The 144179-nt window shown below is 36.7% G+C and overlaps 1 protein-coding gene and 1 pseudogene across 20 annotated transcripts; both read left to right on the top strand.

The window, feature by feature from the left end:
- Positions 1–42878: 42878 nt before the first annotated feature.
- On the top strand, positions 42879–125313 carry C2CD5 (C2 calcium dependent domain containing 5). Of its 20 annotated transcripts, none has more exons than XR_007470039.1 (28): positions 42879–43069; positions 43187–43305; positions 52867–52953; positions 54345–54516; positions 55792–55887; positions 58166–58321; positions 59167–59365; positions 64584–64735; positions 69474–69559; positions 77114–77222; positions 79899–79964; positions 89009–89123; positions 92202–92297; positions 95065–95256; positions 98788–98974; positions 102276–102440; positions 104002–104142; positions 106060–106123; positions 106884–106945; positions 107156–107254; positions 107723–107812; positions 108292–108379; positions 109353–109439; positions 117876–117926; positions 118826–118927; positions 120258–120448; positions 123182–123285; positions 123983–124122. XR_007470039.1 is itself a non-coding variant. In XM_049694169.1 (28 exons), the coding sequence occupies exons 2-28, from the start codon at positions 43216–43218 to the stop codon at positions 124112–124114; spliced, it is 3192 nt and encodes a 1063-aa protein (XP_049550126.1). In that variant the 5' UTR covers positions 42879–43069; positions 43187–43215; the 3' UTR covers positions 124115–125313. The 20 variants fall into 20 exon arrangements, 18 of the variants coding, with proteins under 18 accessions (XP_049550126.1, XP_049550124.1, XP_049550133.1 ...); XR_007470038.1 differs by having other exon boundaries at positions 123095–123285; XM_049694169.1 differs by having other exon boundaries at positions 118856–118927; positions 123139–123285; positions 123983–125313.
- Positions 56258–58153, top strand: LOC117201729 (leucine-rich repeat-containing protein 34-like; annotated as a pseudogene).
- Positions 125314–144179: the final 18866 nt, after the last annotated feature.

Below are 144179 nucleotides of genomic sequence, written 5' to 3'. Positions count from 1 at the left end.
TCTCGCGGCTACGAAGATGCAACACAGCCAAAAATAAATAAATAAATTTAAAAAAATGATTTGGGCAACTTCCCTTCTATTACTATTTCTAAAAGTTTGATTACAACAGAACTCATTTCACATTTTAAAATCACTGGAGTACCTTTTTTTTGTTGATATGTTTTGAATACTTTTTCAATAAATATTGGAAAGTTAGCTTTTCCAGAACATTACCCATTTAACAATATTTTTATATTTATTGATGAGGTGATTCACAATATTTTTCTTATAGTTTTAACAGTCTAAACTGTATCTATAGTTATATTCTCTTTTCATCCAAATATTATTTATTTATGGCTTCTCTTTATTTATTTATTTTATTTATTTATTTTTTTTGCGGTACGCGGGCCTCTCACTGTTGTGGCCTCTCCCGTTGCGGAGCACAGGCTCCAGACGCGCAGGCTCAGCGGCCATGGCTCACGGGCCCAGCCGCTCCGCGGCATGTGGGATCTTCCCGGACCAGGGCAGGAACCCGTGTCCCTTGCATCGGCAGGTGGACTCTCAACCACTGCGCCACCAGGGAAGCCCATTCTCTTTATTTTTGCTAGAGATATACTATTTTATTAATTTCTTCAAAGAATAAGCTTCTCCATTTACCTATTGTCTCTTTTTTCTCATTATTTTCTACTCATTATTATTTCTATTTTCTTTGTCATTGCTTTATTATTCTTTTTGTAAGTATTCCATGTGTGCTTAAAAATACACATTTTTCTGATTATTGTGTGTAGTAGGTCTATTAAAAAATGAATCAAACTCTTTCACTTGTATTATTCAAATGTTCTATATCCTTTAGAATTACATTTGTTTGATTCTTCAGTTTCCAATAGCATTGACATTTTTTTCTTGAAATGTATTGCTAGAAATGCATATACCAATATCTTCATTATTATAACTTTTCATGTGTCAATTCTTTCTCATGATGCAGCATTCATTTGTAACAGTATTAAATTTTTTGCCTTAAGTTTTTGTCTGCTGTTAATATTTCTATATCAATTGTCTTTTGCATAGTATTTTCCTTGCTTAATTTTTCCTTGTTTAACTTTTTCCATCATTTTACTTTCAGCCTTTTCATGTTGTTTCGTTATCAGTATATCTTTTATAAGTAGCATATAACTGTATTTCTATGAATTTTTATTTTGAAATTATTTTGGACTTGCAAAAAGTTGAAAATCTAGTACAAAGAATTTTTATATACCCTTCACAAAACCCTCAACTGTTTACATTTTGAAAAATCACAATACAATTATCAAAATCAGAGAATTAACCCTGACACAATACTACTAACTAAGCAGTAGAGTTTATTTAAATTTTGCCAATTACCCACTGTCATTTTTAAGCCCAGGATTCAATCTAGAACATTAACTTTCTTCAATTCTGAAAATTTTTCAGTTTTCTGGTATTTCGTCACCTTGACAATTTTGAGGAGTACTGTACAGTTGTTTCATAGAATGTCCTCAACTTGGATCTCATTTTTCCTCATGATGACATTCAGGTTATGTATTTTTGACAAGAATACAACATAAGTGATGTTTTGTCCATCTCAGTGCATCCTATCAGGAAGTGCATAATATTGATATCTCACTAGTGATGTTGATTGTAATCACTAGGTTAAGATAATGTCTGCTAGCTTTCTCCACTGTAAAATTTCTATTTTTCCTTTTGTAATTAATATGTATCTTATGGAAAGGTACTCTAAGACTGTACATATCCTGTTTCTCAATATACATTTGCCTACATCCATCGATGACACTTGTCTGAAACAATTATTACCATGGTGTTTGCCACGTTGTTATTTTCTATTTGCACTATGCTTTCTACATTTGTTAATTAAAGTTCTCCGGTAAAGAAGAGCTTTCCCTCTCCACTTGTGGAATAAGAAGGAAGGTATTTGTTCTTTGTCCCCAGTTCCTGGCACAGCGCACCTAAAACCCCTGGAATTTCCTGAGTGATAAGGGTGTTGTGAGCATCTTTTGTTCTAATACACTGAGTTTCCGCAGGCCCATAGATAGTTTCAGGATGACAGCTGGTCCTCAGAAAGACCAAACATTGATTAGAAGCTTGGAATGTTCAGCCCCACCCATCACTAACCTCAGGTGAGAGAAGAGGGGCTAAAGACTGAGCTAGTCACCAGTGGCCAAAATCATGCCTACACAGTGAAACTTCCATTAAGTCTCCCAAATGACAGAGCCCAGGGAGCTCCCAAGTTGGTGAATATATCCACGTGCCAGGAGGGTGGCGCACCCCAGCTCCACAATCTCCTGGGTTCAGGACCCTTCTGGACCTTGTCTTATGTACTTCCTCATCTAGCTACTTATTTGTATCCTTTATAATAAACTGTAATAGTAAGTATAGCAATTTCTTGAGTTCTGCAAGTTGTTCTAGCAAATTATTGAAACTGAGGAAAGGTTTAAAGAAAGTGACTTTGTGGCCAAATTGGACAGAACTGTGGATAACCTGTGTGTAACTTGTGACTGACATCTGCAGTGAGGGCAGTCTTGTGGGACTGAGCCCTTAAATCTGAGGAGTCTAATATTCGTACTAGGTAGTTACTGTCCAAACTGAATTGTTGAATTGTAGCCACCTGGTTGATGTTGTAGAGTTGGACAAGTGATGATGGGAAAGACACCATGTATTTGCCATCATTGTGGATTTGTATTTTATTTTAAAGGTTATAATTAATGGTATGCTGGAGCCAATTTATACTGGCCCAGAAGAGCCATTTGTTAACTTCTATGAAATCTGTCGGCTGGTTGTTAAATACAATTACACACACACATACTACACAAATGGTAGCATTTTTATGTACTATTTTGACCTTGACTTTTCATTAATGATATATCTTGGAGATTGTTCTATGTTAACAGAACTTTTTTTTTAACAGATACACTGAATTCCTTTTTTACTTTTAAGATGATCTAAGTTTGCTTTCATTATGATTGGTCTATGTGTAGATTATTTTATTTTATAATATTTTATTTTGGACTTTGGTATACTCCCTGATTTTCAAGATTTATGGCTTTCTTTAAGTCTGGAGTATCTTATTTATTATCTCTTCAAATACTAGTTCCCACCATGCCATCTCTTTTTTTGAAACTCCTCTTATTGCTTACTGATTATGCCACTTAATTACATAGATATCAAAATTGCAAAAGTATCATTTCAGTTAGTAGCAAAACCTATGCCCTGTGTTTTTCTTAAGGTAAGCTTTTGTTTAAAAAAAAAAAAAGACACCCCAATATACAGTGGCTTTAAAATGTCATTATTTAGTGCTCTCATATGTAAAAACCCTGGGGTGATTGGGCCATGTTTTCTGGACGGTTCTGCTCCACAAGTCATTAAATGAACCTGTTTCCCTCAGCCTGCATCTCCACCATTGCCTAGGGTGATAGTTCTTAATCATTTTTGTGCCGTGAACTCCTTTGGCACTCTACTCAAGCGTATGGACTTTCTCTCAGAATAATGTTTTCTGTTTTTGTTTTTGTTTTTTTTGCAGTACGCGGGCCTCTCACTGTTGTGGCCTCTCTCGTTGCGGGGCATAGGCTCCGGACGCGCAGGCTCAGCGGCCGTGGCTCACGGGCCCAGCCGCTCCGCGGCATGTGGGATCTTCCCGGACCGGGGCACGAACCCGTGTCCCCTGCATCAGCAAGCGGACTCTCAACCACTGCGCCACCAGGGAAGCCCTTCTTTTGTTTTTTATTTCTTGGCCAGGCACAAGGCACGCAGGATCTTAGTTCCTCAACCAGGGATCGAATCTGCACCCCCTGCAGTGGAGGTGTGGAGTCTTAACCACTGGACCTCCAGGGAAGTCCCAGAATAATGTTTATTAGTGTGTAAAATGAAATGCACTTGGATTCAAAGGAAACCTATTATACTGGATTATGGTTAACAAAATAGCATCCTAAATTGTGATACAATAAAACATACTTTTCTTCTTCTTCTTTTTTTTTTTTTTTGGCTATGCGGCTTGCAGGTTCTTAGTTTCCCAACCAGGGATTGAACACAGGTCCTCAGCAGTGAAAGCGCAGAGCCCTAATCCCCCGACCACCAGGGAATTTCCAAAAACATATACTTGTTAATTCATTAACCCAATGTGATCAATGGGTCTAATCACAACCATAACTATGAAGTAGGACTGAGTTATGATATTTAAATACTATTTAGGAAAATCTGAAAAAATGATAATGTGATATGAAAATATTCTTTTGGGTGGCCAGTTCATAGGAATCAATATCACACTGTGGTTTGTGGTCTATACTCATAACTGAAAATATTAATTTTGCTAATGGCTAGTTAAGACAAGGATGTAATATTTTCCCATTCATGTTCATGAACCTAAGATTAAGAACCCCTGCTCTAGGGTATCTCTTTGGCTTGAAGCTGAGTCCTAGGCAGCTCAGTGTTGTCACTTACAGAAAGGGGAAGAGTACAAATAAGTAAGTTCACACTCAGTGTTTTAAAGTTCTACTCTGGATGTGGCATATATTACTTCTGCTCAAAAGGACTTAGTCAGTGGCCACATTTAGCTACAACAGAAGGTAGGAAATGTAGTCTTCAGCTGGGTAGCTGCATGTCCAAATATAACTATGTTACATGAATTTTAGTAAGCAGCTAGCAATCTCCTCCACGCTCTTGTAAGAAAAAAGTTTTTACAAATTTTGACTTATAGAACAGATAAATGAGAAAGTGGGTTTAGCTGATCATTTCTTTGATGCATAAACTTCATAAGTACTTTTGTATAGTTTAGTTAGATGAAATATAGTTTCACATGGCAAACCTATAGCAAATAACCTAAGTTAGGGTAGAACCAGGGGATTAGCTCACCACAAAGTGGTGAATTAGGTAAGATTTATTTCAGTCATGATAACATTCTCATTCTTATCCATTTTTTTCAAATACCCTCTCTACTTCTCTCCCATTTTATGAATCTCATCTTTCAATCTTAATTTCCAATATTTTATTTTGAAAATTTTCAAATGTACAGAAAAGTTGAAAAAATAGTGCAAATGAATACCTGTATACCCTCCATCTAGATTCAATAATTGTTAATTGTTAATATTTGCCTTATCCTTCTTTCTTTATTTAATATTATATGTATATATTATATTATATATATATATTTTTTTTCTAAACAAATTGAATGTTAGTCACAGATGTCTGGGAGGAAGAAATTTTCCTCTGTCCTTCTAAGTTCTTCTGCCTGCTCCAAGAATTAAATTGGCATGGGATGGATTAACAGGAGAAAATCAAACAAAAATTTAATAGCATGCATAAATGGGAGAGCCCCAGGAAAACTGAGTAACTCACAAAAATGGCTGACATCCTCACCAGAGATACCATTTTCAGCTAAAGACGAAAGAGGATGTTGGGGGTAGTGGTTTGGGACTTCAAAGAGGAGGAAGGCAACTGACATGGAGATGGAAAGGCAAATGCTCCAGGTTGCAGGTTGGGTGCAGGTGTACTCTATGTGTTTCTACAGCAGCTAGCCAGGTCAAATCACCAAAGCACAAGAAGACAAGACAAACTGTGAGCACACATAAAGCATGTGCTCACACAATTTCCTATCATATTATATTCTGTTGGCCAAAGCAAATCACATGGCCAAGCCCCAAATCAGTGGAGCAGGAAAATAGAGTCCACTCCAAGTTGGAAGAGGGGTAGAGTGAATATTTGTGAAACATTTATTTTATCTATTACACTAAGATTTCCAGGAATATGGACACAGAAGAGGATAGAAAGGATAGGCTTCAAAGGGCAGGACACAGAGAAGCTTAGCTCTGGCCATGATTGGTGTCGGGAAGGGGGAGATTTACCCCTCTACCTTTCTTGGGTTCTCGTGGCTGGACTAAGAGTAAAACTGACAAAAGTCAGATTAACAGGAGTAAAAGGAACAAATGTTGATTCACAGAGGTCTCATAGAAGTGTGACCTAAGAAGTGGACAGAGGAGGCGGCTTTTATACTTTTTAGACAAAGAAACAGTAAAACTGTGAGGAATTGACAAGACAAAGAAAATTATGTTTGGGGTGCTTAATTGGTGAAGAATCTAAATAGAGTTTAGTCTTGGGGTAATTAATTAAATAAGTAACTAGGTTTTCAATTATATCTCAATAGAACTGGAATAATTTAAAAAAGGACGGGCTTCCCTGGTGGCGCAGTGGTTGAGAGTCTGCCTGCCGATGCAGGGGACACGGGTTCGTGCCCCGGTCCGGGAAGATCCCACATGCCGCGGAGCGGCTGGGCCCGTGAGCCACGGCCGCTGAGCCCGTGAGCCACGGCCGCTGAGCCTGCACGTCCGGAGCCTGTGCTCCGCGACGGGAGAGGCCACAACAGTGAGAGGCCCGCTTACCGCAAAAAAAATAAATAAATAAAAATAAAAAATAAAAATAAAAAAGGAAAAAAAGTAGTAACAAGGTTGGTATATAGAGGCTTTTCAGCCTAAATTTCCTACCTCTGTCAATAAGGGTGTCCTCCTCCAGAGGCTGGGAATGCACCTTGCACATGAGACATTTATTTTTTGCTTGACAGAAAGGAGGGTCAGGGTTTCCCTCTTTCATTGACAGTTTCTTAAGAAACTTTAATTTAAAATAATCAATATGCCATTGAGACATATTTGGGGACAGCCTACCCTGGGTCCCAACATTAGAGATGGAAAAGGAGAAACAGCTCCCCAGACATCAAATATCAAGAATTAATGTGGAGGACCTATGATGTGGCGTATGATGATAATAGTGATGAAATGATGATGATGCTATAGGTATCACAAAAAGTCATAGACACTGATGCTGGGGAGAGAGAGGAAGAAGCCAGAAATAAGAGGGAAAAAAATTTATTTTTGATTGTGTATGATGAATTACAGCTATTTGTGTGAGCTGCTTAGCCTTTATGATTCACAATCCTTATGTACAGTAACGATCACAAACATTGAATACGTCAAATTGTGTTATTTTAGTTATAGTAGAAAATTTATAGAATGAGTATTTATATATTTTTGGCATGCAATCTGATTTTTTGCTCATAATTAGAGGTATGCATGATCTAAACTAGGATAGAAACTAAGAGAATAGAAATTGTAAAATATATTTTAAACTATTTTACATAAATTAGGATAGTCAATAATTGGATTAGGTTTAAAGGAGATGGAAGAATGTAAGATACTTATGTACACAAGCCTATGTGACTTCTTGAATAGTACAGTCAACAAAAGCAAATAAGTTGTGAGGGGTTTGAGAGATAATCTCCAAAAATGACTGCCAGCAATTCCTGTCCATCCTGTACAACACATGCTGCTCCTCTCATTCAAACTGCCTTATGACTTGTTTTGACCAATGAAATATGGCAAAAGGTATATTGTACAGTTTTACCGGGCAGTTATGGGCCTTTTCTTCAAGGAGTGATCTTGAACTTTTCAGCCCTAGCTGAGCTCCCAGCTGGCTGTAGCTATAAGGGAAACCCTAGTCAACACCAGGTTTGCAGAGTTACCATTCAGCTGAACCTAGTGGAGTCACAGAATCATGAGAAATTATAGTTACTGTTTTAAGCCATTAAGTTTTGGGATAGTTTGGTACTCAGTAATAGATAACTCAAAGAGAAATTGGTACTGGGCGTGGAGTCCAGTCACAACAAATACCTGAAGATACACAGCATTGGCTTTGGGATTAGGTGGTGGACAGAGGAGGGAACGATGCAAGGAGACTGTTGGGGGAGGCTGGAGAATCAGGGAAGAAGCTGTCAATAAAGGCTAGAGAAATTGCAAGAATAACACTTCGTGGAGACTGGAAAGGCAATGAGGAAATTACTACTGGGGACTAGGAAAGAGGAAGTCGAAGTACGTGGTGGCAGAACAATTAGCAAACCTGATAGCTGTAGTAACTTGAAAGAGAAGAAGTACTCGGTGAACCTATAAATTTCTTTATGGCGTTTTCCAGGCAGAACATTGAAAGTGCCAATTGGTTTCTACTGACAACAACATATGATAAGGTATTACAAGAGAAAAGTGAGAGTTAAAAAAGGGGATTGTTCCGTTTTCAAGCAGAATTTAGAGGATATATAAAGGGCCCAGGATGGTCTTTCCACCAAGCAAAAAAGTCTCAAGGTTAAGAAATAGCCTCAGAGCAAAGTTAAAATTCAGAGTTCTGCCAGTAAAACACAGTCAAAGCAAGTCAAGGGTGCAGCTGTAAGACCCTTTGTTAAGACCTCAGAATGATTAAGGAAGTGTCTTGTGGATCCTAAGAGTTACACAGAAGGGCTTCTAAGAAACATAAGGGCATCTGACCATGGCAGCCTAATATGCCCCAAATAGAAACACATGCCCCAAAATTCTAATGGTAGAAAGCAGGCTGCGAGAATGACTTATGGAAAAGGAATGATAATGTAGGTGAAGCAAAGATCCCACAGAGGCTAAACCAAGAATCAATTAGACAATGAATTTGGAAAACTCCCAGGGATCAGCATTGGGACCCATCCATGGGGTCTGAGGACTGGGTCACAAGCTGATTTCAGATTGCTATGGACCAGTGATTAACATGTATCTTTCATGTCCTTTTTTAGAACTTGAGTTCCTCTTGCAGTTATCTTATCCTTTTCTCACCAATGTATACTGGTATGTCGGGGAGTAGGGAGTGGGGATGGGTAGACAGGTATTTTTAACTCACAGGTCTCCAGGTAAAGATGAAATGAACCTGAGGAATCTCATCCACAACTGGACCTAATACAGATGACAAGATCGTGGACTTTTTGCTAGCAGCGTAATGGGATGAGATTTGGGCGAGAGGGAGAGATGAATGTATTTTGCATATGGATGGAAGGTAAATTGTGTTGCTGGAGGCTAGACTGTGGTAGATTGTTTCTCAAGATAGCTATCTTAAGAAACAACTGAGCCAACAATTCCTCCCATCTCTGAATGTGCATGTTACTTCACCAATCCAAAGGTAGATTCTAATTTCCCTCCCCCAGAATATGGGTTGGATTGCAATTTACATGGACATATAGAATGTATTAGAAGTGATGTTCTAAGTTATTAGAGAAATGCAGATCAAAACCACGTTGAGGTGTCACCTCACACCTGTCAGAATGGCCATCATAAGAAAGTCTACAAATAATAAATGCTGGAGAGGATGTGGAGAAAAGGAAACCCTCCTGCACTGTTGGTGGGAATGTAAATTGGTGCAGCCACTGTGGAAAACAGTATGGAGTTTCCTTTAAAAACTAAAAATAGGACTACCATATGATCTAGCAATTCCACTCCTGGGTACATATCCAGAAAAAACAAAAACACTAATTCAAAAAGATACATGCACAGCAGCGCTATTTAAAATAGCCAAGTGCCCATCAACAGACGATTGGTTTAAGAAGATGTGGAATATATATACAATGAAATATTACACATTCATAAAAAAGAATGAAATAATGCCATTTCAGCAACATGGATGGACCTAAAGAACATACTAAGTGAAGTAAGTCAGCAAAAGACAAATATATGATATCACATATGTGGAATCTAAAATATAATACAAATGAATCTATATACAAAACAGAAACAGACTCACAGACATAGAAAACAAACTTGTGGTTACCAAAGGGAAAAGAGGGGGAGAGGAAGGATAAATTGGGAGTATAGGATTAACATATACAAACTACTATACATAAAATAGATAAGCAATACTCATTTACTTTGTAGCACAGGGAAATATACTCAAATCTCGTAATAAACTATAAAGGAAAATAATCTGAAAAAATACATATATATAATTGAATCACTTTACTGTATACCTGAAACTAACACAATATTGTAATTCAAATATACTTCAAAAAAAAAAAGAACTGAGATTCTAGAACATCCAAGCACAGGTGGCCTTAAGAGGTTTTTACTTTTAAATTATAGTACAGATATGGATTTTAGGCCTCAAATCTCTGCTCTTGGTCCTTTGTATATTTTTTATTGTCATTATTATTGTGACAAGCCAAAGTTGAGCACTTGTTCTTGTGTTCAGTATTGTTTGTGGGCATTTGAGACTACCTGCATGAATACATTGGTGTAGACTTAATCACTCGATGTCCCTTTTTAAAGTAATAGTTTAACTACCACACACATAGCTATTTCAGTAAACCCCTTTATCTGAGAAATATGGTTAAGTGGTTATGGTCGTAAGGTAAGAGTAATGAATATCTGCTACTGTTTTCTTCCCAGAATCTACCCTATTCAACTGGCAACAGTATCTGAAATTTTCTTAGGGGAAATGAATCCTTTATAAATCGGCAGTGTGGTTACTGTGGGACGTGACCCTGCCCAGGTTTGATGCATCACACTTTCCCTGCCCAGAGAGACTGATTCCGAGGTTGGTGCATGAACCGGGTCAGGGCAATTAGTCAATGTACTGGAACCCTTTAAAAAGAGAAGCTAAAAAAAAAAAAAAAAAAAGAGAAGCTATTTGTCTCAGAGTTACTGCTGGTAGATTTAAGCTTAGAGCTGCTGAATGCCACTTTTATTACCACATATGTGGAGAGTCTGCATGAAAGTGAATCCTAGAGGGAATAGAGCCAAATCGAGGGATGGAGGGAAGCAGAATCCTGATAGCATCATCTGAGTCTTGGAATCTAGCCATACTTGGGCTTTTCAGTTATGTGTGTCAGTCAGTAACAGTCCTTTTTCTTGATACATTATTAGTTCTTGATTATTATTTTCATTGTTATATATTATATCATTATTAAGTCTTAATAAATAAAAATTGTTCTTCAGCCTATTTTTTAGGGTTTTTTTGAGTTTTTTAATTGAAGTATAGTTGATTTACAATGTTGTGTTAGTTTCAGGTACACAGCAAAGTGATATATGTATATATATAGGTTATTACAAAATGTTGAGTATAGTTCCCTGTGCTGCACTGTAGGTCCTTGTTAGTTATCTAGTTTATGTATAGTAGTGTGTATATGTTCCAGCCTATTTGAATTGAGTTGTAATTAATGACTGAAGAAGTCTGACTAGAGCTTGTTTGCAGAGCAGAGGTAGAGTCACAGATGTGGAGGGCAAACTTGTGGTTGCTAGTGGGGGGGGCAGGCGGGGAAGGGGCAGTGGGGGGATATTGGGATTGACATATACATACCACTGTATGGAAGGGTAGATAACTAATAGGAACCTGCTGTGTAGCTCGGGGAGCTCTTCTCAATACTCTATAATGACCTGTATGGGAGGGGAATGTAAAGAAGAGTAGATATATGTGTATGTGTGACCAATTCACTTTGCTGTACAGTAGAAACTAACACAACATTGTGGATGAACTATACTCCAATAAAAATTAAAAAAGAAAAAGAAAGGAAAAGAAGCCTGACTAATACAATGGCATATAAAATCATCAATTCTAGAACTTGGAATTTCAGATTATTCTGATCTTACCCCAGTGTCTTTCCAAACCGAATATTGGCTAAGACTGGGCCATACTAATGAATAACACTTTCTCCTTATCTAGAAGTGAGTTGTAAGAACCAGTGCAATTGTGCTGCTCCATCCACATGCATGCTTATCCCACAGTTCCTGCACAATATTTTTTTTTCCCAAAGGCATGGAGAATGTTGTAGTATAATAGAGGAAATAAACAGAGCATTCTTAAGTGACCGGTTTATTCATTTTAGGAGAGAGTATGTATAACGAAATGCAGTTTTGCTCAGAAATGAAAAGGGTCCTTCTGCTATTGTCAAACTTGTTTTTATAAACTCCTATCTTATATTTTATTTTGGTTTCTCAATCTTGAGTACTTTATCGTCAGGTCTTCATTGGTAAACCCCTTCCCTATGACAGTACAATGTGTACTCAATTTTGGAGCATGGAAAATACATGTACTTGTTTTGGACCTGTAGTTTGGATATATAATTGACAGCTTTGTGCTTTGGTGTTTCAAAAATTTTAAGGCTATAATGAGGAGTCACATTTACAATATATTTACATCAATATATTCTCTACAATGAATATGCTCCCTTAATTAAATCATGATACTGGAAAAACACACACACAAACACACGCATACACACAAAGAGGTTTCTACTTTTTGGGGATCCAGCAGCAATATAAGTAAGCTTGGGCTAGACCACTGAATAGTGAGAGACCATGCACTTCAAAAGAAAAGCCCTGGCTGCCAGTGCTCCCTGCTAAGGCCCCAGACTTATAAGGGAAGTCGTCCTGGGTATTTCCATCCAGCTTAGCTCTTAGATGCATGAACGACTTCAGCTGGCACTATATGAAACAGAGATAAGCCATTGCCACTGAGCCCTGCTCAAACTGCAGAATCATGAACAAATAAATGATCGTTTTTAAAAGCCACTAAATTATTGGACTGATTTGTTATGCAACAATAAATAACTAAAACACGGTGCCTAAGAACATTTTTGGGGATGGTGGAACACATTTAGGGAAACAATGGTTTAATAATTAGGGATTCAAATATGTTGAATTTGAGATCAGAGTGGGATATATAAACAGAAATGTTCTGCTGTCAAATTTATAACACCTTAAAGGAGAATAAAACAGGATTATATATTTATAAAATAATTTAAGTACTGATTGATTTAATAACGATTTACTGGTATCTATTATGTTCCAGGCATTCTGCTAGGGGTTGAAAGACAATGTAAATGTTTCAAGATGTCTTAAGTTAACTTAGCCAGTTAGCAATTTTGAGAATATTTTTGTATGTATTTGTAGCTCTCTCTCCATTCCCAACAGCCTTGATATCAGTAGTATCTTACAAGAAAGATAAGCCATAGGCCAAATTCTGACAGATGTACTAAGATTTATTAGAATATCATTTTAATTTATATAAAAATTATGGCCCTTCCATGATGAGAAAGCAGAATTCTATTTAAGAAACGCATATTAAAGTGATGAAGGAAAACAAAATTACAGTATTAATATTTTCATGGTAGGTTTGAGAATAAGTTGTTTGTCATTGGTATATTTTAATGTTTTGTGTTTTGCTGCTTTGAGGAGTATGGCGTATTTAATATTTTACAGATTATCTTTATGATTCCAATATAAGAATTTCATTGATTTATGTTTGCAGTTTCAAGTTGAAAGGCATAAGACAAAGTTATTAGGCTTTATAAATAGCATTATAACTTTTAAAATAACTTAAGATTCAATATAAATATATACACATATTTAATTTTCTAGATTTAGGAGTTATTTACGTACTTGGGGAGTTTTGCCGATCAGACAATTGAACTATTTAACTAAAACTATAAATGTGACCAAATATTAATCAAAAGCCTCTTAAAAGTAATTGTTAAATTTTTTCAGATTTATAAATTACTAACTTGGTAAGTGAAATTAAAAGCTTAAGAACAAATAAACTGACGGGCTTCCCTGGTGGCGCAGTGGTTGGGAGTCCTCCTGCCGATGCAAGAGACAGGGGTTCGTGCTCCGCTGTGGAGCGGCTAGGCCCGTGAGCCATGGCCGCTGAGCCTGCGCGTCCGGAGCCTGTGCTCCGCAACAGGACAGGCCACAACAGTGAGAGGCCCGCGTACCGCAAAAACAAACAAACAAACAAGAACAAATAAGCTTTTTAACTTATAACTTTAATAAATCAAACATTAATTTTAATTTTAATAACCTCAACTAATCTTTTGGAGTCATTGTCAAGGACACCAAAATATTCTCATTGGCATAATGCAGATCGAGAGTTCATCAATGTTAGGTGCAGTCTTTGTTGAAAAGGAATAAATGCTACCATGTATGTGTGTTCTTTCGCTTTGTTTTTCTATTTGTTTAACGGCTAAAATTTACATTTCTAAAATTTAGTTTGAATATTTAAGTATTTCAAGTAATAAACTGCTAAGAAAGAGATTTTTCTTTTCTTTTCTTGAGTACTACAACGTGAGGAGCAGAATTGTTTAAAAATGTCCCAGAGAACTCACTGCAGTTTTCCCAGACAAAAAGCAGCTATCTCCCAGGGGGCAGGGCTGCCGTTGACCTCAGATATCCATCAGCTGGTGGCTTCTTCTACCTAGCAGGAGGGTTACAATTTTCCATGGGTCGAAAGATCTCCAGAAAGGGCTGGATCTAGGATTTGTGGGGCCTGAAGTTTACAGTCTCCTTTTGATAACTTTCATTTTTACTTCCCCAATAAATCTTACTCTTTAACCATATCATGTGACACTGTGGAGTTCACTTTGACCCTCTTCTTAAGTTCTGCTGTTTGTGTGCTGACTCAGTGCTATTACTTTACATCTCTTTCACATGCAGCAATGGAAGAAATTAATTTGAAATTTTATCCTGCTCAAATACAAAGGAAGTGTAAGATGCAGCACTGCAGTCACAATTACGTGCAAGTGGAATGTAAGAAAGCTTAGAAAGACACTTGAAATAATTAAATTAGAAAGTGTCATTCCTATGAGCAAATTACAACAGATGTGAAAAATGTTTTAGGAATAAAAGAGGATATTGCTGTAAATTATGTGTTTTTGCACTATACAACCCTTTTTCATCTATGCGGTTAACGTACCTTTTTTAGTAAATACAAGATCTTCAAGAGAAAACCTATCTTGAAAGAAAAAAACCTATCTTCAAGAAAAAAACATCTAAGAATATGAGCTTTGGTTTCTGCACATGCTCCCGAGTGATAAGTAGTTTTACACAGAAGACTCTAGAGGTTGGGGTTTTAGTCCTGGCTCTGCTCTGCCTTTTTCCTGCCATGTGACTTCACTTGAGATCCCAGGTAAAGCAGAGATCATACAGCTTACTCTGCCAACCTGACAAAGTTATTTTGTCGTTTAGCCAAGTGGACGTGAAAGGATCTTTAAAGTTCAGAAGAGAGGTGCTATTGTACCCATCGCTTAGTCATTGCTCCATAATCATGAGCACACAGCCTGCCCCGTGCCTGGAATACACTGCGTATTGGAAGGGCACTTCCCCTTTAAGTCCATGTTCAAGAGCTATCACTTCCTAGAGCTTTCATGTGGGTGTTCAACTTCATGTGAAGTCTTCTTTAGTCTGAAAGCATTTACTGATCATCGGATTATTTAGCTCATACTTTTTGTTATTTCCTTGAATTATTGTATATATATTTTTTAATTTGGCCACGCTGTGTGGCTTGTGGAATCTTAGTTCCCCCACTAGGGATTGAACCCACACCCTCGGCAGTGAAAGTGCGGAGTCCTAACCACTGGATCTCCAGGGAATTCCTAATTGTATTTTTCTAATGGAGTGTAATGTCACGTATTGAAGGTAGGAAGCGTATACTATTCAACTTCACAGGCTGAGCGGATGTCTACTTATTTTTTGCTAGGCAATGTGGCGATTCTAAGGTGAACATTCTTCCTCTTTTTAGGAGTATCATAATGTAGTAGTAGAGATGAGACATTTTGCTTATTAAATATTCATATTTATTACCACTGAACACTATAAAATCATTAACATCTAGATGGTATCTGAAGCCCTAGGAGTAAAGGAGCTTGATCTGAAAAGATTTTAGAGATAAGAGAGCCTAGGGGAGAGAGCCTCAGAGATTCAATATCTAAGACATCAGGAGAGGATACTGAGAGTCCAGGGAAGGCTGTGTGTCTAAAACTGCTCTTTCAAAAAGTCTATTTTTAAAAAACGAACACCGAAAAAAAAAATTACTGTCATAAGTCATGAGGGAAATACAAATTAAAACCACAGTAAGACACCGCTCCCCATCCACTAGAGTGGTTTATTTATTTATTTATTTTTGGCTGCGTTGGGTCTTCGTTGCTGCCCACGGGCTTTCTCTAGTTGCAGTGAGTGGGGGCTACTCTTCGTTGTGGTGCCTGGGCTTCTCACTGCAGTGGCTCCTCTTGTTGCAGAGCACAGGTTCTAGTCTCGCAGGCTTCAGTAGTTGTGGCTTGCAGGCTCTAGAGAGCAGGCTCAGTAGTGGTGGAGCACGGGTTTAGCTGCTCCGTGGCATGTGGGATCTTCCAGGACCAGGGATCAAGCCTGTGTCCCTTGCATTGGCAGGCGGATTCTTAACCACTGCGCCACCAGGGAAGTCCCTTTCATGTGGTTTTAATTTGTATTTCCCTAGTGATTAATGATATTGAACTTCTTTTCACGGACTTATTTGACACCTTCAGGTCTTGTGAAGTATGCATTTGCACACAATTATGAATATTAGTATACAAAACGAATTTTTCCTCCACAGATTTCTCAGTTTGTTAGGATTATTGTTTTTACCGTGATGCTGTGATTCATCAGTAGTTTGTATTTGAATAAACTTTGCAAAAATTAAGTTTCAATGCTGATATCTTTAAATGGAATTTACTGTAACCTTCACAATCATGTTAGACGTTTAGATGTTTTACCTTTGACAGAATGACTCTCAAAAACTTAATTTTGATTGCATGAATTGTATTAAAAATTATTGAAATGAACTGATTTTTTAATTTGAAGCATCTGATAACACTGACACAAAAACAGGCACCATTTAACTATTTGCAAAGCTCTTATTCTGCTAATGGAGCCAACACATTAACAACTCTTGCTCCACTTTTCATAAGAGCACAAGAAAACGTTCAATAAAAAATGAGTGAAATTAATGGAAGCAGTCGTTTGACTTAATGCATCACAAAGTGATATGTTAATGGGTTTTCTACACCTGCACATGTGAAATTTTTGGTCTTTGGGCATAGTCTTCTTAAAATAAGTACTTACTTTTCAAGTATGCACCAATGCTTCTTCCAATGATTTGTGTCTTCTGGATTTTTAGCAGTCATTTAGTAGTTATTACTGTTGTCCCCATGGTAGATATAAATAGTGGCAAATATATTGTGCAAGTAACACTTCTATCATCAATGTTCTTAAGAAATGGAAACACAGTACTTAATTTTTCATTAAACATGCATGTTATGGGTTGAATTGTATTGTTTTCCTGAAAATTCATATATGTTGACATCCTAATTCCCCACATGACTGTGTTGGAGATAGGGCCTTTATGGAGCTATAAGATCATGAGATCAATGAGATCATAAGGGTGGGGCTCTGATTCAATAGGATTAGTGTCCTCATAAGAAGAAATGCCAGAGAGCATGCTTACTTTCTCTTCAACATGTGAGGACACAATGAGAAGGTAGCTGTCACCAAAGAGCTCTCACCAGAACCCAGTTATGTTGGCACCCTGATCTTGGACTTCTAGTCTCCAGAATTGTGAAAAAAATAAATTTCTGTTAAGTTACCCCGTCTATAGTATTTTGTTAAGATTTCCCAAGCTAATACAGATAGGAGGACACTAGAAGGTTTTGAGACAAGGAGTGACGTAATCTGACCTTTTATAGAGACTATTCTGGCTGCTATGTTGAGAAAACCTAGACAACCACAGGTAGCTAAGGGAAGAAACAGGAAGACCAGTTAGAAATGTGGTGGAATAATATACATGAGATATGATGGTGGCTTGAACCACTTGGATAGTAGCTAGCAGATGGTGAGAAATGGTAAGAATCTGGTTTCTGAAGCTACAAGGTGTGCTGACAAATTAAATGTGATGTACAAAAGAAAGAGGGAATCAAGGATGGCTCAAAAACTTTTTGCCTGAGCAAGTGGACATATGATGAGAACAACTAATGAGACAGGGAAGAATGTAAGCAGTAATTTAGGCGAAGACTTACTAGTAAGATCAGGAATTCTATCTGAGAATGTTAAGTTTGAAATACCTATACACATCCAATCTGCAAGAGAATGATTCAGGCTGTAGATATAAATTTAGGAGTTGTGAGCATTTAAATAATTTTTAAAGTCATGATGTAACATAGAAGAACAAATCTGACTCCATATTGAATCTATTGCTTGAGTTCTAACCCTTGTGCTCTGTTACCTGTGCTTATCATGCTGGCTCTGCATCTTTTGTAAAAGAATGTTGCCTATAGCCTGAAATATGCAGGAGAGCCTATCCTTAAGGCTCTGACCTTGAAAAGTATAACAATTTTCCATATAGATATAGAAAGTTGCAGAACAGAGAATAACATTTGTCTTGTTGGAGTTTTGTAAGAACGTTGTGACCAGACCTATGTGGACAACTGCAAAAACAAAGGATTCTGGCACCAAGAAGTTTGCAACAACCAGCCACACTTCTTCCTGTTTTAGTATAAAAGAAGCCTGAATTCTAACTCGAGTAAGATGGTTCTTTGGGACATTAATCTTCTTGGTCTGCTGGCTTTCTGAAAAAAATCGCTATTCCTTGTCCCAACAACTAGTCTCTCAATTTATTGGCCTGTTGTGCGGCAAGCAGTATGAGCTTAGACTTGGTAACCCTTCAACCAAAACAACATAATTCCAAAGGATTGAGTAAGAAGCAGAAATCAGCATCCAGCTGGCTCCTATTAAGCAAGACAAACTAGACCAGGAATGGGCAAACTTTTTCTATAAAAGTCCAGATAGTTAATATTTTAGGATTTGCAGGTCATATGGTCTCTGTCACAAAAATGCAACTCTTCCATTGTAGCGGGAAAGCTGCCATAAACAGTATGAAAGTGAATGAGCATGGCTATGTTCCAATAAATTTGTATTTACAGAAATAGGCAGTGGGCTGAATTTGGCTTGTAGGACATAGTTTGTGGACTTCTGGACCTCTAAAATGGACAGTAAAGAGATTTTCAAAAGTGTAAAACAATGTCAGTTTTTTCACTAATTTCTTTTGAAGAATACAGTTTTGTTTCGTTTTTCTTTCATTAAAAACATGCCCTTGTACACTGCTGATGGGAATGTAAATTGGTGCAGTCACTATGGAAAACAGTATGATGTGATCCAGCAATACCACTTCTGGGTATTTATCTGAAGAAACTGAAAACATTAACTTGAAGGCCATATGTACCACCATGTTCATTGCCACATTATCTATAATAGCCTAGACAAGGAAACAACCTAAGTGTCCATTGACGGATAAATGAATAATGAAGATGTGATACACACACACACACACACACACACACACAGTGGAATATTATTCAGCCATAAAAAAGAGAAAATCTTGCCAATATGAATGGCCCTTGAGGGCATTATGTTAAGTGAAATAAGTCAGGTAAAGAAAGACAAATGCTATATAATCTCACATATATGTGGAATCTTAAAAAAAAAATGAGCTCATAGATACAGAGAATAGATTGATGGTTGCCAGAGACAGGGGGTGGAGGTTGGTGAAATGAGTGAAGGGGGGAAAGGTACAAACCTCTAGTCATAAAATACATGTCATGGGGATGTAACGTATAGCATGGCAACTGTAGTTAATAATACAGTATTGCATATTTCAAAGTTGCTAAGGCAGTAGATTCTTAAAAGTTCTTATCAGGCTTCCCTGGTGGCGCAGTGGTTGAGAGTCCGCCTGCCGATGCAGGGGATGCAGGTTCGTGCCCTGGTCCGGGAAGATCCCATATGCTGTGGAGTGGCTGGGCCCGTGAGCCATGGCCGCTGAGCCTGCATGTCTGGAGCCCGTGCTCCGCGACGGGAGAGACCACAACAGTGAGAGGCCCGCGTACTGCAAAAAAAAAAAAAAAAAGTTCTTATCACGAGAAAAATTTTTTGCAACTATGTGAGGTTACATACCTAGTAACTAGACTTATTGTGGTGATCGTTTTGCAATATATACAAATATTAAAAGATTATGTTGTACACCTGAAACTAATATATGTCAATTATATCTCAATAAAAAGAAAATTTTTTAAGGGAATTCCTTTATTTTTATTTATTTATTTTTGGCTGTGTTGGGTCTTCGTTTCTGTGCAAGGGCTTTCTCTAGTTGCGACAAGCGGGGGCCACCCTTCATCGTGATGTGCGGGCCTCTCACTATTGCGGCCTCTCTTGTTGCGGAGCACAGGCTCCAGACGCGCAGGCTCAGTAGTTGTGGCTCACGGGCCTAGTTGCTCCGCGACATGTGGGATCTTCCCAGACCAGGGCTCGAACCTGTGTCCCCTGCATTGGCAGGCAGATTCTCAACCACTGCAGCACCAGGGAAGCCCAATAAAAATTTTAATAAAAATAATTTTTAAGTATTTATGTTAACATGTAATGGGTTTTTAATTATCCTTGTAAATGAATTAATAGATTTTCTAAGTTTCAACTTTAATTTTTAAGGGAGTAAATATTAATAGATATAAGCCACATAACCAAAATCTCTTTGAGGTTCTCAATAATTTTGAAGAGTATAAAGGGAGTCCACAATGTTTGACGAAAGTACTGCTTTAGAAGTTGGGGACTTGAGTAGGAACCAGAAAATGGGACCAAAGAGGACCAGCTCATGAGGAAAGAGGAAAACCAGAAATGTGATGTCCTGGAAGCCAAGTGAAGAAATTGTTTCAAGGAGGGGGTGAGGGTAATTGTGCCAAATGATTGTCAAAATTCTAATGATAAGGACACAATAGACAAGAAATTGTGGAGCTTCAAGGGAAAGGAGGGCCAATTATTTGTGGTAGAACACTGAAGAAGGAGAAGGTGATGGCATCCAGAGCACTGGTTGAAGAATTTGCCTTAAATGAGTGAAAAGTCCCCACTTCTACAGAAACAAGAGGGAGTAAATGAAGGATGAGGGCAACTACTGGCAAATTTGTAGATGCAGGAGCAGGAAACTGAAGGAGTGCCAATCGAAGGGCTTCTATTTTCACCGAGAGGTTAGAAGTGAGACATCTGTTAGGATGAGGGTGTGATGTGTTTGGAGGCTTAGAGAGTGGAAAAAGTGAAAGGTGAGAAGATAGCTGACTAGAGAAATGAGAAGGCTAAGCAGGTAATGTTGAATTTCCACGTGGGGTTAGAGATATGAATGTATCATCTAATTCACCAATTGATGTAATTGATGGATTTTCTCTAGCAAATATTTAACAGCTCAGGTGTTGGGACAGAGAAGACAGACAACAGAATGGCTGGACCAGTGATAGGTAAACTTTTTCTGTAAACAGCCTGATAGTACATATTTTAGGAGTTTGGGTCATATGGTCTCCATCACAGCTATTCAACTCTGTCTTTGTATTGTGAAATCTGTCATAGACAATATATAAATGAATGAGCATTTTTGTGTTCCAATAAAACTATTTACGGACACTAAAATTTGAATTTAATATATATTTTTTGTATTTATTTATTTAAATCAGTTTTTTTTAATTAATTAATTTTTTTTTTAATCACACCATGTGGCATGTGGGATCTTAGTTCTCTGACCAGGGATTGAACCTGCACCCCCTGCAGTGGAAGCACGGGGTCTTAACCACTGGACCACCAGTGAAGTCCCTAAATTAGTTTTTATATATTGCAAACTATTATTCTTCTTTTGATTTTTTTCAACTGCTTTAAACTGTACAAGTAAATATTAGCTTGTGGGCCATACAAAAACAGGCAATGAGTAGATTTGGTCTGTAGGGGCCAGAGTTTGTGAGCCCCTACACTAGACAATGTGACAGATTAGGAAAAGTTGCACCCTTGGAGAAGAACTGTCCCAGAACTTTGAGTAGTGCTAGGGTTGGCTTCCATTTGTAGGGTGCACTTGTACAGTACACAAATGCACCTATGTATGTGACTGTGCTCACGGAGTTAGAGTCTATCCAATGACATGACAACAGGAAACAAAGCATAGGAATTAAGGATATCAGCACAACAATGGCTGAAGTGATGTGTCACTGCAGTGTAAGCTGAATAGGAGTGGAAGTGAAGGTGGAAAGGGGCTGATAGACACCCAGGCAAGTGAGTCAAGGGCCCTTAAGTCTTGATAAGCCCAAGGAACTGATGCAGTAGGAATGGTGAAAGGAAGAGTTGGAAGGAAGATGAAAGTCCTAGAGTGGTGTGTTTGAGTTCAAGATTTTAGAGTGAAAGGTTTTCAGATAATAACAGGATGTATGTGGCTCATCCAGGGGTCAAAGTCTGTGATGAGAAAGAAGGAATGAACAAGTCGTCAATAAGTGAATGTACAAACAAAGGTTAAGTTTGCTACAGCTGATAACATGAACCATAAAGGAATAGTGAGGGTGAAAGTGTAATGATCTGAAATGATTCAGAGCCAGAGAGAAATCCATCAGTTGCTCTATCGTAGGCCTGATAGTCCCTGACCATCTCCCTTCCAAAAATTAGCTCCCAAATTCTTGTTCCAGCATCCCAAGCAATTAAGTCCTTCAAGATCCATTTCTTTCCTCCCCAAGAATTTGTCTGGCAGAAAAACAGCAGTGAAGAAACTTAGAGGCTAAAAGGTGAGGGAGTGGGAAAGCTGGGTAACATGTTTTGCTTCATTATATTCATATATTTCAATTACTAGCGGTGCTCCAGCTGAAAGTATCAGAGGCTTCTTAAACTAAGTATATGCCCAAACAGAATTTAATTTTCTCCTTGACACAGTCTCCCAGCTCCCCCTACCTAAAATTTGCCTCCCTTGAGTATACTCTATTAGTGAAAGACATCACTAACCCTCCCCTGCCACAGCTCCTTTCTTGGTTCTCCTTAATCCCCAACTGTGTTGAGATCCATTGCTACTCTTCTGCTTTAGGCTCTCATCATCTCTTACCTGGATGATGACAACATCCTTTCAACGATCTCCCTAATAACTCTGTCTTTATTTAAAATTTTCATATATTGTTCATCATGGATTTTTTGCATTGTTTTTGATTTTTGAAAATATTGCATTAAAATATTGATCTTGTTGACTGAGTTTTGGGGGGCCTCCTTAAATGGTGCACACAAAGGAAGGGCTTCACTCACTTCACCCTTGTCCCAGCCCTACTTAATATGTCTGTTCTTGTCTCCCACAATCTGTTTTCCATTTAGCGAGGGCAGCCAACTTAAATACACATGTAATCATGTCACATTTCTACTTAAAGTTCTTCAAGAGATTCCTCTCAGGCTAATTCGACAAGACCTCAATAAGCTCAGTCTTTTTCCAATTCCCACTTACTATTTTAGCCTCTTTTCTAGATTTCCTCCTCCTTTTCTCATCATCACGATGGCTAACATTATGTCTCAGTACAGAATGAACAAGTTGTTCTTAAAGCTTTCCATGTATTATCTCACTCTGTATAATGAGGTAGGGTAAATACTTTTACATTATATTATTTATTTATATATTATATTGTACCCAAAGACACTGAGCTATAAACTTCCACACCTCCCTTCCTCTAGGTTTTTTTAAGCCTTTTCCACATGTTTCCACTGCCTGGAAGGCTCTCCAATCTCCTTTTATGGTTACTTCCTGTGGTAGACTAAATAACGGCCTCCCAAAGACATCCACAGCCCAACCCCCAGAATCTGTTACTTGACATGGCAAAAGACACTCTGAGGGGCTTCCCTGGTGGTGCAGTGGTTAAGAATCTGCCTGACAATACAGGGGACACGGGTCCAAGCCCTGATCCGGGAAGATCCCACATGCCGTGGAGCAACTAAGCCCATGTGCCACAACTACTGAGCCTGCGCTCTAGAGTCCACAAGCCACAACTACTGAGCCCACGTGCCACAACTACTGAAGCCCACGCACCCAGAGCCCGTGCTCTGTGACAAGACAAGCCACTGCAATGAGAAGCCCACGCACCACAACAAAGAGTAGGCCCCGCTCGCCACAACTAGAGAACGCCTGCACACAGCAAGAGAGCCAATGCAGCCAAAAATAAATAAATAAATAAAAGAAAGAAGAAAAGAAAAGACACTCTGAGGATGTGACTATATTAAGAATTTTGAGGTGGGGAAATTATCCTGGATTATCTGGGTGGCTCCAATGGAATCACAAAGGCCCTTACAAGAAGGAGGCAGGAGGATCAGAGTGGGAGAGAATGTGACATAGAAGTAGAGGTTAAAGTGATGCCATTGCTAGAAGGGGGACATGAGCCAAACAATGCAGGTGGGCTACAGATATAGGAAAAGACAAGGAACCAATTCTCTCCTAGAGCATCCAGAAGGAATACAGCCCTGCTGACACCTTGACTTTGGACCTCCAATGTCCAGAACTGCAAGATAATAAAATCATGGGTTTTTAAAACTGAGATGTAATTGACATAGAACATTGTATTAGTTTCAGGTGTACAATAAAGAAGATTGGTATATTTATACAATGGACTATTATTCAGCCATTAAAAAGAATGAAATAATGCCATTTGTAAAAACGTGGATGCATCTAGAGATTATCATATTAAGTGAAGCAAGTCAGAAAGAGAAAGACAAATATCATATGATACTACTTGTATGTGGAATCTAAAAAAAGTGATACAAATGAAATTATATACAAAACACAAATAGACCCACAGACATAGAAAACAAACTTATGGTTACCAAAGGGGAAAGTAGGGGAGGGATAAATTAGGAATTTGGGATTAACATAAACACACTACTATATGTAAAATAGATAACCAACAAGGACCTAGTGTAGAGCACAGGGAATTCCACTCAATATTTTGTAATAACCTTTAAAGGAAAAAGATCCGAAAAAGAATAGACATATATGTATAACTGAACCACTTTGCTGTACACCAAAAACTAACACAACATTGTAAATCAACTATACTCCAGTAAAAAAAAAAAAAAATATATATATATATATAATGATTCAATATTTGTATATAATGCAAAATGATCACCACAGTAAGTCTAGTTAACATCCATCACCACATGTTACAATCTTTTTTCCTGTGATGAGAACTTTTAAGATTTACTTTCTTAACAATTTCCAAATATGCAATACAGTATCATTAACTATTGTTGCCATGCTGTACAAATGTGTGTTGTTTTAAGGTACTAAGCTTGTGGCAACTTGTTACAGCAGCAACAGGAAACACTTCCACAGGGAAGCCTTTTTTGATGCCCCCAAACTGAGTTAGATGTTCCTCCTCAATGTTCTCTCCCCTGCCTGGCCTTGCCTTTCTTGTAGTACTTGCCTTGCTGCATTGCATTTCTGGCCTAGGAGTATACAGGAGCAAGCCTTGCTATCCACAAATGTCTCTTTGGCATGAAAACAATCAAGGCCCACAAGACTCAGGAAGAAACTTTGACCTTCCCACAACTGCCTAAAAGAATTAGATAGAGAACCTGTTTCAGGAAGGAAGCCAACGTCATAGATAACTATAGTATGAGCTATTTGTGTAGACAGAGAGGAACGTAGCAAAGTCTGTTAAAATTTCTCTCTGGGTCTCATTGTCTCTGCATGACCCAGCAAACATTTATTTACCAAACATTTGCTTTTCCATCTCTGTGTAAATTGCCTTCCTCCACTTTGAGGTCCCAAACCACTCCCCACAACATCCTCTTTTGTCTTTAGCTGAAGATGACATTTCAGGTGAGGGTTTCAGCTATTTGGGTGGGTTACTCTGTTTTCCTGGGTTTCACCCTCATATACATGTTATTAAACTTTTGTTTGATTTTTCTCCTATTAATCTGTCTCATGTGAATTTAATTCTTGGACCAGCCAGAAGAAACTAGAAGAGTAGAGGAAAATTTTCTTCCTGCCCCACAGGGGACCATCTCTAACTCTAGACTGTAAATTCCTTCAAAAGAGATCATGCCACTCCTTTGTATCCCCAGAGCCTAACTTACATATACACAACTGCAGCTCAAGAGATTTGTTGAGTGAATGAATGAATGTGACTTCTCAACCAAAGAGGGCTGAGATTACGTGTCAACTGAAATAAAAACACACACCACTGGATAAACAACAAGGTTCTACTGTATAGCACAGGGAACTATGTTCAATATCCTGTGATAAAACATAATGGAAAAGGATATGGAATATATGTATGTATATATGTATGTATATGTATATATGTATAACTGAATCACTTTGCTGTACAGCAGAAATTAACACATTGTAAATCAACTATACTTCAAGAAAATAAAATAAAATAAAATATAAAAATTGTGAGTTAAGGGCTCCCCTGGTGGCGCAGTGGTTGAGAGTCCGCCTGCCGATGCAGGGGACACGGGTTCGTGCCCCGGTCCGGGAAGATCCCACATGCCGCGGAGCGGCTGGGCCCGTGAGCCATGGCCGCTGAGCCTGCGCGTCCGGAGCCTGTGCTCCGCAACGGGAGAGGCCACAACAGTGAGAGGCCCGCGTACCGCAAAAAAAAATAAATAAATAAAATATAAAATTGTGAGTTAAGCTTTATTTGGGGAACTTACTGAAGACAATAGCCTGGGAGACAGCCTCTCAGATAGCTAAAGTGAAGCAAAGTGTTCTTTACCCAAAGTGAAGAACCTGATAAGAGCTCAATGAGAGATGAGCAAAAGCTCTATCTATATAGGCTCTTCCTCAGCTCAAGTCAGCTGAGTTTCTAGATTTCACAGAGTGGGTAAATTATCTATTCATGCTTTGGAATTTGTGCATTGTTTAGAAGATTAGAAATCCAAAGATTTCCCAAAGTTTCCTTTATATTATGCAGAGAACCAGAATTTTTAAGCAAAACCGTTGTGACTTTTGTGACCACACAATAGAGAACAATATAAAAAAAAAGTGTAAAGCACCCAAAGAGCAAGGTACCTATTTTCTCCTAGATACTGTTTCTGTGGTTTCAGTTATCATCACCATGTGATGAGCCCAAAAATGTATTCTTCTCTGTGGATAGGCTACACTCTAGGCGAGAAGAGAAGAGAGCTGAAATGAGCCTTTGATTCAGTTAATTATGATTGCTACTGTAAAAAGTATTTAAAAGAACTATTAAGTTTTAGCTTGTTACTTAATGAAACATCTAAACAAAAGCATCATATTCTGACATGACATCTCTAACTTACTTATTTAATTTGACCCCAAGCAAAAATTTTCCAGGCAAGTTCCAGATGCTGTTCACCAGCTATTTTCTCCTCACATCTTCCTTATTAAATCCTCATGCCTCATTACTCCAAGCCTGTAATAATTGAGGTCATTGATGAAGATGTCCTCACTCTGTTAATCCCCACTTATTTTTTCCCAAATTACTAATCTTCAGGGAATATCTCAAACCATCATTTCTATTTCTGAGTCAGAAAAACAAAAAGTGGAGAAAGATATGGATGACAAAGACTCTTGGAACATTAGACTTTAACATGGGCCATGTGACAATCTCTCCTTTACCTGGAAAGAGATAGATTTGATACACTGTCATTGGAAATTCAAGGTGCCCCAAAGCTAGGATTATTTTATTCTCAATACATAACTTTTAAAAACTAAAACAAGATCTAGGGAAAGAGTATGAAGGATGTTTTTGTCTTTGTATCTTTCTCTTTGTTATGAGAATTTTTGTGTGTACATGTGTTGAGGAGGGGGAAATTTCCCCCTCTAGCCTTTTTGCATTCTTGTGGCGGGACTAATAATAAAATTGACACAAGACTGATTAATAGGAGAAAAGGAAACAAAATTTAATTCATGCATACGGTGGACCCATAGAAATGGGACCTAAGAAGTGACCAAAGGAGGCAGCTTTTATATATTTTAGACAAAGAAACAATAAATTTGTGAGGAATTGACTGGACAAAGAAACTTAGGTTTGGGGTGCCCAATTAGGAATCTAACCAGAATTTGGGCTGGGGGTAGTAAATTAAAGACGTTGCCAGGTTTGCTTATACAGGCTTCTCAGCCCCAAGTCCCTGGTGATAAGGGTGTCCTTCTGCCTCCAGATGAAAAGAGGGCACCTTTCACATGAGCCATTTATTACCTGCTTTCAGGGAGACAGAGTGGAGGGTCAGAGTGGCCCTATTGCATTGGCTGTTTCATAAGTAGCTTTAATTCAAAATAATCAATGTGCCATTGAGGTACATTTTGGGGCGGCCTACTCTGAACCCCAACACATGTAATGCTTCAGTTAAAAGAAGCCGACCTTTCAAGGCCCTAAATATAAAAAAATAAAATGTTTTAATTTGGTGTCACTTTAGGCATCAAGGTCACTTTACAAGGAAAGAGGCAACTAGGTCATGACAATGGGTCCTGACCATAGATGGACTTTTCAAACTTTGCAGACAATTAAGGCAAGAAATGTCAGCAGCAGGTAGCTTTTGGCCTACTGGAATTCTGCCTGAGACTACCATGTTAGAGCTAATCTAACCCGCCATAGGATGGCAGGCCATCTCAGGAGACTGAGACCTGTCGCTCACAGCCAGTGCAAAACTGTCCGTCTTGTAAGGCCGCATTCCCCCCTGGCCAACCTATATGCAGCTACATGAGTGGGCCCAGCAAAACTGACAGAGGAGCCATCCAACCAACCCCCAGAACTGGCATGAGGAATCCTTGCTTTTAAGTCACCAAGTTTTGGGGTGGTCAAAACAGATTGGAACAGTTGAGGAAGACATCATGAAACTCAGCTAAAAAGGAACAACAGGCCCCAAATGGAGTCATTTATGCGAAGTCCACATCACCAGACCAAGACTTAATACCTAACCTAATTGCTATCTCAACCCCCTCAGAACGTGACCTTTAACGAGTCAACCTGGAATGGCCTGTCAGCACTAATCTAGGTAATTTGCCCAATAGGTACTTTCTTTCCCCTTAGGAAGGTGACCCTGCCTGAAACTGCATTCTTTGTGAATACTGTCCCCCTTTTTGCCTTTAATAACCTTTCCTTTTCTGTAACTCAAGGGAGCTCCTATCTATTTGCTAGGTGGATGCTGCTTGATTACGAACTGTTTAATAAAGCCAATTTGCGCCTTAAATTGACTCCATAGAATTTTTGTTGTTTAACAACACGTACAAAACTGAACTCAATTTTCTTGACTTTCAGAGTCCACTTTTTCTAGTAATAGTGCCTTCATTTCTATTCCATTGTGTCTTGAAACAGAGGCGTACTTTTTCCTTCGTTTTCTTTATTTCCATCTCTAATGTAGAGTGTGTAAGTCTCATTAATTCTTCCTTAATAATTTCCTTCTCTGATTTCCCTTCTTTTAACACTGTTGCCATGTTAATGTTAATTTAATAACTAAAGCATAACAATGATTCTTTGTTTTTGATCTTTAGCAGTTCAGTTTATCCTGAATCCTCATGGAGCTCTCACTGTAATAAAATATTGCTCTAATTATGCTTCTTTCCTCCAAAAAATCCTTAACTGGCTTCCTTTGCTGACACAACACTGTTCTTACTCCTTCGCTTTATTGATTGAACCACCTCCCTCCCAATTCTTGTTGCCATGTGTAGTCCTGAGCATAACCTATCTTTCTTCCAAGCTATCACTTTTCTCCAAAACCCCCAATTTCGGCCCAATAACAGTAGTTATTATTTCTACACTATTCCATAAGCATTCTTTCTTCAATACTTTTGATCTTCCCTGACCATTCTCAGATTCTTTTTTAACTCCTTTAATATTTTGTCCAAACCATGCAATTAACACCCACTATATAGGCATTTATTATAGTTACAGTTTTCATATGTAATATATGTTCTAACCACACACCTAAACTGCAAACTTCTGGAGATCAAGGTGCATACCTCAGACCTTGTATAAGGATAAAGTGTTGTCAGAGTAAAGAGTGATCAGTAAAGAGTAACTGATACTGAAGGAAGCAGTCAGATTTGGGTAGGTGGGCAGAGAAAGGGCATTTGAGAGGAACAAGAGGAACAAGAGAAAATGCACCGCTTGTTCCAGAGACTGGAAATATGATATCAAATAAAGGGTCAATTTAATTCCTTAACAACAACAACAAAAGCAGGGCTCAGCTGTTCTTCTTCCCCTTGCTTACTTTTCTCCAAGGCACAAGGGTGGTCATTTTTGCCTCAGGGCTTTTACACTTGTTGTGGAAAATATAATCACCAAAATAGAATTTTAAAATTACTTTGTTGTTTGCAAGAGCCGTGTTACAGGAAGGAAAGAGGGGGAGGGTTCACGAACTGTAGGCAAATTACCACCGTACCCCAGTTCCTTAACATACAAAATTACAGGATCTATTTTATCCAACTCCCCCGCCCCCGCCATCCTCCAGGGTTGCCTTGTGGTTAGCAGCGGGGAAATGCCTCCTACACCCAGCAGGGTGGCGGAAGGGAGGGTCCTGTAGTCAAAAGTTCCTGAGAGCTCTTTAAAACGGGCGCTGTTTGCATACATTTGAGGGTATTTTTAGTTTTTAATTTTTAAAAATTTTTAAATTTTTTGGCCATGCTGCGCAGCATGAGGGATCCTAATTCCCCAACCGGGGATCGAACCCATGCCCCCTGCAGTGGAAGGGCAGAGTCCTAACCGCTGGACCTCCAGGGAAGTCCCTATCTGCATGTATTCGAGAGGGTCACACAGCTGGTCCAGTAAAACACTCAGGAACCACCATTTACACAAGCCTTTAACTTCTCTAACAACTGATACGAAGTGCTGTAACCATTCAACAAACTCATTTATTCGACAAATATTCTCTGAGTACTAGAGAATATTTGAGATAAAACACTGTTCTAGAGGAAACATGCCTCACAATTAACAATATACAAAAATCATATACACAGAAGTTTTATGAAAGAGTAGGGAAATATATATACCATGAAAATACTGATCAAAAGAAAACTGGTCTAGCAATATTAATATAAATGAAATACACTTTCATACAAGAAAATATTACTAGCAGTTCACTTGTAATGTTGAAATGATCATGAGGAAGACATCACAATTTTGTTTCTGTATCCTCTGAATAACAGCCTCAATACATATAAAGCAAAAAAGTTGACCGAACTGTAATGGAAAATAAATAAATCCACATTTTTAATAGATTATTGTGGAGAAGCTAATTTCTTTACCATCCCTTCTCTCCCTAAATCTTTGCATTGCGTATTCCTCTCCTTTTTTCCTGATATTATCTTCTTAGAGAGCTAGTTTCAAGTTATTCTATTTAAAATAATGCCTCCCTATTATTCTTTTTTTCATTAAATTATTCTATAATTTAGACAGTAAATATGGTCTATTTTTGCTTCTTTCCAATAGAATACATTTGATCACATTTTTTTTTATACGACAGGTTCTTAATAGTCATGAATTTTATCCACATCAGTATATACATGTCAATCTCAATCGCCCAATTCATCACACCACCACCACCAGCCCCCGCTGCTTTCCCCCCTTGGGGTCCATACGTTTGTTCTCTGCATCTCTGCCTCAGTTTCTGCCCTGCAAAACAGTTCATCTGTACCATTTTTCTAGGTTCCACATATATGCATTAATATTTGTTTGGTAATCAGATATTTGCCCCACCATGAAGGTAAATCTTTCAGATAGAAAAGTTACCTCTGGTAATAGCTCTCTCTCTGGGCCAAGCCCCCTATCTAAATTCTTTTAGACAGTTAAGAGAGAGAGAAAAGTTTTTCTTGAATCTGCTGGGTCTTGATTGCCTTCAGCTCAAAATAATCCACATATGCAGAGGGACATATTTTGGGGTGGTGTGTTCTGCTTCCCTTCACTCCAAAATACAAAGAGTTAAAATAGCTATGACACTGTTATTATGCCTAAGAAACATGATAATATTATCAAATTTCCGGTCAAAGTTAAAATTTTCCTGATTGTTTCAGAAATGTTCTTGCAGTTGATTTGTTAACATAAGGATCCAATTAAGATTCATACACTACATTTGGTAGAATTGCTTCTTAAATCGTTTAAAGTATGTAACATTTTGTCACCTTTTTTTTTTTTAAACAGTATGTTTGTTGGAGAAATTGTTCTATAGACTTGCCCTTAATTTCGAATTTTCCTGATTGCAGCCCCATGATGTTATTTAACATGTTCCTTTGTCCCCTGCATTTTCTGTAAAACCGGTAATTAGGTATAGAGATTTGATCAGATTCAGGTTCAATTTCTTTTGGCAGTAATACTTCATAGGTGTTGTACACATCCTATGGTATCAAATCAGGAGACATATAAGCCTAATTTTCTCTCCTTTTGTGATGTCAGGAGCCATTGATCACCATTGCATAAATCCAGGATTTCATTAGGGTTTGCAGTCTGGTAATATTTTTGTTGTTGTTTTTTAACTTTTTAAAATTGAAGTATGGTTGATGTAAAATACTGTATGTTACATGTGTACAATATAGTGATTCACAATTTTTAAAGTTATACTCCATTTATAATTATTATAAAATATTGGCTATATCCCCCATGTTGTGGAATATATCCTTGTAGATTACCTTATACCTAGTAGTGTGTACCTCTTAATCCCCTACCCTTATATCGTTCTTCCTCTCTAACCTCTCCCCACTGGTAACCACCAGTTTGTTCTCTACATCTGTGAGTCTGCTTCTTTTTGGTTATATTCACTAGTTTGTTGTATTTTTTAGATCCCACATATAAGAGATATCGTACCGCGTTTGTCTTTCTCCGTCTGACTTATTTCACGTAGCACAATGCCCTCCAAGTCCATCCATGTCGCTGCAAATGGCAAAATTTCATTCTTTTTATGGCTGCGTAGTTTTCCATTGTGTATGTGTATACACACACACACACACACACACACACATCTTCTTTATCCATGCATCTTTTGGACACTTAGATTGCTTCCATATCTTGGCAATTGTAAATATTGTTATGAACATTGGGGTGCATGTATCTTTTCAAATTAGAGTTTTTGTTTTTTTCTGGTATATACCCAAGAGTGGAATTGCTGGGTCATATTGACAGTTCAATTTTTAGTTTTTTGAGAAACCTCCATACTGTTTTCCACAGTGGCTATACCAGTTTATTGATACATTCCCACCAACAGTGTACAAGGCTTCCCTTTCTCCACTACCTCATCTACATTTGTTATTTGTGTTCTATTTGTTGATACACATTCTGACAGGTGTGAGGTTATATCTCATTGTGGTTTTTTTTAAATTGAAATATAGTTGATTTACAATGTTGTATTAGTTTCTGGTGTTCAGCAAAGTGATTCATATATAGTTTATATATATATATAAACTACAATGGAAAAGAATATATACATATAAAGAATATATATATATTTTTTTCCATTATAGTTTATTACAAGACATTGAATATAGTTCCCTGTGCTATACAGTGCAGACTGGTAATATTTTAATATTACTATTCCATCTTCAATTATGAACTGGAATACATCTATATAGAGAAACTTTCCCTTATAAACTATTCCCTCAGGTTATCCTGAGGTGCAATTCTTCTAGGAAAGGCAAGATAAATGCTTCATTCATTCTTTGTTTAGTTTCTGTCTTCAGAATAATGTGTTGGTTTCCTAGCATTCTCCAAAGGGAACAACGAGGCTTTTTATTCTATTGTTGTAAATATCACTATGACTTTTACAAATTTTAAATGTTCCAATAAAAGTATACATACATTGATGTGGTCCAAGAATAAATGTATGTATATTACACACATGTATACAACACCAATATTACTACTAACAATTTGATCACAGAAAACAGATTAAGATTTCTTTGCAGTTATTTTTGTCCTTAGGATACTTCCCAGTGGGGATACATAGGTAAATTCCTATGTTGTAAAGACATTTGGAATAATTTTTTTCTATGTGATTAATCTGTCATTTTTCTGCATAATTAGGTTTACTTATTTTATTTCAATTATTTTTTAAATTTTACTTTGCTTTAAACTTACATATTTCCAAAGTCGATGCTACAAAACAAGGTACCTTTTTGAAAAGATTAGCTTCTTTCCTATCTCACACACCCTGTCTTCTCTATCCCCTCATGGCTAACCATTTTTATTAGTTTTCATTTATTCTTCGTTTAAAAATAATATATGTGAATACATTTCTCTATATTATTATTCCTCCCCTTCCTTAGATAAAAGATACCTGGTGTTTTTTTTTTTCCTAAACATGTTTGTTTTCTAAACATGCTTGTTTTTCACGCTTAGCCAGTATATCCTGGTAATTACTCCACAGTAGTATACAGATACTGTCTTTATTCATTTTACAGTTGTGTACTATTTAAATATGCAAAATAACATAGTAGTTTATTCAGCCTGTCTTTTCATGATGGGCATATATGTTGTTCTTAGTCTTTTGCTGTTACAAAGAGTGCTATCATTTATAGCCTTGTGCATTCAACTTTCTGTGTTTTTGTTAGTGTTTCTTTGGGATAGGTTTCTGGAAGTGAGAGTTTTGGGTCAACACAAATGCATTTGTACTTGTCCTGAATATCACCACGTTCTCCTCCATGTCGGTTACGTAATTTTGCATTCCCACCAGCAATGTATGGTAATATCTGTTTCCCCACAGCCTTGCCAACAGAGTATGTTGTCAAGCTTGTGGGTTTTTCTCCATCTGATATGCAAGAAATGGCAACTCATAATAGTATTAATTTGCATCTTTTTTTAAAATTATGAGCAGCTTTCTATATGGTCAAGGATCATGTGATTTTTTTGTGAATCATCTGTTTATATTTCTTAACCATTTTTCAAAAGCTCTTTTAGATGTTCTTTATACATCAGGGGTAGTGCTCCTTTGTGATACAAGTTCCAACTATTATTATGTGAGGAACATGTACGATTTTTCCTTTTCCATACAGCTATTCAGTTATCCCAACATCAGTCATTAAGAAATGGAACATGGCATTGTTTTGCAGCTGAAAGGGGACCAATGTAGTTGGAATAGGTCAGTGGGAGAGTCATGAAAATAAAGCTAATAAAGTCGGTACGGGGTAGATTATATAAAATTTTACAGTACAGATTAGAAATTTTCAATTTTATCTTGGTAGCAGTAGATAGACACTGCTGTGGGGGTGTTTGAGCAAGCTACCCTTGGCTGGGGGTGGTGGCAGTGGATCAATTTCTTTACCCAAGTTGAAGGCAAGACAAGCCACAGAGGTTAAGTAGTAGCAAAGGTCCCGAGGTATGTAGCTGAATTTATACTTGGAATATTTATTCAAATCCCAACATATTTAGTATTAAAAGACATGTAGTTGACTTTTCTTGTTCCAATATGGTTCCCATAGGTATTGCTAAAATTTCAACTGGCCGCATCTGAATTGCAGTAGCTGTCTGCATGGATGGTGCCTGTAATGTGTGAAGCTACTCCCTCCTGTGGGAAGCAACTCAACCTACAGCAGGTCTAGAAATCCCTTATGCAACTGTCTGGAACAGAGTGCATAGGCATCATATCACAGTGGGCTGTACAGGGATACTAGCCATAGATTCGGCTCACTTCTGTTCTTCCCACCAATTGCAGGAATTACTAACTGCCCCACCTGTTAGCACCCCTCCTCTAAATAGTCCACAGTGAGTTCAGCTTGGAAGCTGAATCTTGCTCAAGACACATTTAGTAAATATATATCTATAGCTTTACTTTTTTTTTTTTTTTGCGGTACGCGGGCCTCTCACTGTTGTGGCCTCTCCCGTTACGGAGCACAGGCTCCGGACGCGCAGGCTCAGCGCCCATGGCTCACGGGCCCAGCCGCTCCGCGGCATGTGGGATCTTCCCGGACCGGGGAACGAACCGGCGTCCCCTGCATCGGCAGGCGGACTCTCAACCACTGCACCACCAGGGAAGCCCTAGCTTTACTTTTTAAGGTACATTGTATACATTATTGGACAGCCCCTCTAACAAAATGAAAATATTGGAAGTTAACAAAGGGGGTGGGAAATTATGTATCAGTGTAATCCAGTCATTGTTACATAGCAGCGGTCCCCAACAATTTGGCACCAGGGACCGGTTTCGTGGAAGACAGCTTTTCCACGGACAGGGGGTGGTGGGGTGAGATGGTTCAGGCTGTAATGTGAGCGATGGGGAGCGATGGGCAGTGGCAGATGAAGCTTCTCTCGCTGGCCTGCCGCTCACCTCCCGCTGTGTGGCCGGGTTCCTAACAGACCTCGGACTGGTACCGGTCTGCAGCCCGGGGGTTGCGGACGCCTGGCCTATAGGATCCTAAAAACTCTCTTAGTGCCACCTAACTGGCAAAGGAAAAAATAACGTAAATACAGTGTTGAGTTAAAACTTTTAAGGGTCAGGTTTATAACTTGTAATGAACTGAGGTGAATTGGGATCTATTTCAGTTCGTATATGCTGAAATGAAACAATTCATTCGAAAAACAATCCCCTTGAAATGGAACAGTCTAGCACTAGGTGATAGGGTTAACACAGGTGGAGCATCATGGTTTGACTTGAAACAAACCCAGCAAGGCAAAAATTAAATAAAAAACCCACTTCTGACTGAGGCCCTTCTCTTTAAGTTCTGAACATTCTTACTTTCTTATGAAGAAAAGGGTCTGACAAGAATAAAGGGGCGTCACCTGGTCTTTGGCAAAAAATTCCCCTAAAATAGAGTGATGCAAATATATTCACTATTTAAAAACATCACTTTGGCTGCTTCACGGTGAATGGATTAGAGGAAAGCAAGAGTGGAAGTGGGGATACCAGTCATCCAGGCGATAAACAATGGAGGAAAGTAGATGGATTTGAGAGATGTTTAGGAGTCATAAACCATGGGACTTGGTTTGTCAATGGTAAGGAAGAGGAAGAGTCAAAGGGAATTGTCAACTGTGGCTAGACTTTTCCAGATAGACCTTAAGTACACATAAATGGAAAATCTCTCAGCTTTGCAGTACAGACACTAATAAAGGGAGCTTGTGCTGGTGCTGGCACGATAAGAAAGTCAAGGCCTTTAGCCTGCTTTTTACACTTGCGTGACATGGCTCACTGAGTGCATTGTTGGTTACTGACACAAAGCAATGGGTTCCGCTTTAATAATCTAACGATCTGGAGCACATCCTACTCAATGTGGTGAGGATGCCCACCATCCACTGGGCTTGGCTTTATGAGAGTCAAGGAAACCGATGGGAAGATGAGCCTACCTAGCCGCCTATTTGGCTCATTTTTATCCTTTATGCAGCTGATTTGCTGCTTTAGAAGTGAATCAATGCAAAAGTAACTGAACCGAGTTCAAGTTGTCATTTGTATCTACCCTCAATCTTAAACCAGTGAGTCTCTGGCTTGAGCACTTGACTAGGCATCTGGTTGCGCTACTGTTTGAGATGGGGGCCACAGTGGAGGAGAACTGGGCCTTTTATTTTGCTGCTGTTGTTGTAACTGCTGTTGCTGCAGCTGTGTGAGAGGTAAAGAAAATAAATTCCGTTTTGGATATGTTGACTTTAAGGTTGCTTTGATATTCCAAATGGAAATAGGAACTAGGCAGTTGTATATATGGGTCCAGATCCCAGAAGAAAGTTGTGGGCTAAAGATAAAAATGTGAGAACCCTGGGCTTCCCTGGTGGCGCAGTGGTTGAGAGTCCGCCTGCCGATGCAGGGGACACGGGTTCGTGCCCCGGTCGGTCTGGGAGGATCCCACGTGCCGCGGAGCGGCTGGGCCCGTGAGCCATGGCTGCTGAGCCTGCGCGTCCGGAGCCTGTGCTCCGCAACGGGAGAAGCCACAACAGGGAGAGGCCCGCGGACCGCAAAAAAAAAAAAAAAAAAAAAAAAAGTGAGAATCCTTAGCCAAACAGATAGAAATGGAAATTATGAACATGAATGAGATCGCCTAGGGAGAGAGTATAGTTAGAAGAGGAGCAAGAACGGGACTCAGAGAAACACGTCATTTGTCAAGGACAGAGAGCGGGCTGAGAAGACAGATGTATATAGCAGAATAGGGAAGAGAAGCTTGGGAGACTGTTTCAAGGGGAACGTGATCAACTGTCCAATGCTATTGAGAGTCCTGTAAAATGCAAACTGTCCACTGGATTTAGCGAGCAAAGTTTATTGATGGGCTTAAGCGAAAGCTGTTTTGGTATAGCGGTGGTAGCTAAAGCCAGATAGAAATAGTTTCAGGAGTGCCTGGGACGTGAGGAGAGGACACCAAATATAGACAACCCTTGAGAAACTTAACTTTGAGGGGATGGGGAGAGATGAACAGATTTTAGGAAGCCAGGAAAGAAGAGAGAGCAAAGTAGTAATAGTATATGTGCTAAATGTTACGTAAATTTAATTCCACAAACATTTGTTGATCACATGAGGGGCACAGGGCGGGGCACTGAGAATTGCAAGATGAGAGAGTAGAAAGCAGTCCTTCCCCTCAAGGTGCTCAAAGTTGAATAGGGGAGAGACAGCTAAATAATTATGTATAAGGACAGTGCAGTAACACATGTGCTAGACACAGTGGTAGCATAGTATGTTTATTACGAAGGAGAACAGGGAAGACATTTGAAGTCACGTTTAAACTGAGTTATGAATTCTTAATTGTTTTCTCGGATGACTATGAGAAAGGTATCCCAGGCAGAGAGAAAAGCATCATTTACCGGAAAACTGCATACAGCCTTTAAAGAATATGGGTTCTTGGAATGGCATTGTCTAGATATAAACCCTGTCTCCAAAATTACCAGCTCTGTGACTTTGGGTAATGACCATACCTTTGCCAAGCCTCAACATCCTCATCTGTAAAATGAAAGCTGATAATTCCTATGTCAGATTTTTCGGGAGGCATAAAAGCTGAGATGCACTGAATTCAGCAGCTGGTACACAGTAGATATTCAATATACATTAGCTCTTGTTATTACTGTAGGATTTAAAATGCAAAAAGTGTGGCAAGGTATGAAGCTAAAGAAGGTAATCAGGAACCAGATCATGATGGATTTGTCAGGAAATTCAGCATTGTTCCCAGCACTAATGAAAAGAAACTGGTGCAATTATTAGAAGACAAACTGAAGTCAGGCTTAATTCTACCAAAAAAAAAAAAAAAATCTTCAGGAAGCATCTTAATTATAATCTCCTGTTGATGAAGCCTAAGGCAACAGCTATGTACAAGTACCTCTCAGGCTACTAATTAGGAGGCTGAACTGCTAACCTCTAACTGTGCAATTTGCAATTTTTTTTTTACATTACAACATCTTGTAACACAATGTATTATTTTTCATTAAGATTGTTGCTAAACTTCAGTTTTCTAATTCTTCTCTTTATATTTTTTGGTATCTAAAATGAAAAACTGGTAGTATGGCAACGCTTTGATTTCAGTAAAAAAGCTCTTTCACCTCTACCACCAAAACAAAACAAAAGACACTAGGATTAGCTGATCGTGTACTATAGGTGACCTTGAGAGTATGATAAGGGCATTTTTTTTTTTTTTTTTCCTGTGGTACGCGGGCCTCTCACTGTTGTGGCCTCTCCCATGGCGGAGCACAGGCTCCGCGGCCATGGCTCACAGGCCCAGCCGCTCCGCGGCATGTGGGATCTTCCCGGACCGGGGCACGAACACGCGTCCCCTGCATCGGCAGGCGGACTCTCAACCACTGCGCCACCAGGGAAGCCCTGGTAAGGGCATTTTTAAGTGTAGGGTTAGACGCCATAAAAAAACTGCAGGTAGATCTAAGGAAATTTGCATTGGAACTGTGGTCTCTATCCTTTTGTCATAGTTTGGATGGATAAAGGTTTCCCTAGTCCAAAAAGTCAGTGGTTTCTCTTTTAGATATTTATTTTGAGGTAGTTCAACTTCTCACTTACGTAAGCAATATTCCTTCTGTAAAAGAATTTTTTGCTTTGAAAAGATAATTCTGGGTCACCACTGCCTAGAGTACTTAATTTAACCCACTGAGTAATTTTTTTAAATTTTTATTTATTTTTTTATTATTTTTATTTTTCCTTTCTGCAGTACGCGGGCTTCTCACTGTTGCGGCCTCTCCCGTTGCGGAGGACAGGCTCCAGATGCGCAGGCTCAGCGGCCATGGCTCACCGGCCCAGCCGCTCCGCGGCATGTGGGATCTTCCCGGACCGGGGCACGAACACGCGTCCCCTGCATCGGCAGGCGGACTCTCAACCACTGTGCCACCAGGGAAGCCCTATTATTATTACTTTTTTAAACAAATCCATTTATTTATTTTTGGCTATGTTGGGTCTTTGTTACTGTGCACGGGCTTTCTCCAGTTGCAGTGAGTGGGGGCTATTCCTCGCTGCGGTGTGTGGGCTTCTCATTGCGGTGGCTTCTCTTGTTATGGGGCACGGGATCTAGGCACATGGGCTCAGTAGTTGTGGCTCGTGGGCTCTAGAGAGCAGGCTCAGTAGTTGTGGTGCATGGGCTTAGTTGCTCCGCAGCATGTGGGATCCTCCCGGACCAGGGCTTGAACCCGTGTCCCCTGCATTGGCAGGCGGATTCTTAACCACTGTGCCACCAGGGAAGCCCTTTTTTTTTTTTTTAATTGAGGTAAGATTGGTATGTAACATTACATTAATTTCAGGTGTACGACATAATGATTTGATATATGTATACACCACAAAGTGATCAACACAGTAATTCTAGTTACCATCCATACAATTGACCACTTTCACCCATTTTGCCCACCCCCAACTGTCTTCTCCTCTGGTAACCACCAATCTTTTCTCTGTATCTATTAGTTTAGTTTCGTTTTGTCTGTTCATTTGTTTTCTTCTTTAGATTCCACATGTAAGTGAAATCATATGGTATTTGTCTTTCTCTGACTTATATCACTTATCATGATACCCTCAAGTTCCATCCATGTTGTCACAAATGCCAAGATTTCCTTGTTTTTTTATGGCTAAGTAGTATTCCACTGTATATACATACACATCTTCTTTATCCGTTCACCTATCAAGGGACACTAAGGTTGCTTCCATATCTTGGCTATTTTGTAAAATGTTGCAATTCAAATGCATACATCTTTTCAAATTAGTGTTTTTGTGTTCAGCAAATACCAACAAATGGAAGAGCTGGACCATATAGTAGTTCTATTTTTAATTTTTTGAGGAACCTCCATAATGTTTTCCATAGTGGCTGCACCAATTTACATTCCCACCAACGATGTACAAGTGTTCTCTTTTCTCCACATCCTTTCCAACACTTGTTAAATTTTGTCTTTTTGATAGTAGTCATCCTGATGGGTGTGAGTTGCTATCTCATTGCAGTTTCGATTTGCATTTCCATGATAATTAGTGGTGCTGAACACCTTTTCATATGCCTGTTGGCCATCTGTACGTCTTCCCTAGAAAAATGTCTATTTAGATCCTCAGCTCATTTTAAAATCAGATTGTTTGATTTTTTTGCTATTTAGTTGTTTGAATTCTTTATACATTTTGGGTATTAGCCCCTTATCAGATATATGATTTGCATTCCCATTCAGTAAGTTGTCTTTTAATTTTGTTGATGGTTTCCTTTGCTATGCAGAAGCTTTTAAGTTTGATGTAGTCCCACTTATTTTTGCTTTGGTTACCTTTGCTTTCGGAGTCAATCCAAAATTTCAATGCCAAGACCTATGTCAAGGATCTTACTGCCTATGTTTTCTTCTAGGAGTTTTATGGTTTCAGGTCTTACATTCAAGTCTTTAATCCATTTTGAGTTAATTTTTGCCTATGGTATAATTCTTTTGATGTAGCTATCCAGTTTCCCACTGTATATTCTTGGCTCTCTTGTTGTTAGTTAATTGACCATATATTTGTGGGTCTATTTCTGGGCTCCCTATTCTGTTCCACTTATCTGTGTGCCTATTTTTATGACAATATCATACTGTTTTGATACTATAGCTTTGCAGTATAGTTTGAAATCATGGACTGTGATACCTCCAGTTTTGTTCTTCTTTCTCAGGATTGCTTTGGCCATTTGTGGTCGTTTGTGGTTTCATACAAATTTTAGTATTGTTTGTTCTAGTCGTCAAAAAATGGCATTGTAATTTTTGATAGGGATTTCATTGAATCGGTAGAATGCTTTGGGTAATATGGACATTTCAACAATATTAATTCTTCCAATCCAGGAGCATGGAATATTTTTCAGTATTTTGTGTCTTATTTCTTTCACCAATGTCTTATAGTTTTCAGTATACAAGTCTTTCATCTTGTATTAATTTATTCCTAGGTATTTTATTCTTTTGGATACAATTATAAATGGGATTATTTTCTTAATTTCTCCTTCTGATAGTTGGTTATGAGTTTAAAGAAAGCAACAGGTTTCTATACATTGATTTTGTATCCTGCAACTATAGTGAATTCATTTATTAATTCTAACTATTTTTCCATGGAGTCTTTCTTTATACAGTATTATGTCAGTTACAGTTTTACTTCTTTCCTTCCAATTTGGATGCCTTTATTTTTAAAGTTAAAAATATCATCCTGATATCTTCATTTGGGAATTTTCCACTCCTGATGAATCCAGTGGTATAATCTTTTTACTGGAATGGTTAGTGCTGATTTTAGTATTTGATATGGCACGTATTGTTATTTCTACTTTTGATGCGTGGTATGGAGTGATTTGTGTTACCTCTTGCGTATGTGTGTTTCAACTTCCCTAATTTTTTTCTGATGGTCTGAGCTTATAAATTAGGCCTCATTTTAGCATGTTTATGTATATATACAATTGGGTCGATTCTTCAAGATGTTTAATCAAGCTTATCTGGTCCAATTAGTCGAACACAATTTCCTATGATAGGAGGTCCTGAACTACTGCCAACATTGTACGTCTTACTTTAGGTTTGCAGATGTTTAATAACCACACTGAGATGATCTAAGAGTGCAGGGCAATTTCTTTCAAGCAGTGGCTTTGGATTTCGAAATTTTTTGGGTTTTTTTCCCCCAAAGATCTACGTTAACATCTGTCACCCAGTACACGTGTGTATGACTGAATAAACAGTGTTACTGCAGAATACTTACTCGACTATCCAAGATGTTCCTGAAATTTTTCACTTTGTTTCAGATACAAGAAAAACTGTACCCTTTCCAGGTGGAAACCAGTTAAGCTGATTTCATGAACTACTAGTGGGTTGTAAAAGGCAGACTGAAATCGCTCCTCTAGTAGTCTCCGCTGCTTAACTTCTGTCCCAGCCTTTTGGAAATGCATTGCAGAAGTTACCGAGCCGCAGCTGCGGTTCATTCCCAGAGGGTGGGCAGGTTTTCTTCCTGGGAAGCAGCAAGGCGCCAAACTACAGCCCCAGAGTCGGTGGATGATGCGGGGCTCGACCCGTTTCCCTGCCTACCTGCTTCCTCGAAGTCCGTCCCGCCTCCTTTATCTGCTCTCCGCGAATTTAGTGCCTCCCAGGAGAAGTGGGCCGAGCGCCGAGCGATCGATGCCTCCTCCCCGCCCTGGGAGCCGCCATTTTGGGGGGAGGAGAAACACTCGTATGGGCGGCTGCGGGTCAATGGGATGTTGACTGGCTTCTGCTTCTCTTGCCAGCGCTGTGGAGCCGGGGCAGAAGCCTCCACCGGGGTCGCTCCTCCGGCTGCCTCTCCGGAATGAGGCCTCAGTTCCCGCGCAGGACGGCTCCCTTTTTCTTCCGAGAGTAAGTGGCGGCGGGGCGCGACCCCGCGCGCCCTCCGCTGTCAGTTACCCCGCGCGCCCCCGTCCCTCCCCCGCCCCGCTGGGCGCTCGCCTCAGACTCGCTTGTTTATTTCTGCAGGAGCCCAAGGAGAGGCCGAAGCCGAGACGATGCCTGGGAAGCTGAAGGTGAAAATCGTGGCCGGGCGCCATTTGCCGGTGATGGACCGAGCTAGTGACCTGACTGATGCCTTCGTGGAGGTTGGTGCGAGGTCCTGCCCCTCCAAACACAGGGAGCGCCGAGCCCTGTGAAGGATCTTAGTCACCTCGCCCGCAGCCTCTCAGCCTATTCCCCTGTCGACCGCCCTGCTGGGTGCAGTGCTTGTACAGCCCTCCCTGGAGGGCTGACTGCCGAGACTGCAGCCCATGTGATAGGAGCACTGCTCGCAGGCGTCCGCGGCGCGCTGTGCTGCGCGGGGAGGCTGTTACTGCTCTGCCTGCAGGGTGACCCTGATGTCAGGACTCCTAACAGGCCACCTGCCAGTCGGGACATCCCAAGGTGTGACCACGCGGCCACTGAAACACACACACACACACACACACACACACACACGGTGTGACCACGCGGCCACTGAAACACACACACACACACACACACACACACGGTGTGACCACGCGGCCACTGAAACACACACACACACACACACACACACACACACACACCCTTCGTTGGCGGGGGGAGGGTAGCTAGCTTTTAATGCTAGAGTGATGGAGATGATGTTTAAAAAAAAAATTGTCATGATGAGTCAGAGCATTAGAACGATAATCATTTGGGCTATTAATGTTTGGAGTTGATAGATGCGTGATAATATACAGCCTGATTCAATATCAATATAAAATATTGTTGATGTTCCCTAAAGATAGCTAATACGTATTGAATCTCATTATTGCCAGGTCTGTGCTAAGGTTTTTTCAATTCTTAGTCCTTATAACAGTCCTGCTCTTGTATTATTTTCCCATATTGTAATTGAAGTACCTGAAAGACACAAGTTTTTTGTTTGTTTGTTTTAATATCACATGGACTTTTGTTTCCAAGCAATATATACATGTAATCAATTAAAACATATCTGAAAGGAACCATGAAACCTGAGAACTGCTATGGGGACTTGCTGGTACATAGGAGCCTAGCAAATTCAGGAAACAAGGGAAAATGTTCTGAGATAACATTTGCGTCGTCAATCTCTATGGACTGTTTTCACAATTAAAAATATTTTATAACTTAAAAAAAACCCTAGGAACAGTAAATAATTTGCCCAAGGTGCCTTAACCTTGTAAATCTCCAAAGCCTAGTGGTTTGTTAATACACGGTGCAAATACTGCCTCTCCAGACAAGATGATGAGTGTTTCTGTAGACTGTGGAAACTTAATTCTGTCTCTGAAGGTTTAGGGAGGCTTCCTAAAAAAAGTGACATTTGAACTGGGCCTTGTAGGGTACCCAGGATTTTACCAGGCAGAGGGAACATCAGAGGCACAGAGTGGCATACATGGTGTGTTAGGAAACCATCTTAGTTTGGGATGTGTCTGAAGTCAAAGCGGATGTGTGCGTAGTGGAGGTTGTGAGGGATAAGGCTGGGAATGTAGATTGGCACCAGCGCCCTTTTCTGTGTTTTTTGTAAATAGAGGGTAAACGGGGGAAGTTCTTCAAGCAGAAATGAAGTAAGATCATGTTTGGATTAGGTTGTTTCTTTGTAGGATGACTTGAATGGTGATGTTATCGATGGACTGGATAGATGAGAGATGAGGCAAGATCAGTTAAGAAGGTGGTAAAATTACCCAGACAATATGTGCACGTTTAGAATGGCAATGGGAATGGATTAAAGGGGAAAGATTTGAGGGACGTTTCTTAGGTAAAATTCTCAGGGCTTGGTAACAAATGGCTTTTGCTGGTGAGGGAGGGGTTGGATTAAAGGGTGACTCATTAATTCCTTCTTTCAACAAATAGTTACTGAGTGTCTGCTCTTTGCCAAGCCCCATGCTAGTCACCGATCTAGCTGATGCATATGTGATGGTGAAGAAAATAGACTTGGTTCCTGTTTTTATGGAGTGTATATTTTGGTGGGAGAGCCAGACATTAAAAAGTAAAGAAAGAGTACATTTATTTATTTATTTATTTATTGGCTGTGTTGGGTATTCGTTGTTGCGCGCGGACTTTTTCTAGTTGCGGCGAGCCGGGGCTACTCTTCATCGTGGTGCATGGTCTTCTCATTGCAGTGGCTTCTCTTGTTGCGGAGCACGGGCTCCAGGGAGCGCAGGCTTCACTATCAGTAGTTATGGCTTGTGGGCTCTATAGAGCGCAGGCTCAGCAGTTGTGGCGCACGGGCTTAGTTGCTCCACAACACCTGGGATCTTCCTGGACCAGGGATCGAACCTGTTTCCCCTGCATTGGCAGGCAGATTCTTAATCACTGCGCCACCAGGGAAGTCCCAAGAGTACATTTATAATTACAAGTTGTGATGAGTGCCATGAAAGAAAACGATAGAGAATCTCAGGAACTTTAGGTTGAATTATCAGGGGAGGCCTCCGAGGAAGTGCCAGTTAGGCAGAGACCTGTGGATGAGAAGGAGCTAGCTGCTCAGGGTGTGCTTGTGTGTGTGTGTGTGTGTGTGTGTGTCTGTCTGTCTGTCTGTCTGTCTGTGTAGGGGAGGGGCCGGGCAAAAGAGGCTGGAGGATAGGAGAGTCTCAGCAGAGGGAAGATCCTGAGGGTTTGCTTTGTTTTAAGAAGTGAAGGAAGATGTGTGTGCTGGCGTGTAGTAAGTGAAGGGGAGAGGTAACGTTGGAGAGTTAATCAGGGAGCCAGTTGTGTAGGATCCTAGAGGCCATGACTGAAGGTTGGATTTTATTTTCAGTTCAGAGGGAAGCACTTGTTGAGATGAGCACTGTTGTTGCTGCTTGCAGAATGAACTGCAGAGGGGAAAGAGCTGAAGCAGGCAACTAGTTAGGAGATTCCATTATAGTTCAAAAAAGAGGCAGTGAGGGTCAAGGTGATGGTTTTGCTAGTAGAATGGATGAATTCCAGATATGCTTTGAAGATAGACAGTAGGGGATTTGTTGGTAGACTGGAGTAGGGATCCGGGAAAGGGAGACTGAAAGGTGATTCCTAGCTTTCTGGAGTCACTGGGGCAATTTTCTCACTCTCCATAGAGTTGAGAGAGATTGAGTGGGTTGAGAATCAACTTCCATTTGGGCATGTTAAATTTGAGATGTCTTTGGTTCCTTTAATTGGAGTTGTCAAGGAGAAAGTTGGATTTGTGAGTGTGGTGTTTCGAAGAGAGGTATGAGTTAAAAATAAGCGCACACAGGCCAGTGCTTCTCAACTTTGTGAGACCCGGTCCTGCCTTTATATGGCAGGTATTTTGAAATCTTCCCTTTACTATCTTGGCATGATATCTATAGCTAATATAACCTATCTATGCCCACAGTTTAAAAATATCAATATAATGCTCTAACTGTAATATGATAGAGAAGTAAAAGTATTTTTTAATGTGTTTCAATATGGAAGTGCTTGTTAATGACCACGAAAGACATGAAGTAATCAGGTTGCACCCATGATATTTACTGAGCCTTTGTATATATCAGATACTATACTGGCTGTTGTGCAGCATGCTGGGGATAGAGCAGTGAGCAAAATGAAAGTTTCTGTAGTCACGGAACTTAGGTTCTAGTGGAGGAAGGAGTTAATCAAAAAAATAGTTAAGTAAGAGATAAAGTATGCTCGATGGTGAGAAGCTCCCCATGTGGAGAAAATAAAGCAGAATTCAGGATAGGAAGTACCTCCCCTCCCTGTAAAATCACGTGAACATGACTGCTCCTCTCTCAGAGTGAGACAGTTGTGTAGTTTTGGCATCTCGGATGGGCCTTCACTGCCATTGGTTATCTGATTTCCCAAAATACACTATAGTCAGCTCATGGGAAAAAAAGAGAGTTGTCCATTAATTTTCACAGTGGTTGCATTTCTTGACAGTTAATGTGTATTAAAACCCATCATAATATTCTATCTATAAACCTGAGTTAGGGTCTAGGTAGGTTTTTCACCCATGTGGCTATCTGGTGTGGATATTTGAAAGTCATGACATGAGACAAGTCTTCATTGTTGGGGACTGTCTCTTGAATTGCAGGACACCTAGCATCTCTGGTCTTCCTTACTAAATACTATTATTATTCGTCCCAAAAACGAAATTTTTGAAATTTAGAAATTATTCGTCCCTAAATTTGTAAAGTTTCTTTAGAAGTTGGTTCTGTCCCTTTTGCGAACCATTGACTTAGGGGAGAGAAGAGGGAGCGAGAAGACGGATGGATCCTTGAATGAACATGACATTAAGAATTTATTAGAGGTAGAGGACTAGGGGAAGGAAACTGAGATTGTTAGCCAGTGGGTGGGAGAAAAATCCAGAAAGTAATGTCTCAGAAGGCAAGAGAGGAAGTTTCTAGAAAGAGGAAATCCTCAACTGTCAAATGGCACTGAGAGGTCAAGTAAGGGGACAGAGAAATCACTGGATTGGACAACATAAGGATGTTAAGGGTCCTGGCTTGAGGAGTGTCAAGGACGGAAGCCCATACTGTAGTGATTTAGAGGGTTAAAGTACATGGGAGTAAGGAAGTAGGAGAGGCGTGAATAGGCAATTGTTTCAGGAAATATGGCTGTGAAGGGAGAGAAGAAATAGTGTGTTATTTGGGGGGGAGTATGCAGTTTTTACTACTTAAAAAAAAATAAGGTGGAAGATATTAGAACATATTTGTGTGCTAATAGGAATAATCCAGCAGAAAGGGAAAGATTAATGCATGAAAAAGGGGATAATGAAGGATTACAATATAATAAAGGGATAAATTTTGTGATATGGGATAACGGGATAAATATGTGATAAATAAAGGGATAAAATAAAAAATAAAGGGATAAAAAATAAAGGGATAAATTATGTGATATGAAAGATTTCTGTCTTTGTGCTGGGCTTGAAAGATGGTGCCATTTCCATAGGCAGAGAGGAAAAGGGGGCATTTTTTGGATGAAGAGGATAAATGATAAAAGCAAAAGGAGGGAATATAGCACATGTAATTGAAGGGAGGGTTCTTGTTAAATAGAAGTGGGAAGTAAAATTTGGCTGGGTAGAGAGGATGCGGATTACTAAGTGGTCTGAAAACGATGGGGAGAAGTCTGTACAGCAGATGCTCTCTTAACCAGTTTCTATTAACTGCCTCATTACAGTGCCCAGTGCTCTGCATTTCTGCCATAAACACATTCTTGAATACCCCATACCGTTAGATCATACTCCAGTGTGCCTGCTTCTCCCATCAGTTGGCTGATATGCTTTCCCAAGAGGCAGTTGCGTTTATTCCCTAACCTATTTATGCCAACACTATTTGTTATTGTTATTTATTTAAATGTTATACAAATCAGTGAAATAAGTGGGATAATGAAGTTGATAATGCTGTGTAAAGCATTATGGATACAGTTGCTAAAAATTGCTCTTGAATTAGATGAAGATTGTAAAAAATCTAGGATTCTCTATCCATAGTTATTTTACCAGTGATTTTAAGTTTTACCACATTTTAAAGAAACCCAGACTGGCAAACACAGATGATATGTTATGAGAGACTGGCAAACACAGATGATATGTTTTGGTTTATGCAAAAAAGATGACACAGAACTGTCAACGGTGGACCCTTACTCAAAGAAGAGGCTTCAGTCTTACGATAAAAGATAGAGGAATGAATATTTATTTATATGTTTTATTTGAAAATGTTTACTGTTTGTATCATTTTTAATGATTATCTGATCTAACCAGATTATTTGATTGACTAATCAGATATTGGTCCTGATTGCGTTGGGGTTGAGGGAATTTATACTATATATGATGTGAGGAGTTTAGGAAGCCAGTGAAGACCAAGTAGTACTTAAGGATGATTATTGTGGGAATCTCCAGGATGAACAGGATGGGATTCTGTACCAGGGGAGTATTAATCAAAATATATCCCAATATTAATGTGCATGTTACAAACTGTTCCGCTAAACTACATTATAATTTTGTGTTTATCCAGGAGCCTTTGAGGGAACAGGGAGAGGAAAGGAAATTAATATTTAATGAGCATTTTCTACCAGACATTTTGCTAAGTCTCTACATACATTATCCTGTTTAATGCTCACAGCAACTCCCCTTTTCAGAGGAGGAAGCAGCTTTAAATAACAGGTTAAATAACTTTCTCAAGGTAATTTAGCTAATGAGTGGGGAAAGAGAAAGCGTTTACCTTACTAGGGAATCTTGTTAAAATCCCTGATGTTCTTTAACTAAATTGTAAGACATTCATTTAATTGCTGAGTAATAAAATCTCCTTCGAATTAAATAAGGCCAAATGAACTCTGATTCTTCTTTAGTAGAAGGGGAATCACCACAATGTTGGCAAAACATACACTCTAGCCTTTTTCTTCTTCTAAAATCTTGTCTTTTGCTTGTTTGTTTAGTATAGTGTGGGGACTATCAGATTTTTACTATATCTAGAATGGACAGTTTACCAAAAAAAAAAAAATCACAATATAGCACTACATTATAATGGGACAAAACTGAAGAGGGCTCTGAAATCATAGCTTAAGAAATGATATGCTGTTTTTGGCAGTTGAGCCAAACTCCTTAAGTACATTTGGCTTTTGAATGGTTTTGAATGCTTTTATGAATCCTAACGACATTTTACTTCAAATAAAGCAGTTTTTAGGTAAATTAAACAATAAGTATTTCTTTGATATTTTGAATATTGAAATGTAATGAAAGCTAGATAAGTAAGATTTCTTAAGTATGAGGAGATTTCTTCCCAGGTTTCTTTTTCCTTGTTTCATTTCTTTAACATTTGTGATTTAAAAGTAAAAAAAAAAAAAAATTGTGCAAGTAATACATTTGGCCCTTCGTATCCCTGGGTTCCACTTCCTCGGATTCAACCAACTGCAGGTAGGAAATAGTTGGAAAAAAATTCCAGAAAGTTCCAAAAAGCAAAACTGGAATTTGTTGTGTGTGATTGCTGTTTACATAGTATTCACATGGTATTTACAACTATTTACATAGCATTTACATTGTGTTAGGTACTAAAGAGATGATTTAAAGTGTATGGGAGGTTGTGCATAGGTTATGTGCAGGTACTGTGCCATTTTATATGAGGGACTTGAGCATCCACAGATTTGGGTATCTGTGGGATGGGGGGATGGGTGGGAGGAGTCCTGGAACCAAAACCCGTGGGTACTGAGGGATGACCGTACATGAATAGCTCCTGTTAGAAAAGATTCAAATACTCAAGTAAAACTTGAAAGCCCCTTCTTACTTACAACACTATACTGTGTTGTCTACACCCTTATCAGTCCCTTCAGAGATAATTGCTGTCACTTCTTTGGCATGTATTCATCTACTCCTTCTCCTTGGCTTTAAAAACAAAAACAAAAACTTTTACATATCATATTTTTAAAAACAAATGTAATCATACTTTTTATATTCTACTACTTGGTTTTTTCAGTTATTATGCCATTGACATCATCCCCTGACAGTACATGTAATCAACTCCATTCTTTAGTAGGGAGCATGTGATTTATTTAGTCATTTTCTTGTTGTCACTAGGTTTTTGTATATCTTTTGGGAAGGGGCCATATGTGAAAGTACTTCAGGAGAAATTCCCTGCAGTGAATCCAGAATTTTATAACTGAATCAAAACAGTTTTTGCCATTTGAATTTTATTTTAATTTTTGATGTTTTTGAATTTTAAATAATCCATTTAAAAAATAGGTAATATATGTGCATGGCTCAAAATCCAAAATGTACAGAATGAGTCAGCCTCTCATGGCCTTTCCTTTAACCGATCTGTCTTGTTTCGTTTAGTGGCCACTGTTAACATTTGTTGTATATCCTTCCAGAAACAATCTGTGCATATATAGGCACATATCATATGCCTTATAACATTTTACCATTTTTTTTCCTCCACAAAGAATGCCGTACACACTGCTCTGCAGTAGAGGGATGTATCTTGGACATTGTTCCATACTAGTGCACGGAGAACTGCTTCTGTCTTCTGTATAGCACTGCATTGTGTGGCTTTCCCATACTTAATTTAGCCAGTTCCTGATTGATGGACTTCTAGGTTATTTCCAATCTTTTGCTACTATAATGCTGCTTATGTATGTCATTGTGCACCTATGTATGAATTTAAAGGGTATAGGCATTTAAAATTTTGATAAGTGTTGTCAGACTGCACTTTGTGAAGATTGTTCTAATTTGCATTCACAGCAACAGAGTATGAGAGTGCCTCATTCACACTGTGTTTTCAAACTTTTTGATCTTTGCCAACCTGAGTAGTAAAAATGTCGGTTTAGTTTAATTTCTCTTAGTATGAATGAGGTTTTCAGCTCTTGATATACTTAAAAGACATCTATATTTCCATTTCTTTGAATTTCCTTTTTTTGGTTGGTTTGTTGATCTTTTTCTTATTGCTTTGTAGGAACTTGTTAGAAATTGAAGAAATTAGCTGTTTGTGACATATTTGGCAAATCCTTTTTCTCACTTTCTTATTTATCTTTGACTTTATCATATTCCTTACCATGCAAGAACTCATTATTTTTATGTAATTTCTTAAACCTTTTCAACCCTCTGACCAAACTGCCTAGGTACCAAATGGTTGGTATCATTCCTTGATAATTCAAATTGCATGATAAAATAACTAGAAAAATGTACAGAAGATAATAACTATAGGTTTGGGTATTTTGCTTTTAGAACATTTTCTGGACTGATTAAACATTAATATCTACAAGTATTATAATACCAATAGTAGGGTTGTAGGTCAAGAAGGAAAGGAGATTTCATAGATTATCTGATTAAACCAGCATTTCCTAAGTATCTACAACATGCAAAACTCTTTACTGGGTATCGGGATAAACCTTTAATGCATTTTGAGGTTAGAAAAGATACTTAATGGTGATAACTGATAGAATTAGGGAAGAGCTTAGAGAGATCAAGTTCAGGAAAGGTGAAACAATCTAGGAAGTAGTTTCTTAACTGTTTTGCTCTTAAGCTTCCTGACCGCTTCTCAAGTCCAGCCTGAGGTTTCACAATCTCCATTCTTTCTTAGAAGCAAGTCCCAGGGATTTAGCCTCCTTTCTGCCTTCTTCCTTTTCTTCTTATTTACTTTTGCATTTTGATTTAGTATCTGCCAAGACTGGCTATGAAACAGGGTAGTCTCCCCATTCCAACGCCTTTTATTGTCCCTGAAGATAGAAACATAAAACCCTTAATGACCATAGTTTATTGCTGATCACTGTGTATGCACAGGTAAGGATTTAAAAAGTAACAAATACTGAGGAAGTGAGAAAATATGAGGATATGTTACTAAGTTCTTATAATAATGGGCTGTAGTTCTGGATTCCCTTGATGAGATGGTAAGAGTCAGTTGTCCTTTCTACCTTCTGATTGTATTTTGCTGGTCCTCCACCCTTAAGACTTTCCCCTTTTGTCTGAGCTCCTGTTTAGTGAAGACCATGTGATTACTTTCTCCACACTGACATAATGGTCTGATTTTAATTTCCCTGTAGAGCTAGTCAGGCAGAACAGTGGGTGATCCCTTGTTCCAGGTGTAGTCTATAAACTTGCCTGGACCCATCCATACTTTCTTGCCTTTTGTCTCAGGGGATAGTTGTCTTTTATCCCCTTCATGGTTAATCCTCCTATTGTTTAGCTGATGTTAAATTTTAATTTTATTCACATTTTTAATATTTTTATTTGAACTGTTCTTACTTGTTTTTAGGTAAAATTTGGTAATACCACCTTTAAAACAGATGTGTATCTCAAGTCCCTCAACCCTCAGTGGAACTCAGAATGGTTTAAATTTGAGGTAAGTTTTTAAATGTCAGCATTTTTGCGGTGACCCTTTTTTCGCAGGAATGATTGGACTACGTTTTATTTCAGGTATAGTAGTTTTCCTACACCATAAAAATATTTCCTAAGAATATTGAGTTTTCAAAAAATTATGTTACAGTTCAGAAAATATCATATATGAATAGGAGAACCCAGATTAAAAAGGTATTATATTATTATATAGTAATTTTCTCTGGATTTTAGCATATACCAAAAATCACTTAAGAATAATGTACAGATTAAACATCTTTTTGAATTGAGATAAAAATACGTATCATAAATATTGCCATTTTAGCCATTTTTAAGTGTACAGTACAGTAGCATTAATTGCATTCACATACATACAATGTTGTGCAACCATCACCACTATTTCCAAAATTTTTTCATCACTCCAAAGAGAAAATACTCATTCAGCAATGACTCCCCATGCCCTCCTCTCTCCAGCCCCTCGTAACCTCTAATCTACTTTCTGACTCTGAATTTGCCTATATAAGTATTTCATATAAGTAGAATCATAAGTATTTGTTCTCTTGTGTATGGCGTGTTTCACTTAGCATAATGTTTTCAAGGTTCATCCATGTTGTGTAGCATGTATCAGAATTTCATTCCTTTTTATGGCTGAATAATAGTCCATTGTATGAATATGCCATATTTTGTTTATCCTCTATCTGTTGATGCACACTTGGGTTTGTTTCTGCCTTTTGGCTATGGTGAATAATGCTGCAGTGAACTTTGGTGTACCAGTATCTGTTTGACTCCCTGTCTTCAGTTCTTTTGGGTCTATACCTAGAAGTGGAATGGCTGAGTCACGCGGTAATTTCTGTGTTAAGCTTTTTAAGGAACTGCCAAACTTTTCCACAGTGGTTGCATCATCTTACATTCCTACCAGCATGTGTGAGAGTTTTGGTTTTTCCATATCCTTGTCAATACTTGTTATTTTATTTTATTTTATTTTTAAAATGTAAGCCATCCTAGTAGGTCTGAAGTGGTATTCACAGTATAATTTTAATGTGTATTTTTATTATGAATGAGGTGAGTTTGATTTCCTATGGCTAAGGACCATCTGCATTCTTTTACTTTGAACTGTCTCATATTTAAACGACCTGAAGAAGGTATTTAGGCTTCGGAGGTTGACTTCACCAGACTTGATGACCAGTTTAATACAAAGAATGTAGATGTGAGGTGTTATCTAATTGGTTTTGATTTGCATTTCCCTAATGACTAATCTCTCTACCTTTGCTTAGAGATAAATCTATAAGATTTCTTTTCCTGGAAATAAGTAATCTTTTACATTTGGTATATGTATACATTTATGGTAATGAAGATTTTTAAATTATAAGATTTAATTTTTAAGATATACTTTTTTAGGTGGATGATGAAGATTTACAAGATGAACCTCTCCAGATCACAGTTCTTGACCATGATACATATAGTGCAAATGATGCCATTGGTAAAGTGTACATTGACATTGATCCTTTACTCTACAGTGAGGCTGCAACAGTCATCTCAGGATGGTTTCCAATTTATGATACCATTCATGGTAAGCAATACATTTTAAGAAAATAAGTCACAGTCTTTTAATTTATCCTTAAAGACTTTTGTGTTGTGCCTGGTATTTTTAAAATACATATCTTCAAAAGATGTCTTCTCTTTTAATAGACATGTGGTAGTCTGTATTGTTGGTAGAATTGTAACTTTTCTGACCATAATTTGAAATAATGCCTGCTAAATTTGTACAATATAGTAAGCAAATGTATCATGTGAAAATCATCTAATACTGCTACTCTGTTTCTAAAACACATTTTAAAATGAATAATCTTGAAACTTTTCTACTTAAAAATTCTTGAAAGGAAAAAAATTCTTCAAAGGCTTTTTGTTGCCTAAAGCAAAGTTCTCAAAGTATGGTCTTGGGACATCTGTGGGTCCATGAGATACTTTCACAGGCTCTGTGAAGTGAGATGAGAACTGTTTTCAGGATAATACTTATATGACATTTGCCATTTTTAGTCTCACTTTCTTACAAGTTGTACAATGGAGTTTTCAGAGGTTTTATGATGTATGATGTTACCACACATTGAATGTAGAGCAGAAATTAGAATCTAACTATTTCATTAAGCTACACACTATAGAGATTGGCAAAAATGTAATGTAATGCCACTCTTATCACTAAAATTTCTTTTGTTTTTCAAAATAGTTATTTTTATAAAAGTGTTTATTTTGACATAAATCGATTTACTGCTACTTTAAATGAAGTAATAAGTAAATATTTGTCTAAATTCTCAATTTAAATTTATAATATGGTAAATATTGAAGGTTTTGACCCGCATAGACAAAGATTCTTTGAGATCTTCAGTAATTTTTGAGATTGTAGAAGGGTCCTGCAATCAAAAAGTCTGAGAACCACTAGCCTAAAAATATGTCATCTCTTTAAAATGGCAGAGGGACCATTATGGGCATAAGGAACTGGCAGATGCTTCTGCCTACAGTCTTGCATTTTTCTGTCTATTTTACATTTTTGACCTGGCAATTACATTGATAGTAGTTTATTATAAGAAGATAAGATGTTTGATGAGATTTATGTGTATTGTAACATTCATATTCTATATTATTCATTGATGTTTAAAATGGTAAAATAAATTGGAGAACAGGATTTACTTAAATAAATTAGAGCATCTATAGAATGAAAATAATTAGGAAACAAAGTTAGCATTGCTGTTATGATTGATACATTATTTTTAAATCATTATTTGCCTGATTATTTAATTATACTTTATTTTCTTAAGGTAGAAACTTGTTTTTCCTTTTGAAATTATAGGTATCCGTGGGGAAATCAATGTAGTTGTCAAAGTAGACCTCTTCAATGATTTAAATCGATTTAGGCAGTCGTCATGTGGAATCAAATTCTTTTGCAGTAAGTAAATATATTTTATTACTCATTTGACAGGAAATTTAATAATTGTTAAATATGAGAAATCAAATTAATGTTTCAGAAGTCTAATGGAAAACGTATTATACCTTGGTCTTAATGCCAGAGAGAAAATTGTGAATTTTTCAGAAGTAATTACTGTAGCTCTGGGAATTGTTTATCTGATTTTAAAGTAAATGATATGTAATTTTTCACAAGTTCATAGTAAGTTTTTTTAGAAAAATCCAGTGGGGCATGTGTGTGCATGCGGTCATCATGACAGTGACACTGTGGCCCACAGGGAGGCTGCCTCTGGCTGTTCCCCACATCCTCCCTTCTCTAGTCTCTGTGCCAGCCTCTGCCCACGAGAGTGTGATTAGAAGGAATCACATTAATCATTGCTGGTTACAGTCAGTTAACTCCAGTAGAAAGGGTAACAGGTGAAGATTTTTGGATCTTTTTCAGAATTTTTAAAGAAGAATCCATATATTAATGAGACAATATTTACATAAACCTTATGATTAGTGATATTGAGTCTGAGGTGGAGAATTAATTGTTAAAGCACTACATAAGATTACAGCTCTGAAATACTTAAGAATGACTGGAAACAAGATTGAAAATAAAGGTGGAATGTTTTTTCCTGCAATGCAACAATTTAATTCATCCTTAGAGAAATTAGATATGGGAATGCAAAGTGTGCATTTGTAGGTGAACTGTGCATTTGCTACAGTCCTAACTCAAAACCCAACAATTAAGGGAATAAACCCAAACGGACCTATACAGAAAGAGTCCACAATTCATTTAGGCCACATGTTGAAAGAAAATCACTGCATTGTTAAACTAGGTATGTGTCTGCATAATATAAAACATTGTGATATGAAACAGATGATACACTGTATCTGAACAGTAGCCTATGCTACTTTGATGTCAGCGGGTTGTCAGAGGTTAGCGACAACATAGGGGGAGAGGACTTGTCACACTTTCTCAGCCAATGAAAACAAATCCCATTAATGTCTACATTTGGGAAACAAATTTGATGAGGCTACACGTGTGGCATATTCAGACTTAATTCAAATGGGCTCTTCAAAACCAGGCCATACAGACGTGGAGCCATTTGTGGTGGATGGATGTGTATATCTTGCAGAAGTCTCAAATGGCTTTAAAAAGCAGAATTATTTAAAAAGCATAATTACTGGACACTAATTTATAGAGAAGATTGCAAGCTAATCATCTAACGTAGATTTTACTCTTGTACCAGTAGGTCAACACAGGTTAAAATAATTTTCACGTATTTGTCTTACTTTATAAAGGTTAATATTTTATTGCCCATTACAGTTCTTTCAAAAGTTAGAACAAATTACTTTTGTCAAATGTGTAAAAGATCTGACTATAATTAAGCTTTGAATAACTGTCAAAAAAAGAAAAAGCCAGTGGCATTTTATGCTGGTATAGGATGCTGAAAGATAGGAGTGGAGCACTAGAGGCGGCACTGTGGTACTATCCATAGTGACATAAGCATCTACAGGTATGGAGCCTTGCGGATGCCATGAAATATGGGTCACAATTAAACAGATCTGGGCAATTCATAGCCAGCCTGGACTAATAGGGTTGAAAACTCCTATGTAGTGGAGTTAGTTTCAAGGCATGCATATAGTTCGGTATAGATGTTCTCACATTCTTCCCTTTTTAATAAATCCAGTGACGTTTGTTCTATGTATTGAATGAGTCTATTAAGTAGTATAGTGACTACTGAACCAATTGGCCTTATAACCATGGATTATTAGAAACTACAGGCCTGTATGACTTCTCAGATTATGTCAGAAAGGTAATGGCTTGGTTTTTAAGGCTGCAGTATGTGGTGTGCAGAACTTTTTCAAAGGGCTTCCAATGATTAGAGTGTTTTGGTATTCATTATCTGCTTTCTGATTTTTTATATAATATCAGCTAGCTCACTTTAATTTTGACTTTTTTACACTTCGTATTGAACGCTATTTAAGATGGTCTGTAGCTGTTTTCTAAATTATAAAAATACAGTTTATATCTTACTGTGCTTACTTGAGAAAGGCAAGAGGCCTCATGAAGGAAAATGATTATTTCTAAGAATAAAATGGAACTTAGAAGACTGTTTGATTGAAAGTATTATTATGATTGCATTGAGGTTATCACAGTAAAAGATGTTCTTGTACTATGTATCCAAAAGGTAAGAACTTAGTTGTACATTTTTAAAAAGTTAAATTTAGCCTTGTGATAAAGAGAAGCATAATAGATAATTTTTTTTTAACAGCGACATCTATTCCAAAGTGCTATAGAGCTGTAATAATTCATGGATTTGTAGAAGAACTTGTGGTCAACGAAGACCCAGAATATCAATGGATTGATCGAATTCGCACACCAAGGGCATCAAACGAGGCCAGACAGAGACTCATTTCTTTAATGTCAGGTATTTTTAAAAAAAAAAAAAAAAGCTTCATGGCTGATTGACTTAATCCTCCAAAATTCTTCACTTCCTTTTGACATGCTACTAAAACTTTACAATGAAGACTATGAATTGTTAACTGACTGATTCCCTATCCCTGGCCCCGTCCTCCTGAACACATGTGCATTGCCATCTTATAACAAGACAAAATCTGAATCAGAAGCTTATAGTTACTTCTTAACTAGGTAGTAAAAGGAAATTGGGCTTATGAAGTGGCATGGTAGAAAATGCCCTGAACAAGGAGTAGGAAACTGAGTTCTAGTTTTCCTCCTTGGAGTGTTTATTTGTTGTCAGAGCTTAGGTAATCTCTCTAAGGTGTTTTGTTTAAATGTTGCCTTTTCATAGTCCTTCTCTGACAACTTGTACCTCCTTTTACCCCTACTCCCCCGCCACTCTTACCCCATTACTTTTCTTTATTTTCCTTTGAAGAACTTATTTCCATCTAAAGTTTGTATTTATTATGTACATATGTGTGAGTGTATATATACACTCACGCATACATACATACACACACACACACTCACACAGATATATCAGATAATAAATACGTTATATTTAATAAGTACAAATGTTTATAATAAATTTATGTATTTAAATAGAAAATAGAAATATATTTATACTTATATTAACATGTTAATTATATTTAATATTTATAAATACATACAAATGTTATATTTAACATAATGTTACACTTAATATATTAAATAATCTATGATTTTCTGGACTCTTTCCTATTACCACCATGTCCAGCTTTGTATTATGCAACATGCAGATAAGAGGCCGACTGTGTTTTCTTCCTTTTTTTGTAGGTGAACTGCAGAGGAAGATTGGCTTGAAAGTACTTGAAATGAGAGGAAATGCAGTTGTTGGGTACTTACAGTGCTTTGATCTGGAAGGCGAATCTGGGTTAGTGGTACGAGCCATAGGAACAGCGTGTACACTGGATAAATTAAGTAGCCCAGCAGCATTCCTTCCTGCATGTAATTCCCCGTCCAAAGAAATGAAGGAGTAAGTATGAATCGATGAATTGTTCTTATGGAGCTTTTTATCTTTTGTCTACATATTTTCATTTGATTTGAAAAATTTTTTTTTTTTTTTTTTGCCGTACGCGGGCCTCTCACTGTTGTGGCCTCTCCCGCTGTGGAGCACAGGCTCCGGACGTGCAGGCTCAGCGGCCATGGCTTATGGGCCCAGCCGCTCTGCGGCATGTGGGATCTTCCCAGACCAGGGCACGAACCCGTGTCCCCTGCATCGGCAGGCGGACTCTCAACCACTGTGCCACCAGGGAAACCCTGATTTGAAACATTTTAGTAGAGTTGTTCAACATACATTTTTTCCTGCAGCAGTTTTCTTATCAGAGATGACTATCAAAATTTGAAGCTTAAAACTATTTAGATATTCCTAATATTTTATTTATACTGTCATGAAATTCAAATTAAGTAATATAAAATTAAACTTGTTCCACATCTTTAGACACTGTATATCTAAAGCTTATGCACTCTGAAGAATTTTACTTGTTGTCTGGGGAATGCTTAATACCCTATATCTGATAATCCAATTATGCCTATCATTAGCAACATAGTATAGAAAGCAGGAAAGATTGACCTGTGCAGGGATCTCAAACTCCAGTGTCTACAGAGCCCAAGTAGTTTATATAAATAAAATAATTGGGTATAATGGAGAATACTGGGGACTGCATAAAGCAGATGTTGGCAGACTTTTTCTGTAAAAGGCCAGATAGTTAATATTTCAAGCACTGGCCATATAGTTTTTATGTTTGTTCACCAAAAAAAAAAAAAAAGGAGTTTGCCAATCTTGATCTAAAGGAATTTAAACTCTTACACTTTTTTAAAAAAGTATTTGTGATCCAACAGAACATTTCTGTTGGCTCCATTTGGCTAATGTGTCATCGTTTGTGCCTAAGGCAGAGATTCTCAACATGGTGTTGGTGGTGCTATCAACAAAGAATGCTTGAAATGAAAATTTTCTGTCGTAATGCTTGGGGTGAGCAGGATGATTCTATTGGGGACCAGAAATGCTGACTGTCCCACACAGCTAGGGACAACTCTGTACAACAAAGACGTGTTCCATACTAAATGCCAATGGTACTTCCATTGAGAACCATTGCTCTAGAGATTCTTCTAGATCAAGGGTCAACAAACTTCTTTGGTAAATTACCGGAATGGAAATAGCAAGGACTCAACTCTGCAGATGTTGCATGAAAGCAGCCGTCAATAGTATGCAAATAAATGAGTGTGTCTTTGTTCCAATAAAACTTAATTATTTTCGAATCAGATGGCAGGATGGATTTTGGCCTGTACTGTATATAGTGTGCCGACCTCTGTCTTTTATCATCAGGAGGTCAGAGTTCTGTAGTCAGAAAACCCAAAATGTTTCCCAGTTCAGCAGTAGTCAAGAGAGGTTGCCTAGAAAGCAATCACAATTTTTTTTTTCAAACAGTCTATGTAAAAGTGAGATTCTTTATCAACTTTTTCTTTTTGTTTAATTGTTCCTTTCTGCTGGCCTTTAGTTATTTGGGTTAAATTTTAGTCACAAGAAGGAGCACAGTATTACATATATTTTCTAATTTTATTTGGAAATATATTGATAAGTGAAATGTTTTAAATGATTTATTGAGTGAATTTGCTTTATCTTCCATTTAAAATCTGTCTTAAAAAAGATATGAACTGCCTTCTGCTACAGGTAAAGTCAGATTGCAGGTATAACTTTTTGAGGGATTTAGGGTTTTTTTCTCTTTCCGTAGCAAATTTAAGTAAAGAGCTGGGTCCCTCTTCCTTCTGCCACCGTCCAGCTTTATCTGTACTGCCTAAAGGGGCCTGGCCTTTGCAATTGTGATGTCTGAAGTTTTCCTCTTTTCACTGAATTACTTAGTGGAAAGAAAGCTGCAGTACCTGTTGGTGCCTTAAAGTGACATATGGATGGTAGGGGAATACATTTCGCCTTCATTCAGGAAGGCGAACATTAACGTAAATCTGAGCTTGTCTAAGTTTTCTTTTTCTAATTTTGTTGTAGCCATTTGCCTTAAATTGTGAGCTATTCACACCATGAAGAATTTAAGTGGCTTCATTAAGATTTCCTAATGGCATATTACTGCATAAGTCATGTTATTTAAAAAAACAAAAACAAAACCTCAGGCTGCTTTATTTCAACCAGCTTCTTTGTATTTTTGTTAATGAAGCAGTTTGGGCACTAGTTTAAAATTGTTTTATGAGTCACCTGATTATAATTATTTTGGTTTTTAATTTTAACATTGTTGATTCTAGACAGGGATTTAATAAGGTAGTTTGGATTATGTTCCTGCCTGAATAGATTTAATGTTAGAAATACCACTAGGGTATTCTTGTAAGGCAACCTTTCATGCAAGGAGATTGATAAGAATTAGGACTCAAAGAATACATTATGGTGATGCTCTCTCCATTGTACTTGGATTTTAATTTGATGTCATAATTTGAACACTTAATGATGTTCATTTTATTTTACTTTTATTAATGGTGTGTTCTGCTCCATCAGTTTGTGTTTTCCTTTTAGATATTAATGTATTATGGAGTATAAAGCTCTTTGGTGTTTCCTAGCTGAACTATCTTGATGGTAGAAAGTGCATTTAAATATGGTTTATTGATTCTCTAATTTAAAAAAAAGTACTTTCTAGGAGACATTAGTCATAGTTTCTCCTCTGTACGGCACCGATTCTTAGACTTTTTAACTCCATTAGCCACTTACTTCAACAGAGAAAGAAAAAACAAAAATAAAACCTCACCCAGTTGCTTGTGTAGAAATTAGTCACCAGTGAGATATTTGATTTTTACCAGTTAAACACTTTAAAAAATTAAATTAGCAACAAAAGCAGAAACATTTGTCCTATAGTAAAAGCAGTGATATTTTCAGAAAGTAGATGGTCTTTAAAAGACCATTATCGCCAGTTAACGAAAACTCATGTTTGGATCTTGATAAATTGTGATTATTGGGAATGTTCACTGGGCAGCGGAAAAGGAAAAAAGGCCAGGAAAAGTTGGGCTCTCGATTACTTTTACTTTGAATTCTAAAAAATGGGAGTACGGTAGTTTTTCAGTGTAGTGACTTAATTCATTTCCCCTCATTGTGCATAAGGGAAGGCATTGCACAATGAAATAGTTGCTAATATGAAGTCTAGGATTCTTAATTATATAATATACCTTTTATTCCCCATCCACTATAACTATGCTCTTTCAGCTAAATTTCTTTGTGAAAATTTAAGTGCCATAGATGTATGTTTCTGGTCTAAGTGTATCTGGTCTAAGTATCCTTTACATGTGCATAGATGTGATCTATTGCAGGATGTTAGTTGATATCTTACACAATTTCAATTTAGAATGTAGTTTAACTAAATTCTGTTTAAGTTTAATAATCTATTCTGTTTGAAAGCAACACAAAAGTCATTATATTGCTTAATTAATGTTTTTTTTTTTAAAGCGGTGTCCCTTTGCTTTGTTTTGTTCCCAGTGTAACCTGGTTTTAAGCTATATACTTGGGGTGCTGAAATATGGAATAATTGGATCTACTTATATTAATTCAATTCACTCATTTCTCTTTATTTTGTCATTTTCATATTCTTATATAACTCTGTCTTGATATGCTAGACAGAAACAGTTCTGTTAGTTAAACTTCCTTTGTAGAAAAATATATCAGCAGTTATTCATATCTCAGTTTCAAAGTAGTGTAAGAACATCATATTTGGCTTTTCATTTTTATGTGTGTTTTCTTCCTGAAATATTGTTTAGTAAGCTCTGTGGTGATCAGAATAATAGCAAACATTTTAAAGTAACTGAAAATCCAAATTTTAATCTTTTTCTTATTTAATTCCACTGGCAGTTCTGCTTGCTATTTTTCTTATTCACATTCCTAATTTATTAATCTGATTCTTTGTAACTATTTCTTAACAAATTAATATTTAGCTCTTCTTTTTTATCTCAACTTGTTTTGTGCATGCTAGGGATTAAAAAATAATTCCTGTCCCCTAACTACAAGCTCCTTTGAAATTATTTTAACATAACTTTGCTATCTCTTGTATGTATTGTTTTCTTTTCTTCCACTTTGACCACAAATTCCCTCAGGTCTCCGCTGGTTCATCCTCCAAGCCATGGATGCCGCTCGACTCACAACAGCCCAATTCATACTGCTACTGGCTCACGACTTACTCAGAACTTCTCTGTGTCTGTTCCCACTCTCATCTATACTGGTACGAGACTGCTCAGACTCCAGAGCTGGGGAAGCAGGCCACGGGCAGAGTGGCTGCAGAGGGCAGGCAGGCAGGTAGCGTAGGCAGGTACAACAAGTCTTTGCTTCCTTCTTTTCTCACTCGTAGTCCAGTGGCACTGAAGAAATCCTGTATTTAGCCGCCGCAGAGGCTCTAACTACATGGAAGTGAAAGTGTTCTTCCAGCTTCCAAAGTCTCTTCCATAGATCCTCTAAGAACCCTATCTTGTATATGTATACTGTGAGTTTTTAGGAGAATCCTCCAGTATGTATTTTTGCCATTATTTCTGCATTTGGTTAGAAATAAAATTGATGATTGGACTCTAAGTGACATAGCTGCCAAAGCTTCTGATTTGCTTATTTTCTTTATATACAAAACTTGTAACAGTAGGGTCTGTTTCATTCTGTGGAAGAGAGCTGTTGGAAAACAGGTAAGCGACTCTTCTGCATAAAATGCAATGTTTCTGTGTAGCCTATATTCATTTTCCACTCTGCTGTGTTTTTAGCTGTGGCACTCTTGATGCTATAGGATAAGGAAACATGTTTTTCTTTTCAAGATATCTGTGTGTGCAAATATAAAAAATATTGTGAATATTTACACACACCATTTGCAGTCATCATTTTTTCTTTCGTAACTTAAACAAGCATTGTTTGTTTGAAAATATTTTTATTCATGTATTTATTCTTTTTGTTTATTTCTTCTTTTAATGTTTTTTTACCCCCTTAGTCTGCCATTTCATGCTGTTTTGCTTTTTTACTTGGCTTATTAACTGTTTCAAGGCAGATAATTACTTATCTGGAGAATGATGAATGGTTAAACAGCAATTGGATGTCTTTGGCCTCATACCCAGCTCCACACTTAAGAAATGACTGCTGGCCCTGCCCCAATACTTTCCTGGTGTTTAGATCATGCTGCCTTTGTCAAGTCCTTTGGCACATGATTACTTAATATTTCTCCACCTTCTTCTGGCAGGATTCCCTTCAATGAAGATCCCAATCCCAATACTCACTCATCAGGACCCTCAACCCCTCTGAAAAACCAAACTTATTCCTTTTCACCTTCCAAGTCCTACAGTCGACAGTCCTCTTCTTCTGATACAGATTTGAGTTTGACACCCAAAACTGGTAAGGCACTTCCACTCACTTTTTCTCTTTTTTTTCCAAATTTGTTTATGTTCCTTATTAGCTTTCCATCCAAGCCTTTCTTCCTGTTTTTGGCATTTAAGTTAAAAGATAATGTGAATACTGATCATTTTCAGTTACTACAATTAAAATGTGAAAATTTTGTGTAGTTCAGAAGTTATCTTGTTCAGAGAGCGACATTTTGTTGATTTAATCATAGCGTAGATAAGAAGGCCAGAATTTATTTTTGCATGTAGTCATTTTCCATTTCATGCTCAAATTAAGAGGAATAACATCGTAAAGCATTTGGATAGAAAGTAACACTAGTAGCTTGCAATCCAATTCCTCATGCAGTATAAGCATTTTTGAATTCATTATTTCTATTTTGGAATTTAATTCTAAGATTTTATTAAGAAAAAAATCTTACAACTGATTTGGTTATTTTGGAGTACATATATCTATTTACTAGCTTATTATTTAAAATATTTGGTTTTGCTAGTCTTACTCTCTAGGTTAGAAAATAGCATTTTTGCTTTACTTATTCTTGCATATTTGCCAGGGTATGAAATTATAATTTTTCCCTCTCCTATTTGTATTTTGTTAATTTCTGAGTTTTTGTGAATATGTTTTATGATAAAAACTGATTAAAAAAATCAAATTAGTTTCTTACTCCTTAAAATAGAATTAGCTTATTTAAGTCATTGAATTATTATTCTTAAGAAAAATAAAAAATAAATAAAACATTTAAAAGTTAATAGTTTGCAATTTTTGCAAATAGCATTTTTGTCTGGGAGTTTCCTTGCCAGATTGATGAAAACATTTTGCCTAGTTTATTTGCATTATTTTTAATTTATCATCTTTAATAACTTTATTTTTGTGTTAGACAAGAGATTTAGAAAATGACCCCAGATTTTACGAAAACAATGAAAAGAACCAGCACTACTTCCAAAGTAAAGAAAGGGCATTTTTAAAAATCCTATAGACATAATATCTATTTTTATAAATGTAGTCACAAAATGTAAAGAAGATAATTATTAACACCTAATTCTTTGAAAATAATTGCTTTATTTTTACAAGTATAATCATAAATAACAACTTAAAATAATGTGATATTTGATAGTAATGGATGCTTTGGAATATGGCATCTTCACCATATTTGTGTCATAAAAACTGAACCATTGAAATTGTAGTGAAGTGGGTTTTTTGTTTTGTTTTGTTTTTAAATAAAGGCTGAGGTTCTGGCCTTGAAATTCATAACAATGAAAACAATAAAGACCTAGGATAGCATTTGAAGAGTAAGTTTTCTTAAACATATTTTTGAGGCTTTGTCCACTGGTTGTTTATTTGTGTATTCCAGGTCACTTTTCAGTATTTCTTACCTTCCTTTTTTTTGCCATACTACAGACACATTTTTGAAAGTATTTCCTTGGTCTTTCTGTTTCTTTTTTTTCATTCACCAGAAAAGCCAAGTCTAAAGAAGATTGTGAAGTAATAAATTAACTGAAAGAGACTTCTCTTCCCTTAGCTTTCTAGTAGGCAATCAATTGTACTATCAATGAAAACTTTTTTGCATTTTATTTTCTAGCTCCAAATTTTTAGTTTTTAAAAATTAACTTACAAAAGAGCTATTATTCTCATGTATTTCTACATTTATAAGCTGTCGCTAAATTAATCATTTTGTTTTACTATAACTATTCAATACCTCAATCGCATATTTATAGGATATTAACAATTTTTAGTTGTTTGGCCTTATCATGGGTCCCAAAAATATCTTCGAATACTCCTGAGGAGCATTGCTATTTCTCATGGAGATTTAAAGTGGCAAAATTATGAATGTTCTAAAGTTCCTAGAGCTGTAGTTCAGCATGTATTTCATGATAGATTAGTTGTTTATGATTGATTTATTATAGGTAAATTGGAGAGCCAAAAAAATAGAATAAAGTTAATAAAACTTAGACTGAGAAAGTTGTTTTTCTGTTTGTAGTTAAAGCTATCACCCACCTTCAGATGGGTCTTCAGATGGGTTTTTAAAAAATTTCATATTGATTTAAATATTTTTATAGAGTCTAATTTTTGACATTTTACAAGGTTTTATTTTCTTTTTTTTTCAAGTATTCAACTAGTAGGAGTGGAATTTTAGAATTCTAGTGTTAGGATATTGATGTGACACCTGACTCAAGCCAGTTTTTACTTTTTTTGGTCAGGCTTTTTGCCATGTATGTTTTTTGTGATCCAGAGGGTATTTCTTTGGCTCTTAGGTACTCAAATCTTTGTAAATATAAACAGTACTGTGATAGGATTTGCGTATTTAAAATTTTAGAGGAAAAAGAAAATCATTAATGTACATCTCAAAGATGGACAGAAAGAAGTTAATATATTATTTATTTAAACTTAATGGCGACTATCTGCCTAATGTGGTAGCAAGTGTTGATTTTTTTTGAATGGGTATTCAATTAAAATACTCATAAGTGGTATGTTTTAGTTAATAACATTTGAAGAACTATACTTTTACCACTTTGAATAAGTTTTTATATTTGAGACAACAAATTTCTGGCTTTAAAAAATGTGGTACATTTTAGCTTTACACAGCCTTAAGCAAAAAATGGCAGGAAAGTCAGCTAAAAGTAATTAGAATGGCATAAAATCCTATGTTAGTGATTTAAAAATTTTTAATGAGTGCAGAGTTTGTAAAGGTTTTGTTGAATTTTAGACTCTGCCTTTTATTTATATTATGTTGAAGAGATGATCTTGCTGATGACTTCATATGCTTACTTGATTTGTGTATGCATTTTACAGTTCATTTCTACTGTTATGTTTTGCTTCATCATTGCTTTCCTTATCCTGCATTTTCTGGTCATCTTCTGAATCTGCAACTTTTCTCTGCTACTTTCCTCCACAGCACCTTACCCACAGGGGGCTAGGATTTACCTGTGTCCCAGCTCCCCCTCTCTCTCTTGTGGTTCCCTTCATCTTAAAAAGTCCTGTCTTCTCCTCTCGGAATCTAGCCTTCCCCCTCATCCTTCTAGCCTTGTCAGCCCAGTTCTGAGGAAAAGTGTTTCTTTCAGTGATGAGCTGTTCCTGGCTGCTTCTGGTAGGATCATATTATGTCAGCTTTTTAATCCCTTTATTTTAAGTCATCTTTGAAAAAATTAATTATTTCATACCATATAGAAGTATTGGGTATTTTACACAGGATGTACTCTTATTTTTCTTATTGGCAGACAGAGTTTAATGGTTAGAATTATTATGAGGACATGATTGAGGATTACTTGATGGATAATTATGAATATTCTGCTAAAAGAATTTTATGTATTAAAAATTATATGTCTAAGGACACGTAGATCTGCATATTTCCAATAATTTTTAGATTCTCATTACCAGAGTTTCTGTTTTAGATGCTTTATTTTCTTTCCCTTCACACCAACTCCATTCATGTTGGACCTATACCATCATGTTGCTAAACCATATGGTTACATTAGTAAATTATTCTGTTTGAATCAGTTTAAGTCTCATTTTGGTGATATTCTTTCATTATCCATTTTTTTTCTGTCCGTTACATTAATTTTCAAGTTATTCTGCTCTATTTTCTGATATTTCATTTATCTCTACAAAATTACGTTTTATTTTATGGCTTTCAATATGCTTCATATAAAAATCTTAGTTTCATTTCTGTGTTTAGTATTGTATAGTCTCTAAAAATTACATTTAGGTTACTACAAGAAAAATACATTTCTTTTTTATTTTTAAAGAACAGAATGGGACTATACACATGCTAACTTTTGTTTCCTTATCCAAGAACAGCTAAAAATGTAAAAGTAAATTAGTTCCTTTTTTAAGTCATTGTACATAGTAAATCTGCCTGCATGTATCTTCAGTTTTAAAAGGTGGGACTAAACTATAAACTCTAGTTTGTAGAGTACTGGCTTCTCACCTGTCCCCTGCTTTCTATAATTCTTTGACCATAATTGGTCTATTAGTATTATCAAAAGAATAAACTAAGATAGGGAAAGAAATTTAAAATTAAGCCTTTAAAAAAATACATCTAAGAGCTTGGGAAATGTAATTCTTTCATCCATGACTGTGTACATTTGTGAGGTGTCTATTATATGCCTCTGGTTTTTTAAAAAAACTCTTTATGTTAATTTTTGCAAACGAGTGTTGAAAACTATGATATGACTATTAATACTGTTTTGTCATGAATGTTATGTTTAGGAATGGGAAATTATCAGAAAATAGATGTGACTATATTTCAGAATTGCCTGAAATTATTCATGCTCTTTAGAGAATTTTAGAATATTTTAGATAAGCCCAATTAGTGCTTTTTCTCTCTATATATTTACTTTTAAACAAACATTTAATTTTCTCTTATTTCTTTTAGTACTCTTAAATTGTTAGCATGGTATAAATAATTGGTATTATATTGATTATTTTTATTAGAAGATTCAACTTTTAAAATTGAATATTATATAAAAATTTATCACCTTAATATGATTTTATAAATGATTTTTAGAACAAATTAAGTCCAAAGCTTGCTGTGATCAGTAGGACTTTGGCATCTTGCTTCTAAAGAAAACTTTGTGAATAAAAAAAGTAAAATATGTGCTTAGTTGCCATCACAAATACTTTAAATGTTTGGATTCTTTTTAACAGATTTTGACTCATGATATTTATGAAGATGAATGCAATTAAACTGTTTCTCTAGTTGTTTTTTGGTTGTTATTTATGTACTGATGTTCTGTAGGAATGGGAAGTGGTAGTGCTGGAAAAGAAGGGGGGCCCTTTAAAGCTCTGTTAAGACAACAGACTCAGTCAGCATTGGAACAGAGGGTAAGAGTCACTCAACATTCTTTATTCTTACACTGTTAATATGATTTTATTATCATGCTTCCATGTACTTATAACTTATTTTTATAATTTTATAATAAGTTTATTTTATAAACTTGTTTTTATAAACTAGTTTTGGTCATGTATCTATAATACTGTAATTTCAATCCAAAATATATTTAAGGTATCAGAGTAATTCATTTATGAATAATTACTTTTAATTTAGAATAATTCTATAAATATTTTTGTTTTGTCTTCCAATATTATATTAGAAATAATTTATTTGGAAATATCCATTGAATGATGAAATCATTTCTGATTTTACATTAAAGTTATAGTATGTAAAAGAAAATAGATAATTTTCTAGAAAAAATTTTATTGATGTTATATTAAAAATAATTCTTTAGTATATTAATATATTTATTTTCTGAGATGATTTTTATCATTGGCCAATGTCCTGGGGTTAAGAAATGCAGATTCCATATTTCTACAGATTAACATAGATAATGTGGTTGTTCAGTATGTGAATACATCACTTTTAATTACTATAAATTTGTTTTATTAAATATGTTGTATGGAACAATGAATAGTTAAAGTTTTGGGATGATTTTCTCTTTTTATTTTTTTCTATAAACTTCATTGCTAAGGGAGGATCACCTCATAGGTTCTGTAGGAGGCGGGTATGTTTCTGAACCTGTGTAAGAACCTATTTCATGTATCGGTAGCTTTTGTAGTTTGAATCTTGATCATTTAAATTTTATTTAAGCTGTTAACAAATGTTGCCAGCTTTTTTTCTTTTCATAATGCAAAGTTTTCTTTTTTTAATTTAATAGCACTATGAGGCTCATTTTTTTTTCTACTTAACTAATACAGTGCATGATTTTATATGTCATGTCAGTTATTTTAAGGCACAGTTCCATAGCTTTCATTATGTCTGATTTGGAAGTTATAAGCGTTTACAGAATTTTCTTTTACATGTTCCATTTTATACTAGCATTAAATTAAAATAAAAGAAACATAGTGAATGGCTGTAAAAGGGTGTATTTATAAACCAAAGGTATTTCTTTTCTAGAGGTTGACTTTTGAGAAGAGTGTTTTTCAGATCCTATTATTATAAACAGTACAATAAGTAATTTTTTTAGACTTTCTTTCCTAGTGCTGAAAGTATCTGTGTACGCACTGTTTGCCTTTTAGACGAGGCTCCAGAGAACAGAGCTGAACAAACAGAGCGATGGGACTTTAGCAATACCTAGTTCTTTGCCTTATGCTCTGTCAGGCAGCAGTTGCCTTTCAGCTACTCTCACATCTGGCAGGCATACCAACCAGGCCATCAAGTAGCCCACCTAAACATTCAGACTGTGCATTGAAACCAAACATAGACTAACAACATGGGGAAGAAGGTCAAATAAAGGTGTGTGTCACTTACAGTTTTTAGGCCAGAGAGCTCTTACCGCCTCCCTACTCCCAGTTTTACACTCTCTCGAGTCCTGTACACTAGGAATATTTCCTGTAATCTAATTACCATCCTAGAATTCACAGGAACAGAAAAACTTGAGTTGCCTTGACGTTTGCTATAATGAGATTTTGCTTGTATGTTAAGCCCATGACTTAACTCTCTGTACTAAGAAGTTTGAAGAGCACCTAGCTTTAAAACAAAAAAAAATACTAATCAATGAAAATTGTTTTGGATTTAGTTTGGATAATATTTATGTTTCCAAATATGCTTTCAAAAATTCTTAAAATTTTGGACACATTAACATATTGGGCATACATTACTAGATAATCCTCGTGGCATTAACAGCAAAGGTGTGGAGAGCTACAGTTTTCATTTACAACTTTATAAAGCCTCAATTGGCAATATATTTACATTACCGAACCTTGCAGTGGCAGTTACTTGAATATGTGAGCCTCCCTCTCTACCCTGTGTACGTAATAATAGAAAAAGCATTATCTTGTTTGGCTTTCCCATTTACCTGTGGTTGCCATTAGTATGGGAAAAATATGTACAGAAGTATGAAGAATTCTCCCTGTATGTGTACAGATATGCCTTAACTCTGCCAAGTTGAACACTCGATCAAATTGAACACATGATCTACTTATCATTTTATATATTCATTTTAAAATACTCATTTCTACCCCTTGCTACCTTTAATAAATTATATGGCTTTTTTTTCTTATGGAAAAGAGAAGCTTTATTTGTCCATCATTTTTTTATTTTATGAGTTATTCAAGTAGCAGTTCTCAAAAATAAAAGTGTTATTATTTTTTTTCTCTCACAAAAGCATTAAAAAATAAGTTGACAAGATCTTGGTAACAGGTATCAGATTACTGGAAGATGAGAAATAGAGATAAAACTTTTATTTAGATTTAGGTTCTGCCTATGAACTGTTTGCTGTAAAGCAAATAGATTTATTTTTTCAATATGATTTTTTTTTCACTTGTAAGAAAAATGAAGTTACTTTTTAGATTCCGGGATGTATATTTTTCTTCAATAAAGAAACCTAATTGACTTAGTTTAACCTAGTATTTCCCAAATATATTTTACCATGGAGTCTTCCATTTAAAGAAAGAAACTTTCTTTAACTTTGGGAAACTTAGATGTAAAGCAAAGTCTTTTGACAAATTATCATTTTAGAAGTGGGGATAAAATTATATAATAAATCATAGTAGGAACCTGGCATGGAGTTTTATATCTAGAAAGTTTACTCTGGTGTCTTGAGATAATAAAAAGAATCTCTGATTTCAAAAAAAATTGCTTAAATATCTTCTAAGAAAAATCCTATTTAAATCTTAAAAAAAAAATCCATTTTGTTCTCAGAATTTTCAACTAGCCTGTCTTTGAGCACATGCTGTTAAATGATTTATGCTGCATGTACTTGGCTTATGTCAAAGTATCAACATATGAAGTCTTATCTAGGCTCCACAGGGCAAGATTTTTTAAATGTATGTATGTATGTGTGTATGTATGTATGTATGTATGTATGTATTTATTTATTTATTTATGGCTGTGTTGGGTCTTCGTTGCTGCACATGGGCTTTCTCTAGTTGCAGTGAGCAGGGGCTACTCTTTTTTTTAAAAAAAATTTATTGTTGTATAATTGATTTACAACATTGTATTAGTTTCTGCTGTACAGCAAAGTGAATCAGTTATCCATATACCTATATCCACTCTTAGATTCTTTTCCCATATAAGCCATTACAGAGTATTGAGTAGAGTTCCCTGTGCTATACAGTAGGTCCTTATTAGTTATCTAATTTATATACAGTAGTGTGTATCTGTCAATCCCAATCTCCCAATTTAAACCTCCCCCCTCCCTTACCGCCCGGTAAACCATAAGTTTATTTTATACATTTGTAACTCTATTTCGGTTTTGTAGATAAGTTCATTTGTAGCCTTTTTTTAGATTCCATGTATAAGCAATATCATATGATATTTGCCTTTCTCTGTCTGACTTACTTCACCCAGTATAACAATCTCTAGGTCCATCCATGTTGCTGCAAATGGCATTATTTTGTTCTTTTCTATGGTGGAGTAATATTTCATTGTACATATATACCACATCTTCTTTATCCATTCCTCTATCAATGGACATTTAGGTCGCTTCCATGTCTTGGCTATTGTAAATATCACTGCAATTACCACTGGGTTGCATGTAGCTTTTCGAATTATGGTTTTCTCTGGGTATATGCCCAGGAGTGGGATTGCTGGATCATATGGTACTTCTATATTTAGTTTTTTAAGGAACCTCCATACTATTCTCCATAGTAGCTGTATCAGTTTGCATTCCCACCAACAGTGCAAGAGGGTTCCCTTTTCCCCACACCTTCTCCAGCATTTATTGTTTGTAGATTTTTTGATGATGGTCATTCTTACCTGTGTGAGGTGACACCTCATTATAGTTTTGATTTGCATTTCTCTCATAACTAGTGATGTTGAGCATCTTTTCATGTGCTTTTTAACCATCTGTATGTCTTCTTTGGAGAAATGTCTATTTAGATCTTCCACCTATTTTTTCATTGGGTTTTTTGTTTTTGTTTTTTTAATATTGAGCTGCATGAGCTGTTTGTATATTTTGGAGGTTAATCCCTTGTCGGTTGCTTCATTTGCAAATATTTTCTCCCATTCTGAGGGCTGTCTTTTCGTTTTGTTTATGGTTTCCTTTGCTCTGCAAAAGTTTTTAAGTTTCATTAGGTCCCATTTGTTTATTTTTGTTTTTATTTCCATTTCTCAAGGAGGTGGATCGAAAAAGATCTTGCTGTGATTTATGTCATAGCGTATTATGCCTACGTTTTCCTCTAAGAGTTGTATCGTATCCAGCCTTACATTTAGGACTTTAATCCATTTTGAGTTTATTTTTGTGTATGGTGTTAGAGAATGTTCTAATTTCCTTCTTTTGCATGAAGGTATCCGGTTTTCCCAGCATCACTTATTGAAGAGACTGAGGGGCTACTCTTGGTTGCGGTGTGTGGGCTTCTTATTGTGGTGGCTTCTCTTGTTGTGGAGCACGGGCTCTAGGCGCGCGGGCTTCAGTAGTTGTGGCACGCAGGCTTAGTAGTTGTGGCTCGCGGGCTCTAGAGCACAGGCTCAGTAGTTGTGGCACAGGGGCTTAGTTGCTCTGTGGCATGTGGGATCTTCCCGGACCAGGGCTCGAACCCGTGTCCCTTGCATTGGCAGGCGGATTCTTAACCACCAGGATATTTTTAATATAAGGGCTTTCCAGAGAAAATGTCTTCTGTAGTCCCTGGCATTCCCATCTGGACATTGAAAGCAGGGTGTGCTTGGGCTGATCTTAAGGAGGCTGTCCTTTTCAGTGAAAGAGAACCTATAGATTCATCAGGTATAGTAACGGACTAGAGATTAAGATCAATTCTTTAACTCAGTGTTTTAACCAGAAATGGCAAGAAGCCAGGTGATAAAGTCTGTGGTTCAGAGAGAACCTAAGCCCTCTTCATCTCAGTTTTTGACCTGAAACACGGAGATGATAGTACCTTTGTCTCAGGGTGTGGGAAAGATTGTGAAGCATAGTTTTAAGCTACTGTGCGTAGGACTGGCACGCTGTAAGTGCTCCATAGTAGTCATTGGTGATGGTAGTGGGAGGATAGGTATTTAACAGTCAGCTGAGATACTGGCAGTAGCTCTTCTGAGAGAATTGTCTGAAGATGCAAGTTTGGGTTGATTAATGATGTCATTTTAATTGTAGGTTAAATTTTGTGTGTTAAACTGAGGGAGTGTGCTGGATGAACTGGGGACAGTTAGGACAGAGTTTAAGTTGGTAACGTGGGTCTCCGCCTCTTTGGGCAGCCATTCCCCTACATTTTCTGCTGTGACCGGCTCTAGAGTGATGCTTTCCCTCCTGTCCCTTTATCCCATCTTCTGAAATCTGGGGAGAAGAGTCAAAGAATCCTGAATAGAGAAGTCATTTAGGTTCATTTTTTTCATACTTATCTGAAATCTTATATGCAGATGGTTTCCAGCATGGAATTTACCTAATTTATTTCTCAATTTTTGGTGGAAGTACTGTTTTCCATTTAGCTTACAAAATTTTCATTTTCAGTGTCTCTTACCCAGAATATTTAAAATGTTAACTATCAAGATTAAGTGTAAAGTGTTTTTTTATACTTGGCCACAGTAGTTTGAGGAAATTTAAAAACTTCCGTATTCTTAAAATTGAAAAACCTTAGAGATCTAACTTATTAGGTAAAATACTAAAGTTTCCAGTAACATAAGCTTACCTGTACATTCCTCATTTAAAACTTATATTTTAAAAAATTTAGATGGAAATAAGGAGCTATCTTGACTAACCATTTTATAATACTTTTAAGTAAAATTCTCCTCCCGTCGTCTCCCTTCTCTTCCTTTTCCTCTTCCTATCAGCTGGGCCAAACCTGTCCACTTCCATTGACTGTTTTTTTACTCCTTTTTGTATAGCCTAGGTTTTTCTTGCCCTTGTTAAAGATTACTTTTAAATTCGAATGAATTTATTTCTAAATATGTATGTGTGTGTATGTACACACACACATGCACACACATATTTTTTAATACTGTATCTCATGAGTTATTGAGGTGTGCAGGACTGTTTGCCTCTGTGGTAAGTGGCTCCAAGTTGCTATGCTGTGTGAATTGTGCTTTGGTCAGTTCGTATTCTCCATGCTTTAAGCAGACAATCAGTAATCTTGCTGTTTTTAATGTGCCTGCTTCTAGTAATATTCTTTATCTCCCAGCTTTTATTTGCTGCATTTAATCTGCTGTGGGTCCAGAAAAAAAGATACCAATAGATTTTAGAATATGTTCCTAACATTATACATTTATAATTACCATATATCATCATATGAATATGGTCTGTGGGGATCTCTTATGAATGAAGTACCTGAAGTTTAGTACTTGGAACTAACAGTTCTTTTGACTGTTGAGGGCCCTGTTTTGCTTATTTTCCAGTTCTCAGTTATGTTCTGAATAGCTGAGGCTACTGGTAAGTGACTTCTGGTTAAGTGAGCTACATTAATCTTGCAGCTAGACAGGTTGGATATTAAGTTTCCCTTACTTGCATCCAATTTGTACAACGCGAGAGGCTTCTGTATTTGGGCAACCACAGGAACTCCCCTTTCTTTCTGGGTGTTGTTTCAATGAATTTCCTTTCTCTGCTTTGCCATTTCTATCTTGCATGCTTCTCTTTGTCTCTAAATTGACAAGTTTGATATCCTTGAGAGAGAAGGGGAGAATAAAGCCTAAAAGAACTTGTAGAATTTTATTGCCCGCCTTACTGTCATCTGCATACCTCTCCCCTTTCTTAATACGCATTTATGTTTTTACATTTTTTTCCTGCTGCCCCCATGTTAATAGAGAAAATAATCTCACACAATGATTCTCTGCCCACCTGAACTTGACATTGGCTCTTCTCTTCACCTTTCTATGTAGCTCTTAACCTGATCTGCTCATCTCTGTCTCCTCCTCCCTGAGTCCCACATTCTTTTCCATCTCCTGCCCCAGACCTTCAGAGTCTTTACTGGTAGCCCGGGATAGGGTATGTGTGTTGAGGGATAGTCTACGCCCACTGAGAAGTAGATGTGGGGTAGCGGGGCAGGCAGATTCCCCCCCGCCCTCCTGTCTCATTGCCACCTTGCATCAGAATAGGAGATTGCGAGGAAGGAAGAGTGTGTTCAAATACCTTTTTTTGGGGGCCATGCCGTGTGGCTTGTGGGATCTTAGTTCCCCGACGAGGGATTGAACCTGGGCTCTCAGCAGTGAGAGCGAGGAGTCCCACCCACTGGGCCGCCACGGAAGCCCCCTGTTCAAATATCTTAATTTGGAACTCTGAGAACGTTTTTTTTCTCATTTAGAATTGATAAAAAGAGTGTTCGGACTTTGTATAACATGTGGGAAAATGGATTTAGAGCTCTAACATCCAAGAAAACTTTTAATTACAAAGCATCTGTAATGCATAATTGGTAGCCTTTTGTAAGGGGTAAATTCATTTCCTTATGGCAAGCTTTTTAATAAGCACATTTTTTGTACTTCACACATGGTCAGTTGTTTTCTTCCCCCGTTCTTTCTACTAGGAATTTCCATTTTTTACCTTGACGGCGTTTCCTCCTGGATTCCTCGTGCATGTCGGGGGAGTTGTTAGTGCACGCTCTGTGAAGCTTTTGGATCGTATCCACAATCCTGGTATGTTCTTTAGAAGTTTGTTTTCGATGTTTCATTTACTTACATTGTGATTATTAACATTGATTTTTATAATTTTTTAAGCCAAATCTATCCAGAAAGAAGAATGACAAAGAAAGTATGAACTGACGCACGTTGCTCTAAAATATTTGCAGTAATCTTAATTAAAAATAATTAAACTAAGTATATATTTTAGTTACGTTTGTATACAGAACAAATCTTGATTCATCTTTGGCCAAGGTGTATCACTTTGAGGGAATCCTTAAGTCACTTTTGAGTCAGCTATTATTTTCTTTGACCCATGCAGATAACAAATTTTACAATTTGATCATTGTGGCCATTAGCTTAAGATGTTAATTCTTTTCACTAGCAATAATTCTTTATGGATTTTGAGTAATTTCCTTATTCATAAAAGAAGTATTCTTTTAAAATGTAATTGTAAACATTGTGTAGAGTACCTTAAGAGTTTAAAAAAGGCAACTATTCTCTTTGGGTCCTTGGTTTCTTTTATGTAGCTATTTGTTCCATATAAGTGAACAAGAAAAAATAACAGCTCACTTCTTTAAAACACGGGGTCTTGATTATAAAAGAGAAGAGGCATGGAAGTCCTAGTAATTTCAAGCCCTTGGACTAAAAATGCTTTGATGATTTTTCTAAACCTAAAATAAGCATGATAAGTATGGTAGGAACTTTCCTATGGACTCTGTTCTCACATCTCTCATTGACTAGATGCCCAATAACTTGCTCAAATCACTTATTATTTTGATGACATACCTTAAACCTGAAGTTATATTAATATTCTTACTTGGCACATATCAGATATGTTTTTGAAAATTTTAAATTGTCACTTGCAGTAACCTCTTCCTGGGACTTGTACTGACAGCTATATAAAAGAGAAAAATGCTTTGAAATTATTGTATGCAAAACACAAATAGTGATTTTGAGGATACAGAGCATTACCATTCTTTTAGATTTTTAAGAAATTTAATCTGTGTCCTATGGTTTGATGTCATTTGAGTTAAGCAGAATGGAATTTTTCTAGACCCTGAACAGGATTTCAGAAAAGCAAGACTAGCTAGGATTATTTAACTCTAAAGCTGAGCAAATACATCTTTTAAGCACCAGTCTTCTCTTTTTCTTCTCTGGTTTATTTTTTTTTCCCTGTTCCTTACTTTTTGAGTCAATCTAAGATCTTATCTTCATGTAGTATTTGCGTATTCTGCAGTAATTAAAAGGCATGTTTAGACTGAGGCCAGTTTACTGGATTGAGACCTTGAGGACTATGCCAAGTTTCATATCTATCTGTTTAGGAACTTGAATTATTTGGAAAGTGCAAGGAAATACTGAGTTAATACTTGACATTAACTGGGTGACCCAAGGCCAAGTTACCTGTGTTTCTGTGGACCCTTGACTCAAATATTTTGATAGATGGCACCTACCCATGGATCTAATAGCTCCAAAAATTCAGGAATATATTCAGTTGTTGGTGATGTCTTCTGTTTATTGAAAACATTTTGATGTCATCATTGCTTCCACATACTCTGAGTAAGCTGTAGAGTCTGGGAGAACAGATGAAGGTTACTTAACTAAGTTTAAGTAGAGAGCCATATTTTACATGGCATTACTTAAAAACAACAACAACTGCTTTTGGGGGTTTTCCATACTTGCCAGTTTATTCTAGCTGTGTAAGAAATGTAAGAATCCAGACCCAGGGAAGAAAACACAAATCCTTCCTTATTACAGAATATATTTTGTGTATTGTAACTACAGCTCATCCATTCTCTTCCTTTCCTTCTCTATTAGAATATTTTTTCAATTCACATGGAGAAATTCTCAGTTACTAATGTTTTATTTCCCAGAAGATTGTGGGCATATACATATAAATACTTTAATGTTATGTAAGTTGTATTTCAGTTTTGTTTTATTTTCAGTTAAACACAAATCAATTACATAGTCTAATGGTAGAGTTATTATATTATTTTGATATAGTTATCACATTCTTTGCATTGTGTTTTTTGTATGTGTATGATGCATTAAAAAGGAACATTTGCTTAACATTTTCTTAATCTCCAGGCCCCTTAAATAATTATTTATGAAAAAAATTTTAATTTTGAAAAGAGCTGAATGTTAAAACTCAGTTAGCATCTACCATAATGATGATGTATTAATTTTATGACACTGAGTTACTCTGCCGAGAGAAAATTATGATGGATGAGGTGCATGTGCTAATGTTAAAAGTGCTGTATTGGACTCTCAGATGAATCTTGCAGCTATTTTTTGACTAGTGAATATGGGAAATTTTCTTTTCACACTGAGTGTAAAAGGAAAAGTCTTATTTTAAAATCACAACCACCTACTATATGGGTTGTTATTTTGGAGTTATTTCCTTTAGAACTTCCTCTTTTTAAATATTAAGCAAACAGGGTCATACAATAAGGGAAAGAGTGGGGTGGTTTTGAAAAGGTAATTATCTTTAATTAGACTTTAGTTAATGTTAGATTATGATAGCATGTTCCTTCTTCTCTATCTATTTCTACTTCTTATTAACTCTGCTGTCTGTGTCTTTCTAGTTCCTGTCAAGTGGTGTTGTCAATTGTGTTCTTATTTGTAGTGTTTTTTGTTTTTTTCTTACTATTCTGCACCTAAAACTGATCTACTAATTTGCTGTTTTGAACTCAGCCTTTGTCGGAATTATGGGTAACACAAGATCTTACAAACTGCTAGACTGGAATAGTTTCAATTCAGGTATTTTAATGGTCATTCAGTACTACATATGCTGACAAAAATTATGGCAGCTCAGTGAAGTTTTTAGAAATGTTCTAGATTAAATAGGCTTAATGTCAATTCAGTTATACAGATACATTTTGCAATACATATGTGATAACTTTTGTAATCTCCATGGAAATGGCAAACAAAAATGTGTTAACTAAAATGAATTAATCAAAACCATAGACATACCATAAATTATGAATGACTTCTGTTAGGTGATTAACTTTCAGAATGATAACTTTAAATTATATTTATTACATTTTGGACAGTTTTTTCATATCAGGTAAATGACACTGGCATTAGCTTTGTGATTAAGGAAATATTAATTGTTAAATGTATAAGTATTAAATGACTAGTTTAATAATCGTAAAGTATATTTAAACTTCAATTGAGATTTGATTATAATATATTTAGTGTTCTATAAATATTATAAAAGTATAGCTTAGCATTTTTATTTATAATTCTAGAGTGTTCCAAAATTTGGTAAGTAAGAGCAGATTTTGGGGGCATTAACAGCTTTCATAAGCTTTCCTCCTTCCCCTTCGACATGAGAATATATTTTTTCTTTTTAAGTACTTTTACATATGAATATAGTTTGTAGCTTTTAAAGAAACTAAGATAGCTTTACAGCTGATGATGTGGTTTAGAGTCAAAGGCAATTTTTCTTTTTGTTAAAAGCATGTTCTGTTAATATAAATATCTACATTTTTATGTTATTTCTATTTTAGATTTAAATTAAATACTAGAGCCATTTTGATTTAGTATCAGAAACTGATATTTTCCTATAGAACTTTTTCAGTTAATTGCATCAGAAAGTACATCTATTTACAGAGAAACAAAAACAGAAACACCAGGAGGCTTAGCATTTGAGATAATATCCCATAATCTTTTCAGTATTGTAAACTTTTTTTGTTCTTAGGAGTCCAGGATGTAAGTTCTGATGTAAGTAGTGCATGTTTGACTATGAAGTAACTCATGTTCATCATGTAGATTTACCTAAAGTCAGTCTAGTACACAATCTGATCAAGTCCAACCTTTGCAGATTTAGACCGACATCAATTGGTAAATCTTTGGGGAAATTACCTCTATTTCCTATCCAAGTTTTTGCCAGCATGTTATCACATTGATTAGAATTAATCATTTGTAATGTCATGCTTTATACTTAATTTTTAGTGAGAAATTAAAAATACCCTGCTGGATTCATTTAATAAAAATAAGAATATATATTTAAAACATAGGCAGATTAGGGTAGTGGGCAGAGAAAAAGGCTAATTACATAAGTACAGGACATTGAGGGCGTAAATCATTAATAATTTAAGGAGACTGAAACCTTGTGAGGGCAAATATGTTTAGAATGAGAGATGTATTAAATGATAGAACAGTTTTGGAAAAGTGGAAAAGGCAAAAGTTAAATCTTGTAGACATAATAAAGACTTTGTCCCATGTAAGCAGAATTACAGAATCTGGCGGGGAAAAACATGGTTGAGGAAGCAGTATATCTTGCCATCATTTAAAATAAAGTCCAGTAGTTAAGTATAAGAAAGAAAAGGTGGATATGTTACAGCGTATTAAAAGATGACGCTTTTAGTTTAATGCACTCATAGTTGTATGCTTTTGATTGAGGTGTTAGAATCGTTTGATTCCAATAGTTGGCACATATTCAGAAACCAGGTTTTTTTGGATACTAGTTTCAGAAAAATAACTTGATAATTCTGAAAAAAAGTGATTTATTTGGTAAATATATTCAAATCATTTATATATTTTTCTCCATCATTAGGGAATATTTAGCCACTCCTGTCCTGTATTACCATAGAAAATCAAGAATTGACCACATCAGTAAGAAAAGTAGTTGTTGATACAGTTTCTATTAATGCTAGAAACTGTTCATCAATATTGTATTTTCTGGACCCTCTGAATACCAGGTGTTAGATGCCTTCCAAGAGAAAAGAGAAGGGAACACATGGTAGTCAAACATACTTACTAATTATTACACATTCCTATTTCAGAAACATTAAAATGTGGAAAAATATAGGAGAACATTTTATATCACACAATAGTATTTCATGAAATACGATATATCATGCACACATTTATTAGAATTTATTTTTTGCCACACAGTTCACTAGATAATAGGTGTGCAAAGGTGCCAGTCCTCCTATTTTCAGAAAGCTCATATTCTGGGAGGATAGAAGAATATGTAAATGGATTACTGTGTGTTATGGAGTGATACAAGATACAGAGTTAAAGAGGAAGGCAGGATTAACGCTGTGTGGCAGGGAAGCTTATAGAGGTGGTAATTCTTGAGCTCAGTGTTGGATGGTATATGGGAGATTCACGCAGATTTATATTTCAGACAGTGTATTCACATTCTGTGAATGTAGTTCTGAAACTTCAAGCATGTGCAAAACAATATCCTAGCCATTACTCATTCGATGATGTTTATTACATAGCTACTTCATCCTTATTTTAAGTTTTTTGCCATTAATTTAGAATGTCTTTGTTAGTTTACCTTTTTTTTCCTGCCCCCTTTTCTCCTGCTTTGTTGTCTTAGTTTGTGCTAACTACAAGTGATAGAAAATATTTTTATAGAGCAGAAAGAAGGGAACTCAGTATCTGAGAATTTATTTAAAAATTATTACCTTTTCTTACCTTGTTTCTTATTTTTTTGGCCTGGTAACAGACTTTGAGAAAGACAAGATGAATCTTGCTGCTAGGAAGGAGGATGTAACATTTGTGGATCTGTATGTGACATGCCAGGAGCAGGAGGTGCATAGGAATAAGACAGGGTAGCCCATGACCACATTTGCATTAAATCATTGACTAGAGGTTGGAGAATGGATTTAAAAGCAGCAAGACTAGAGACAGGGAGCCCAGTTAGTAGACTGCAGTGGTACTGGCCAGATAAGTGACCTAGGATTTGGTGGTAATAGGAGAGCTAAAGGTTTATAGTGCACTTACTATGTACTACATACTCTTCTAAGTGCTTTATGGTAGTAGATCATTTAATCCTCAAAACACAACCCTGACATAGGCATTATTCCTATTTTGTAAATGAGCAATATGAAATGTAGCAGTTTCCCCAAAGTAAAATAGAAAGTGACTGAGCCAGAGTTTCAACCTTACTACTTTGGCTTCAGGACTTAAACTCGTAACCATAAATTTACGAACTATTTATAATGTAAAATCCACAGGACTTGGTGATTAGTAGGATGTGGTGAGTGAAACAGGCTCTTGGCAACTTTCAGCTGAGAGAGAAAGATAGATTATGGTTATTCCACATGTCTACAAGTCTGACATCCCAGGGGGCATGTGGAAACTCAAGTCTATTTGAAAGTTCAGTTGTAAACTTTTAAGAGTAAATTTTCATAGCCCGAGCTTATTGTTTCTCAGATGGCTATGATCTTTTTTTTTCTTCTGAGTTTACCACTAAAATTATTTCTGAATAGCTCACACATACATGTTTCTTAATTAGTAATAGTCTCAGTGAGTTGAGTAAAATTTGTTATTTTTTCTTGTGTAGGATGCCTGTCAGCTTAGATAATTTTTTCAGGAAGTGACAAGAGGAAATATAAAGTAGTTATATAATGTGGTTTGAAAAGTACTAGTTTGAAATAGCTTATAAACTTAGACAATATTTTAAAGAGTGTTTTTAAGTCCTGAGTTAGTAAAACAAGGTGTTTGAAACTAAGTAACTTTTCTTTTGTTTCTGAGAATATTCTAAAAAGTTTTTTTTTTTTTTAAGTTTTAGACAGATTGTAGATTTTAAGACATTAGGCTGAAGATTTTCTCAATCTTATAGTAAATGAACTTTGGCTAGTGATAATGCAAGCTCTAGATTAGTGGTCTGAATTTAGAAAATATTACTCTTTTTTGTTAGTTTTTAGAACTGTAGTTGTTTAGAAATTTCACTTTATTTTGGGGGCAAAAATTAATAGTTAAAACCTAAGAAATGTATAGTTACTGCTTTAAAAATATTTAATTTTAACAAAATATGAGTCAGCTGATATATAAGGAAATATTTATAGAATATACATAGCAGTCTGATCATGCAAATATTTCTTCAGTGGTTGTTTGTGGAGTGCCCACCATGTCTTGAGCACAGTGCTGGGGATTGGGAACACCAGTGTTCATCCAGTGTAAATCCTCATCCTTTTTACATACCTGGTCGAGGCTTTTTGTTATACTATTTTGCCCTGTGAGTGTGTGTGTGTGTGTGTGTGTATGTGTTAGTTAAATGGAGATAGGCTTTCTTGGATCTTGAATTCTGCTGATAATCTCAGCAATTATTATTTTTCTATGTCTGAGAGACACTCATGAGCAGCTGTGCAAACTAAGCCTAAAGTAGTTAAGCAGCTTTTGGTTTTCAGTATTTTAATAAGGTTTTCAGGAAATAGATATATAGAGTTCAAGAAGGCATAAATACAGCATGCGTGACATGTGAGCTTTTCTTTATAATGTGACATATAACTAATACATAATTTTCCCTCTATACATAATGTAACGATACTCATTACTTTTCATTCTTTACTGTTAAAAAAAAAGTCAGATGGGTAATCTCCTTAAGTGTGAAATTTCACTCTTTTCATATATATGTATATGTAAAGTGTAACTGGATATTCTGTTACATTATTTTAATGTAACATGTAAATGTAATATATCATTCTCTCTCTGTATAAAATAATGTAACTGGCTGCCAGTTACATTATGTATAAAGAGTGAAATTTCACAATCAAGGAGTAGATTACATATTTGACTTTTTTTTTTTTTTTTACAAATAATAAAGACTCCAGTTTGATCCAACATGGATTGTATCCCAGCCACCATCCTAACATTCTAAATTACTATGTCTTGAAGTTTTCTCTGACTTGCACATCACTTCTTCTATAATGAGACTCTTCTTTTTAGTCTTTACTGAATCACCATCCAGTTTAAGGTTGTATACTCCCTTGAACCTGAACTCTCTAATTTCTATTTCATTAGGGGAAATATGTCTTCTTCAAAAGATTGTTTTGGGTTGGAATATTAATTTCAGGTATTTGAGAATGTAGCTTTTTGTGCTGTCCGTTAACAAGATACACTATCATTGTACTGAAAATCCTACCTAACACTTCATCTTTCTTGCTTATTTAAAAATTAGATTGAATAACTATCCATTTCCTATTTTTCTTTCAACTAGATTAAAAGATTCCCAAGGACAGAGTTATTCTCTTCTAGAGCTATATAAAAATAGAACTAAATTGAACACTTTAGGTAGTCAGCGTTTCTTAGTTGCAAGTGTGTAATTGCCTAAAATCTCAAAGGGATTCAGTTTTATAAAAGCATGTTATGTTGAGTTGTTCATTTCTTTACTTTTTGAGGTGTAAACTATTACTGTCATTTTAGGAATCTTTACCAGTGTCACCTGTACTTCAAAAACAAGATAAAATGCTAAAACGATGGCAAGATATCAAGCTATGGCCATGCTCTAGACAAGTAACAGTAGTAAAGTGAATTGACTGTGGTGTCAACCCAGGCATGAAGACATTACCCCTAAAAAGGCATCAGTGAGGTCTAGAGCTCAGTTCATGCCTACGATTAAAAGGATATAGTAAAAGATTTGTGTATTAGCAATGAAGAGTTTTGACCCTTAGAAGAAAAACATAAAATAGTATGAAATATAGTTTGTATAAATATATAACTTTTAATATCTCCTAAAATGATAATCTTTTTATAATTATAAGTAATTCTATAGATTATTGGGAGGAGCATGGTATTTAAAGTGAAAATATTTTTTTCTTGACATCTCTGAAATGTTTATTTGTAACCCTCGCATCTCAGCTGTATATCCTTCAAGTGACCAGATTGTATACAGTTTCATATATGCCATGTATAGTTGCCAGCAAATTTTTAAGCCGGACTCTTTGTTTTGCCTTTTATATTAGTATGGTAAATCCTTAGTTTTTACTTTTGTAGGGTGAGTAAAACACTTCAAATTCACTAGTGTGTTTCCTGTAAGAAATGTAATTAGCTGTTTCTAAGCTTTAAAAATTCCATTAATAGGGATTAAATACTATGCTATTTCTGAATTTTCAGTGGTAATAAGCTAGGCAACTATGATATTTCTGAATTTTCAGTGGTAATAAGTTAGGCTGAGTTATGATTACTACTTGAATTTTCTCTGGCTCATCTCTGGCATTAAGTATAAAATAGGCTTTGAAGATAAATTTAATTTTTCTGTAATATTAAATAAATTGATTTATCCTAATTTTATCTTAATTAACCCCTAAATTTAATAGCCAAAAAGTTCCTTTGACTTCTTGCTTACAGTTGTAGGTAATTATTGTTAATCCAATTACTAGTTTGTGATTAAGTGCTCCCTACTGTATGCTTGCCTTGCTTTCACCTAGAATCTAGGGCCATTACTTTCTGTAACCATTTCAGTGAGCTGCCATAGTTTTCAGTCTGTACTGTCACCTGATCCAAGCATGCGCCAAAACATCCACTGTTTCTGGCTCTTGTCTGCTGAATCTGCTTTGCAAAACCCTTCGTTCTTTGAGCTTTTGCTTTAGCCAAAAACCAAATTTAAGAAATTCTTTGGAGTGTGGACATATGCCATTTGCTTCCTTAGCCCCCCTGTTATGTAACTCTTTAGCTTTTATTAAGCTTGTAAATACTTTATTAAGTACAACAGTGGCATCCCCGTGTGTAATTGTGTGGCTCATGTGTCAAAAATAAAGGCTGCTTGTGAACTTGTCAGAAGAGAATGAATGCTCTACTTGCGCTGCATTCAGCATTTTTTCTTTTTTTTTTTTATCAGCCACTTATTCTTTCATAGTGTTTGGTTTAATTATCTGATTATTTTATGTATTATACCAAGGTAAGTGTGATGTAAAAAAACTTTGTATTCTCTGTGGTTACATGTATCTCATAGTAATTATTATTACATATTTTTCCATTTAGGCATGCTGGCCTTTCTAAATAAATAGATCTTGAACTTAAAATAAGTAACTTCCTCCATTTTTCATTAATTTAAACAACAATATTGTGGATTACTTCCTGTAAAATTCATTTTTAAAACAAAAGCTACCATGTATTACTTGCAGCAAGATGTAGGCAAACCTAATGTGAGAAATCTAAAAATGTAGTGTACGATTATTTGGTTTAGCAAGTAGTATTGTAAACTACTGGGATGATGTAAAAAGTAAATAGCATGTTCTACTATTAAATTTTAGAAAAGTTAGACTTTTTGTTTTACATAGTTTTTCAGGAAAATAATTATTTTCTAAACTGAGATATATTTCTCTTATTTGTGATATCTATTTTCAAAGAATCATAAGTACTTTGATAGATTGAGCAACTACTTGAATAATAGTTCATCTTAATGATGTAAAATTTCCCTATTAGGAAAGGATGATGTTAAATAGATATCCAAATTGGTCTGAAAACATGTATGTCCTAAAAAGAATGGATTTGAAAGTGTATTTGTGCTGTTGACGTCTACATGTCAGTTAGGAATATGAAGAAGTTCTTTAACATAGTAGTGTATGTGCAAAATAGGGCCGCCTAATTGTCTCACACATTTCTTAATTCATAATATTGATTGCTAACACCATATTGTAGTAGTTTCTGTTTCTTTTCCTTCTTTATTTTATCTCATACTCTGATCTTTTCCTAAGTTTCCTGGAGTTTGCCTTTCTTTCTTTTCTTCTGAAAGAAAGTTTTAAGGTAGCTCTGTATTGGATCCAAAACTTTAAATCAAGAACTGGCTGGCATCATTTGTAGTTCTGGCTTTTATCTCCTCATTTCTCCCCTTTGCTGATCTCCTCCCTGCGGGGGAGATCATAGGAATGTGAGCTATACCAAGCCTTTTAACCTTTCTTTACTTTGCTGTCTTCAGTATTTCACTAGTGAGTATGATTCTACTTATTCTGCTTATTTTGAAAAACGTATTTGAAAACTGCATAAGTACTGAAATTCAAAAAGAAGGCTTTTGGATTGTTTGATTTCCAGTCTTAATAGTGCCTTTCATGTGGAAAATTTACAGTAAGAACTTAGCATATTATTTAGAGTTGTTTTTTCTATTCCAAATTGTTCCCAAACGGAAGTGCCACAGAGAGAAACAAATTAGGATATGCTGATTATAGACCGTTTCTTTTTTAAACATCTTTGCACTTAAAAAGTTACTATATATGCAGCTGCTGTTCATCAGTAGTTTGCAGCTAAATGCAAGTGATTAGGAAGTATGTGTGACAGATGCTCCATCTATAATGCTCCATTACAAGCAATATTGGACTCCTTATGGTAATAAAATGCAATTCTGTGATTCTAAAGCATTTTCTTAATGACAGAGCCACTTATGGAGTTACAGTGTTCTATCTGAAATTTGTCCTTATGAACATTTGTCCTTATGAACATTAACCAGATTCTTTGTATTAATCTTTTAAATGTATTTGCTTTCCTTATTTTGCATTGGCCAGTCCCTTTATTTCTTGCCACTTTGCTTCAGGACCCACATCTCTTTAGAAGAATGGCTACAGATGGCTTTCTGCTTTTTCACATTGACAAATCTTTGCCTTGGAAAGAACCCAGAATATAGCGCATTATAAAAAATAGGTACCAGGAAATGAAATCAGAATTTAAGTTAAATTTATGGATATAACTCATAAGGTATCCACTCAGGGAGGTGAGACATAGGATGTCCTTTTAGGTTAAGATTGGAATCTGGAAACTCTGGGTCTACCTTTCAAGTTGTATCTAATAAAATACATCCCTGTAGATGTCCCTTAAAGTAATAAAGCAAATAGAACTAGGTGGTTTATCTTCTAGCAATCGAGTTTAAAATGTTAAACTTTTTGAGAAGTAGCATTAAATTAAAATGTTAATAAGCTTTTTGAGAAGTAGCATTTTAAAGATGTGAAGTTTTAAAAACTGTTGTAGAATAGTACTTCTTTGCCTTCCAGAGTATGCTTATTTTAACCATTTCTTGTTCAAATAGACAATGTGCTATTGAGTAGTGAACTGATTTAAAATTTATTTTTCAGATGAACCAGAAACTCGAGATGCGTGGTGGGCAGAAATCAGACAAGAAATAAAATCACATGCCAAAGCATTAGGCTGTCATGCTGTAGTGGGCTACAGTGAATCAACTAGCATCTGGTAAATGAAAACAACTTGATTTTCTAGATGCTGTAAGTTACAGATTGTCATCTGAAAGGGGGAAAGCTTTATGCAGATACAGGGAAAAGAAGAATAGTGGAGTGGTCCAGGAGCATGGGCTTTTTTAGAGTATATCACACCGAGGATCATACGCCAGATTTGCTACTTAATTAATGTGAAACTTTGGGAAAGTTACTCTACTCCTGTGAGCCTCAGTTTGTACACTGAAGTGGAGATAATAACTGCCTATCAGTTAAGGTTATTGAGGGATTAAATGAGAATATAATACTGGCACATAGCAAGTATTAACTCTAGGCCTACTTTACTCCAGTTTGTGACTCCACTAACTCCTTCCTCTGGGATTTTGGAACCCTTGATCTATTGTAAATGAACTTGCCATGTGTCTTTAAAGTTCATTGTAAACTCTTTCTGCCTTTTTTTTTTACTAACTGTAACTTAACTTTCTCCTGCCAACAAATCATCCTTTCTAACTCTACCCAGTTAGGAGGGGACTTCCATACTCCTAGTTCTCAATCCACTTTTCTCCTACCTTTCATTTGGATAGCCTCTCCTCCTTAACATCCATGACATTCCACAGTTTAGAATTTTCTACCTCCAAAACTTTCTTCTGCCTTGTTCATTACTGCTTGGCCAATCTCCTCCAGTTAAACAAGGTTATCTCCCTTCTAACAGCCTGGCATTGTACTTTCTCATTCTCAAATCCTCTATCCCCACGTGACTTTCAGCCTTATTTTGGACCTTATTGTCACTTGAAACTGCTTCTCTTTAAAAATTTGAAACCATAGGGCTTCCCTGGTGGTGCAGTGGTTGAGAATCTGCCTGCCAATGCAGGGGACACGGGTTCGAGCCCTGGTCTGGGAAGACCCCACGTGCCGCGGAGCAACTGGGCCCGTGAGCCACAACTACTGAGCCTGCGCGACTGGAGCCTGTGCTCCACAACAAGAAAGGCCGCGACAGTGAGAGGCCCGCGCACCGCGATGAAGAGTGGCCCCCCCTTGCCACAACTGGAGAAAGCCCTCGCACAGAAATGAAGACCCAACACAGCAAAAATAAATAAATTAATTAATAAACTCCTACCCCCAGCATCTTCAAAAAACAAACAAACAAACAAACAAAAAACAAAAAAAAAATTGAAACCATAAAATTGCCCTCTTGGATCACAACTTAATATTTTTCCACCCATCCCATTTGCTCATTTACACCTAGTTTGTTTTGACCCTTATCTTAACCAAGAGTTTTCCCAGTTCCTTACATAGGTTCTGACTTTACTTGCTATCTGCCATCCTTGAACCCTACTTTCCACTCGTTCAGAAGTTTGTATTGGATATCATCTAGAAACTGTGTGACCTTCTGCTGTCTTATTTTTCCACCTTGTGTTGGATAATTCTCACTGCCAGCTATTACATGGATAACTCTCTTGTGGTGGTGGCGATCATTTTTGTTGGAGAAAAAATGATTAGACTGTAGTAAATGAGGATGTTACAGAGCCATGCTATTTCATCTTCTGAGGACCCTTTCTTTTCCTTTGCAGACCACGTATTATACCCTTGAACTGCTGTATTCCTATAGTAGCTGTTCTACTTTTGTTAAACGACTAACTTTGTTATGCTTATCCTGCCTTACTCCCCAGGTAGTCTTGCTTATTCATGGATTTCGTGTCATGCACTCTCCGGTCTTAGGGATATGGTTTTAAAAGACATAGTTCTTGCCATCAGATTCACATTCTCCTGGAGAATTATGACAAGTATAATATATTTTATGATAGAGACATCCTAGGATGCTTTAGGATCTCAGAAGGCTGGAGGTTAGAAGTAGGATTGGAAGAAAGTGTTAAGGAAGTAACTGAAGCTTGAACTGAATCTTGGGAGATGAGCATGAGTTATATCAGTGAAGAGAAAAGGCATAGGGAGGGTTTTCAAGGCGAAAAGACTAGCATGTGGAGAAGGCCAGAGGTGTAGATCAGTGGCTGGAGATAAATCACAGTTGCAGGAGTCTATAGAAATGAGTTCAATTAATTTACTTAGAAGTTTGCATTCACCTGATACAAATTTCTCTTTTCCCTCTAGACCTCAAAATGTCTTTGTCTTTAAATCCTGTCTTTACTAGTTTTTTCTGTTCTAACCCATCCTACTTACTATTATTGGATTCAGTTCCCTGAGATGCATACCTTGAAATGCACACCTGCTCTTGTAGCTCCTTGATTTGGCGCCTTCTGTGGCTCCCCGTTACTTTTTCTGACGTTCTCAGTGCCCACTTAAACATTGTAAGCCTGGCCTCTTACAGACCATTTCTTTTATATCCTTTCTTCTGGTCCATTTACTCTTTGTTTCCAGCATTTCGTCCCTAGGCTGCTACTTTTCTCACTAGCTTTGGGTGATCTCATTCAATAATTATGTTGATTGTTTAATTTTTTTGGCTTTCAAGCTGGGTGGTATGTAATCAAGAGTTTCAAAGAATTCTTTTGAAAATCAGTTTTTATCATACATATAATGATGTACCAAAAGCTCTGTTTAGTTTATTTTGTATTTTATTTGTTTCAGATATCTTTTTATTATTAAGTTTGAATTAAGCTATAACAATATAGATATTTACATAGTTGTGCCTTTAGAATAATTTTAATAAAATTCAGTATACATTTAAAGAGTATTTTAATACAGTTTGATGGGTTATTGCTGGATATTTTGAAACATTCCAGTCTTTATCAGCTTTACCATGTTTTAAAGGAGTTACACTGCTATATTAGAAATAAAGTGCCTTTCCATGGAAAAATAAAAAAATAAAAAACAAACAAAAAACAAAATAAAGGAATCAGTTGTCATTAATATTATGCTTTATCTTTTACAATTTTTAAATAAGAAAGAATTCTTATCCTTTCCATTTTAACAACATTATTTCTGTTTTCTATTCTAGGTTTAGGAGGTAATCCTGTGATACTAATATTTAGTAGAGTCTAACTTTAAATTTAAATTGTCACCCTTGTATCACTTTGATAGTTAACATTTTCCAAAGTTAGATTCCCTGAAAATGTTAACTTGTTTATGTTTTTTTCTTTTGTAGTGAAGAGGTCTGTATTTTATCTGCATCCGGCACAGCAGCTGTACTGAACCCTAGATTTCTGCAGGATGGCACCGTGGAGGGCTGTTTGGAACAGAGGTTGTCATGACAGCCTGGCTTATTTTCCTTAAGGGCAGAGAAGGGGGAGGTTGACTTTCTTCCTCTCAGAGCTGGGCTAGTCCTTCTCTATGAGGGTGGGTTATAGGTGTGCAATTTTGAAATCAGGACCAGGCACTTTACTGATTTTTACTTAATCCATAGCAACAAAGAAGTGTTGGGTTCTGCACTGTATGACACATCATTATTTCTATTATCTTGATAAATTACACATATGATTACCAATCGAAGGATTTCAAGTATACATTTTTTTGTTTGCTACAGTGTAGAAATAATTTATTTTATTTGAGTTTTCTCTTCCTTTCCTTTTCCTTTCTCTTACCTCCAAAACAGGAAAAGGTCATGAAACAATTTTCATAAAATTCTTAATTTACAAAACAATCAAAATACTATGTTATCCGAAAATTATGTATAAAAGCTTCAATTATGTTATAAAAGCTTCATGAAATATAACTTTAATATATGTGAAAGAGAAAGCAAAAATGAAAGCATTAGGTAAAATGAGATTACTTTTTGGTTTATTTGATTATTGGTCCCTTTAATCTGTTAGCTTCCATAAATGTCATAAGTATTTTCCATAAAACGATGAAGTTATCAAATATATGTACAAAAAACTATTAGTTTGGTACCAGAGTTTGCCCAAATAATATAAATTTTAAATACCCCTTGCTCTACACTATGCATATTTATTTTCCCCCGGTATTAATGTATTAGTGTATATTAAGGAAAAAAGCAAAAAAAATTCTGTATGTGATCAAATTTAGAATAAATTTGCAAGTCTCTGTATAGCAAAGAAAGATATGCTAGCTCTGGTAGGCACACAGAAGACCTTGGTCAGTTTCTTCTTTTGTCAGTATTAAAAATGGGTTTTGACCATAATATATTTCTGAGCATTAAAAGTCATGGTAAATAGGAAAGTGGAGGTGGGACATTTTGAAGTATATTGAACAATTGGAATATTCCTTTGAGAAAACTGACTTTGCCAGTGAGTTGTCCCAGTCCTGTCATATAGTTCTCACCTGTGTCAATAGATTCCATTCTTCACTAGATAGAAGCCTAATTAAACAAACAACCTTTCCCATCCAGCTTGGTTGTTTCGGTATTGTGGCTTGGATGGACACAGTGAGCTCTCTTGAATGGCAGACTGATGCAACAGATACCATCCCTACTTGTAAAAGAGGAAAATGTCTTTTTCTTTCTGCTATGAAATTACTAGTGCTTACTAGAGAAAATTTGAAAAATGTAGGAGAGTAGAAGGAAGAAAAAAATTCCCTAGGGTATGAGTATTCAAAGATAATGCCTTTTGTACATTTCATATTTCAAATGCTTTCATAAATTTTAGCACTTTTATTTTTTATGCCTTATGATGTTGCACCACTTATGTTCAAATTTCTGTGAGGTGTTTAGTTAAAAATTGCCCCAGTTTTCATCTTTCTGTGTCCCCTTGTAACACATGGGCTTTGGATTCAAATAAACTGGCATAAGAATCTGAGGTCTGCTACTTAGTACTTAGTGTGACTGAGCAAGTTACTTAATATCTCAGCTTCATTTCAGGCCAAATGGAACTAGTTTTTGTTGCCCTCTGTTGGGTGTGAGTATTTAGCTATAGTTTTCTTACTTAATCTTCAAAAAAACCCAAAAAAGACCCTTTCTAGGTAGATATTGTTGTTACACTTTTATAGAGGAGGCTCTGAGAGGTTAAATGACTTGCTCAGAGTCACACGGCTCTGCCCAGATCTGTCTGATTCCCCTGTTACTTCAAATAGGCGAGAATGCCATCTCAACAATAAAAGAATAATATCTGGGAGAAACTTAATTTGATTTAGAGGGTTATTGTGAAAATTCAGTAAAATAATGTATACAAAGAATACAGAAAGTCTGACTCTTGGTAGGTGTTGTATGAGTTTTCTTTTCCCTTTTTAATGTGTCTACTTGCCAAATTTCAACTTTTAAAGGGTTGCTTTAGATGAAAGGGATTTGAGAACCCACATCTTACCAGAGCCATAGAAGATGTGGCTGTGTGAAAGCTGGGATTTCTCCATGGAGCTTCCCTCTGTTTCCCTTCCTGTTCTCCTCATTTCCTCATATTTAATGACTGAATAAATACTTAATCATTCTAAAATGATTTCATAAACAGCACAATACAACAGACATTTTACAGTGAATGGGGAGGTTGTGGGTTGTTCATTTGTGCTTTATGTATGATGGATATTCATTTCTGAAACACAGGTGTTTTGGTTTCGCAGAAATGCTAAAACAGACATCATAAATTAGAAACTTTAGAGTATGCCTAGCTTTAACTTACATTTTTTCCTCTTAAATAGATTTGTTTTTAACCATAGAATTTTTTCAAATTTTTAGGTTGGTTAAAAAGTTTTTTTTCTTAGGAATTATTTTGTGATTTTATTTGTGTTATCTTTGTCACACAGTAGAAAAATGTCACGCTTATTTGTTTTTATGTTGTATCCCAAAGGAAAAACCATTGGAATAATAGTGGTTTTTGTCAGGTGATAAGTCATCAAACATAAGAATTGATGCAAAATGACTCTACTTGTATAAGCCTCTTCTTTCATAGCACAGTGCATGGTTCTGATTTCCTGGTCATTTCTTATCAGTCATAGTGGTACTTAACTATGGTCGAAGTTGTGGTGTAGTTTGTATACAAGTACTGGATATGTAATGTATGTTTTTGAAAAAATGCATAGAATTTTCAAGAATAACTTTTTTTTTCTTAATGTATTCTTAATAGGCTAGAAGAAAATTTGCCTGCAGGCTGTGGATTTTGCCATATACCGTATGATGAACTGAATATGCCATTTCCAGCTCATCTCACATATTGCTATAACTGCAGGAAACAAAAAGTTCCCGATGTTCTCTTTACAACTATAGACCTCCCAATGGATGCAGCAGTTATTGGAAAAGGTTGTCTTATTCAAGCAAGGTATGTTTGTGAAGACGGTATTTGGGGTCCTTGAAGGAGTATAGGGTATGGAGTCAAATAGACGTATTTTCAAATATCTGCTCCTTCCTACCTGTGTGATCCTGTGCAGGCTTGGCAATTCTATCTGAACCTCTTATTTTACTGTATGGAAAATATGGAGGAAAAATATCCTCTTTATGAAACTCAGATAAGTTTATATGCAAAAGCAGTTTTAAACATTTAAATTCTGTACAAATGTGTATTATTATGAGGATTATTAATTAACCTGTTGCAGGCTGGGGGTGTGACTCAGTATGCTTTAATGACATTAAATATCTAATACATTGTGGAAATTGACTTTTTCATCTTTTTAAGAACAGCGCTATGTGGTGTTTCCTTTACAACTTCAGTTAGCTGTTAAGAATTCCATTTAAAGTGTACTGGAATAGGAAATGCTAAATTGTGGTTGGCACACAGGAAACAGCTGCAGCTATCTAGGTCACCAACAACTGCCAGGCTACCAAATCCATTGAGCATTTCTGCCCTCATTTTACTTAACATCTCAGCAATAATCACACACTTGATCATTTTCTCCTTCTTGAAACTTTTGACTTCACAATGCCACACCTCCTCCTTTTTCCTACCTTTATGTATAGTCTTCAGTCTCCTTGTTGATTCCTCCTCATTTCTTGTTCCTTGAGAGCCGTGAGTTTGGACCCCCTTTCAAAGCTTTCTCCCTAGTTGAACTCGTCAACCCCTATAAGTCTGTATGCTGTCTGTAAGTCTAGGACTCCCAAATTTATAGCTCTAGTCCAGAACTTTCTTCTGAGTTTCAGACCCATATACTTTCCTGTCTGCTTTACACATCATTTTCTTAGGCATCTCATACTTGTTCCAAATTGAACTGCTGATTTTCTCCATTTCTTTCTTTGGTCTTTTCTGTTTTCATAAGTGATACTTGCTGTATCCAGTTCTTCCAGATATGGTATTCTACCTCCCCATATCAAAGTTATTACAAAGGCATGTTACATCTTCTTCTAAAGTATGTTTCTAATCCATTTACTTTTGCTTTCATTCCCTGTTGCATCTTAGACCTTCCATTTAGGATTGTTTTTCTTTTGCTTGAGTTATCTCCTTGAGTATTTTTTTTTGGTGGATCTGCTGGTGGTGAACTATTTTTACATGTCTGAAAATGAGTCTCTTTTATCTTTAAAAGATATTTTGGGCTGGCAGTTATTTTCTTTAAGCACACTGAAGATACCCTTCCACTGCCTTCTGGCTTTCATTGCGACTGTTGAGAAATAACCTATTAGACTAAATGTTGTTCCTTTGAACTATGTCTATTTTTTCCCTTCAGGCTGTGTGTGAGCCATTTTATTTGTCTTTGGTTTCTGCAGTTTCCCTATGAAGTGTTAGGTATGGAGTTCTCTTTATCCTAATTGTTATACCTTGGGCTTCTTGAATCTGTAGATTGTTGTCTTTCATGAATTAAAAAAAAATTTTAGATTAGTTCTGTGTTTCATCTGTTCTCTCTTCTTGATACTCCAATTAAAAGTATTTTAGACTTTCTCACTGCCTCCTCTATGTCTGTTATTTTCTTGTCTTATGTTTTTAAATCTTTTTGTTTCTTTATGTTATATTTTGGATGTTTTCTTATTTATCTTTCAATTCTTTAATTTTCTCTTCAGCTGTCTTTAATATGCTATTACACTTAATAATTGTGTTTTTAAATTTTTGATAATCTATTTTTATTCCCAGAAGTTTTATTTTGTTCTTTTTCAAATATATACTATAGTCTTTGATTGCTTCTGTAACTGATGATTTTAATATCTAAAATCTTTTTTTTCTGTTGTTTCTGCTGGTTATTGTTCATTGTGTTTTACTTGCTTTGACTCACAGAAAGTTGCAAAAATTGTACAGAGTCCTGTGTACCCTTCAATGAGCTTCCCCCATTGGTGACATCTCATGCAACTGTAGTATAGTATCAACTAGGAAATTGACATTGTTATAATACTGTTAACTATGCTACAGACCTTATTCAGTTTTACACTTCTTTAAACTTGCATTCATTTATGTATTTGTATATATATGTATAGGTCAATGCAGTTTTATCCCACAAATAGATTTGTGTAAACCACCACCGCAGTCAAGATACAGAACTGTCCCACCACCGCAAAAGAATTTCCTTATGCTACCTCCTTAAGTTTGTACCCAGCATTGCTCCTTGCCCTGGTCCTGTGATGCTTTTAGGAAGATTTTTAAAGATATAGTTTATTCAGTTTTTTTTTTTTTTTTTTTTCTGTTTTAGGTAAGAGGGGATTAGTCTTCATCAGCAGTTCTCAGAGTGTGGTACCTAGACCAATAGCATCACCATCTTTGGGGGACCGTATAGAAATGCAAATTCTCAGGTCACGTGCCAGACCTGTTGAATCGGAAACTCTGGGGATGGTAATTGTTTTTTAACAAGCCCTCGAGGTGGTTCTGATGCAAGGCAGAGTTTGAGAACTATTGGCCTAAATAGCCTGGCTTGCCAGTTTGGGGATCTTTCCTTCATCTTCACAGCTACCTGTTTTAGTCCAAGCTCTCATTGTCTCTTACCTAAATTTAAGCCTTTTGTCTGCCATCCCCACATCAGTTCTCTTATCTTTACTCCATTCTCTGTGTAGCAGTATAAACGATGTCCTAAAATATACTTTGGATTGTGTTACTATGTAAAACCTATGTGGGGGTTCCCATTGCTGGCAGAATAAAATCAAACACCTCACCATGACCCGAAGCCCCTAACATGCTCATGCCCATGCTTAACTGCACCCTCATCTGTGCTGCCCTCACCCTTGCTCACTTCACTTGACCTACAGTGGTCTCCTTTTGTTTCTTCTAATATGCCAGCTCCATTCCGTCATTGTCTTTTTCCAGCACTCTCAACTCCATTGTGCTTTTAAGATCCCAGTTCAGGTGTCATCTCTGCTGTGAGGCCTTATGTCGAGTTACTCTCACTTTTCTTCACCTGGTTTATTTTCTGCACAGACTGGATTCTTAAGCATTATCTGTGGTTGCCTTGTTTCTTTGTTTATTCCTACTCCCCTCCCCTCTGCCCCCACTGGAATATAAGCACGAACAGGGATTTTGTGTTTTATTCATTGATCAGTGCTCACCACCTAGAACAGTGCCTGGCACATGGTGTACACTCAAGTAGGCTTTGTATTCTTTTAATGAGTAAATTAAGTTCTTTCTTTGCTATCCACCCATTATATGATCACAGGGAGTTATGAAACCTAAGATGCAAAATTATATTCTCTAGTGATTTTGATCAGTGTTTATTTCATTTCTAGAGATTTTGAGATTTTTTTCCTTTTTATTCAAATAGGACTTTTAGCAAAAGTATGTACAGTGAAAAAAGTGACAGAAAAGATTATTGATAAAACTTAAGAAGTCCGTTTGAAACAAGTAAATGTTTTATCAAGCACACTTTTAGAAACTTTAAAAAAATTGGACATTTCTTAAGATTGTACCAAGAACACTCTCCACTGACTAAATTATTTTCCTTAACAGGTTGTGTCGCTTAAAAAAGAAGGCACAAGCAGAAGCAAATGCCACAGCTATCAGTAATCTGTTGCCATTTATGGAATATGAAGTGCATACTCAGCTAATGAATAAACTAAAACTCAAAGGAATGAACGCTTTATTTGGACTGAGAATTCAGATCTCAGTGGGTGAAAATATGTTGATGGGCTTAGCGGTGAGTTTCGATGTTTTGTTTTTGTTTTGTGATTCCTATAGTTGTAGATTCTGTTTTATGTGATTCAAAGAGTCTCCTAAAAAGACTTATCTAAAGATCTGGCATTAAGACTTTTAAGGCTTTAGGGACATTATAAGAAGTAAAAAAAAGCCTAGTGATAGGCTTTCAAATGTTTTTATATTTATAAGATTATTATTTGAAATTAAATTAATAAACTATTATATAAATTTATTTATATTTTATACTATTATTATATTTTTGTATACTGATCATAATTCCTATGGTCAGATTTCTAAGAATTGCCAGGTATAGCTTGTTTTGTAAGTTAGCCACTACTGTTCTGAACTTTATTATTGTTAGTACATTGCTAAAACAGGGTTTCTCCTTCTTGGCACTATTGACATTTGGGGCTGGATAACTCCGTTATATGGAGCTGTCTTGTTCATTGTAGGATGTTTAGCAGCATCCCTGGCCTCTGTCCACTAGATTCCAACAGCTTCCCCACAGTGTGACAACCAAAACTGTCCCCAGACGTTACCAGATGTCCTTTGGGGGACAAAATCACTCCTGAGCGGGGAGGACCACTGTGCCAAAATAATCTTTCGTTTTAATGGAGAAAATCAATACATGAGAGACATGTGCACCAGTGCTCAGCAGTGGATTGTGCAATAAAATACGTGTGTTTCTGAAGTGCTAATAAATTGTGAGGCAGTGAAAAGCTCTTTATCTCACCTTCATGTTCACCTTGGCTTATTAGAAAATAAGTTCTGACTAGAAAGTTATCAGTGGGGAAAGTGAGAACTGCCTTTTTAAGTAGCCAGAGAACTAGATACCTGCAAAATATTTATGGAAATTCTCTCATATTCTCCACACTTTGCCAGCCAGAATTTTTGTCTATGTCACCAGTACTTTTCAAATTGGAATTCTCTGTCATCTTTCTGAGACATGCATAGAAATTTAATTTTAAGAAATTTATGGGGGACTTCCGTGGTGCTTCAGTGGGTAAGACTCCGCACTCCCAATGCACAGGGCCCAGGTTAGATCCCTGGTTGGGGAACTAGATGCCACATGCCACAACTAAGAAGTCAGCATGCCGCAAGGAAGACCCAGTGCAACCGAAATAAATAAATAAATTTATGGAATTTGGTTTCTTTTTCTCAGTATGCATTTGTAGATAAAATGCTAAATTGTTTCCTGCTTCATCTGTTCTTTCTATAAAGGCAAATATGCAAATTTATGTATGTAGGGGATAATTGTGTGTTGATGATTAATTAGGAAATCTCACTTTTTTAACAAGATGAATTTGCAGTGATTAATAAAGGTAATCTGATTCATATTAAAATACTTGATATTTAGATTAACTTGGGGAAAAGAGTGTTAGTTATAATTCACCCATCTGAAAACTAACAAGCTTAGCGAGGGCATAACATAAATGTGTAGTCAGGCTGAATACAGAACTGTAGCTATTGGTGGGTGTGTTGGGAACTAAGAGATTGGTTTAGATTCAGAAGTTTAAAGAACATTGTGCCAATTGTAGCAAACACTTTTGATGGTAGAGCCCCAGGAAACTAGTTTGTGACCCTGGTATAATTCTTCAATGCCTGCCTCAAATACTGCCTTTTCTGATTCTTACTAACCTTTTCTTCTTGATCACTAGTGGCACTCGTTATAACTGTTTGAGCTTTTGATCTTTGTGCTGTTTTAGCCTGTGCAGTTAAATCTCAAGGTCCTCCTGAGCTACTAAATCTCAAGTAGCCTCCATGATAGCTAATCTCCGACGAGTGCCTCCTGGGTGTCTGGCACTGGGCTGCTCCAGAAAGAACGTAATATTATCTTCACTTTATAAGACGAGGAAACGGATGCTGTGATAGGTTGAGACTTGTCCAAAGTGATATGGTTACATGTACCGGAACTCAGTTTCAAACCCAGGCCTGTCTAGTTCCGGAGTTTGTGTTCTCAGCCATTCTGGGCTGTTGCCTCATTAGTGAATGCAGTTAAGCAAGTGTTAGAGATGGGGCACTATGGCGCAGAAGGCGTTCTGAGCTTGAGCATCAGAGACTGGGTGGTGAGTGCAGTCATGGACACATGAACAACCCAGGAGAAAGAGCTTCTGGGAATCAGTTTCATCTGGTGCACAGACTTCATCATAGAGTACTATAACCTTTCTAGGAAAGACTTTTACAAAATTGGCAATTGTGTAATAACAATAACAACAACAACAACTCTAACAATTCAAAATACGCAAATATCCAGAGTTAAAAGAATTGTCTTCTCTTTTCTCCATTCTACTCCTTTGATGTTAACAATTTGATGTTTGTACTTTTATACATTTTTTTTTTGCTTTGCTTTCCTTACAGAAGCATATTTAAACATAAATGTACATAGGGGTGTGTGTGTGTGTGTGTGTGTTTTATCTTGTTTTGTATTTCCCCTAATAGTTTTTCAGTACTAATGGCATGTAGTACTGTTACAAAGTCACAATTTAGTAGTTATTTAATTAAATATTTAAAATAAGTCTGTATCAGGTTTTCTTTCTTGGTGATTATGGAGGCAGGATGGTATAGTGAAAAGTTCTTGGTATTTGGAGTCGGAAACAGATTCAAGTCTCTTCCCCACATTTATTGACAGTGTGATCTTGATTAAGTTTCCTGTCCTTTCTGAACTCAGTTTCTTTACTTGCTTTGCATGTTTCCCTTTTACTTTTGCCACTTTAAATGTAAGCTACTCATTCATGAAAAATTTACTTTTCAACAACTTTCAATCATTTTTTTTTTTTTTTTTTTTTTTTTTTGCGGTACGCGGGCCTCTCACTGTTGTGGCCTCTCCCGTTGCGGAGCACAGGCTCCAGACGCGCAGGCTCAGCGGCCATGGCTCACGGGCCCAGCCGCTCCGCGGCATGTGGGATCTTCCCGGACTGGGGCACGAACCCGTATCCCCTGCATTGGCAGGCGGACTCTCAACCACTGCGCCACCAGGGAAGCCCTTCATATTTTTATAACCTGTTTTTTTCAGTGCAGATTTTTACAATCATAACAAAAAACTTTAAAGTCCAGTTGGGTATGTAGTGAAAAGTAAATCATCCTTTCACTGCTGTCCCCAACCTACCCGGAGTTCTTGCTGAAGTAACCAACCTCTGTTACCAGTTCTGATTTTCTGTGCCCTTCCACATATGTCCTATGCAAGCACTGATGCTAATTATCTTTTTCCTTCAGGGCAAGGACCACATTCCTGAATATGAAAACTTAAGGACTATTATTCTTTAGATATTTTTTTCTGATTATTTCCCCATTATTTTTACCAGTCAGCCACAGGTGTGTATTTAGCAGCTTTACCAACGCCTGGCGGTATTCAGATTGCTGGGAAGACTCCTAATGATGGCTCATACGAGCAGCATATATCTCATATGCAGAAGAAGATAAATGACACGATTGCTAAGAATAAAGAATTATATGAAATCAATCCTCCGGTAAGTGAAATAAATCTCCACTGTGAATATGTAAGTTGCTATTTAGATTTTAGTACATTTTTAGGTTCTTTTAAAGATTTTTCTGCCACTGTCTAGATTTGCTCTCCTCATTGCTCATTCTTTCACCTCCCTTTACATCCATGCTCAAATGTCTTATTTTTTAGGGAGGCTGACTTTGACCACCCTATTTAAAAAATTAACTCTCCTGTCAATTTTTGGTACTTCCTATCCTCCTTCTGTTTTATTGTTTTCTGTTACTCTTACCTCTATGTGTCTTTGTGTGTGAAATATGTTTTTGATTTTTGTCTACTGCTTGCTACTCCCAATAGAATGGAGCTCCATCAGGACTGTATTCCTAATGGCTAGACCAGTTCTTCCTGGTAGTAGCCGCCTGATAAATACTTGTTGATGCCTAAAGAAATGGCCTAAAATGTTCTTTTTTAGTAAAAAGAAAGATTGCTTATCTGTGGTAAAAATGTTCAAGAATACAGAGTCTTTTCTTTCTCATTTTGTAGTCACTGTAATAGGTACCCTGTCAGATTTATCTAGGGCAGGTTAATGTGAAGTGTAAGTAAGATAAATGGATGCGAAGGTGCTGCAGAGGTAGCTGTGTTATGAAACTGTGTGGTTGCAGTCTTATGCAAGGTATGCCCTAGCAATGAACATTGAAAACATTTTTGAAAAACCTTTTTTAAAATAATCCTTTTTTTTTTTTAAAGATAGTTCTGTTAACACCAACAACAGGCTGTGTCTTTTACATTTGTGCTTACATACCCACATTCTCTTGATATTCCTGTGGCCAGCAGATATTTAGAACCTCTGATTAGCTGTGATCTTTGGCTAAAAAATGGGTGAAGGCTTACTAACCCATATAAGATTGTAGCCTACACTGACCTCAAAAAGATCATTATTGTAACCATCAAAGTTTATTTAGCTAAATAAGTTGCATAGCAAATACATGTATAATATGTGTATTATATAAATATACACATACATAGATACATATATCATATTCCACATTTTACTATGTGAGGCTTTGAAAAATTACCACTGCATAAGATATGAAAGATTAGAATCTTATTTGGGTACATAAATCTTTAATTCTTTATAGGTTATTAGGACTTTTAAATGCTGAGTAGAAAATACCTTCTGAGCTGGAAGGACCGCCAATTCCCTACTAATTGTAGTGTCCTCTTTTTACACTAGATGTCAGTGTTGCCTTGCTGTGTCTGTGACAGTTTCCGGATTAGTGTATGAAGGTTGCTATTATCAATTAAAGGAAATAGCTCTATAAAAGGTTAATTAGTCATAAAGATTATAATTAAATATGGACTATGAATACATTCTACGTACTCCCCTCCCCCCGGTAGTTTTCTGTTAATATAAAAATGTAAAACCAGACTGAAGCATACAAATATCAAATCATTATGTTGAACACCTGAAACTAATATGTTACATGTCAGTTGTACCTCAATAGAAAAAAAAAAGACTGCAGTTTACAAAAAAAACCCAAAACAGAAAAAGACAGTCATATGATGTAAAGCAATTATATTTCTTTTAGGAGATATGTGAAGAGATTATAGGATCACCCATTCCAGAACCTAGACAACGCTCAAGACTTTTGAGATCTCAATCAGAAAGCTCTGATGAAGTTACAGAATTGGACCTTTCACATGGGAAAAAAGATGCATTTGTTTTGGAGGTATTATTGCATTGGACTAATTTCTTAAAGTTTTTGGAAGATAAGATATATATTTTTACAGTCAGGTCCTAAATTGGTGTGATATTTTTGTATCATTACAACTGTGAAAAATATCAAAAGAATATTTTATTATAGAAATTACAACAAACTTGGTAACATATCTTTTGTTTAACAAAAGTTAAAAAAAGTTTTGGAAAACTTTGTTTTGGAAAATTAGTTTTGGAAAAATTAGTGTTTGGGTTGAAATATAATTAAAATATTAAACTTTTGGAGCTTTTTTTGTAAACTTGGATTAATTTCAATAAGAAGGTTCTCTTCTTTCACTTACTATAATTATTACCTGCTTTATATGTCATAACATGTTACTATAATTATAACATTTTTACATGTAACACAATAATATAAGCACTGTGAATTCTGAGTGTAGTGTTTTTTTTACTGAATTCAGAGGGTGTAATTGAACTTTCATTGTAAAAATGCATCCAGAATGAACTAACTTTCTTGGAGAATAAATGACATGAAAGGTTTATGGAGCCTGTGCCCTCACAGATCTTCTTCCCATGCACTCCCCTGTAGAATGGTTAGCTTTGAAAGGATAGACGATCTTCCTTTGATATTGAAGGAAAGGAAAATAAATGAGGATACTTAGAAATGTTTTCTGGTAAGGTGCCAGTTGAGAGAAAAAATCATATGCCTGGATCTCAGTAAAGCAGGAAGGTGACAGTAGAATTGTATTGGGATGGGATTGGAGGTTTGAAGAGTCTAGAATAGTGCCCTTGAATGTGATCAGGATGTCAGCTGTGGGAGATGCTCAAGGCTTAACTGAGGTGAGACTGTTACCTTGTAGGAAACTCAAACCATATGAATTTGTGCCTCTTTCTCATAATCTCTACAGTCTGAGAATGGAGAAAAAAAATGGAGGTTGGTAAAAGGTTAAGGAGTAAAAAGTTCCAGGGTAAAGTTTAGAGCAGTTAGTTGTACTCAAAGTGCCCTGTGATGGTGGCATCAGCAACAGCTGGGAGCTTGTAAGAAATGCAAACTCTGGGGCCCCTACTTCAGACCTAGTAAATGAAAATTTCAAAGTGGGGCCCAGGAATCTGCTTAACAAACCCTCCAGATGAGGGTTACTTTCACTTTGATCCAGAGCATTTTTCATATTTTCTGATCCAGGGATCCTGGCTAAGTAGAGAACAGAAGTGCTTGGAGTATGGGCAGAAGAGGGCAAGGTGTAGAGAGATGGGGGTTATAGTTGATGCTGGAGATCTGAGTGTAGAATGTTTTGGGGAATACCACAGTCGAGTTATGGCCTTGACTGTGAATGGCTAAAGCAAAGTGGAAGTGAAAGTGGTTCTTGACATCTCGGGTGTAAGTCAGGACTTAGATCCCCAATGTACAGATGAATGTCAATATATGTCCAGTTGGATATGTTCATTACTTATAATTCACAACAGAATATTGTGATGTAGGAAAAATGGAATTTGTACTTATTCTTTTAAGACATGCCTTTAAATTTACCCCTATGTAATTTTATTTTAAAGCAGTTCTGTATTTAGTCAAAAGATTTTTTAAATTGCACTTTATTAATTTAAACAAATAGAGATAATGATTGCTTGTTATCTTTGTAAATCTTTTGGAACATGCCCTCATAAAGACTTGAGAAAAGGCTCGATTTTTTAAAAACTCAATGTACTTTATAATGTAAAATATTTCATTTAGAAGTATTTATAATTATTGTGGAAAAATTTATAGATACTACAAAAATTTTTTCAAGTTTTATATTTTAACTTAGGGAAAAATGGCCCTACTTTTCCTTGACTCTTATGTTTTCTATTTAATAAATAATAAAAGCGATTTTTAAAATTTTGAAACAATTATATATTTACCACTTATGTGATAGGTTCAATCTTTCATTTTCAGATCGATGACACAGATGCTATGGAAGACGTACATTCTCTACTCACTGATGTTCCGCCTCCTTCAGGTGAACAGAGAAAAATTACCTGGAGATGAGACTAGTTTTGCATATCAGTATTTCAGTTCATAATTATTATAACACTAACTTTATTTTAACAGCTTTATCAGTGTTACTTTTTGTCACGTTCTTTGCTGCTCCAAGATTGAAAACATCGTTTAAAAATATTTACATTAGAACTTAGGTGAACTGATTTTTAATCTTTTTGTTTATGCATTACCAAAAAAACATGGTAATTTATTAACATGGTCTAAAGTTTCCCAGAGGTATAGAGTTTTAGAAAAAAAGAATGAATGGATCTTAGTTAGAACTTCATGTAATAATTGAAAAATGTTATTCTTTTTTTTAAAATTAATTTATTTATTATTCATATTTGGCTGCATTGGGTCTTCGTTGCTGCACGCAGCTTTCTCTAGTTGCAGCGAGTGGGGGCTACTCGTCGTTGCAGTGCGTGGGGTTCTCATTGCAGTGGCTTCTCTTGTTGCGGAGCTCGGGCTCTAGGCACGTGGGCTACAGTAATTGTGGCACATGGGCTCAGTAGTTGTGGCTCACGGGCTCTAGAGTGCAGGCTCAGTAGTTGTGGTGCACGGGCTTAGTTGCTCCACAGCATGTAGGATCTTCCCAGACCAGGGCTTGAACCCGTGTCCCCTGCATTGGCAGGCAGACTCTTAACCACTGTGTCATCAGGGAAGCCCCGAAAAATGTTGTTCTTTAATACAAAAATAAATGAAATGTTATCATATGTTTTCCCTATAATTTATTTTGACAGGCTTTTATAGCTGTAATACAGAAATTATGCCTGGTATAAATAATTGGACATCTGAAATACAGGTAAACCTTTTATTCTTTATTTTAAGCAAATATAGCATATATGATTTTAGCAAGTTTTTTCTTAATATATGTTTTCTTTTCGGCCTCTTTACTGCAGTTAAAATCTTATCTTTTAAAAAAATACCACAGTAGTTATGATTATTTATTTTCTGTTACAGTATTTAGTTCAAAATAATGAAATGACATGCCATTATATCTCCCCATATTTAGATGTTCACATCAGTAAGAGTAATCCGATTAAGCAGCCTTAATCTAACTAATCAAGCCCTCAATAAGAATTTTAATGATCTCTGTGAAAACTTGCTCAAGGTAGGAACCTTTTGACTAACTATACTTTAGCTAAAACTCCTCAGGATCATGAAATTAAAGAAGAAAAGTATTTATATTGTCTGGAATACCTTACACAGTTGCAGGCCAAATTATTTTTATTTACTTATCAGTCTTAACCTGCCATCAAGTAAAATGCTAAAGATGTCCTCTCCATCTTAATATGCCACACTATAAAAGGAATATATTTTAAGTTATTTCATAGCGTAAACTTCATAAAAATCTATATTTGTAAATTTAAAAAACGCCTTATTTTTTATGACTTAGAAATATGATTAAAACTTATTGTCTGCTTAGATATTAAAAATGTATTCTTAATGAAAGAATAGACGAAACAGAAGTGTTTTACTCTACTCAACTTTATTTGCCATAGTATAATGTACATTAAAAGATCAGTTTTTATAAATTTTTAAATTAAAAGAAATATGACTAATATTTTCTTTTGTGTAGAGCCTGTATTTTAAACTACGGTCTATGATCCCCTGCTGCCTTTGCCATGTAAATTTTACAGTATCTCTCCCTGAAGATGAATTAATTCAGGTAACTAAGGTTCAGTCTGTTATTAAAGAAGATTTCTAACTTTAGTCTGTTTTAATATTACACATTTGCCATAATTAAAGAAGTATAAGCTGCTTTACTTCAAAATATTTTTAAACGTGCTAGTATGAGGCAGACCTTGTCTGTCTGTTTCACTTTTGTGAACTCTAGTTATCTGAAGGTGTACTCATATGTATGTTCCAGCGTATGTACACTAGGTGTGCTTCTGTGCGACTTCTCTAGACCCCATCTTTTAGAGAAGGTTTTTGAGCTCTTTCTGGAATACCTATGTTTAGGTATACATGTTGGGCTTAGTTGTAGTGTGAATGTCTGAGTTTATGTGCAGTTCTGGTTGAGAATCTTAACCAGGAAAGGCAAATTAGCCAGTTTGTATAAGTTGTTCCATGGTACTGAAAAAGAATTATAAGAAGCTTTTTGGGGGAATGATTGTTTTGCTAATCATATTGTTTCTGTGATTCTAGGTTACAGTCACAGCAGTTGCAATAACTTTTGACAAAAATCAGGCTTTACAGACCACAAAAACACATGCTGAGAAGTCATTGCAAAGAGGTAAACCTATGGTAGATGGGAGCATAGTTCATGTTTGTCTGTGTTATAATTCAGTGATAAAATATAGAGGATAGGTAGAATAAATAAATGACGTGTTTCTTGACAAGATACTGTCACTTTTTCTGTTTTCTTTATCAAGATAACTGTGTGGATAAGCATATGGCTGATGATATTTTTCACACATGAATAGGTGGTTGGCTGCTATTTACATAGAAAATGCTGCTGTTTTTTAGAGTTAGCTTATAACATTAGTTCTGCAGTAATTTAGAGGCTCCTATCCTAGGAGCTCTGGGGAGGTCCTCAAGGCATCTGAGAACCAACTGATGTAGCAAGCACCATGGATTTTTCTCAGGAAAGGTCCCATAGTGTTCAGCAGATTCTCAGAGTTGTTCTTTATCCAGTAAAATTTAGGAAGTACCATGCTTAATATATTCCAAAGAAATGCAAAATCTTAGAAACCATTTGTGTGTTCTGAAAAAAGAGAAGAGGGAAATAGTATACTTTCTAAAGTTTAATGACTTACTGGCTAAATAAATATTCATGATTAATCTAAAAATTTTTAAGTTGAATATATCCTACATCTATAGCATTGAATTAATGTCAGATGTATTAAATGATTATGCGTTCAGATATTTATCAAAAAATATAGATAATAACTGGTTTAAGTGTCATAGAACTAGTATAGTACAAAAAGTAGGATAATAATAATCATTAGTGAGTGCTTATTCTTTGCCAGGCACTGTGCTAAGAGATTTATATACATTACCCTTTCTAAATCTCACAACAGCCCCACCAGAGAAGATAGCAACCACTCTCAGTGTCCGCAGGTGAAGGACCCCCATGGAAGAAAGCAAGGACAAACCAACCAGAATTAACTGAGTTGGGGGGGAAATTATATGTTATCCCAGAGTAATTTTTAAAAAATTAATAAGAGATCATTACTAATTAACTTGTGTTTTTCCTGCCTCTCAAGCCTCTACAGATAATGAAGAACTTCTGCAGTTTCCCCTCGAGCTCTGTTCAGATTCACTTCCTTCTCATCCTTTTCCACCGGCTAAAGGTTGGTTAAGTAAGGGAAATGCAAGCACAAATACCAGTTTCTAGATCCTTTCTCTTGCTTCTTCACTGTAGGTAATCTTAACTTAATTTTGAGATGGAGATTTATTCTTCATTCCCTCATTGTATGTTTCTTCATGTTCATAAAGGGGAGAGAGTAATGTTCCTTTTATTTTAATTTCTCAAGTAATCTCATCATGACTTATTAAGGTAATTTTTTGTGTGATATTCCATTCTTGTAACTCAAATGTATTAAAGTTTTATTTTCAGAGATTTGGATTTCCCAAAGTAACTATTCACATATGGTATATTTTGATATTTATATTATATCTGGTAAATTTTTTTCTAGCAACACTAACCTTCTGCAAAAATTTTTAGATTTTCATAGACAAACAGAATACTTATTTTCTTCAGAAGCTATGTGGAGAGGTTTTGGGTGGAGGTTAGTACAAGTGAGAAAGGGATGAGCTTTCTGTCTTTTGGGTGTCTTGGTTATATTTGAGGAACATTTTTTCAAATGCAAAATGATTGTCCCTTAATTCACTAGCAGTAGATCTACTTAGATCTGTACAATCTTTGGAGAAAAGTGGGAGGTGGTTTTTTCCATTTCTCTTCTGATTTCAGTGTAATTTTTATTATAAAAATTTCAGAATTACTGTACCTTATCTTGTAGCATTACATACACAATAAATGTAGTTTGTGTTTTTTCCTAAGTTTTTTATTCTTAGAAATGATGCTTTTGTTATTTAAAACCAAATTGGCATTTCTAATTTTTCTGTTTTATAATACAAGTGACATTATTTTATGGTTTCTACTTATCAGTTACTTTATCTGATACCGTATTAGTTATAATACAACATAGTTTTATATTCACATTGCCTATATGTCAATAGAGTCTTTACTAAATCAGTGCAAGGCCTGTGTAGATAAATAGATCTTGTCTCATATTTTGAAGCTGAAAAGAAGCTACTTTCAGATTCTGAACTTTCTAACATGGTAACTGTGGTTCTTTTTCCTTTTTGTCTAAATTAAAATTCTAATTTAGAACTCCATAGAGAATTTCTTGAAAGAATAGAGAGGAAAAATCAAATCCAAAGACAATCTGAGTTCAGATTTATAACCTAAACATAGCTTTCAGAACAAAAAGCAGAACAATCTAGAATCTTCCTTGAACTGACTAGATAGGATTTTTTTTTTAAACACATATTTTCTACAGAAACTTATATTTAACACAGGGTTAGTTCCAAACCACTTTTAGGTATCACTTCATTTATCCTTACCCAGCAGTGGTGGCGAGGGGGAAACCAAAACCAAAAACCCAGTCAGCAACGACGAAATGGTTTGATCAATTGCTAACCTATACAAATATTTATTTGTGGATTTGGGGTCCCTGTTAGCCCAACTTTACCATGTTGTTAATAGCTACTGAATTCTGCAGAAGATTAGATTTAAACTCTGTATATTGGCCATATCTATATTGATAACTTACAGTTTCTGCAATAGCTTTCAAAATATTTTCAAAGCTAATGAGAACTAGTGCTTTTTGAAGTCATTAGTATATTTTGTACAAATGATACTCTGAACTTAAAAACAAGGAAAGAAGAATTTGAGTAGAATAAGTCATATCTGAACAGTCCCTAAAATACTTGCAATTTATTTTAAGGAGCATGGAGAGGGACCATAGGTGGAGTAGTAAACCAAGAGACCTGGCTTTTCTTCTCAGTTCTGCTACTGATAAAGTGTGAGAACTTGGGCCAGGTAACCTCTAATTAAGCCACTTTTAGTTCCTCATTTGTAAAATGTGAAAGGATTAAGATTCTCTCTAGCCTTTAAATTTCTCTGATTTCTTGAGTTTCTATAGTTTATGGTTCTTCAATTATTAACATGTCCCTATTATTAAAAACGTAAAAGCTAAATTATGCCTGAGGTCACACTGAGCTTCTGTTAATTAATTTTCCAAATAACTTCAAATGAGTTAAACCAATGATTTTTAAACTCTGTTCCTCCAGACCATAGAGTTTCTTCAGAGGTGCCTCATGGCCTTCCAGGAGGCAAGGTGCCGGCGGGGTGAGAAGATAGGTCTCTAGACCCCCTACTTCTGAACTAGAGCAGCTTCAATGCACTACGCTTTATGTATCAGCTTTCTATATATGATTTTCTTGGAAGAAAGCGTTTCAAAAAGTTTGAAAATCACTGAATCAGATCATACCACCCTTATCGTCATCATCATCGCCACCATTGTCAGCTTCATAATGATCAATATCATCACATCTAATGCTAATATATATAAAACTTTAATACTAAGTGCTTAACTATAAAACCTTTGTGCCTTTCCTTGAATGTTACATTTTAAAATCATCAATGAACACTAAAAAGTTTATCTGTTTACTTTTTTTAAAGTCATGTAAATTGTGGTTTACGTTGCATCCTTATGTATTGTCTTTGCGTCCTCATGTCTTGCCAGGAGAACATGGGCTATGATGTATATATTAGAAAAAGTTATCTCGAAGTGTTTTGGAAAATTTGAGGATAGGATGGGTTTTGAAAAGGTCTGAAAAGTGTAATAATAGAGTGTTATATCATGAAAGTAGTAATTGAACATTGTAACATGAAGGAAGGCTTTGAATAGAGAATAGAAATATCTGGGAAAAGTTAAGCTTAGCAGTTTAGAGGAAATAGGTGGGAGAGAGAAAGGTGAGGGTGAGGAATAAATGCTCAGAGAACTTCTCTACTTTCTTATCTGCAACCACAAGAGGTTTAAAAGTTAACTACTAATACTGATAAGTAAATAAATATATAGTTTTTATAGTTTTGTTAGGTTAGTTAGCTAAGCTGATCGAGATTTATCTTTTTTAATTCTGAAAACTTTGAATACTAATTTATTTTTCATGTTCTTATCACAAATGGGATAATTTATTAAAATTTTTTATTTCCTTTTATGTTGACAGAGTAGTCTCAAGAGGTATGCACAGTCTGTTTATTAACACTTCCATCTTTTCACTTGTAGATAAACCTTTCCTTATCTTTTTGTGTTATTGAAAATGAGTGAGTATTATGTGAAGAAAAGATGCTTCAATAACATGTTTCCTAATTGACAGTGTAGAGTAAGCTTGGGCCTGAATTGTCCATCCATGCTTAATTTTTTTTCCTTCCATCTTTTGTTATATTTGTTACATATTTTGTTTCTCAAGGTAACAGAATAGTTTGATGTATGTCTCAAATTTGTGGTTGATTTGGTGTTACCTTGATAGTTACCATGATTTTTCCGATTTGAAATATTAAAACATGCTGAGCCTAAGTAATTTCTTAAAGGACATTATCATATGAAGGTCATCAAAATTCTTTGATGAATACTATGAGGAACAGAGATGATGTGGCATCACTATAAATTCCTTTTTTTAATGAAACTGTGTTAAGAAAAAAGATGACTATAGCAAATTTTTTATACCACTTTCATAATGTTTTTTCCTCCTCATTAATATCTACATGTCAGCTTTCTGAATATCTGTCACTTCACTCTGGAATGGTTTTTTAAGAGGCTTTAAAAATGATATATATTTTTATGAAATGAAAATGAAAAAAGATGGAGCAAATATAGTAAAAATAGGGAATCTGAGTGAATGTAATCTGGGTGAAAATTTTTTAAAAATCAAGATATTTCTCATGAACTGTAATTAATCTTAAAAATTTTATGCATGTAATTTTTATAAAAGGTTGGCATGTTACTTTAGATACATGTCTAAAGACCTGAATCTTGAGATATTTGAAACCATATTGAGGGACTTAAGAACTTATATTAGACAAAAGTGTTTGAATTATATACCACTATAAATAGATCTCAAATACTTTATAAACCTAATCTATAATAGGATAATTGCTTTCATTAAAATTCTGAGAGTTTAAGGCTATAAAAGGGTTTAATTAAGTCAGTTTTAGTGTTTATATACTATTGGATAAAACTGTATAGAGGAAAAGTTTTTTATATCACCCTTGTTTCTGTGTCCATTTTGCTTTATGCTGGGGTGGTATCCTCATGTTCAGTGGCATTAGCTATAGCCTGGGAGAAGTTCTTTTTTCACTGAGCAGTTGCTGATGAATAAGACAAATATAGGTCAAATTCTGGATTTCAGTAAAAAAGAAAACAAGTTTGCTTACACCCTCAATATATTATACTCCATAATTAGGTATCCACATTTGAAGCTTTTTTCTTTATTTTTATGGTCGGCTATCAGAATTACTTTTTGTTAAACCAAATTTGATTTTAAAAGATAGTTTAATTTTTTTAAACTTAAATGACTTGCCTCACATTATTTTAACTTGTAATTAGAAATATAAATCTATAAGACCTACAAAAGTTAGCTTTTCCTTCTTCCTGCCAACTAATGGTTCTGAATTCTTACAAGTATATATAATTCTTTATGCTAACTAAAAATGTTTTTATGTATTAAGAGTTCATTCCATGTCTGTTTTCTCTCTTATTTTTTTAAGATATATTTTGTCATTGTGACCAAATGGTAGCAACTATGAAAAATGCTAAAGTTCTTCATGTTATCCGTGGCCACAGCAGTGAGTGAGGGCTCCTGAAAGGAGAAAAATGCTGAGGGGAAGGAGAATGAGAGGAAAACAGAAACTAAAGAGTGGAAAATGTGAAAACCTCATCCAAGGAGTGGGAAGGAGAGAAAGAGTTGATGGAGAAGTAGAGATAAGGAATCTTAGCTTTTCCAAGAGCTTGAGGGCAGTGAAATCCAGAGTCAGAGGAAGAGGGAGTGAAAAGCAAAGAAAATTGAATTGGGTTATTGACCCAAAACAAGGATTATTTGGAAAAAAGGATACAAAGGATGGGAGTGAGAGGAAGAGTGAATGATGGGGATTGAAGAAGAAAAGCAAGTGAGTTAGAATGTTGCACACCCGGGGTTGGAAGCTTTAATGACTCAAATAGGGCAGCTAATGTCTTTTGTCATCTACTGTATGTATTACCTGTGTAGCTATGTAGTTGAATTTTTTTTTTTTACTAGTGAAATATCCAGATCGAAACAATTTGTGTCTTTCTGTATGCCTTAGTAATTTTTAACTATAATATGGCAATTTCATTATCAATCCACCAGTATTTAAAGACCATTATGGACCAGATTTATACTGAATGTTTATGTACATCATTTGTTTAACTCAGTCATTAAGCCAGATTTTATAGTTATAAGACATAGCTGATCAATGCATTATAGATTGATGGAAGTGCTTAAAGGGACATAAAACCAAATTTTGATCATAATAATTTAAAACTAAGAATGGTTAAACAGGAAAATAAAACATACAGTTTAGAGACTCCAGATTGCATATATTTTAATCTGCCAGAGAACCTTTTCAGAATTTGCAGGAGGTTTTTCAAATTTTGTAATTTTCTTAGGGTGACTGGAAAAGATTATCTCAAATACTTTTTAGTTATTCAAAGCAAAGGTGATCTGTAAATTTTAATGGTAGAAAGTAAGTTGTTAGAAGAGTAGTCAGTGTAAAACTCTATCATAGCTAACCCATACCTTTGTCATTGGTTATTTAGGATAATGGAAGCATCTCAAACTTCGGAAGCACTGGCAGGTGTATAATTGAGGGAGGAGGAATTCTTGCCACATTTTTTTTTCTGTTTTTCATCTATATGCTCATTTCCACTAAACTGCTTTAATCTAGGTTAATCCCCCTCCCCACTCCGCTAAGGCCTGTTAAAAATTGCTCAAGTGTAGTAAGAAAATAGTCAATCTGCATGTTCTGTTTGCCTCAGTAACTTTCTAGGGTTGTTTTCTGAGGGATAGCGGGATTATCAGTAACTGGTGACTTCTTAAAAAAGCAAAATTGTATTCAATGGGAAAGGAAATGCTAAGAGAAGTGGGCTGCTGGGTGGCTTGATGTAGACTGTCTTTGCAGCTACAGTGGGGCCTCTCATACGAAGTATTTGTGTCAAACTCTTCCCCAGAGATGTGCAAATAGCCAGAACTGGGTGCCAGCTCCTCAACAAAGCCCAAAGGACTTTTAATAAGATATTTACCCCTGAGTATGAAATATGTTGTCTTTTTAAGTATTGGCTTAGAGATTGCATACGTATTTATTTATTCTTAAGCAGAATTACTCCTTTGTCAGTGAGCCAGACAGCTAATATCTGCAGTTCCTTCTCTTGTGAAAAGCCTGTTACTACCTGGGAAGCCAAACTGTAATTGGAAGGAGCAGAGTGACCGAGAGTCTGAGGTCATTAGATATTTGAGGTGTTCAGACCAGTCCGAGGTGCTGACGTCCAGCTGCTGCCAGGACCAGCTCCTCTTGGGCCTTTTCTCTGAGAGAAAACATGAGCATCCTGGCAAGCATGTTAGGAGATGAACCTGCTCTCCTTCAGTGAGGTCAAAAATCTTGTCGCTCAGCCATGTCTCTAATTTAAAAGTTTTGTTCTTCTAAAATTTTAATTCAAACACATTCATATTTGAGGGCAGGGAATAAATATTTTCCCTCACTTGTTTCTCCTCTTCCCTACCTTTCGTAAAATTTTTTTTGGAAAAGTAGTAAGTGTACTAAGTGTACATGGTGAAAAATTCAAATACTACAAAAAAAATCACATTGTCCAAAATAAAGCTTCCTTCTCCCTTCGTTTTCCTTCGCAAGAGGAAGATACTCTTTAACAGGTTATTGTCTGTCTTTACAAGGATACTCTATCCTTTTTTTAAAACACAAATATTCTACAGATCATTGTATACCTTTGTTTTTTTCCACCTGGCATATTTAGAGATGGGAACAGATACCGTCTACATGTTTAAGCTCTTTTCATGGGTACTTGCCATTAAATTATATACAGTTGCTACTAGAGAATTCCGTATTACCAAGATAATATCAAGGTATAGAAGACAATTTTAGTAATTTTCACTTTTTCTTTTAGTTTCCTTCCCATCCGCACATTTTAAAAACTTTAACAGAATACCTAATGCCGACTATATTTTCTGTGTCTATACTTACCGAGGCTATATATACTGCACAGGACATACGAGAGCTCTGGGACCCTCCTGGGATGTATGAGCCTGGGGTGGGCTATTTACTGTCCCAGCTTCTGCACTGGGTCTGTTTCCAGGCTGAGCTGTCCCTAGAGATCTGGTAAGCCTCTGAATGTCAGTTCTGTTCTGGTCTTCCTCCTGTAGGTCCCATCGCTTCCTGGGCTTCCATTGCCCCTCAGGATGCTGAATCAGGAGGATACTCCCTCTAGAACTACAGTCTGAGGGCATGATGGTCAGGGCGCGTCCAGCGTGCGCTCCTCATAGCCATTGTATGGACCTCACCTAGTGATCCCTTTTATCGGACAGTTCTGTATTGTAAGAGGATTGTCAGCCACTGTACACTCTCCAGTATAGCTTGTGGTCATTGCCTTAAAAACTTGGGGGTGGGGTGGGTGCGGGAGATACTTCCATTGCACCCAATCAACAGAAACATTCTATAAATCCAGTTTTTGAAAAGTATAACTTTTGCTAATTTAAGAATATTACCAGAAGGTCAACACATTAAGCAGAGACAAAAATACATATATTTACTTAGTTTATAATTTAAAAAAAGACTGGCTGACCCAAATTATTCTTAGTGTCTTTATGTGTTATTTCTATCTTGGCCACACTATATTCTCAGGTCTGAAATTCTTTGAAACAAAAATTCAAATAATGCCATTGTGGATAGAGCCTGAACATTAGAAATGGATTATGAAGTTTTCTTTCTTTTATAGTACTGTTTAAATTTGTACAATGACTTAAATATCTATAGTAAAAATACAAACTATCAGGGAGAATGCAGGATGCTGCTTTCATGAGCCTACTGTAAAGGGGATTCTAGTTTGGGATTCCTAGTTATTTCCGTGGAGAGCGGTCACCTTTTAGTTCCACAAAGTCTTGATAGCTCCAGAAGGAGCTGCTGAAAGCAAAGGCCTTGAATGAAGGGGTTGGTGGTGAGGGGGCAGGTCGGGCTGAGGTTTGTGTTTATCTGTGAGAAATAGGTCATTGCCTTGTCTGTAATTTTTAATCTTACTGGCTCTTCCGCCACAAACATTTCCCTTCTGTTTTTCATTTCAGATTTTCTTCCCAGTAGGTTGACCCTTTTCTCTGTTCAGTTTTCTCACATCCCGCTTCCATCCCACTAGCATTTGTTACTGTGTTGATATTTTGTGTGTAGAGTTTCTGAAACCTTTTTTGTGTTATACTAACAAGTAATCTTTCTTGGCATGGTATTTATTAATGAAGCTAGTTTTCATATATCAATAGAAACTGTGTTTTAAACCTAAATACTTCTATTTGGTTTACTTTTATAATGAAGCCATAAAGATTCCCTCCTATTCGTCTGGCTTTTAGAGAGTATTAACCAAGAGCAAAGAAGAGATACTTGCTTATACTTAGCACCCAAGCTAATGTTGTTCATATTGTCTTATTAGAACACCTGGAGAGTGCAAGTTCTAACTCAGGTATACCAGCTGCACAGAGAGGTGAGTTTGTCTAATCAAGCAAATAGTCTCCAAAGGTGTGAAATTCTAGTGTGGTGATTCATGAGCGTACAGACATCAGAGAAATGCACTGGACGATGGAATAGACACCAAAATGTGGCTTTATTGTAGTTAGAATGTGTCTTACAAAATAGTAATTAAACAAATATTTACATTTTTAGCATTTTAATAGTGTCCCACTTTCTAAAACTAAAGCTTTAGCTTTTTAACATTGTTTTTTAGCTCAGCAGTAGTAAAAGTTATTCTTTTTAAAATGAGAACTTGTTAGGCTCACACTTGCCCCTCACCCCATGTTATCAGAAGCTTTGTCGCCAAAATCAGACATGGAAATAGAATATTGACAAAAATGACCCTTTGGCTTTCTTGTTACTATTGGTAGAAAGAAGGTATTTTAATAAAAGATAAGTTAACTAGTGATTTTTTTTCATGTATTCTTCACCGTTTGATTCTCATTATTTTTATTTTTGATTTCAGGGTAAAATTAGGGCAAGGAATTATTCACAAAGTTCTGATTGTAAATTAAAGCCCTGAATATAAACAGCTAAAACAGTGTGAAGTAAAAAGAATGGGAAATGAAGTTAGTTAAAACACAGCGTATGGTCCTTTCCCTGATCTCTCTGTTAGACCCGCTTCCATTCCCCCTAAGAGACCACACAGCTGTGACATCACCAAAGATGCTCAGCCAGCCAAGAACTTGGTTTTGGACAAATCAGTGTCTAAAGCTTGACTCTTTACTATCTCTCTTACCTGACTTGAAAAGGACCACTTTTTCCCCTAAGTTACGGTTAAATTACGTCATCGGAAGGAGTGTTATGACGAGTAAGAGACGTCATCCATATTTTTTCTTTGTTTTTTCTTTTGTTTTCTGTCTGTGTTTTCAGCAACGTCAGTTGATTACAGTTCCTTTGCAGACAGATGCAGCAGCTGGATAGAGCTCATTAAACTGAAAGCTCAGACCATAAGGCGTGGATCAATTAAGACAAGTAGGCGGATGTTTCTACCATGTTACAATCTGAGAAGCATATCCTTGATTTCCCAGTGGTGAAGGCTAGACCTGACTACTCAGTAATAACATTGCCAATCAATCATGTATTGGAGTGTGAAAGCTGCAGACTCTAAAGGTCATTTAGCAAAAGCTATTGAAGGGCCTTTAGATTTTTTTAACTTTAACTGTAGGGTTGTGTTTTTAGTATATTATTTTTGTGAAGGTATTCTTGAAAGTATATAGATATTATATCATCTAGTGTAAGGAAATGATGAGCTCTCTTATTGAAGAGACACTCTTCCAGGACCCAAGGTACTAGGTAGTGTACGGTATTTGTCAGTTTACTAAGAGCGATATCCAGAGTGATAAAAGAATGAGGTATTTCCAGAGAGAAAGTGGTCAACTCTTATCTCACTGCTAGACTCAGGATCAGTACTTACATGTTCTTTATCTATACTCCATGTGTTTTGGTAGACTTTGAGGTATTTGAGTGAAAGATTTTACATTAAAGGGAAGGAACTGTGTTTTAGGGAGAAGATCACAAGATATGGAACCAGCCAGATATGGTTTTGAATCCTAGTAGTGCCATTTTAATAGCTGTGTGACCTTGGGCAAGTTATTTAAGTTTTGTGAGCCTCAGTTTCCTCACGTGTAAAATGGAGATAACACCTACGTTGCTGGGTTGTTGTAAGGATTATATATATACATATATGTGTGTGTGTGTATATATATGTATATATGTCTGGTTTATAGTAGTTATTGGATAAGTGGTAGCTATTATTTGTTATTTCATGAACAAACAACTTTTAGACAGCCAAGGTCATTTGTTGAATTTTTTAAATTATTATGAGTTTGATCGAGAAGGTTTGGAAAAGAAACCTACTACAACTAGTTAAGATATGGTTTATCTACAAGTTGACAATGATGAAGTCGTCTGAAAAAAAGATGGAAAAAGCTGCACTGGGAAATGTAACAACTTTCACACTCTCCTTGTAATAATTTGTTCCTACAGCAGATAATTTTTAATGCTCTACCGCTTTTTCTTCACTTTATAACGATCATTGTGTGTGTAGCTCCACCTCATCAACATTTTCTTTTGCAGGAATGCCATTTTTCTTCCAAAAGATTACATTCCAGCATTTCCTCTTATGTTTTCCTTTCTCTCTCTATTTTTAATTGCATGCAGTGCATGATAATTTCTTTTCTTTCATGACATGGCTTAGCCTCACAGACAGCTGAATGTTGTCACCACTTATTTGGAAACCTTAGGGAATAATTGAGTCACCAGCATATGATCTTGATGCTTTCTCTTCTTTCTCCAATTTTAGCTGTGACAGTCGAAAAAGCAAGTCCAGTGGGTGAAGGAAATTTCCGGAATCGTTCTTCTCCACCTTGTGCAAATTCTACAGTTGGCGTGGTTAAGATGACACCTCTTTCCTTCATTCCTGGAGCAAAAATAACGAAATATCTTGGGATAATTAACATGTTTTTTATTCGGGAAACCACTTCTCTTCGTGAGGTAATTTTATAGTTGTTATTTAATTGTTTTTGTGCGTTTTCTGTGGTTGAAGATATTAGTATCAAAACCAAACAAGTTTCAAATTGGTTGTTTATTTGCCAGAAGTAACACACACACACACACACACACACACACACACACTTTTTTTCATAACCTGTCTGGATTGTCTCTAGCAGCTAGTATTATCATAAGAGTTGTGTTGTGTTTAATCCCATTTGTTATTAGAAACTCCAGGTCCTTATCATGTGGTAACTAAAACAAATAAATGTATCCGCATTTGATTAGAGGTTTAAAACAGCCCTGAAAGAACAGCTTGGTCTTCTCAGTAGGTATTTGCCTGAGATATATTTAAATAGCAATTTTTAAGGGTTTACATTTAGAAATAGTAAGGGACTGTATCATGGAGAGATGTCTTGGGGATTGTTTATGTCATTTAGCTCTATCGTTTTCTTCCTCTGAAAAAAACTGAGGCCGCTTGTTTTTTTCCCCTCTCGCCATCAGTGTGTAAAAATGTTCAAGTTCTTACCTCACACTGGCTGGATATCATTAAACTTTAATTTTTTTTTTAAGTAACAGCAGTTCTAATCTTCTACTTGATGTAGTCAAAGTTAAGAATCAGTCAGCCTATTATATTTTGCATTACAGAGGAATTTAAACTCAAGAAAAGATTATATTTCTATTTGTCTTATGTTTTGGAGCAGGACTGCTAAGCAAATTACTGTGAATGGGGAAATTTTTTAATTATTTAGGTGTGAAACCCAATAAACTCTTCAAAATTTACTTCAGCGGTAGTTTGTATTTTTAAAAAGTGTGTTCATTATAAACATGACTTAACTATGCTTTTTCCCCATTGCTTCATTAGCAGTGATTCTATACTTTCTTGGAAATAACAGCTTGCTTATTAATTTTTGATATCATGCTCACCCTCCTGCACCTAGCACAGTGCCTGGTGCAGAGTAAACATAAGTTGTTTTTGTGTAAGTGAGGGAGTGACTTCTGACAGATTAACTAATTAGATAGATGTTTCCTTTAAGATAAATTACTTTTAAAATCATATTCTAATTGTGTTGAGATGGGAAAGAAACTATCTTAAGATGCTCTCAAAAACCTTTTAGTGTAGAATTAAAATAGGAGACACTTTTATTAAGTTTGACAAAGAAATTTGGGTGTGAGAAGCTGGCATAGATTGGTGAATTGACCTTTTCCGGTTGCTCTTACTAGCACATGGATATTGTACTATTGAATCCATAAAATTTTATTTCCTAAGTGCCTTCTCTACTGCTTAAGCAACCATACCCCAAAATGTTACTTCACAGTAGATTTCCTTTCAACAGAGATTTGTAATATTAACTGTATGGTATAATATCCCAAATTTATTCATTGCTTGGTGAATTATTTGCTTACAATTATATAATCTTTTAAAAATTACCCCTCTGTAGTCTCTGTTACTCTGCTATCAGAATTTCTTGATTTGAGATGGAGGAGGGAAACTGATAAAAGTAAAAGAAAAAGCTGTCCCGGGTGATGATTGAGTCAGAGGCAGGCTGACACAACTCAACTTAATTCCTTAATTACAAAGAGAGATACCTGTACAAAACTTTATGTAGCATCCTGTGACTTTTCAGAAAGATGTGACCTGGACGAATGGTTCTTCTAACAGTGTATTGAATTTTGTCCTTAACCTCCAGTTTAAAGTTGGAAATTTCTTCCTAGACTATAAATAACGTCCAGTAAAATTTGTGGAAAACTTAGGTTGAGAAGCATTTTAAGCTCTCATTTAGCCTTTGGTTTCTGTTTTGTTTGTTTTTGAACACTGAAAAAGTTCCCCAAACTATTGGATTTAATTCCCTAACTAATATGTACGGACCACTTAGTACGTGCATCTGTTGAAGTAGGTGTTAGCGTATGTAGTTGTGAGCACAGCAGAGTCAGTTCCCGACCTGATGGGATTTAGTCTAGTGGAACTCGGGCATGGTGGACAGTAAATAAATAATCATGTGATTAACAGGTAACTCCTAGTAATAGTAAGTCATGTAAAGAAATAAAACAGGGCCTGTCAGAGAATATAATGGGAGAACTTAATTTAGATCTGATAAGGAAGGTTTCTCTGAGGAAGTCACATGTAAACCAGGACCTGAAGAATTGAGTAAAAGTTACCCTGGTGGAAAATTGGGTGTGGAACCTTCATGTGCAATGACCCCGAGGCAGGAAAAGATGTCACACCTTTGAGAAACTGAAAAAGACAAGTGCGACTGGAACCTGGTTCATTGTCAGAATAGGAGATATGGATAGCAGAGAAGTCTCATTGTTTTTATTTACCATCAATTTATTTGAATGATGATGGGAACGACTTGATAGAGGGAGGTGCTGAAGATGGAGGGACAGTTAGAACTCTTGCTCTGCCATCTGTCCACTAGCTCTGTGGTCCTGGCTCGTCATGGGCACATCACAGATTCTCTGAGCTTCAGTTTCATCATCTGTAAAATGAAGATAGTAATCCCTGTCGTAGACATGTGCTCAGTAAAGGTTTGTTTGTTCATTCATGCAACAAATCCCCATTATGGAGGGAATTAAAATGATCGTCCGTTATATTAAGATCACTTAAGATGTTTTAATATGTATTCTTTGATGTTTTATGTACATTAGTTTACACATGTATCCAGTTTGGTTTTTTGCGCGTCATCATTTAGGAAGGAGGTGTCAGTGGTTTTCTCCATGCTTTTATTGCTGAAGTGTTTGCGATGGTGAGAGCTCACGTGGCTGCACTGGGAGGGAATGCTGTTGTCTCCTACATAATGAAACAGTGTGTCTTCATGGAGAATCCAAATAAAAACCAGGTGAGATGGGGTTAAAAACCTCTGATGGCGGGAACCTGTGAATGTATCCCATGGCCTTTTCACCTCCCACCTTCCCCCGAAAAAGAGAATTGCTCTTCAAAGCTCTTTGACTCTAGAGGCTTAAAACATGTTTTAATGAATATGTTGGTAACCATGGTCCTGCATAGGTCAGATGCTGTTTTCACATCCCCAGTGACTAGTTATTATTCTTAAATACCTCTGGAAGTTTTGCTCCTAAATTACTGTTTCCTCCACCTTCTTGGTGGGTCGTTGGGATCCAGTGATGGCTAACGGAGGACAGTTAAAAGACGCCCTCTGGTTTGGAATGTGATGCTGTCCAGTTCTAATCGCCCTGCTGGTGAAGAGTACATCATGATGGGGCCACACTGTTTATTTCTAATAAGTAATATAATTCTGTTAATGGGGACAAGGGAATGTTGCTTAGGTTAAATCTTAGAATAAATTTCTTTTATCAGTTTTTTAATAACTCACTTACAATTGTTAAAAATCCCTTTAAAAAATTAAATAACTGTATTAATGAGTTTGTTTGTTTCCTGTGAATTGCCTTCTTGTCCTTTGCTCATTTTTCTCTTGGGTTGTACGCTTCTTCAGCTCTACGGCACTGCCCCCAGGGTAGCCAGAAGCGTATGAGCGTGTTGTTGAGTTTGTGACTGAACATGTCCTGTTGTTCTTATAGGCACAGTGTCTTATAAACGTAAGTGGTGATGCAGTGGTTTTTGTTCGTGAATCTGAATTAGAAGTGGTGTCAACTCAGCAACCTGCTGCCACCTGCCAGCCCTCATGTACTGGAGGAGAAGTTACAACCTGAAGTCAGTTAGAAAGAATGAGCTTCACTAAATGACATTCATGGGTCTCCTTTGTTTTGTCATTCATTTATCTTACTAGATGTAAAAAATGGACTTGAGAGAATTGAGGAAGAATTGATACATTATGAGTATATTCGATTTGTCTGGGATCACTTGGAGGCCTGAGAATGTTCAAATCTTGACATTTTAGTTTGGCCAGCCTAGACGGACAGGCCCAGTGGAGCCTTGACCGCACCTCCCCCCCAGGAAGTTCAGATAAACTTCTCTGAGAACTGTAGTAAAGCGGGAAGCTATGTATAATTTATGTTGATTTTAATAAAATCATAATTTAGAAAATGAAATGGTAAGATTATAAGGAAATTAGGATAGCTCTCCTAGTGTAATTTAGAGAAACTAAGCAAGAAATGAACAAATTGTTAATGAGTAAGTCGTCTGATTCAAGGAATGTATGGGGAAAATGGAGAAAAGTTTTCAGAAAACTACGTGGGTTTCTTAGTATGTTATTTTGATGAGGAATTTGGTAACAACTGAAAGGGAAAATTGCTTCAGCCATCTTTGAAAAAGAAGTTAAAATTCTGCAACTGGTATCCATAATATGTCCTAACTACTGGAAAAGAAAAGTAATTAATCAGAGCCAGTGTCCTTCCATTGGAAGTTTAAATAAGGAAGGAGGAAAAACATTACTATATAACTTCATTTCTAGCCAAGTTTCAATTTGTGTTTAATTTGTCTGGAAGAGGCTTGGCTTCAACTGGGAAGAAAAGGCCAGTGAATTTTGTTGAAGTAGTTAAAATATAATTGATCTAGAAGGAACATAAAATTATTTTCTAATAAAGTCATACTGCACTCCCACCAAATAAACAGAATTTTAGTAATATCTTAGGGATTTTTGATGGTGAGTTAGACCGTATTTGGCATAGAGTTTGGAAATGTAACTTGAATGTAAATATGCTGCAGAATGTTGAATATATGGATAGAAATACTTTTTTTGTCAATGCCAAATACCTATTACAAGTGAACCTTTAAAAGTACATTTCTCCTTTGCACAACAAAATTTCTTTATAAAACTCATGATTTTGCTCTTCCAGGATAACAACTGCCCTAAAGATTAGGAGTCATTTCCTTGTTATCACAGGTGTCAATATTTTTCTGTACTTTGTTTATAATTTTATTTTTTAAATAAAAAATTTATAAACTGGAATATTCCTAAATCTCTTTTTTTGCCTCTTTGATGTAGTACTGTCAGTGGTCAGAAATCACTTTCCATCTGATCATCTCCGTTCATTTCTTTAGTCAACAGTCATCTGTTGTGCGTATACTATATGCAAGGCCCTGTTCTTAATTTGCGGGAAAAAATACATATGTAATTGTGCTACTCTCATTGCCTTTGGTAGGAAACCTACAATATTAAGTGAGAAAATGTGTGTAGCTTGGGATGAAGGTAGCTTCCCCAAGGAAATGATACTTAAGCTCAGTCTAGAAAAATAGGCAGGTCCCTGGAATTGACTGACTTGTTCATAGTTTTGTTTATCCATCCATCCATCCATCCAGCAGCTATTTTGGGATTCCTGAGTATGTTTCTGAGTCCTTTATTGGCAGGGGATTCATAATGTAATTATCACTAATTGAGTACCTGTTTTGTGCCACATCCTGTGCATATGCGTTGTTACTAATTCTTAAAACATAAAACTAGCTGGGTGACGTTATCTCCATTTTGGTCTGAATATTTGGATACTAAACAGAGGCACAGGCTGATTTCTAGAAAAGCCAGAGTTACAGAACTCAGGCTTGCTGTCTGCAGACCCAGGCCGTTTGCTCAGTGTGGGTTACCTGTGAAGTACAGTCAGCCCATGCCAAGATTGGCTCCTTCCAGAAAAGCTGATGTTACCTGATGCCCCAAAAGTTGCTGCTGTTCCCTGTATGTGGATTCCCTCAGAAACATCATTTTAGATGTGCTGGGACTTAATCTTTTGGAAGTATTGAGGCCAGTTATGGGATCTAACAGCACACCTCATAGTTTCTCTCATTCTTTATTACTGCTCCAAAGCTGAACTACACAATTTAACCAATACTTTGTTAGTTTGCTAGACTCACTGTCCCACTTCCTCCACCTCCTACTCTGCTGTAATCCATCACCATCTGGCTTCCATCACCTGATCTACCCCTAAATTTGAACATGCCAAGGATGCAAGTGTTGGATTTCAATATTGCAGCGTCAGATAGCTGACAGGCTTCTTCATGCACACACATATAATTTTTCATAAATGCATAAATTGGATCATGTACATAATTTTTAAAAAGTTTTATTTTTTACCTTTACACCTAGCTTTCTCTTCCCCCATATCATCCCTCCCAATCCATGTTAATAACCTAGTATGTATCCTTCTTACATATTAAAGTATGCTAATGAGGTATAATTTACATTCAATAAAATGTAAGTGTACAAGTTTTGACAAATAGGTTCAGTTGCGTAACCAAGATAACATTTCGTCCCCCGAAGAGCACACCCTGTTCCCTTTTGCAGTCAGTTCACTTCCCCTTCCATGTAAATAGGATCTTGTGCTTGGTAAATTTCACTTAGTATAATACTTTCTAGATGCAGCCCCATTTGGACATTTTTGCCTATTATGAATAAAACCTTTTTATTTAAGTTCACACTTTCCTGTGAAAATAGGATTTCTGTTCTATGGGGTTGACTTCTTATTGATAGATCATCTGCCATATGTGTGACAAAACTTCCCCTGATTTTGCTGTCCATCCATGTAGCTTATGGCAACTTTGATCATATCCAAACTTGTAATTTTATTATAGATAGTATGACTTTCCTTCCTTAGATTCCCTGAGTTAAGATGACCTCCCCTCGAGTTTTTGGCTGTCTTGCAGGTTCATCCAACTTGTCCTGAATTGCTTTCGTCTTGGTGGCTCCCCATCAGACTTGCTACCTTCATTATTTGTTATTAGATAAGTGCCATCACCACTTGACCAGCTTTAGCTTGAGTCAGACGCCTGAGAGATTCACAGTCTTCCCACGATAGCCCCCAGCCGCACTGAACGAGATGCAGAAAAACGTGGAAGCATGAAAATGTACGTTATGCGAAAGCAACGTATTTATTGTCAAGCACTTTTGTAGCTTTTTCTTTTTTCAGGGGGAGGATCTTTCAACGAGTACTTTGAGAATCTGATCTAAGCTCTGTACCTTGTCTCCAGAAGAATAAGCATAGATGTAAAATTTTGCACGCTACTTCAGGAGGTTTATCAAAAACCCTTTGTTGACCTCAAGTTAAATCTAGTATAGGCTGAATGGAGGGGAATAAGGAACCAGGCTGAAGGAAATATTGGGAAGGATTGGGTAAATCCTATCCTAAAAAGTTTTGACTTTTCTCCAGTAGAAATGTCAAGACATTTTTAAGATTAGACTTTTAAACTTTAAAAAATACATATTTATAGTAGGCAGAATAATGGCCCTCCTGCCACCCTCTGCAGAGCTGAATCTCCAGGGCCTGGGAATCTATTACCTTACATGACAAAAGGGACTTTGAAGTTAGGATCAAAGCTAAAGACCTTGAGATGGGGAAATTATCCAAGGTTATCTTCGAGGGTCCTCGAATCTAATCAGTTGAATCCTTAAAAGTGGAAAGGAGGGGTAGAAGAGTAGGTCAGGGAGATTCGATGAGAGGTGAACTCAACCTGCTGGCTTTCAAGAAGGAAGAAGGGAGCTACAAACCAAGGAATGTGGGTGGCATCTGGATGCTGACAGCCAGCAAGGAAATGGGGTTCTCAGTTCTACAACTGCAAGGAACTGAATTTTGCCAACAACTTAAATGGGTGAGGAAACAGATTCTCCCCTCGAGCCTCTAGAAAGGAACAGGGCTGAAGCCAACAGCTTGGTTTTAGCCTGGTGAGACCCACGTCAGACTTGTGACCTGTGGAACTGTAAGATAAACTTAAGTCACTCGGTTTGTGATCATTTGTTATGGTAGCAATGGAAAACTAATACAAGTTCTCATAAGTTTAAATTGTAGAGATATAGTTCAAGTATCAAGTTACCATAGTTATGCCACTTATGGTAACATCTAATATGAAATGCTTCGCAGACTCAAGGTACAATTGTTAACTTTTATTTTCCAATTAATTTTTTAATTGGAATACACATCTGAATAATTAGCAGAAATCCATAATCTCCAGTCTTTGAAGTCATCGTCAATTCTAGGGGCTTGACACAGTCCCCCAGATATTCAATCAGCTTCCAGGACCTCTTTGGTTTGCATTTGCTTCTCACTGCCACATGGTGTCGCTGTTGGAATGGGTTCCACACAGTAGAAGATGGTCTTCTGCAGCAAGGGTGCCAAACCGGCCAAGACTCCCATACAGGTTTCCAGGATTCTTTAGCAGGTAATTTCCTCCATGCCTACTCCATTCGAGGAAGGCTGCCAAGTTTCAGTTCCTAGTGCTAAGCAGCTGTCAACTGAGTTGTGAGAGCTATAAATTCTAGATGTCAGGTTTTTTTAAAAAATATGTATTTTGCAAATATTTCCCCTCAGTCTGTGGCTTATTTTGTGTTCCTTAAACATTATCTTTTGAGGAAAAGAAGTGTTTAATTTTGATGAAGTCTAATTCTTTTTTTTTTCTTCTTTGGTTTGTGCTGTGTTCTATCTAAGAAATTTTTGCCTGATGAACCTCAGAAACATTTTCTAGAATTTTCACAGTTTTTGGCTTTACATTTAGGTACATGATCATTTCAAGTTATGTTTTTATATGGTGTGAGATAGGGGTCAAGGATTTATTCATTCATTCATTTGCTTGCATATGGATGTCCAATTGCTCCAGCAATGGACAATGTTGACTAGCTTTTCTACATTGGATTGACATGGTATCTTTGTTGAAAATTGATTTTTAGTATATACAAGTATAATTGATTTTTTACATTGATCTTGCATCCTGCAGCCATGTATTGATTCTAGTAGATTTTTCTGTGTTTCTTTGGAGTTTTCCTGTAGACAATCATTTTATGATTGTACATGGGGACAGTTTTATTTATTCCTTTGAATCTAAATAGCTTATATTTATTTTTCTTGTTCCTTACTAAATTGGCCTTATTAATTATTACCTTATTAAATTATTAAGTAAATACAATGTAGAGTGATAAGGGTGGATATTCTAGCCTGTTCCAGACCTCAGGGGGAAGGCATTCACTATTAAGTATGATGTTATCTGTGGGTTTTTCCAACATGCTCTGAATATTATCAAGTGCTTACTCTCCATCTACTGAGATGATCAGATGAATTTTCTTCTTCAGTTTGCTGATATGGTGAATTACACTTATTGATTTTCAAATGTTAAAACCAAATTTTCAAATGTTAAACAAAATGTTCCCTCCTTTTTTATTTTCCAGAAGTTTGTCTAAAATTGATGCTATTTTTTTCCATAAATGTGTGATAGAATTTTCCTATGAAGCCATCTGAGTCTTGAGTTTTCTTTGTTCAAATATCTTTAACTATAAATTGATTTTATTGAATTTATTAATAGATATGGGGCTGTTCAGGTTATCTTTTTCTTCTTGTGTAAGCATTGGTAGTTTGTGTCTAAGTAATTTGTTTTTTCTGATTTGTGGTTTATTGCTATAAAGTTATTAATACTAGCTCCTTATTTATCTTTGTAATATCTGTGGGAACTGTAGTGATGTATCCTCTTTAATTCCTGATATCGGTAATTTGCGGCTCCTCACTTCTTTTCTTGATAAGCTTGGCTGGAAGTTTATGTCATTAATTGACATCTTCAAAGAACCCACTTTTGGTTTTATTGATTTTTCTCTATTGTTTTTTCCTCTGTTGTCAATGCTATTTGAGTCTGCTCTTATCTTTATATTTCCTTCCTGACACTTGTTTTGGTTTAATTTGCTCTTATTTTTCTAGTTTCTTCTAAGGTGGAAGCTTAGATCATTGATTTGAGGGCTTTCTTCTTTTCTAATATATAAAAGTGAATGTGGGGCTTCCCCGGTGGCGCAGTGGTTGAGAGTCCGCCTGCCGATGCAGGGGACACGGGTTCGTGCCCCGGTCTGGGAAGATCCCACATGCCGCAGAGCGGCTGGGCCCGTGAGCCATGGCTGCTGAGCCTGTGCGTCCAGAGCCTGTGCTCCACAACGGGAGAGGCCACAACAGTGAGAGGCCCGCGTACCACAAAAAAAAAAAAAAGTGAATGTGACACATTTCTCTGTATACACTACTTTAAGAGGCTCCCCAAATTTTGAGATGTTGTTTTCATTAAATTCAAAGTATTTTACAATTTTCCGTTTTATTTCCTCTTGGACTAGTGGGTTATTTATAAGAGTGTTGTTTAGGGATTTTTCCAGTTATATTTTTGTGGTGATAACAAGATCTAGTCTTGTAGCAACTTTGAAGCTTGTAATACAGTATTGTTGACCATAGTCACCATGCTGTGCGTTAGAGCTCTAAGACTTACTTATCTACTCTTTGCAAGTTTGTACCCTTAAAAAACATCCCGCCAATGCCCACCCCATCTTCATCCCAAGCCCTGGTAACCACCATTCTCCTCCCTGTTTTTTACGAGTTTGGCTTTTTAAATTTTAAAATATTTATTATTTATTTATTTATTTATTTATTTATTTAATTTATTGATATAATTGACATATAACCTTGTGTAACTTCAAGGTGTACAACATGTTGATTTGATACATTTATATATTGCAATAGGAAATAGCACCATACTGTTAACTAACACCTCTATTTCATCATGTAATTACCATTTCTTTTTTGTGGTGGGAATAATTAAGATCTTTGTTAATTGCAAAATTTTACAGTTTCTGAGCAATCAATTATTTATTATAAAAGAATTAATATCAATTGAGAAACATTTCCAAAATGCTGATTTAAATCTATATCCACTTATTGAGCTTGATAATGTCTCTTGCAAATGATTCAGAAGTTTTGATAAGGTTGGTTTATTTTTCATTGCTAAACAAGAGAATCATTTTATTATGTCTCAGATGTAACTTTTACCTGTGAGATTTAATTACCTCAATTAGCAAAAAGTATACTGCCACAGCAAAAAATATTATATAGTTGAAGATTCTCCTCCAATATATCAGTGTAGCGCTTTCATTGTGATGTTTTTTGAAGTAACTTTACGTATACAAGGTTAATTGGAAACCTTGATACTCCTAGCAGCAATGTTTTCTTGACAGGAGATTATCTGAGATTAAGGGAATTGATTAGATCTGTAAAGAAGATGACAGATGAAGCTTAGAATGAATGATGACCCAGACAGTGATTAGAACACTTTTTCTCCATTTACATTGCAGTCAGTCACACATAGCATTTTATTCTCACAGGTAAGATTTTCAAGGAAACTGCTAGGCTTCAGATTGAGGGAACAAGAAGGATTCTTTTTGGCATAAGGATGAAGGTAACTATTTCATACCTTGTAAGACAAAGGCACACATATATGTTTTAACAACAGAGTCATCTAGTTGAATTATTCTTGTCTGCCTTGGGTGGTATTTGCTAGGTGTATTTAGAGAAACGGATCTATTTACAGACACTCCCATCTCTTTCTCACTCTCTGAAATCGAGGAAATTGAGGAAAAATCCTTTCTGTGTTTGCTTGGACACAGTTATGTTTGATGGGCCTTCATCAGAATATAAATTGATCAGTCTCCTAATCCTCCACTTTGAAATAAAGTACTCAGCCATTATTGACTCCCAGAAATATTTATTGGCCCGTAAGGTTGTCCTCCACACATTGGCACAAATATCTCGTTCACCAAAGTGGTTATAATGATGGAAATAAAAGCTGAAACATCAATTTGTAATGGGTGGAAGGAGGTGGGGAGCAGCTGTGTTCAGTGGATTGATTGCTGTTTGTACCCTTGGGCATTTTCCAGAAAGCCCTTTCATATTTATTCTTATCATGTTTCAGAGGCATGAACCTAAGGGACTGCCACTTAATGTCTGTAGTTGGGAAACTCGAGACCAATTTTCTTGGATGCTCAATGGGAAGGACATAGGTACCACTTTATCCCTCAGATTTTAGGTCTTAAATTATTAATAACCTGTTTGTAATTGCTTTTATTTTGTGTCAGCTGAACTTGGCATATTACAAAGAGTTCTACAACCAACCAAGAGTTCTTGGCATATTACAAAGAGTTCTTAGTACATAATAAAGGCAGAGTAAATATTTATTACAGGTAAAATGAATGAAACTTTTGTTTTTTCTTTAAAAAAATTGAAATGCCATTGTTTAGAGTTCAAGATAAACTTTTAAGCATAAAGCTATTTAAGATAAAAACCAGTTAATTCTCTTAGTGCTTACGTATCTCTAATAGCTTTTGCCATTTTAGTGTCATGCTGTCTGAATTTTAATCTATCCGAGGAGTTACCTTGTTTGTCTTTTTTATTAACATTTTATTATTTTTTAATCCCAATGTTTCAGGAGCTTTTATTTTATCACTTCTTTTTTGTAGGCTTGTTTTTGGGATTTCAGATTTTGGAATCTCTGATATTTTAAAACTAAATTACTGGCCAAGAACCTTTCAGTCATTCTTTTATAAACATTCTGGTTTTAAATACCTACCATCTAAACAGCAATCAATCAAGAAAAGAATAAAAAGCCAATGAGGTCAATTATTCTTCTGTCCAAACTCCAAATTGATAGTCTTCAATTCTGATATCGGTTTTGTCTAATTATTTAAAGCTTTGGCAAACGTTTTGACAGGACATTTGATGTTAAGTGTGTTATTCTCCCTTCCTCCCTCCCTCCCTCTTTTTCTTTCCTTCTCTTTCTCTCTCCATCTCCCACCATTCTTCCTTCCTTCTTTCCTTCCCTCCTTTCTTCCTGCATTTCACAGGGATTTTCAAGATTCATCCTCCTAAGGTCACTTATTACATTAAAAGTTCAATGTGTTTATTTTATTATTATTTTAAAAAGATTTATTTATTTATTTGGCTGTGCCAGGTCTTAGTTGCGGCATGCGGCTCCTTTAGTTGTGGCATGCATGTGGGATCTAGTTCCCCGACCAGGGATCGAACCTGGGCCCCCTGCATTGGGAGTATGGAGTCTTAACCACGGGACCACCAGGGAAGTTCCCAATGTATTTTAATGCATAAAACACCAGCCATCTAGGACAGTTCCATTTAAAATGACGAGAAGAAGGAGTAGTTTGCTCTAAAGTCCACATTCACTTTGAAATAAGAATTGTGCCTCCAGAGTGAAAAAGAACTGTGAATAGGTTTGTCACAGTAATTATACTATCGGCCTGCAGAGCTATGTTGGCAAAGGTGCTGGTGTTCAGGAGACTCTTCTAGTCCTGGATCTTCCACCCACCTAGTACCATTACTTCTTCCGCTTAAAGTCACCTCCATGGGGTGAGAAACTTGATCACTTAAAGAAGCCACCCAGTCTCTCTCTTGAACATCACCTAATGCTAATTCTCCACACAGCCCTTACTACTCACTACCTGATATTTTCCTTGTTTGTTTCTTTTGATTATCCTCCTGGAATTTAAGCTTCAGAAGCTTTATGTCTTTTTTTCTTTGCTGAATATCTGGCATCTAGAAGAGAGCCGGGAATATACCATATCTCATTGACTAGCATGACATCAACTGTAAGATACACCATCATTTTACATACGTGTGAAAAAAAATGCCACCATTTATGCTGTGGGACAATGCCTTCTTGTCACTTTAGGCTTTTAATTTTAATATATTGAAGAGCTCTTTTAGATTTGTTTAGAAAGAACATAAATTTATCATACATAGCAAAAATAAATTCGTTGAGCTATTCCTGAAACAACTTCTCACTCAGAATCCAAATCTCCAGTATAAATTTTCAGTGAAAGTTGCCAGTACATACATTTTTCCACACAATATCATGGTCTGTGTCATCAAGTGCATCAGTGAAGCAGTATTTCTTAAAAGATTGCTCCATTATTGTCTTCGTGATTTTTTTCCCAGATGGTGACACTCGCTCTGCAAGTTTTGATGCTTGTGGAAAGTCAATGCCTGGCAGACAGCAACTCTAAGACTCACCCAGATTTCAGAGAGGTCAAAATGTGAGAAACTGTACATCCATGCATTGCAAGAATAGGGTTGTAGATACTCAGTAAATAAATGATTTTTGAATACTTAAAGAAATGACTCTTGTCAACTCTCTCTGTCCTTGGGCAAGCCAGTTTATTCCTTGAGCCTTATTTTTCTCATTTAGAAAATTAAGGTGTTAGACTAGAAGCCCCCTAAGATCCTTTTTGCTAAAAGAAAAATTGTTAAGTGCTTTGTAAGGGGCTGTAGTTGTATAAGACAGTATAGTGTTGGTGAACCATTAAAAAATACTCTGTCCAACATGATCTTCAAAGGTTCAAGGTTTCAGTTCAAACAGTAAGAATTCCACCCATCTGTCCTTTCAGATAATTGATGGGAGATGCAAGAGCTCAGCTCAGAAGGTATAAGGTATGTGGAGTGTGGGCATTCTCACCACACTTAGCTGGCCCCTTTCTTTTTTTTTTTCTTTCTTCCTTCCCTGCGGTACGCGGGCCTCTCACTGCTGCCTCCTCTCTCATTGCGGAGCACAGGCTCCGGACGCGCAGGCCCAGCGGCCGTGGCTCACAGGCCCAGCCGCTCCGCGGCATGTGGGATCCTCCCGGACCAGGGCACGAACCCGTGTCCCCTTGCATCGGCAGGCGGACCCCCAACCACTGCGCCACCAGGGAAGCCCTGGCCCCTTTATGTGCCTGGTTGTGGCTGGTGAGTGAGTATACAGCACACAGAGTACTGCCATTAGAGAGAAAAACTAATCATTGAGAGGATTTACAGACAGGAAGAAATGTATGCTTAACCTCTGTATGGCTCAGGATGTAAGGAAGGGATGACCTCTGGACCCTTTGCCAAGGTTAGAAAGTACTTGGAGGGGCCAAGCAGAGAGCAGGACTCAGGTTGCAGCTGTGCTAAGAGGACTATCTGGCCTGACTGCAGGTGACCCAATTGGGCAGAATTTAGAGAATCTTGGTTGTCAAGTTTTGTCTTGGTTCTCTCTATACACAGCCCTCAGAGTCTTGTATCTCCAGATGTGGCTGAATGGACACTTTGTGAATACAGAATTGTTCCTTTATAAGCCTGAAGTCAATGCCTACAAATTTGGGGAGCAACTCCATGAACCACCAGATAACCCATGTAGGTATGCACAACATCCAGCTAAAAATGTCTATAGGCGCTGCCTGACATGACTACCTACATCAATTAATCTCCATGGCCTTGAACTTGCTGTATACCTCGCTATGTTTCAGGAGGCCCTATCTTAGACACAGTGACCTCCTGCACATCAGTGAGAGGATTGAAACTAGAATAAGGAAAGCTGGGATTGGTTTCTCCTTTGTTTCTTCTATTACTGAAAGTATCCGACTATTGTAATTAATTGCTTCCTGCCTGTTTCTTTCCCTAGGTTATGAGATACTCCCCAGAGAACTGAGGAACAACAAAGAAGTACATTATTAACTAAAATCAGCACATTCCTTTTTTTTTTTTTTTTTTTTTTACCATCCTGGAATAGATAATTTATCGTAGTTTGATGCCTCAGGAAACATTCCATTTTGGTTACAAGACACAGAAAGAGGCTGTCTTAAACTTGCCTCACAGACACCTTCATATACTTGGCATGGTGCTAACGCCTCCTACTGCCGTGGGATTTGTTCTTTCTCAGCGTAATTGGAAATTCTCCTTCCAGGTCAGAATCAAAGAAGGATTAGAAAGAAGTCCATTTCAACATTTAAAGACCACTTCAAGAATACTTATAATATCCTGCCAGTTATGAATATATTACATTTACTAAAATTTTCTAAGTGCCCTGCCAAATTTTTTCTTAATATTATAATCAAAAGTATTTAGTTATTGGTATTTCTGTAGCCACTGAAAATGCCAAGTAATTATATACAGAATATATTTTCTCCTTTGAAACTGCAAAGCCCCAGAGGTTCAGACTATAATGGCCACACTCTTCCAGATACATTATTCATTATAGACTAGCTCTCAAGAATCCTACATTATAGAAAACTAATTACCTGCTACATTTTAAACCACACGTATGCTAATTTACATTATGAGCATTTTGAACAATCTTTCACTCCAGGTCAACTATTTATTTATTTATTTTTTTAATAATAAAGGCACTGAACATTTTTTGGTAAAGCTTAAAAAAAATTAGGGAAATTTGACTAGCGAAGAATTTGACAGAATTCATTATTAGATGCATGATAAACAAGTATAATGGAAGATGGGTAAGAAATTTATGTTCTGGGCCAACTGTTTAAATATAAGTCTTTATTGCTTTATGATTCTGTACAGATGCTAAGGCCTGAAATGGAGATGATAAGAGATGTGTCTACCTATTGAGGATGTGAAAGACACCACTTGTCCGTTTGCAGGCAACACCTTGGAGAGGATGAGGTAGGATGCTTTTTCTAGATGCCCTGCTGCTCGTACAAGGAAGCTTCCCAAAGGATAGTATATGGAATTATATGCATGGTAAATTTGGGTTTACAGTAAGTCCCCTACATACGCACCTTCAAGTTTCGAACTTTCAAAGATGCGAACGTGCGTTCAACATGTCCAATCACGTTAAGTTAGCTCACGTGTCTGGCGTGCATTTTCACATGCATGTATCCTCTACAAATGGTTGTGCTTTTGTGTACTTTACTGTACAGTACTGTATAGAGCACAGTAGTACAGTATCTTTATTTCAAGGCCAGGATGTCTGGCAGCAAGCGTAAAAGCAGCGGTGATGTAGCTGGTGCTGCTAAGAAGCGCCAAGCGATAACAATGGAAACAAAAGTGGAAATAATCGAGAGAGTGGGGCGAGGCTAAAAGAGGTGGACGTTGCTTATAGCAAGAATTGTTCAACCATCAGCACGATTCTAAAGACAAAATCATGGAACATGTGAAGTCTCCTGTGCCAATGATGTCGACAGTAATATTGAAGAAGCATGGAAAAGTGATGGAGGAGATGGAGAAACTTCTCAGTGTGTGGATGCAGGGTCAGCATCAGCATCGAGTCCCGCTCAGCTTAATGCTGATTCAAGAGAAAGCTAAAAGCCTTTATGAAGACTTGAAGAAGGAATATGGCAAAGAATCAGAGGGCTCATCTTTTAATGCCAGCCATGGCTGGTTTCATTGGTTCAAGGCTAGAGCCAACCTTCACAATGTAAAAGTGAGTGGTGAGGCAGAGAGTGCAGATATGGTAGCTGCCTGGAAATTTCTTGAAATGCTTTGAGAAATTATTGGTGAAGGTATGTATTTACCTGAGCAGGTTTTTTTTTTTTTTTTTTCCCGGTACGCGGGCCTCTCACTGTTGTGGCCTCTCCCGTTGCGGAGCACAGGCTCTGGACGCGCAGGCTCAGCGGCCATGGCTCACGGCCCCAGCCGCTCGGCGGCATGTGGGATCTTCCCGGACCGGGGCACGAACCCGTGTCTCCTGAATCGGCAGGCGGACTCTCAACCACTGCGCCACCAGGGAAGCCCCTAAGCAGGTTTTTCATGTGGTTGAGACAGGACTGTACTGGAAGAGGATGCCAAACCGAAGTTACATCAGTAAGGAGGAAAAGTTGATGCCAGGCTATAAAGCAACAAAGGATAGGCTGACTCTTGCTTGGTGGCAGTGCTTCCGGCGATATGAAGCTGAGGCCTCTTTTAGTTTTTCAGAGAACACAAGAACCCTTAAAATCATAGCCAAGGGCTCTCTTCCTGCTGAGTGGAAGAGTAACCCCAAAACCTGAGTTACACAGACCAGTTTCCAGTACTGGTTTTTCCACCACTTTATCCCAGAGGTAGAGAAATATTGCTTGGAGAAGGACATCCCATTCAACATTCTTTTGCTGCTCGACAGTGCTCTGGACCACTCCCCGCTCAAGGACGACTTTCATCCCAATATCAAAGTAGTGCATCTGCCACCGAATACTATGTCCCTCATCCAACCTATGGACCAGGGAATTATAGCGACTTTCAAGAAATATTTATGTCACACTTTTCATCAGGCAGTAAACGCGTGTGACGAATCAGGAACAACCTTTTGACAGTTTTGGAAGGACTATAACATCTACAATGCCATAAAAAACATTGACTTTGCTTGGCATGAGGTTACGGCCATCACCGTGAATGGGGTTTGGAAGAACCTTTCCTTGCTGTTTGTTCACGATTTTTGTGGATTTGGGAAGGTGGATGAGGAGTCCAAAGAGGTCTTCAGCAACTCAGTGACCCTCAGCAAGTAGCTGGAGCTAGATCTGCAAGAGGACGACTTCACTGAATTCCTTGTGTGCAACACGAGGAGATAACTAATGAAGACCTGATGGAACTGGAGGCCCAGAGAAAGGATGAACAGAGACAAGAGGAAGAAGTAACTGGAGAACTGAAGAGATTCACAGTGCAGGAAATGGCAAGGGGATTTTCTTTATTTGAGGAGGCACTGTTAGTATTTGAGGCACAGGACCGGAACACAGAACTGTACATGAAGGTTGCAGCAGCCGTTCAGAATGCAGTCCAGTGCTACCGTGTCATCTGTGACGAGAAAAAAAGAGCTACTACCCAGACATCACTGGATCATTTTTTCAAGAGGGTAGATAGAAGTGATTCCAGCGAGGAGCCAGAACCTGTGCCATCAGCGTCAGGCATGAGTGAAAGTGCAGCCTGCCCTCCGTCTCCTGTTGCTGACGATCCCTCAGCTCTACCATCTCCCACCTCCTCTCCCTCCTCCAGTCAGTAACTCTTCTTGCCTGTTCACTCGATGCCAGCCCCTGTATGCCAGCTGTTGGACTGTACTGCTGTACTTTTCAAGGTACTGTACTGTAAGATTAAAAATGTTTTCTTTATTTTTTGTGTTTGTTTGTTTTTTATGTATTGTTTGTGTGAAAAGTATTATAAACCTACTATGGTACAGTACTATATAGCTGATTGTGTTAGTTGGGTACCTAGGCTAACTTTGTTGGACTTAACAAACAAATTGGACTTACGAACCTGCTCTCAGAATGGGACTTGTTCCTATGTAGGGGACTTACTGTACCCAGACCAGTCTGCTGTCCATAAAGTTTATTCTTTGCTACAGCTTTTAGGGAAGGATATTCAAAACTCGTCTCATGTATAAGTGTTCAAAAACCCTGGGAAGGCCTGACATATTATCACATACAGAACGACCATAGAGAAAACTTCAACAATAATAGCAAACCAGGCACGACTGTATTAGTGACACCTAGAACACAGAGCATTTCAAGTCAAGCTGTCTCCATTAACCCCATCACTCTGCACTGAAGTCTCATTCATTTAGAATGCAATTAAATTCCTGCAAGAGTCTTTATGAATTGTCCCCTTCCACCCTCTCGGATGGCAGCTCTTACCGCTGTCTCCCAGACATCCCAGCTTCCTCTGCTTTAAGGTGGCTCCAATGTCTCTTGTTCAGTGTTTCATAAGTATTTATACAGGCCTACAAAAAATATATATATAGGTGTACATATATATGTAATTATTTAAATAGCAGTGCTTTATAGTTTTCAAAGTACCTTTACCTTTTTTCTTTGATTTCTATCTTGTTTCCAGAAACTTTCTATCAGTTTCTACCAGTTTTCTAAAAACTCTCCTATACTTGATATTAGATTATTAAGATATTGATATATAAAGTATATCAATTACTTTCAGTAGAATTAATTGATAATGTAAATGAGTGAATCAGTGTGGCATGTTGGTGCCACTGAAAAAGTACAGCAAAAGATGGGAAAAGCGTGTTTATTTGCTGTCAGGAAATACATGAAAAAGTCCAGTGGCACTTCAGACCCAGGGACACACACAGAATGAAAGTGAGGGGATGGAAAATGATATTCCATGCAAATGGAAATCAAAGGAAAGCTGGAGTAGTAGCAATACTCATATAAGACAAAATAGACTTTAAAATAAAGACTGTCATAAGTGACAAGGAAGGACACTACATAGTGATCAAGGGATCAATCCAAGAAGAAGATATAACAATTGTAAATATATATGCACCCAACAGAGGAGCACCTCAATACATAAGGCAAATGCTAACAGTCATAAAAGGGGAGACTGACAGTAACACAATAATAGTGGGGGACCTTAGCACTCCACTTACACCAATGGACAGGTCATCTGGGCAGAAAATTAATTAGGAAACACAAGCCTTAAATGATACATTAGAGCAGATAGACTTAAATGATATTTATAGGACATTCGATCTGAAAGCAGCAGAATACATTTTCTTCTCAAGTGCACATGGAACATTCTCCAGGATAGATCACATCTTGGGTCACAAATCAAGCCTTGGTAAATTTAAGAAAATTGAAATAGTATCAAACATTTTTTCCAACCACAATGCTGTGAGATTAGAAATCAATTACAGGAAAAAAACTGTAAAAAACACAAACACATGGAGGCTAAACAATATACTACTAAATAACCAAGAGATCACTGAAGAAATCAAAGAGGCAAAAAGGCACATGAACCCCAATGCTCATTGCAGCACTGTTTACAATAACCAGGACATGGAAACAACCTAAATGTTCATCAAGAGGAATGGATAAAGAAGATGTGGTACATATATACAATGGAATATTACTCAGCCATAAAAAGAAATGAAATTTGGTCATTTGTAGAGATATGGATGGACCTAGAGACTGTCATACAGAGTGAAGTAAATCAGAAAGAGAAAAACAAATATCATATATTAATGAACATATGTGGAATTTGAAAAAAATTGGTAATAGACGACCTTATTTACAAAGCAGAAATAGAGACACAGAAGTAGAGAACAAACGTATGGATACCAAGGGGGAAAGGGGTGGGTGGGATGAATTGGGAGGTTGAGACTGACATATATACACTATTGATACTATGTATAAGATAGATAACTGAGACTTCCCTGGTGGTCTAGTGGTTAAGAATCCATCTTCCAATGAAAGGGATGTGGGTTTGATCCCTGGTGGGGAAACTAAGATCCCACATGCCATGGGGCAACTAAGCCCGAGCACTGCAACTATTGAGCCTGCACACCACAAATAGAGAGCCCATACACTGCAACTACTGAGCCCACGCACTCTGGAGCCCATGTGCCACAACCAGAGAGAAGCCCATGTGCTGCAACAAAGAGCCCATGTACTGCAATGAAAGATCTCACGTGCTGCAACTAAGACCCAATGCAACCAAATAAATAAATAAATATTAAAAAATAAAATTAAATTAAAAAATAAAATAGATAACTAATGAAAACCTACTGTATAGCACAGAGAACTCTACTCAGTGCTCTGTGGTGACCTAAATGAGAAGGGGATATATGTATATGTATAGCTGATTCACTTTGCTGTACAGTATAAAGTAACACAATATTGTAAAGCAACTATACTCCAATGAAAATTTTTTTAAAGTCAGTGGCTGCAGTGAGAGAAGGCAGATTGGAAGAAAGAATTTTATCCCAGTCCTTCTGGAATCAAGGTAGCATAAGGTGTACAGATGCAGAACAGAGTGACTCAGTGAGCTAGGATTCAATTAGTGGAAGGTAAAGAAGCTGCTTTTAGGGGAAAACTTGTGAATCATTAGACAACAGCATCAAACCAGGGTGAAAAGTCACACATCCTTAGATTGGAAAATCTGTCCTGTTTTTATGCCTCTCTTGTATGAAGGTGATAATAGCTCGCTCCATCATGGTGCCACTTAATGAGAGTAGAAAACCTGGGCTCACATGCTCTCAACAGCAAGAATAATTAATATGTGTGTTCAGATTCTATTTATGCTTCTGCCGTGAATGGAAGTCATCTTCTAGGTTGAATGAAAACAATATTTTTTAAAAATTGGAGTATAGTTGCTCTGCAATATTATCCAAGTTACAGGTGTACAATATAGTGATTCACTATTTTCAAAGGTTATACTCCATTTATAGTTATTATAAAATATTGGCTACATTCCCTGTGTTGTACAATATATCCTTGTAACTTATTTTTATACCTAATAGTTTGTACCTCTTCCTCCCCTAACCCTATATTGCCCTTCCCTCCCTTCCCTCTCCCCACTGGTAACTACTAGTTTTTTCTCTATATCTGTGAGTCTGCTTCTTTTTCCTTATAGTCATTAGTTTGTTGTATTTGTTAGATTCCATGTGCGGGTTATATCATATGGTATTTGTCTTTCTTGTCTGACTTACTTCACATAGCATAATGCCCTCCAAGTCCATCCATGTTGCTGCAAATAGCAAAATGTCATTCTTTTTTATGACTGAGTACTATTCCATTGTGTATATGTACCACATCTTTATCCATTCATCTGTTGATGAACACTTAGGTTGGTTCCATATCTTGGCAACTGTAAATGATGCTGCTAAGAACATTGGGGTGCATGTATCTTTTTGAATTAGTGTTTTTGTTTTTTCCATTTGAATGAAAACACTCTTACCTGCCTCATCCTAGCTCCAATTCCAGCCACTGAGAACTGGGTATTGACGGAATGGGCTGTGCTCACTTGCTCAGCTCTCAGCTTTCCGCTCCTTTATTCAGGATATGACAGAAGATCGACAGAAACTACTCATGTGTATTTGACACATCTCCGAGGTTTTGAGGTGTGAAGCTAAATGGTTTGGTTTAAAAGCCAGACCACTGAAGAATGTTGAATAAAGGCGCTGTAAGCAAAAGGGAGGATGAGGGCTTCCCTGGTGGTGCAGTGGTTGAGAGTCCGCCTGCCAGTGCAGGGGATACAGGTTCGTCCCTCGGTCCGGGAAGATCCCACATGCCGCGGAGTGGCTGTGCCCGTAAGCCATGGCCGCTGAGCCTGTGCATCCAGAGCCTATGCTCCGCAATGCAAAAGGCCGCAACAGTGAGAGGCCCGCGTACCGCAAAAAAAAAAAAAAAAAAAAAAAGGGTGATACACCCTTCTCCCTCCCCCAGTAAACTTTTCAAAGAGACACTGGCCTGGCTCACAATGGGAGCGTCCTGCCATGAGCTATTTTATGGCAGACTGTATCTCCAGTTCCACATGCTTTTCAGAACTTTGCCTTTCCCCACCAAGAAATGGGGTAATTCTTTTCTGCTTGAAATTGGAAATAGAATCCAAGGAATAAAGTAGAAGAGATGTTGGCCAACTTCTGAAGCTACATTATAAAAAGGTGATACAGTCAGTCCCTCCCGCCCCCACCCCATCTCTCTCTCAATACTAGGCCTTGGAATCTAGCCACCATGTTTTTTTTTTAATTGAAGTGTAGTTGATTTACAATGTTGTGTTAATTTCTGCTGTACAGAAAAGTGACTCAGTTATAGATACATACACACAAGGTTTATCTCAGGATATTGAATATAGTTCCCTGTGCTATACAGTAGGACCTTGTTTTTAATTCATTTTGTAAATATTAGTTTGCATCTACTAACCCCAAACTCACATCTATGCCTTTCCCCCCCACCCTTGGCAACCACAAGTCTGTTCTCTATGTCTGTGAGTCTGTTTCTATTTTGTAGATAGGTTCATTTTTGTCATATTTTAGATTCTTCCTATAAGTGATATCATGGTATTTGTCTTTCTCTTTCTGACTTATTTCACTTAGTATGGTAAACTCTAGTTGCATCCATGTTGCTGCAAATGGCATTATTTCGTTCTTTTTTATGGCTGAGTAGTATTCCATTGTATACATGTGCCATATCTTCTTTTTTTTTTTTTTTGGTACGTGGACCTCTCACTGTTGTGGCCTCTCCCACTGTGGAGCACAGGCTCCGGATGCGCAGGCTCAGCGTCCATGGCTCATGGGCCCAGCCGCTCCGCGGCATGTGGGATCTTCCCAGACCGGGGCACGAACCCGTGTCCCCTGCATCAGCAGGTGGACTCTCAACTACTGTGCCACCAGGGAAGCCCCCACATCTTCTTTATCCATTCATCTGTCAATCTAGCCACCATAGTTTGAAGATTAAATGTGAGGAGACCACATAAAGAAGCCATCAACCCCAACAGCCAGCATTACTGCCAGACATATGAGTGAGTTTTAAGCTGATTCCAGCCCTCACTTTGTTATGCAGCAGTTGATAAGGAATAACAGATT

This window comes from Orcinus orca, chromosome 11 (genome assembly GCF_937001465.1).
Source record: "Orcinus orca chromosome 11, mOrcOrc1.1, whole genome shotgun sequence".
Lineage (NCBI taxonomy): Eukaryota > Metazoa > Chordata > Mammalia > Artiodactyla > Delphinidae > Orcinus > Orcinus orca.
This window is presented reverse-complemented; position numbering and strand designations above follow the sequence as displayed.

Coding starts and splice junctions, on each gene's coding strand:
- C2CD5 (XM_049694176.1), top strand. CDS start 43,216: ATGCCTGGGAAGCTGAAGGTGAAAATCGTGGCCGGGCGCCATTTGCCG. Junction 43,306..52,866: donor TGACTGATGCCTTCGTGGAG/GTTGGTGCGAGG, acceptor ACTTGTTTTTAG/GTAAAATTTGGTAATACCAC. Junction 54,517..55,791: donor AATTTATGATACCATTCATG/GTAAGCAATACA, acceptor TTGAAATTATAG/GTATCCGTGGGGAAATCAAT.